Source organism: Lolium perenne, chromosome 6 (assembly GCF_019359855.2).
Source record: "Lolium perenne isolate Kyuss_39 chromosome 6, Kyuss_2.0, whole genome shotgun sequence".
Taxonomy (NCBI): Eukaryota; Viridiplantae; Streptophyta; class Magnoliopsida; order Poales; family Poaceae; genus Lolium; species Lolium perenne.
In genome coordinates this window covers 150,838,233-150,982,411 of record NC_067249.2, presented here as the reverse complement: position 1 = coordinate 150,982,411, position 144,179 = coordinate 150,838,233, and the positions used below count along the sequence as shown (strand labels likewise).

At 45.6% G+C, this 144,179-nt stretch overlaps 2 protein-coding genes and 2 pseudogenes across 3 annotated transcripts; 2 read left to right on the top strand and 2 right to left on the bottom strand.

Moving 5' to 3' along the window:
- Positions 1-79,101: 79,101 nt before the first annotated feature.
- Positions 79,102-83,142, bottom strand: LOC127307202 (uncharacterized). 2 transcript variants are annotated; one of them, XR_011747335.1, is made up of 5 exons: positions 83,006-83,142; positions 82,851-82,908; positions 82,681-82,747; positions 80,611-82,534; positions 79,994-80,526 (listed from the first exon to the last, which is right to left on the bottom strand). XR_011747335.1 is itself a non-coding variant. In XM_051337934.2 (3 exons), the coding sequence occupies exons 1-3, from the start codon at positions 82,411-82,413 to the stop codon at positions 79,305-79,307; spliced, it is 2,931 nt and encodes a 976-aa protein (XP_051193894.2). In that variant the 5' UTR covers positions 82,414-82,422; the 3' UTR covers positions 79,102-79,304. The 2 variants fall into 2 exon arrangements, 1 of the variants encoding a protein (XP_051193894.2); XM_051337934.2 differs by lacking the exons at positions 82,681-82,747; positions 82,851-82,908; positions 83,006-83,142 and adding an exon at positions 79,102-79,987 and having other exon boundaries at positions 80,082-80,526; positions 80,611-82,422.
- A 13,258-nt stretch (positions 83,143-96,400) lies between these two features.
- Positions 96,401-125,883, top strand: LOC127307203 (uncharacterized; annotated as a pseudogene).
- A 351-nt stretch (positions 125,884-126,234) lies between these two features.
- Positions 126,235-127,260, bottom strand: LOC139832536 (uncharacterized). The gene is made up of 2 exons (XM_071822316.1): positions 127,150-127,260; positions 126,235-127,047 (listed from the first exon to the last, which is right to left on the bottom strand). Exons 1-2 carry the CDS (start codon positions 127,258-127,260, stop codon positions 126,235-126,237), a joined length of 924 nt encoding a protein of 307 aa, XP_071678417.1.
- A 556-nt stretch (positions 127,261-127,816) lies between these two features.
- On the top strand, positions 127,817-130,978 carry LOC127307204 (alcohol dehydrogenase-like 6; annotated as a pseudogene).
- The last annotated feature ends 13,201 nt before the right edge of the window (positions 130,979-144,179 follow it).

Below are 144,179 nucleotides of genomic sequence, written 5' to 3'. Positions count from 1 at the left end.
TCATGACGGAGCCGATCGCGTGGAGCGGCCTCCTCTGTGTCCTTGCTACGAGAGCAGCTGCCCTCGTCTACATCTTTGCCAGAGTGGTGCCCAGGTCCTATCATGTAGATGCTGAACGAGGATTCTGGCTGGCAACCTTCAGGGTAAGTGCATTCCACCATATTAACGGCGGGGAAGGGCTGGGTGTCGACCTTCATGGCGTACTGGTTGAAAATTAGACGCCCTTTTTCTATCGCCGCTTGGATGTGCTGATGCCATACCCTGCAGTCGTTGGTGGCATGGGAGAGCGAGTTATGCCATTTGCAGTATGGCTTTCCATTCAGCTCTTGCACCGTGGGGAATTTGAGACCTTCGGGTATCTTCAACTGCTTTTCCTTGAGTAGGAGGTCGAAGATTTGTTCAGTCTTGGTCACGTCAAAATCAAACCCCCTGGGCGGGCCTGGTGGCTTTACCCATTTGCATGACACGGGGGTTCCTCCCCGAGTCCATTCAGCCACTGCTACCTCTTGATCTCCCGCAGAAACTTCGTCTTCCTCTGCATCGACCAGGACTACTGCACGCTTGAACTTGTCCTGGTACAGTTCCGGGTGTCGCTGTTCATATGCTGACAGTTTCTAAACCATATGCGCCAGTGAGGGATAGTCTGCTTGGGAGGCCATGTCCTTGAGCGGTGTTGCAAGGCCCGCTACTGCCAACTCGACTGCTTCCTTTTCAGTTATACGAACCGAATAACATCGGTTCCTAAGATTCCTGAAGCGCTGGATGTATTCTGTAACAGTTTCTCCACGCTTCTGACGTAGTTGTGCTAGATCGGCAAGGCCAGACTCGGAAGCCTCTGAGTGATACTGCATATGGAACTGTTCTTCCAACTGCTTCCACGTCCGGATGGAGTCCGGTGGCAACGAGGTGTACCATCCGAAAGCCGATCCCGTGAGGGACTGTGAAAAGAGCCTCACGCGTAGTTGGTCCGACACTGAAGCCGGTCCTAGCTATGCCAAATATCGGCCTATGTGCTCGATGGAGCTGGAACCATCTGATCCACTGAATTTGGAGAAATCAGGGAGCCGATATTTGGGTGGTAGCGGGATCAATTCGTACTCGTCGGGGTACGGCTTGGAATAGCCGATTGCCCTTCTTTTCGGCACCATGCTGAACTGGTCTCTCAGTATGGTACTGATCTGATCCGCTGTGCTGGCTGTAGGAGTTGAACTCTGAATATTCGCCGGGGTGGCGTACTTAGCCAGCCATATTTGCTTTTCCAGCTCTGAGCCAACTGCAGGAGCTGGGCTCTGGAGGTTCGTCGGGGTGGCGTACTTAGTTAGCCACGTCTGCTTCTCAAGCTCTGTCGCTGACGTCCCTCCTGTTTTCGCCGGAGTCCCTGATGTTGTGGCCTGGTTCGTGAGAGCCCAGTTACCGCAATCTGACACATAAGTGCACGCGTACCCGTGGGGGATCTCCTTAGGCGCCTCAGGCAAGAACTGGTAGTCACTAGGGTCACCACCGATCTTGTAGACGACGAATGCCGGTGAAGCCGGCACCTCTGGTGCCGCCAATGCAAATGGCAGCGGTGGACGGGACTGGAGTGGCAACTCTCCTTGATGCGTCCCGAGAGCTGGTCCTGACGGCGAGTATTGGTGACTCATGATCTCCTGGATCACGCGAAGAGCGACACTCTCCAACGTGTTAACCAGGTTCTCAGAGTGGCGGTGTAGCAAATGAGCCACCAAGTAGTTGATCTCCTGCCGCAGGGACCTGGTGCGTTCTTCTGACGGGGCAGAGAGGTCTATCCCATCGAGTGCACCTTGAGGTGAGAACCCTTTCCATCTGATGCCATGGGAACGGGTTCTGTGAAAAGAGCCGATGAGGTCGGCTTCAAGGATGACTTTGATCTCGTCATACTTTTTCTTGAGCTCATCCGTCAGATCCTCGTACGTGACTGGCGTGCCGTCCGCCATCTCAGATGTAGATGGCGATGTGGTTGATGTAGACGATTGTCCCACCGAGCGTGCCAGAATGTGTTGACTGGTAAAACCCACCGGCGGGCAGCGACGGTCAACACGGTAGAGCCGGGAACAACCTAGAGCTGCGGCTGGCTGAGGTCCCTCCGAGCGACGGCCCGCAAAGCACTTCTGGTCACACGTCCGATGCTGATTGCAAGGGCGTGCCACCTGACCTATACCTGGTCAGGAAGGTGATGGAGATGCCTCGCTTAGTTTCCTGCATGGCATACACGTAAACATTAAATACGAGCCTCGATCGGCTCTCAGGTTATCCTGTGAATCGGCTCAAGGAGCCGATCCACCCATGATTCGTACGGGGTGCACGAATATATGGTGGTCCTGCTTGATCAAGATAAAGCTAATGAGATCTACGACGATTTAGGGTTTTCACCACATAATCGGATCATCCTACTCCAGGTTAGGCCTCGCGGCCACGCACGGTGATCGTAAGCCGATCCTAAACAAGGCCTAGAAACCAACACGAGGTTGATCCCCGGAACATCCTGTTTAGGACTAGCGAACGACACCCTACGTGCCGCTGGATCCCCCCCCCCCCTTCGTAAGGCCTAACTATTGCAGATATTAAACTAATCCTTGATGAACAAGGAGCAACCGTAACGGATCAGATCTACTAAATAATGATCAAGCGGGGTGCCGCCCCTACACCTAAAATAGGTGTAAGGGCGGCTAGATATGCTAGGGTTGCACTACGACAGCATGTTTAAACGAAGAACAATGCTAACCCTAACAAATCTATGATAACTACGTTGCTCGCCATCAAAAAGGCTTCAGTACGAGCAACGCATGAACAACGTGGAGCTTGTGCTGCCTAGATCGCAAGATGCGATCTAGGCAGCATGTTGCTTACCGGTAGAAACCCTCGAGACGAAGGAGTTGGCGATGCGCCGAGATTGATTTGTTGGTTGAACGTTGGTTGTTGTTTATTCCATAAACCCTAGATACATATTTATAGTCCAAGGGACTTTCTAACTTTAGACGTGCACCTAACCGTGCACGGGTAAAACTCTTGACTAATCGACACGTAACCTAATATATTACAGATACAAGGGCAAACTAGCCCAAACTCAGCATCACAGGCCGATTCACGTAATTCTTCCATGTATATTTCTTTAAGTCCATCTTGATCGCGGCCCACCTCCGACTCGGTCAAATTCTGGTGATAACATAGGTATAACTTTCGATTTCAAAAGATCAACATCAGAGGCAAGACTATCGACTTTAGAAGCAAGTATATCAATTTTCCCAAGCTTTTCTTCAACAGATTTGTTAAAGGCAGTTTGTGTACTAATAAATTCTTTAAGCATAGCTTCAAGTCCAGGGGGTGTGTTCCTATTATCATTGTAAGAATTCCCATAAGAATTAGCATAACCGTTACCATTATTATAAGGATATGGCCTATAGTTATTACTAGAATTGTTCCGGTAAGCATTGTTGTTGAAATTATTATTTTTAATGAAGTTTACATCAACATATTCTTTTTGAGCAACCAATGAAGCTAACGGAACATTATTAGGATCAACATTTTTCCTATCATTCACAAGCATAGACATAATAGCATCAATCTTATCACTCAAGGAAGAGGTTTCTTCGACAGAATTTACCTTCTTACCTTGTGGAGCTCTTTCTGTGTGCCATTCAGAGTAGTTGATCATCATATTATCAAGAAGCTTTGTTGCTTCACCAAGAGTGATGGACATAAAGGTACCTCCAGCAGCTGAATCCAATAAATTCCGCGAAGAAAAATTCAGTCCTGCATAAATGGTTTGGATGATCATCCAAGTAGTCAGTCCATGTGTTGGGCAATTTTTAACCAAAGATTTCATTCTTTCCCAAGCTTGAGCAACATGTTCAGTATCTAATTGTTTAAAATTCATTATGCTACTCCTCAAAGATATAATTTTAGCAGGGGGATAATATCTACCAATAAACGCATCCTTGCATTTAGTCCATGAATCAATACTATTCTTAGGCAGAGATAGCAACCAATCTTTAGCTCTTCCTCTTAATGAGAAAGGGAACAATTTTAATTTTATAATGTCACCATCTACATCCTTATACTTTTGCATTTCACACAATTCAACAAAATTATTGAGATGGGCAGCAGCATCATCAGAACTAACACCAGAAAGTTGCTCTCGCATAACAAGATTAAGTAAAGCAGGTTTAATTTCAAAGAATTCTGCTGCATTACCAGGTGGAGCAATAGGTGTGCATAAGAAATCATTATTATTTGTGGTTGTGAAGTCGCACAACTTAGTATTTTCAGGAGTGGCCATTTTAGCAGCAGTAAATAAAGCAAACTAGATAAAGTAAATGCAAGTAACTAATTTTTTTGTGTTTTTGATATAGCAAACAAGATAGCAAATAAAGTAAAACTAGCAACTAATTTTTTTGTATTTTGATTTAGTGCAGCAAACAAAGTAGTAAATAAAACTAAGCAAGACAAAAACAAAGTAAAGAGATTGGAAAGTGGAGACTCCCCTTGCAGCGTGTCTTGATCTCCCCGGCAACGGCGCCAGAAAATATGCTTGATGGCGTGTACAACACACGTTCGTTGGGAACCCCAAGAGGAAGGTATGATGCGCACAGTAGCAAGTTTTCCCTCAGAAAGAAACCAAGGTTTATCGAACCAGGAGGAGCCAAGAAGCACGTTGAAGGTTGATGGCGGTGGGATGTAGTGCGGCGCAACACCAGAGATTCCGGCGCCAACGTGGAACCTGCACAACACAACCAAAGTACTTTGCCCCAACGAAACAGTGAGGTTGTCAATCTCACCGGCTTGCTGTAACAAAGGATTAGATGTATAGTGTGGATGATGATTGTTTGCAGAAAACAGTAAAACAGTATTGCAGTAGATTGTATTTCAGTATAGAGAATTGGACCGGGGTCCACAGTTCACTAGAGGTGTCTCTCCCATAAGATAAACAGCATGTTGGGTGAACAAATTACAGTTGGGCAATTGACAAATAAAGAGGGCATGACCATGCACATACATATTATGATGAGTATTGTGAGATTTAATTGGGCATTACGACAAAGTACATAGACCGCTATCCAGCATGCATCTATGCCTAAAAAGTCCACCTTCAGGTTATCATCCGAACCCCCTCCAGTATTAAGTTGCTAACAACAGACAATTGCATTAAGTATTGCGCGTAATGTAATCAGTGGCTATATCCTTGAACATAGCACCAATGTTTTATCCCTAGTGGCAACAGCACATCCATAATCTTAGAGATTTCTGTCACTTCCCCAGATTCACGGAGACATGAACCCACTATCGAGCATAAATACTCCCTCTTGGAGTTACAAGCATCTACTTGGCCAGAGCATCTACTAGTAACGGAGAGCATGCAAGATCATAAACAACACATAGACATAACTTTGATAATCAACATAACAAGTATTCTCTATTCATCGGATCCCAACAAACGCAACATATAGAATTACAGATAGATGATCTTGATCATGTTAGGCAGCTCACAAGATCCAACAATGAAGCACAATGGGGAGAAGACAACCATCTAGCTACTGCTATGGACCCATAGTCCAGGGGTAGACTACTCACACATCACTCCGGAGGCGACCATGGCGGCGTAGAGTCCTCCGGGAGATGAATCCCCTCTCCGGCAGGGTGCCGGAGGCGATCTCCTGAATCCCCCGAGATGGGTTGGCGGCGGCGGCGTCTCAGTAAGGTTTTCCGTATCGTGGCTCTCGGTACTGGGGGTTTCACGACGGAGGCTTTAAGTAGGCGGAAGGGCAAGTCAGGAGGGGGCACGAGGGCCCCACACCACAGGTCGGCGCGGCCAAGGCCTGGGCCGCGCCGCCCTAGGGTTTGGGCACCTCGTGGCCCCACTTCGTCTCCTCTTCGGTCTTCTGGAAGCTTCGTGGCAAAATAGGACCCTGGGCGTTGATTTCGTCCAATTCCGAGAATATTTCGTTACTAGGATTTCTGAAACCAAAAACAGCAGAAAACAGCAACTGGCACTTCGGCATCTTGTTAATAGGTTAGTTCCAGAAAATGCATGAATATGACATAAAGTGTGCATAAAACATGTAGATAACATCAATAATGTGGCATGGAACATAAGAAATTATCGATACGTTGGAGACGTATCAACCCTAAACCAGGGCATCAAATTCCTATGAACCCTAAACCTGCAGGGCATCAAATTCAAAGAGGGGATCGAACCAGGGCAGCACCGACGACGACGACATTTTGTCGAGCACGTTGTGCTCGCGCGGGAGAGGACGAGGGAGGGGAGGGGAGAAAGCTGACCGACGACGATGACAGTTGTGGAGGAGCTCACCGACGACGACGGCAGGGGTGGAGGTCGCGGCGGCTCCTCCACCTTGACGCGGCGGCGGCTCCTCCACCTTGACGCCGCGCCGGCCCCTCCTCCTCCACGCCGCAGCGGCTTGTGCTGCTGGTGGCGGGGATGGGTGGAGCGTGGCGGCATGCGGCCCTCGCGGAGGAAGGCGGCGGCGGCGGCGACGGCGACGGCGACGGCAGCGCTCGCCATGGAAGGCGGCGGCGCGGGGCAGTAGGGAGAGGGGAGAGAGAAGTTATACGGGCGAGGGAGGGGTACGGCCCATGATATAGGAGAAGTTATATCTGTGGCGCACCTGCGACTGTGCGCCACAGAACACGTTATTTCTGTGGCGCAAGGAGGCCAGTGCGCCACAAAATACGTTATTTCTGTGGCGCACCAAATGCAGTGCGCCATAGAAAAAGTAAAACCAATGATTGGGCGTGACAGGGTGTGGGCCCCACCAAGTTTTTGTGGCGCATGGCTCCATGGTGCGCCACAAAATTAAGCTATTTCTGTGGCGCACTGTTCCTGGTGCGCCACAAAATAACATTCTGTGGCGCATTTTTAGGGGAGCGCCACAGAACTAAGCTCCGCCTATAAGGGTTTTCCTACTAGTGTAAACTCTGTCTTATGAAGTCAAGCATGAAGAGAAGTGGTTTTGGGTTTAAAACATGGTAATTTCAAAAAACCTCCCAAAAACTTCATTTTAGAGTGACTAAGAAGGATACAAGCTTCCCTTTTCATTTTCATGTTTTAAACTTGTTTAAATCTTGGTCAAACCTAGGATTTGACCAAAAGATACAAATGGGCATAAAAATTCAGAAAAAAAAATCAAAAGAATGAAAAAACAAAGGACATAACATTCTTATGTCATATATATAGTAAGCATTCAAGTTGATAAACAAGGTCTAGACATATTCAAACCAGAAAATCATGTATATATCTACCCCTAAAACCCTGAACTCTGTCTTATGAAGTCAAGCATGCATGAAGAGAAGTGGTTTTTGGTTTCAAACATGGAAATTTCAAAAACCCTCCCAAGAAGTTACTTAAGAAGGATAGATGCTTAATTTTTCATATTCATGTTTTAAACTTGTTTTAATCATTGTCAAACCTAGGATTTGACCAAGATTCAAATGGGCATAAAAATTCATAAAAAATGAAAAGAATGAAAAACCAAAGCACATAGCATTCTTATGTCGATCATATAGTAAAGCATTAAAGTTGATAAACAAGGTCTAGACATATTCAAACCAGAAAAAATCATGTATATATCTACCCCTAACCCTAAACTCTGTCTTATGAAGTCAATCATGAAGAGAAGTGGTTTTGGGTTTCAAATTAAACATGGAAATTTCAAAAACCTCCTAAAAAATTCATTTTAGAGTGACTAAGAAGGATGCAGGCTTCCCTTTTCATTTTCATGTCTTAAACTTGTTTAAATATTGGTCAAACCTAGGATTTCACCAAGATTCAAATGGGCATATATAAAAATTCAAAAAAAACAAAAAAATGAAAAACCAAGTTCTTCTTATGTCATATAGTAAGCATTCAATTAAGATGATAAACAAGGTCTAGACATATTCAAACAAGAAAAATCATGTATCTACCCCCTAACCGTAAACTCTGTTTCACGAAGTCAAGCATGAAGATATGTGGTTTTTGGTTTCGAACATGGAAATTTCAAAAACCCTCCCAAGAGCTTCATTTTGAAGTGACTAAGAAGCATACATGCTTACTTTTTCATATTCATGTTTTAAACTTTTCAAATCTTGGTGAAACCTAGGATTTGACCAATATTCAAATGGGCATACAAATATTAGAAAAAATCAAAAAAATGAAAAACCAAGGCACATAGTCTTCTTATGTCATATAATAAGCATTCAATTAAGTTGATAAACAAGGTCTAGACATATTCAAACCAGGAAAATCATGTATCTACCCCATACCCCTAGCTAAACTCTGTCTTATGAAGTCAAGCATGCATGAAGAGAAGTCGTTTTTGGTTTCAAACATGGAAATTTCAAAAACATCCCAAAAGCTTCATTTTGGAGTGACTAAGAAGGATCCATAGGAAACTATGTACTAATACAATATAATAATCACCCGAGTTATTAGAGCAACAAATCTGTCACTTACGTGTGGTTCCCATGCGTGAGGTCCCACACTTCAGTGAGCACAAGTCACGTACGCTAGGTAGGCAAACTCCCAGCCATCTTCTTTGTCAAGAGAGAGGCATCAAGACTCTCTCTCTCCATCTCTCCAATTATCCACCTCCGTTGGCTGCCGGTTTTGGCAGGGCGTTTCTAGCTCAGCTCGGAGGCCATGGTGTGCAGGCTCTGTAGCCATGGCGATTTGGTCGCGCCAAGTTGTTCGTGCTCGGCTGCGACGAGGATCAATCCAGACGGTGGCTGTTAAGAACCCGATCGCATTTCTTGCTTTCAGCCTGGGGTCTACCATGTAAATCTTAGGGATTTAGAGGTAATTTCCTGTTTATTTTGTGTCCTGCTGTAAACTGTGCTCTAATGCGTATTGGAAATCTGGGTCCTTCAGGATCGTTCGGTTGTCCCTCTAAAAAAAACATCTCTCTCATTCTCGGCCTCGCTCGCTCGCACCCCCTGCGCACTGACAACCCTGCACAACAGTCAGCATCACCCGAAAAAATATAGACACCATAAATAAGTGGGGCCCCGTGACTGCTCTCCCTTCGTCTCCTCCCGTGTGATCCCTCTTCCTCCGACTCCCGACCTTGCGGAAAAGAAAAATGAAATGAAAGAGTTTCACTGGACGGGCAAACACATGTGCGGCCTAGTAATAATAATAAAAACGAAAAAAATCGACTTAAGAAGGATAAATGCTTAATTTTTCATATTCATGTTTTAAACTTGTTTAAATCATGGTCAAACCTAGGATTCGACCAAGATACAAATAGGCATTAAAAATAAAATAAATCAAAAACCTAGGCACATAGTCTTCTTATGTCATATAGTAAGCATTCCCAATTAAGTTTATTTTAGAGTGACTAAGAAGGATGCAGGCTTCCCTTTTCATTTTCATGTTTTAAACTTGTTTAAATCTTGGTCAGACCTAGGATTTGACCAAAAGATTCAAATGGGCATAAAATTTCAAAAAAAAATCAAAAGAATGAAAAAACAAAGGACATAACATTCTTATGTCATATATATAGTAAGCATTCAAGTTGATAAACAAGGTCTAGACATATTCAAACCAGAAAATCATGTATATATCTACCCCTAACCCTAAACTCTGTCTTATGAAGTCAAGCATGCATGAAGAGAAGTGGTTTTTGGTTTCAAACATGCAAATTTCAATAACCCTCCCAAGATTTACATTTTGGAGTGACTAAGAAGGATAGATGCTTAATTTTTATATTCATGATTTAAATTGTTTAAACCATGGTTAAACCTAGGATTTGACCAAGATTCAAATGGGCATAAGAATTTAAAAAAAATCAAAACATGAAAAACCAAGGCACATAGTCTTCTTATGTCATATATATAATAAGCATTCGACTAAGTTGATAAACAAGGTCTAGACATATTCAAACCAGGAAAATCATGTATCTACCCCTAACCCTAAACTCTGTCTTATGAAGTCAATCATGAAGAGAAGTGGTTTTGGGTTTCAAACATGGAAATTTCAAGAACCTCCCAAAAGCTTCATTTTAGAGTGTGACTAAGAAGGATCCAGGCCTACCTTTTCATTTTCATGTTCTAAACTTGTTTAAATCCTAGTCAAACCTAGGATTTCACAAAGATTCAAATATATGGGTATAAAATTCAAAAAAAAAGAAAAATAAAAAACCAAAGCACATAGCATTCTTATGTCATATAGTAAGCATTAAAGTTGATAAACAAGGTCTAGACATATTCAAACCAGAAAAAATCATGTATATATCTACCCCTAACCCTAAACTCTGTCTTATGAAGTCAAACATGCATGAAGAGAAGTGGTTTTTGGTTTCAAACATGGAATTTTTTTTTAAAAAAACCCCAAGGGCTACATTTTTGAGTGACTAAGAAGGATAGATGCTTAATTTTTCATATTCATGATTTAAACTGGTCAAACCTAGGATTTTACCAAGATTCAAATAGGCATAAAAATTCAAAATAAATCAAAATGAATGAAAAACAAGGCACATAGTCTTTTTATGTCATATAGTAAGCATTCAATTAAGTTGATTTTGGAGTGACTAAGAAGGATGGAGGTTTCCCTTATCATTTTCATGTTTTAAACTTGTTTAAATCTTGGTCAAACCTAGGATTTGACCAAAAGATTCAAATGGGCATAAATTTTCAGAAAAAAATAAAAGAATGAAAAAACAAAGGACATAGTATTCTTATATCATATATATAGTAAGAGCATTCAAGTTGATAAACAAGGTCTAGACATATTCAAACTAGAAAATCATGTATATATCTACCCCTAACCCTAAACTCTGTCTTATGAAGTCAAGCATGCATGAAGAGAAGTGGTTTTTGGTTTCAAACATGGAAATTTCAAAAACCCTCCCAAGAGCTACATTTTGGAGTGACTAAGAAGGATATATGCTTAATTTTTCATATTCATGTATTAAACTTGTTTAAATCATGGTCAAACCTAGGATTTGACCACGATTCAAATGGGCATAAAATTCAAAAAAAACAATAAAATGAAAAACCAATGCACATAGTCTTCTCATGTCATATAGTAAGCATTCAATTAAGTAGATAAACAAGGTCTAGACATATTCAAACCAGAAAAATCATGTATCTACCCCTAATCCTAAACTTTGTCTTATGAAGTCAAGCATGAAGAGAAGTGGTTTTTGGTTTCAAGCATGGAAATTTCAAAAATCCTCCCAAGAGCTACATTTTGGAGTGACTAAGAAGTATAGATGCTTAATTTTTCATATTCTTGTTTTAAACTTGTTTAAATCATGGTCGAACCTAGGATTTAACCAAGATTCAAATGGGCATAAAAATTCAAAATAAATCAAAATACATGAAAAACCAAGGCACATAGTCTTCTTAATTATGTCATATAGTAAACATTCAATTAAGTTGATAAACAAGGTCTAGACATATTCAAACCAGAAAAATCATGTATCTACCCCCTAACCCTAAACTATGTTTTATGAAGTCAAGCATGAAGAGAAGTGGTTTTTGGTTTCAAACATGGAAATTTCAAAAACCCTCCCAAGAGCTTCATTTCAGAGTGACTAAAATGGATAGAGGCTTAGTTTTTCATACTCATGTTTTTAACTTGTTTAAATCTTGGTCAAACCTATGATTTGACCAAGATTCAAATGGGTATAAAAAATCAAAAAAAAATCAAAAAATGAAAAACCAAAGCACATCGTCTTCGTATGTCATATAGTAAGCATTCAAGTTGATAAACAAGGTCGATCTAGACATACTCAAACCAGAAAAATCATGTATATACCCCATAACCCTAAACTCTGTATTATGAAGTCAAGCATGAAGAGAAGTGGTTTTTGGTTTCAAACATGGAAATTTCAAAAACCCTCTCAAGAGCTTCATTTTGGAGTGACTAAGAAGGATCCATAGGAAACTATGTACTAATACAGTATAATAATCACCCGAGTTATTAGAGCAACAAGTCTGTCACTTACATGTGGTTCCCATGCGTGAGGTCCCACACTTCAGTGAGCACAAGTCACGTACGCTAGGTAGGCAAACTCACAGCCATCTTCTTTGTCAAGAGAGAGGCATCAACACACACACACTCTCTCTCTCTCTCCATCTCTCCTATTATCCACGTCCGTTGGCTGCCGGTTTTGGCAGGTCGTTTCTAGCTCAGGTCGTAGGCCATGGTGTGCAGGCTCTGTAGCCATGGCGATTTGGTCGCGCCAAGTGGTTCGTCCCTGGCTGCGACGAGGATCAATCCGGACGGTGGCTGTTAAGGACCCGATCGCATTTCTTGCTTTCAGCCTGGGGTCTACCTTGTAAATCTTTGGGATTTAGACGTAATTTCCTGTTTATTTTGTCTCCTGCTGTAAACTGCGCTCTGATGCGTATTGGAAATCTGGGTCCTTCAGGATCGTTTGGTTGTCCCTCTAAAAAAACATCTCTCTCATTCTCGGCCTTTCTCGCTCGCTCGCACCCCCTGCGCACTGACAACCCTGCACAACAGTCAACATCACCAGAAAAAGGATAGACACCATAAATAAGTGGGGCCCCGTGACTGCTCTCCCTTCGTCTCCTCCCGTGTGATCCCTCTTCCTCCGACTCCCGACCTTGCGGAAAACAAAAATGAAATGAAAGAGTTTCACTGGACGGGCAAACACATGTGCTGCCTAGTAATAATAATAATAACGTAAAAAAATCGACCTACGAATATTCGCGCATTTCAGAAGTTGAGTGTCCAGCTTAGAATAAGTATTGCTTTGGTACTATTTAGAAATATCAACATATCTAGTTAGAATAGACATTTGCAATTTTGTTTCTTTTATTTCAAAATTGTAGTGTAGATAGTCGATATACTTGTATCTCTCCATGAACAAGTACATGATTTCCCTTCTAAGAATAGTGTATGCAATCATATCTCCCTTTCTCTCACTCTTTCTAAAAGAGTTCTCTTGTTGATGTCAATCTAAAGAATCATTTCAGGTAGGAGGAATTTAAACGCTTGAAAATGGTTCATGCCGGCGTCTTAGCTCCTAAAAAAATTATACACTAATTGATTTGATGAATTGATGATTTACTCTAGTCTGCTTCTAGACCATGCAGCTAGCGAGCATTCATATGTACTGCATGGAGCCCCCAACTTTTGACTTCCCATGTCGGAAAAGGTCTGTTTAATAATGTGGAGCAGTGAGGTACCCCGAAGTATCTAGAGGGTTCCAGTGTTTCAGGCTTTCAGCATCGCCAGTCCAAGGGGATGCATGGGTGACAAATCCGTGCATTCACAGCTGTTAGATCTGAAGAGTCCTTGTATGATGAGCGGTAGATAGCACCTTTAAGCTACAAATCAACGACTTCAATTACTTCAAATGAGCATTGGCCGGAAGGCTGACAGAGTGAAAAAATTCAAATTCAAAAACTCATGTATAGAATAGAAAAAAAATTAAAAAACATGTAGATAGATAGAGGTATAGATAGAGGTATGGATAGAGGTATAGATAGATATTATAGATAAATAGATTAGCCCAAAAAAGAAGAGGAGGCGTCAGTGGTGACTTCGTAAACTTCAAGATATGTCGGCTCAGTCCCTCGGAGGTGCTCATAGGGGTAGGGTGTGCGTGCGTGCGTTCATAGGGGTGTTTGTACGTGCGTGTTTGTGAGCGTCTGCGTTGTACTGTGTTCTCAAAAGAAAAGAAAAAAAGAAGACGACGGGGAAATTTTCACCAGCAGACACCTCCCTCGCGCACCTAAACTTTCGAACGCGCGCCCAATATTTCGAACGCTCGCCTTTAACCCAGCACCCAGCCCACCTTGTTCTTCTCTAGACACCTCCTTCGGCGCCCTGTTCTTCTCTAGACACACCCTCGGTGAACCAAGCCGCGCACCAAAACTTCCCCACGCTGTCTATCAGCCGCGTCAGCCGGCGACTGCTGGTGGCGCCGTTCTTCTCCAGCCGCACCGACAGGCGCGGTCAGCTGGTAGATCCTCACGGTATGCATGCTATCTTCAGTCCTGGGCAAGTACAATTCATTATAGCTCAATCGAAGTCAGTCGTTGTCGCCCAACCCTTATAAGTTCGTTAGTTCGTTCGAATCGATCGGTTGATATTGTTTTCCTCTCGATGTGTTTGTTTGACATTGTTTTTCGCTTTACCTATTTGCTCGAATTCATTCGTACTGTACACTGTACTGCTCACCATTGCCCAATGTCTGTAGTCGTCGCTTGGTGCCAGTCCTCTATGGACCTGTTTGTAATCTTATTACTTCTGGGTTCTTTGCACTGCTAATACATCGGTGGATTTACGGCCAAAAAGAAGAAAAAATTTGTTGGTATTATATTGCTTTCGATTGATTTGTTCGCCCCCAAGCATTTACAGAAGACGCAAGAGATTCAAGGATGAAATGGCTCTCCTTGTTTGTAAGGCAAAGAGGAAATCATATCATGGCTTATCATCATGGGTAGAACTTTTTTAGCTAAATTTTGCTGTTTGGGATCTATGATCCTTTTAGTTGCTGCTCTCCAGTAACCTTTTCCCTCTTTTTTATTACAGTGATAAATACACAGCGAGGAAACCACTGTCCAGCCTAAAAAAAATAGACCTCAGTTGGTTTGCTGAAATCGGCTCAAATAACGTGGCATTTAGTTATATAGTTTTATATTCGACCTGTTTGCTCAGATATGTTGGTTTACATTCATACGCAACCTGTTGGGCAAGTATGGACACAACTTCAGTGACTTTCAGGTCAAAATTCCAGCGGTTGAGTGATTTTTGGTTGGATCCGTTCCTGTGCGTTTGATCGGCTTTTGATGGCTGTTATTGAGACAAAGTCATGGCTGGACTTTTGACGCAGATCCAGTGACGTTCAGGTTAGAAGTCCAGCGTTGACTTTGGTTCAATATCAGCCATCCAAAGCCAATCGAACGCACATGAATGTATCCAACCAAAAATCACACTACAATAAGTCGTTTCCAAACTAAAACAATGTTTATTCCCAAACTATTTATTTGAATCCGACCAATCTTTCCCAGAATGCAGAAGAAATATATAAGATTTACTAGAATGTTGTTCTTTTTTCTGGACAGTTTGAATTTTAAGTTTAAATTTGGTTGTAAAACATAAAATGAGGTTTATTGATAGACAATATGGTTGAATCTGATGAAACTCCCCCAGAATGCATAACCCAACATATAAGATTTACTGGATTTTTGTTTCAAATACTTCTAGGCAGTACGAATTTTAAGTTTAAAATTTTCTCGTGAAACTAAAAATGGTAAATTTTGGATCCATTCTCGTGCGTTCGATCGGCTTTTGATGGCTGCTATTGAAACAACGGTTAATTGGTTCTATGCCACTCCTCAATTCACCGTTGTGCGCCGCGACAGCCCCAGCATGCATATGCTGCAGTGGCCGTCCTCCGGCGCAACTAGGACCCAACTGTCTTGCAGCGCCGGCATGTTGACGATGAGCCGGTGGTCCACCCTAAGGGTGAGGTCGAAGTGGAGGCCACCCACCCGACGACACACCTGCTGCCACATCATGTGCATAACATCGTAAGGCATAATGATGTCCCACTCCTCCTCCGTGAGGTTCAGGTTCTTGAGCAGCCATACACGGGCAAGAATCTCACGCATAGTTCACACGACATAGCCCCCACTACGCAGCTCCCTCGGAGGCAAGCCAAGATCCAGCACCACCTCTTCGCAGGGTGTAGTGGTGATATCGTCCTCATCCAGTGGGGTAGGGAAGGGGCCGGCCATCCTCCTGAGCTCGTACATCCTCGAGAAGAAGATGTGCACTGTCATAGTGTACGGGGACGCCTCGCCCTCGCCCACGGCCGGCGGCTCGCCGACGGAGAAGTCGGTCGTGCTTGCCGACACACGGCAGGCACGGAAGACATGTGGGCCAGACTCGATGATGCGCTCGCGTGAGGAGCGCTCTAGTAGGGGTGTCGCCGCCATTGGGGATTCTTCGGGGGGTGTAGACTGGCGGCTAGTCGACGGTGAGGTGGTTGGTGTGAGATCTCTGGGATGAGGCCAGGGGAAGTGGGCGAAGTGCTCGGGACTAGGGACTCCCCTCAACTTTCCGCAGTAGTATAACAATAATTGGTGGACGAGGGAGACTAGTCCAGAGACTACCCAAAGTTGAGTACAGTAGTAGTAGTACATCATGTTCGAGGGAAAATGCCCAAGATTTATATCAAAATTCAAGCTAATTTCACCTAATTTGTTCTGCCGTTTTTTTCTTGAACACAGTCCTGTCGTTCATTAGACATCATGCAACGGCCTTGGTCTCTGGGATTCGCTGCTACAGTGTTATCTACTATTTTCTACCCATTTCCAGAAACATCCATAAAGCTATAGATAGCTTTCCTGCTTGTTGGCCCCACCCCACTTTTTTAATCTTTTCTTCCTTATCCCCTTCGCTCATGCTAGCAGCTACTTGCAGCCATTGCTACACCAGCGAGGTGATCTCTATGATAGGCACGGTTTTAGTAAGACAGCAAGTTGTAGATAGCTAACCATGAGACACATGCCTCTCTGGTTGAGACTGAGCTCGCTCTTGTGATTGGGCTCCAATGGTCGAGGTGAGTCACAGCTGCAATGATAGAGGTTTGTCTTTGGATGTGAAACCTTTGGGATAGAATTAATTAGCACAGAGGCGTAACTAGCACTAGATGGAGAAGGCATAGTACACATATCGGACACGAAGTCGCGTCTGGCGAGCAGCTCGCATTCACTTGCATCAGTGCGGTACAACAAAGATGATGAAGAAGGATTGGAGCTTTGAAGGTAGTCAGAAAAGTTACTAAAAATAATACGTGTAAAACTTAACCTGTATAAACGCACATGCATGGATAATTTTACATTTCTGCATGAGAAAGACATGTCAATTTTCAGTAAGACATGGTTTGATTTGTCAAATTTGATGCTCCTTAATGCATTTTAAGTGGAAATTACAGGTTTATTCATTATAATTGCCGATTTTTAACGTTACATGCAGCTGACTAGCAAACTATAAGTGTGTGATTGCTTGCTTCCAAAATAAGGATATGTAATCATTTTGTATAAGGTAGTACCAATTAGTCATTATATTGCAGAACTTAAAGAGTTTTGAGAGATTCAACTCGTTGCTACTCCATAAAAATGGTCATGTTGACAAATTTGATCCAGTGTTGAACAGAGCCAGAAACATTTCTAAAACTTGAGCATGGAAGAGGCTAGGGGTAAATGCCCCAAGGCCAGCCGAGCCTATCGTAGGTGCCGTCGCGAGGCCGATGTGCTCGTCGCCGGTACGTATCTCCGCTTAATAGGTACCTTAATTTGGGGCGCGCGTGGACGCTGCGCTACCCCGAGCTCGAGACGCCGCCGTACCGCTAGCTCGACCATGGCGGCGGAGGCGGAAGCGGAGCGGCGGCGGTGGAAGGTAAAGCTCCTGCTGACAAACATATTAGGCACAAATGGGCAACCTTCAGTAACCCATGTTCCATTTTGTTTTGTCAGGATAACCCCATGTACCACCTTCCCAATAGAAAAAGTATTGTTCAACCTTCCCCTGTTGGACCCAATATTTCACTTTTGGGTTGCCAACGAACATCTACATGGTAATTGTTATCAGTCTACTTGCTCCGGCTATCGAAGCCCAATAACTACAAATGGGCCTTTCTGCTCATGCAATTTCGGCCCTTTTCTAATGAAACACAGATCCTATGATTGGGAAAAAAACACGGAGATTCTACATAAAAGTAGTTTTTATTTATTTTGAATTATTGGTATCCAATTTTTGAAACTGCTCATGCCCAATATGAAAATCCTTGATCGCTCCATACCCACATGGATAACGGTATTTTTAAAAATTCATAAAGTGGATTTGAAATTTAAAACATATCCTGATAATTCCATGATTTAATCTATCAACTTGCAAGATCTTGGAGCGAAAGAGCTTGTATTAGTCTGCAAAAATAATACTGATAAATCAGTCGTTAACAAGAAATGAAGGTTTATCGTTCAGAGAGGATGCCATGTGGGACCCATGAGACAGTAGCGTCCTCAACGTTTCAAAGAAAAAGGCAAGTAGCCCGAAAATAGGGGTAAAAAATAAATCCTAGAAAGGAAACATTTATAGTTCATAGAGGCTGACATGTGGGACCGACCTCATCATTTCGAAGTCGGCAGGGATCAGGAGAAAAAGGCAAATAGCCAGAAATTAGGGGTCAAAAATAAATCCAAAAAAGGAAACTTTTATTCTTCATAGAGGATGACATGTGGGACCGACCTGCCAGCAGCGTTTCAAAGGGGGCAGGGGATCAAAAGAAAAAGGCAAATAGCCAGAAATTAGGGGTAAGAAATAAATCCAACAAAGGAATGGTTTATTGTTCATAGATGCTGACATGTGGGATCCATGAGCCACCTGCGACCTCAATTTCAAAGGCAGCATATGATCGAAAGAAAAAGGCAAGTGACCAAAAATCAGGGGGTAAAAAAATCTAAGAAAAGAAACTTTATTGTACATAGAGGATGACATGCGGGTCCCATGAGCCAGCACCTTAGTCAACGTTTAAGAGGCGGCATGAGATCGAAAGAAAAAGGAAAGTGACCAAATATCAGGAGCAAAAAATAATCCAAGAAAAGAAACTTTTATTGTACATAGAGGATGACATATGGGTCCCACTTATACAAGCTCTTTCGCTCCAAGATCTTGCAAGTTGATTGTACATAGAGGATGACATGCGGGCCCCTTGTGTCAGCAGCTTACTCAACGTTTCCAAGGCGGCAGGGGATCAAAAGAAAAAGGAAGTAGCCAGAAATTAGCGGTCAAAAATAACTCCAAGAAAGGAAACTTTTATTGTTCATAAAGGATGACATGCGGGACCCATGAGCTAGCAGCTTCCTCAACGTTTCAAAGGCGGCATGAGATCGAAAGAAAAAGACAAGAGACCAAATATCAGGAGCCAAAAATAATCCAAGAAAAGAAACTTTATTGTACATAAAAGATGACATGCGGGTCCCATTTTGCAGCAGCGGTGTCAACGTTTCAAATGCGGCTTGAGATCAAAAGAAAAAGAGTAGCTAGAAATTAGGGGGTAAAAAAACTCCAAGAAAAGAAAGTTGATTGTACATAGAGGATGGCATGCGGGTCCCATGAGTCCGCAACTTACTCAACGTTTCCAAGGTGGCAGGGGATCAAAAGAAAAAGGAAATAGCCAAAAATAAGAGGGTGAAAAAAATCCAAGAAAAGAAACTTTTATAGTACAGAGGATGACATGTGGGTCCCGTGAGCCAGCAGCTTCCTCAACGTTTCAGAGGCTGCATGAGATCGAAAGAAAAAGGCAAGTGACCAAATATCAGGAGCCAAAAATAATCCAAGAAAAGAAACTTGATTGTACATAGAGGATGACATGCGGGTCCCATTTTGCAGCAGCGGTCCCAACGTTTCAAATGCGGCTTGAGATCAAAAGAAAAAAAGAAATTAGGGGGTAAAAAACTCCAAGAAAGGAAATCTTTATCGTTCATACAGGCTGACATGTGGGACCTATGAGCCAGCAGCTTACTCAACGTTTCAAAGGCGGCAGGGGATCAAAAGAAAAAGGAAATAGCCAAAAATCAGAGGGTGAAAAAAAATCCAAGAAATTAAACTTTTATTGTTCGTAGAGGATGACATGCGGGACCCATGAGCCAGCAGCTTACTCAACGTTTCAAAGGCGGCATGAGATCGAAAGAAAAAGGCAAGTGACCAAATATGAGGTGCCAAAAACAATCCAAGATTTATTGTACATAGAGGATGACATGCGGGTCCCATTTTGCAGCAGCGGTCTCAATGTTTGAAATGCGGCTTGAGATCAAAAGAAAAAGAAAGTAGCTAGAAATTAGGGTTAAAAAAAGGATTTCTATTTTCGTGCCCTCGGTTCCTTAGTTGTGCTCAGTTTTCCCCAGCTCCTTAGTTTTCCTCAGTTTTCCCCAAGACCTTGTCTGAAACCATCAGAGGTGCTGTAACGGCCGGTTGCGCGACGGTTGACCATTATCTTCTGACTAGTGGGGCCACGTAGAGCCCGCAAAGACACGTCAGACCATCCATCTTTGTTTGACCGTAAGCATCGGTGTATCCCTGACCAAAACGCGCACGAGTGGGGCTTTGGTATATCGAATGACAAGTGGGCCATGGCGCTGATACAATGGGCAATACACGGGTAGGAATAGATTTTTAAATGGAGCTCTACAGCGATGGCACGGAGGAGGTGTCCTGCGGGGTGCCGAGATGAGATCGACGTCCACAAAGAACTGCATGAGGCGAGACCAGACGCATTAGATAGATATGAACTAGACGCGTTTAACCATGCAAAGAAGAGAAGAAATGGTCGACGACATCGACGACTACCTCAAAACTTTGACTGACCGTGTCCGACACGAACGCGAGCAATGTAGAGAAAACTAGTGTCTCTCCTTTCTGGCGTGTATAGATGGGTGCTAGAAGAGTGTGGTGGCGAAGGGAAAGACCTCGTGGTGGTCTGTGGCGTCCAGCATAGCGGGGTGGCGTGGCCGTGCCCACAGCGGCGTGCATGCATGTTCGGCATTGGCATCAGCATGTACGTTCGGCATTGGCCTCGGCGGTATCTCTGGTGTGTCAGTGATCGAATGAGGGGACGGGATTGACGGTGCATCCCGACGGTGACCTAGCAGTGGCGGAGAGCATAGTCGTTCTGACCATGTCAAATGAGGGGACGGGATTGACGGTGCATCATTTGGAGGCTGTGGTGCTCGAATCAAGGTGGGATTTGTTTCTTGTACGCCAAAAGTGATTTGAAACAAGTTTCGTGTTGAAGGTAAGGTAACGAAAGTTTGTAACTAAGCCCAAAATTATACTAGCGCCATGGTGAGGTTCTTTTTGATAGAGCTATACGGTTGGGCAAACTTTTTTGACACTTTTTAGATAGGGTTCCTTGTTGTTACACGTATGGCATCATGTATGGCAAATTTGGGGTCATTTGGAGATGTTCGAAAAAATCACTTTGCTGCATCAGGGGGTGAAAAAAATCCAAGAAAAGAAAGATTTCAATTGGGCTGCATCTGGCCGTCTGGGCCTTCGAACTATCCTGCTGGGCCTTTTGACTCGTACAATTTCAGTCCACTCCAAAACAGGAAAGTTCGGATTTTTCTAAAAAAAAACAGGAAAGTCCTATGCTTCGCAAAAACAAAAAACAAGGAGATTCAACATATAAGTTTGGTTATGTAAAAATAAATATTTAATTTATCCATTTGCAATAGCTCAGAGCGCAATACACTGTTTATTGTCTGCAAAATAATCAAGATATCACATGTTTCTTGTACGGGGAGGCTGACATAGTGGACCCATGAGCCAGCAGCGTCGTCAACGTTTTAAAGGCGGCAGGGGATGGAAAGAAAAAATAAACAAAAAATTTGTTGGTAAAAAATCCAAGAAAAGAAACATTTTCGTTCTGAGAGGATGACATGCGGGACCCATGAGGCAGCAGCATCCTCAGCGTTTATTGTTCATAGAGGCTGACATGTGGGACCCATGAGCCAGCAGCGTCCTCAACGTTTTTAAAGGCAGCAGGAGATCAAAAGAAAAAATAAGCCAAAAATCATTTGGTAAACAAAATCCAAGAAAAAGAAACATTTACCGTTCTGAGAGGATGACATGCGGGACCCATGAGGCAGCAGCATCCTCAACTATTCCAAGGCGGCAGGGGATCAAAAGAAAAAAGGAAATATCCAGAAATTAATTAGGGGTTCAAAATAAATCCATCAAAGGAAACTTTTATTGTTCATAGAGGATGACATGTGGGACCGGCCTGCCAACAGCGTCCTCATCGTTTCAAAGGGGGCAGGAGATCAAAAGAAAAAGGCAAATAACCAGAAATTAGGGGTCAAAAATAACTCCAAGAAAGGAAACTTTTATTGTTCGTAGAGGATGACATGCGGGACCCATGAGCCAGCAGCTTACTCAACGTTTCAAAGGCGGCATGAGATCGAAGGAAAAAGGCAAGTGACAAAATATCAGGAGCCAAAGATAATCCAAGAAAATAAACTTTATTTTACATAGAGGATGACATGCGGGTCCCATTTAGCAGCAGCGGTCTCAACGTTTCAAATGCGGCTTGAGATCAAAAGAAAAAGAAGTTTGATTGTACATAGAGGATGACATGCGGGTCCCATGAGTCAGCAGCTTACTCAACGTTTCAAAGGCGGCAGGGGATCAAAAGAAAAAGGAAATAGCCAAAATTCAGAGGGTGAAAAAAATCCAAGAAAATAAACTTTTATAGCACATAGAGGATGACATGCGGGTCCCATGAGCCACCAGGTTCCTCAACCTTTCAAATATGAGGAGCCAAAAATAATTCAAGAAAAGAAAGTTTTATAGTACATAGAGGATGACATGCGGGTCCCATTTAGTAGCAGCGGTATCACCGTTTGAGAGGCGGCAGGGGATCGAAAGAAAAAGGCAAATGACCAAATATCAGGAGCCAAAAATAATTCAAGAAAAGAAAGTTTTATAGTACATAGAGGATGACATGCGGGTCCCATTTAGCAGCAGCGGTATCACCGTTTGAGAGGCTGCACGGGATCGAAAGAAAAAGGCAAGTGACCAAATATGAGGAGCCAAAAATAATTCAAGAAAAGAAAGTTTTATAGTACATGGAGGATGACATGCGGGTCCCATTTAGCAGCAGCGGTATCACCGTTTGAGAGGCGGGACGGGATCGAAAGAAAAAGGCAAGTGACCAAATATGAGGTGCCAAAAAAACTCCAAGAAAAGAAAGTTGATTGCACATAGAGGATGACATGCGGGTCCCATTGAGCAGCAGCGGTCTCAACGTTTCCAAGGCGGCAAGGGGTCAAAAGAAAAAGGAAGTAGCCAGAAATCAGGGGGTCAAAAAAAATCCAAGAATAGAAAGAATTTTGGTTCATAGAGGATGACATGCGGGTCCCATTGAGCAGCAGCGGTCTCAACGTTTCCAAGGCGGCAAGGGGTCAAAAGAAAAAGGAAGTAGCCAGAAATCAGGGGGTCAAAAAAATCCAAGAATAGAAAGAATTTTGGTTCATAGAGGATGACATGCGGGACCCATGATCCTGCATCATAAACGGCTCGATCGGAGAGCGTTGAACGAGATGGCGCGATCGAGAAAAAAAACAATGCCAGAGAGGCTGCCATCTGGGCCCTACATCCCTGGGCGGTGCGGATTTGCGTTGACTCGGCCGGCGAACCCGAGAATTCGAGATGCACCACGTCCCGGGCCACCATACGCGACGTTTTGGCCATTTTCGTCGGGCTAGGTGGCCTCAAAAACGAGAAAAAAAACGTTTTAACATGCACAACGGAGAGACCAAAAATCGTCGGCCATGGTACACTAGCAACCACGGCGCGACTTCAACTTCGTCGGCCATGGCAACTTTTCTTGTAGTGAATATCCCAGTATTTGGGGTTACAAAAATAGAGGAAACAGATGTGTGCATTGCATTCATGCATAGAAAATCCGGGGAATTTTCGCGCTTTAAAGTAAAACAGTCACAGTAACTGAAGTTTCACTTGACCTTGGTGGAATTGAAGTAGCTCATCAAGTCAAGCGCTATAAACCTCAATGTGACCTTTGATAAAACTTTGTTTTGGGTAGATATGATTGGATGTAAGGGGTTAGATCAAATGGAACTAAAACCAACACAATAACATATTAATCAAGGATCAATTGCTTGATCTTATAAAAGATCGTAATATGGTAATCCTTTCCATAACATATGAACATCTATTCAATTGCAAGTCAAGTAACATTAAAATGGAGAAACCATTCTTCACTTATCTTTTCCATATCTTTAACAACTAAATATTTCTACCATGAACCCCATGGTATTTCTTGAACTAAACTTGTGAATTTAACACCAACACAAGCTTATCATTAAACCCTAGAGATGGGAGAGGTCTATACCCATCAAAGAGATAATAAACAAACTCTAAATTATTAACACTTAAAAGTTGAGCAACTAACTTTGGGGTATAATTTAAGTCACTTTAAAACTTATTACCAAATATGGTAAAACACAAGGACCTAAGTGCATAAAAGCCACACATTCTGATATTAATCATAACTTATTAAATATGTGGAATATCACAAAACTAAATTCGTCTACATTACGAATTATAGTTCAAACTAGTTGAATAAAATAAACTATGAGTATTTTGAAACTCATATGATCATGCCCTGGTGAAATCAAACATCACCATTCAAAATTGGGGGTATAATCCTTGCCTTTGACATTTTGATCCCAATTACAATATAAATACAATCACATATGACTTAGTGACTCACCCACAAGCATAAAATCATTCACAAGATATTTAGTAACAAAAGCCACTTGGCTATCCAAAAACAAATCACATGAGAGGATAATACCATGCCACATAGGATGAAAATTTCTACATAGCTTGAATCTTAAGCTATGCCACCCCATGCTTAAAAGATTGATATGGATGAGAGCATGACAACCAAGCACCTTACTCATCAAATCAAAACAAGAGTCACCCACCTAGGTGTCATAATATTAGAGCATGCCCAAGCCTATAAAAGGAAACCTCTACCTCATCCATTCCATCATCTTGTACCATGATACAAGCAAACCAAAGAGTTGGGTCACTCCATAATTTAGATAGGACCAAGATGAAGCAGCTAGGAGGTGGAGGCATACCATAAGATGTAGGTTTATCAGAATTCCTAAAGAACAAGCTACAGAAGATAGCAAGGTAGAATTCTTAGGCAAACCACATATTCAGATAATCACATCATCATTCCTTGAGTAGAACCCTAGATTATAGTTCAAGTCCTTGTGGAGTGAGAGAGGTAATTGGTATAACCTTAGCCAAATACATCTAGTGATACTTTGTTAAGCCATACCATGCATGATCATCACCATTGGGTAATGATCATAAACCCTAAGAACTTTAAGAAAGAAGCTAATAAGAATAAGTGGATCATGATAATGCCATGATCATGCTTTGTAGAAAAGGAGAATAAGCCATAATTTAAACCTAGTATAATCAGCAGATATCATCAATCACATAAAATCATAGGGTGATCACTAGTAAGAAACCCTAAACTAATTCTAGTATCTTGAGTTTAGAAACAATTGGAGGATATCCAAACCTTGCCTAGCCAAGTACTTGTGACAGCTCTAGTAGTGTTTAGATACAAGCACCCTATCAATAGTGAAGGGAGACTAAACCCTAGCCAAAGTAATATGGTATTAGATCACATATAGAACCTATACCCATAACTCAAACTAACTTGTGAATTACTTGATGATCACAAGTAAAACCCTAAACCATACCTCAATTCTAGATTGTGTATCACTTGGGTGATCACAATTAAAACCTAGGCCATATTTGAGATTCAAACCATGTGCCACTAGGAGAATATAACTAGAACCCTAGAATTGTTCATTAATTAAATCTTATGCTTCAATTATTGAACATAAGAAACACCTATTGCTAAATTATATAATTAAAACCCATGTGTGGTGATCAACCACTTATCATTATAACCAAGCCCAAACCATGATGAGAGTAGTACCTACTCTAGGTATTTTAAGGTGTTACTAAACTATAATAATAATACTAAACTTGGAAGGAGTTCTAGTAGAATTTCCAATTCACTAGCACATAGTTATGCACATGAAATAATAGGCAAGTGACAACATTCTCAAATAAGAGAGCAAGTCCTTAAAATTAATTAGGCACATGAAATCATACCATTACATCACCTTCTTAATAGAAATCCATAAATAAATATTACATTGTAACTTGTTTCTAGCAGAGTAATACCAAATAAAACCTACATATCACTAAGTGAGAGAAATATCATTTGGAGAATAAGTTGAATATTTCCAAGATAATATTCAAATTCATGTCAATATGGATAATTAATCCAAATATCAATAGTAATTAATAAAACAATGTTTTAGTACCATATTAAAATTGCTAATATACAACAATAATATTTTAAGTGTCTGGAGTGAATCTCACTTGAATTCAAATAATAAAGTTTACAAAATATGATTTAATTCAAAACTAAATTCAAAATTGAAATTGAAAACAGAAAATAAAAACAGAAAAAGAAAGAGAGGAGAAAAACTCACCTGGACCTCACCTGGCCGAGGCAGCCCAGCAGGAGCCCACCAACACGGCCCAGACCACCACCCAGGAGCAGCCCAGTACCCCTTCGTCTAAAAAATATCCGAGAGGGGTCGTCCTCATCCTCTCCAACGCGCATGGACGACAGCACAACGGCGTGCCCCCTTTCCCTCTCGCTGGCGACCTCTCCTTGATCGTCTGTGTGACGAGGCTCGCGCTCAAGATGTATAAAGGCCCCAGAACGAACCCTAGCCTCGGATTTCCTCCTCCTCTGCCCAAATTCTTCCCAGACGGAAACCCTAGCTCGCCCGGCCATCTTCATCGTCGCCGTTCGGAGCCTCCCCAGGCCTCGCCGTGGACGCCATCGTGACCGCCGTCCTCGACTTGCTCTTCCTACAAGAGGAATCGAGCCGCCGTGCTCGGAATGGCCATCGACGATCTCATCTTCTCCAACGCCGGCATCAAGCAATCCCGACGACTGCGACCTCCTCTCACCTCGCCGACAAGCCAGTCGTGCTCGCGGTGAGTCGCTGACTCTCCTGAGCATCCTAGCTCTTCCTCTAGCGTCCCCTAGCATTCCCCGCACCGTAGGCCCGTGGGCACCGCCGCAGCACCTCGCCGTCGGCCAAGCTCCGGCGACCATTGAGGGGCGGCGCCACCACCATTCGATTCATCTCGTCGTCCTCGTTCGAATGAGCACATGCACGCGCTCGCGGGAGCCCTCCAGCGCCGGCGCCGTCCACGACTGGCCGTCGGTGATGCACATGGTTGCCACGTCGACACCACGTGGTAGCCAACGTGGCCACTGCCCCACCTGTCTGTGTCTGTGAGTAGCACAGGACCGAGTGTGTCTAGTAATTTTCGTTTTAATTTAAATTCCATAATTACTAAAACTTTGCAGATATTTATAAAATTCATTTTAACTCAGAAAAATATAAATGAGATATCAAAATTCTTATAAAAATATAATCTATTCAATAAAAATATAATATGAAACTTTTATTTTTAATACAAATTTAATTGTTTAATACTTATTAATTAAACCTTTCTTTTATTCTTAATTGAATTAAAAATTCAATAATTAGTAAAACTTTCCAAATTAAATAAAAACCCGTAAATAAATAAAGAAAACATTAAAACTAATTTTATTTATTTGTTATTTTGTTAAATCCTTATTAAAAGGATTTAAACCCTAAATAATAACTACCTTAATTATTAATCCTTTAAAAATAATAAAATGCCAAATTCAATATTAATTTTATTTCTAAGTTATTAATAACTCCAACTTTATAATGAAGATATTAACTTAAGAACTATATGGTAATTAGGAGACCCTAGTTCCATTATGAATAAAATTATAACCTCATAATTTTATGTGGAACCCTAAAACCCTAAATCCAAAAGGAATCCTAGTTCCTTTATTTTATGTGTGAACCCTAATTACCTTTGAACCTAAACCCTAGGTTATATCATGTGATCATGTACTTCCTTTTGACTCATAGATCCATAGAAACAACTAAATACATCTCATGTCCTCATAAAATAATAGAGACCCTATCACTAATAAAATGGTATTCCATGTGTTCAACCTAATAGAATCTAGATGATCAAATAAGACCAACCTTAGTTCCTATTACCAAGGTCACCATCTTTAACTAGCCATATTGAGCATCACACCTTGGGATGAATCCTAATAGCACCTATGCCCTATTTAAGTGGATCCAATAGTAAAACCTAGACCACCGCAACCCTAATTGATATACTTCTTATTACTTAAGAAGTATGTTCTTCAAAAGTTATTCTTTTGAAGAAAATAGGGAGTAGCCATCAACCCTGCTTAATAGGATCTATAAACCCTAGCTAGCTAGCACCAGCAGGATATAACCAACCATAGTAGCAACCATTTATAACCATTGCTTAAGTTGCTTATGCTTAAGTAAAACCATACAAGCCTAGCTACTGATGAATCCAACTTTGTTGTGATCCATCCCATCCTTACTTCAGAAATTATTTGGAACCCAGAGTAAACCATAGAACTTCACAACCCTAATTATTATACTTGTTCTTTATTAAAGAACCTGTTCTTCAAAAGTTATTCTTTTGAAGTATATCACAAGTAATCATTAACCATGCACTATAGGACTTAGAATTGACAACTGATCTTTACTTATTATACAACTACTCATCATTGGTGTGTATGATTGCTATTATGCATTATACCACTTGCCTATAATTCTAAGACAACAAAACTCTAATAAGAACTTTGTTTGTGGAATCACTCTAAAAGTGCAACACACCCTAAACAAATCATTTCAACTCACTAATCCTAAATCATCGGGGTTAGGTCACGCTTAGAACGATTGCATCTCATACTTATGCATTATTGCATCCTTGCCAATCTTTTAAACATCGTCCTTACCGGACGATGATGCTATTTCAGAATTTGGAGTTATTGCGTATCGAAGACCTTGTCTGCATAATCTTGCAGTCAAGAAAGGCAAGTTCATTGCTTGCTCATGTCATTTGAGTATTTTTACCAAATTACTTGCAAAAGTACTATACTTATCACTCTTGCATGAAAAGCAAAAGTATTACTTTCATAACTATGAATATGACTATGTGGTTGGTAATGGAACCATGGAATGTGTTGACATGGTGGAGGTTCCATTGCAAAGGGTTTATATCCATCTAGGATTAAACAACAAATGTCATCCAGTGATTCTTGTGCCGTAAAACTCGTGTTAACCATAAGATCTGGAATGGGACGGACTAGTCAATTGTATTTCCACCTCTCGTATATCAACAGAAGACGAGTTCTTCTTTCTTTTATCACTTAGGAGCCGTGCGAGATGAAAGTTCAAGTACAGTTGATATAGTTGAAGCACAGTCTAAATATGGGTTTTTTTATCTTGCGAGAGCAACTGTAGGGTGGGGATCCCACTCTAATTCCCCACGGTAATGCGGTCTATGATGGGTTGCATCTAACGGCGAAGGAGTATATGGTTAGAACCCAGAACTGTTGTCGTGGTCGGGGGCCATCCTTAATTGGTATAAGTACATCGGCGAGGACCCATGGTCGGGGATTGCAACAAAGGGTGGGTGTGCGAGGTAGCGGAGGAATATGATTGGCTATGACCTTATACCGGGCCCCACACCAAAGGAAGTGTGGACGAGAACATGACTCAGTTGGCACCAAGGTTAAGATCTCTTATGGGTAAAGCAACACACCTCTGCAGAGTGTAAAGAATCGTGACATGTCACTCCCTGTTCCGGGATATGGAACTGCGAACGCTGCCGGAAAGGAACTCCATGAAGTTCTAGTCAACCGGTGAAGGCTGACGGACATAGCTCTTCAGAATAAAAGCAACCTTTTGAAGAAATGTTTACAAAAATTTGCATTGCCTATGACTTTCTGGTCTATGGCTGTAGCTAGTGCATCAAACACCTCTTTCCTATAATGAACTTGTTGAGTACGCTCGTACTCATCCTACTCTTAAATCCCCTGCTTAGATATGGAGACATCGAAGGAGGATCTACAGTGCAACTCGAAGACCGAGGAGTCAACAGCTACTTCAAGGGACATGAACTTGTCAGAAGAGTCAAATACCACATCTACCATGGCGTAAAAGGGAATTAGATTCCTAAACCTAGTTCCTATTTAGCTAGAATCTATTCATAGCCTCTATAGCTAGGTAAATAATCTACAAGTAGAGTTCGTGTTAGGATTAGACTACGAGTCGTTCTTCTGGAGTTTATTTGCAGTTTTACCTCATTGTAAAGTAGGAGGCTGTGCTGATCTTCTGTAACAGAGTCTGTATGTAATTCTATAGACATGCCTTGGACCCGCATATGTTTCTGTTGTACCACTCTGAGCGATGTAATACTAGTGGAACGGTGTTTCATTAGTGTTATGTCAGACTTGCATACTACACCATCCAGTGGTATGCCGGGTCACCACAGACGCCCTCATAGGAGTTGCGCATCTCGCACCACCGCGTCAGGTATTTTCGGTCCGTCTCATCCGGACCTTGCTTGCACATCTCCCGCTGTTGGGGCTGACCCGGCCGGCGGTAGGTGCCGGTGAAGTTGCTGACGAAGGCTTCTTCAAAGTCCAACAAGCCGTTGATGTTGTCGGCTAGCAGGTTGTTGAGCCAGGTGCGGGCGGAGCCGACCAGCATCAGGGGCGAGTAGCGCACGGCCCAGCGCTTGGTGCCATGGGCGATGCCGACTACGATGGTGTAGTCCAGCAGCCAGTCCTCCGACTTGGCAGTGCCGTCGTACTTGGGGGTATCGCGGGAGAGCTGGAACCCGTCGATGATCGGTTCGCTCAGGATGCGAGGGCCAAAGCACTTGGGGCGGGCTGGCCCCTCTTCTTCGGCGGTGCGGAATTCCACGATCTGGTCGATGCGGTCTTGGGCATCAGCCGTGTAAGGGTATATTGCCCCTATGTGTGGTTTTGGTAATTAATGACAACCCCTATGGACTAATGTTTTCATTGAGTTTATATGAAGGAATATTCCATAGGTACTACTTGTACTCCATGTGTTGGATTCAAGTATGGATGCCATGAAGATAAAGATACACCTTGTGTATTGGCATCAAGATCATCGATTTAAAGATACATATGTGACATGATCAAGAAGAAGAAATGAAGATGGAGTTCTTAGGTGGAACTCAATATTAGCCATGCTCTATCTTAAGTGAGTATGAGAAGATACAAGGTTGAGTTGGGCAAGTTCAAGATGAGCATTCCAAGTGGATCACATGCTTGAAGCTTACCGTCCATTTGGTGATAATGGACATGTGAAGATATGCATCAATGGAGCTTTCCCATCATGGTGTATGGGGGAGCATTTGTGAGTCTTCACGAAGCAACGATGATCAAGTAAGGCATTCCGGCTTGAGTGGAGCTTGAAGAGCTATCATCAATATCAAGCGGGATGCGCAAGGCAAAGGTATGACCTTGCTAGGTTTTCCTTTTACCGGTCTCAAGGTGGATGTTGGGAGACCGGATTATAGGATAGATAACCGCACTATCAAGAGGGGCTTTCGGTTGAGTAACTTGATCACATCGTCTTAGGGAGCTCAACCCTTTGCATACTTTGCATATCCTTATTGCTTCTTGGTGTTTCTATGTGTAAGGTTCTTGATCTTGTTGCTAGCTTTACAACAAGCCCAAGTTCATCGAAAACGGAGTTCGCATGCATCTTCTATTGCATTTTCGAGGTTGGGTGATTTTACCAGTTATTCATGATATAAGGTTCTACCTTTTATATTCATGATAAAAATCCCCTCCTACAGATTCTTGAGTTTGCACTTTCTATTGGATAGCATTTGTTGTTATCTTCCAAACAAAATTGGTGTCATTCGAATCGGAGTTCGGGAGCATTTGCTATTAAAGAAAAGGAAAAAAAGGAGAAAAGAATAAAAAGAAAAGAAAAAGAAAAGGGGGGGCAGCCGGTCGGCCGACCGGCCTGACCGGCCCACGCGCCGGCCCACCCAGCCGAAACCGGCCTGGGCGCTTGATGTCTACGTTCCCCCTCCTTTCCTGTAGACAGTGTTGGGCCTCCAAGAGCAGAGGTTTGTAGAACAGCAGCAAGTTTTCCCTTAAGTGGATCACCCAAGGTTTATCGAACTCAGGGAGGAAGAGGTCAAAGATATCCCTCTCATGCAACCCTGCAACCACAAAGCAAGAAGTCTCTTGTGTCCCCAACACACCAAATAGGTGCACTAGTTCGGCGAAGAGATAGTGAAATACAGGTGGTATGAATATATATGAGCAGTAGCAACGGTGCCAGAAAATAGCTTGCTGGCGTGTAGTTGATGGTGGTAGTATTGCAGCAGTAGTAACGCAGAAACAAGAAACAAGCAGCGATAGCAGTATTTAGGAACAAGGCCTAGGGATTACACTTTCACTAGTGGACACTCTCAACATTGATCACATAACAGAATAGATAAATGCATACTCTACACTTTTGTTGGATGATGAACACATTGCGTAGGATTACACGAACCCTCAATGCCGGAGTTAACAAGCTCCACAATAATGTTCATGTTTTAGTAACCTTATAGTGTAAGATAGATCAACAGACTAAACCAAGTACTAACATAGCATGCACACTGTCACCTTCATGCATATGTAGGAGGAATAGATCACATCAATATTATCATAGCAATAGTTAACTTCGCAATCTACAAGAGATCATGATCATAGCATAAACCAAGTACTAACACGGTGCACACACTGTCACCTTTACACACGTGCAGGAGGAATAAAACTACTTTAATAACATTGCTAGAGTAGCACATAGATAAATTGTGATACAAACACATTGCAATCATAAAGAGATATAAATAAGCACCTCACTATGCCATTCAACAGTGAATAAGTATTCTGTGAAATATAGCCTAAGAGACCCACACGGTGCACACACTGTCACCTTTACACACGTGGGACAAGGAGTCTCCGGAGATCACATAAGTAAAACTCACTTGACTAGCATAATGACATCTAGATTACAAGCATCATCATATGAATCTCAATCATGTAAGGCAGCTCATGAGATTATTGTATTGAAGCACATAGGAGAGAGATGAACCACATAGCTACCGGTACAGCCCCGAGCCTCGATGGAGAACTACTCCCTCCTCATGGGAGCAGCAGCGGTGATGAAGATGGCAGTGGAGATGGCAGCGGTGTCGATGGAGAAGCCTTCCGGGGGCACTTCCCCGCTCCGGCAGGGTGCCGGAACAGAGACTCCTGTCCCCCAGATCTTGGCGTCGCGATGGCGGCGGCTCTGGAAGGTTTCTGTGGTTTTCGCCAATCGTCGTAGGGTTTTCGATCCAGGGGCTTTAAATAGGCGAAGAGGCGGCGCAGGAGGGTCGAAGGGGCGACGACACCATAGGGCGGCGCGGCCAGGGCCTGGGCCGCGCCGGCCTATGGTCTGGGGGCCCAGTGCCCCCCCCTCTGGTCCTTCCCGGGTGTTCTGGATGCTTCCGGTGAAAATAGGAACTTGGGCGTTGATTTCGTCCGATTCCGAGAATATTTCGTTACTAGGATTTCTGAAACCAAAAACAGCAGAAAACAGCAACTGGCACTTCGGCATCTTGTTAATAGGTTAGTTCCAGAAAATGCACGAATATGACATAAAGTGTGCATAAAACATGTAGATAACATCAATAATGTGGCATGGAACATAAGAAATTATCGATACGTCGGAGACTTATCAGCATCCCCAAGCTTAGTTCTGCTCGTCCCGAGCAGGTAAAACGATAACACAGATAATTTCTGGAGTGACATGCCATCGTAACCTTGATCATACTATTTGTAAAGCATATGTAGTGAATGCAGCGATCAAAACAATGTATATGACATGAGTAAACAAGTGAATCATAAAGCAAAGACTTTTCATGAATAGCACTTCAAGACAAGCATCAATAAGTCTTGCATAAGAGTTAACTCATAAAGCAATAATTCAAAGTAAAGGTATTGAAGCAACACAAAAGAAGATTAAGTTTCAGCGGTTGCTTTCAACTTGTAACATGTATATCTCATGGATATTGTCAACATAGAGTAATATAATAAGTGCAATAAGCAAGTATGTAGGAATCAATGCACAGTTCACACAAGTGTTTGCTTCTTGAGGTGGAGAGAAATAGGTGAACTGACTCAACATTGAAAGTAAAAGAATGGTCCTCCATAGAGGAAAAGCATCGATTGCTATATTCGTGCTAGAGCTTTGATTTTGAAAACATAAAGAGAGCATAAAAATAAAGTTTTGAGAGGTGTATGTTGTTGTCAACGAATGGTAGCGGGTACTCTAACCCCCTTGCCAGGCAAACCTTCAAAGAGCGGCTCCCATTTTATTTTATTTTTGGATGGCACTCCTTCCAACCTTTCTTTCACAAACCATGGCTAACCGAATCCTCGGGTGCCTTCCAACAATCTCATACCATGAAGGAGTGCCTTTTTATTTTAGTTTTATTATGATGACACTCCTCCCAACCTTTGCTTACACAAGCCATGGCTAACCGAATCCTTCGGGTGCCGTCCAACAATCACATACCATGGAGGAGTGTCTATTTTTGTTAATTAATTTGGGACTGGGAATCCCATTGCCAGCTCTTTTTGCAAAATTATTGGATAAGCGGATGAAGCCACTAGTCCATTGGTGAAAGTTGCCCAACAAGATTGAAAGATAAACACCACATACTTCCTCATGAGCTATAAAACATTGACACAAATCAGAGGTGATAAATTTTGAATTGTTTAAAGGTAGCACTCAAGCAATTTACTTTGGAATGGTAGGAAATACCATGTAGTAGGTAGGTATGGTGGACACAAATGGCATAGTGGTTGGCTCAAGTATTTTGGATGCATGAGAAGTATTCCCTCTCGATACAAGGTTTAGGCTAGCAAGGCTTATTTGAAACAAATACAAGGATGAACCGGTGCAGCAAAACTTACATAAAAGACATATTGTAAACATTATAAGACTCTACACCGTCTTCCGTGTTGTTCAAACTCAATACTAGAAATTATCTAGACCTTAGAGAGACCAATTATGCAAACCAAATTTTAGCAAGCTCTATGTATTTCTTCATTAATGGGTGCAAAGCATATGATGCAAGAGCTTAAACATGAGCACAACAATTGCCAAGTATCACATTACCCTAGACATTATAGCAATTACTACATGTATCATTTTCCAATTCCAACCATATAACAATTTAACGAAGAAGAAACTTCGCCATGAATATTATGAGCTAAGAACACATGTGTTCATACGAACCAGCGGAGCGTGTCTCTCTCCCACACAAGCATTTATTCAAACAAAAACAAAAACAAGAAACATACAGACGCTCCAAGTAAAGTGCATAAGATGTGACGGAATAAAAATATAGTTTCAGGGGAGGAACCTGATAATTTGTCGATGAAGAAGGGGATGCCTTGGGCATCCCCAAGCTTAGACGCTTGAGTCTTCTTAATATATGCAGGGGTGAACCACCGGGGCATCCCCAAGCTTAGAGCTTTCACTCTTCTTGATCAGAGTATATCATCCTCCTCTCTTGACCCTTGAAAACTTCCTCCACACCAAACTCGAAACAACTCATTAGAGGGTTAGTGCACAATAAAAATTAACATGTTCAGAGGTGACACAATCATTCTTAACACTTCTGGACATTGCATAAAGCTACTGGACATTAATGGATCAAAGAAATTCATCCAACATAGCAAAAGAGGCAATGCGAAATAAAAGGCAGAATCTGTCAAAACAGAACAGTTCGTATTGACGAATTTTAAAATGGCACCAGACTTGCTCAAATGAAAATGCCCAAATTGATAAATTGGCATATTTTTCTGAGCTACCTACAGAGAGGTGGACCCAGATTCGTGACAGCAAAGAAATCTGGAACTGTGCAGTAATCCAAATCTAGTACTTACTTTTCTATCAACGGCTTAACTTGGCACAACAAAACACAAAACTAAGATAAGGAGAGGTTGCTACAGTAGTAAACAACTTCCAAGACACAAATATAAAACAAAGTACTGTAGCAAAATAACACATGGGTTATCTCCCAAGAAGTTCTTTTCTTTATAGCCATTAAGATGGGCTCAGCAGTTTTAATGATGCACTCGCAAGAAATAGTATTGGAAGCAAAAGAGAGCATCAAGAGGCAAATTCAAAACACATTTAAGTCTAACATGCTTCCTATGCATAGGAATCTTGTAAATAAACAAGTTCATGAAGAGCAAAGTAACAAGCATAGGAAGATAAAACAAGTGTAACTTCAAAAATTTCAGCACATAGAGAGGTGTTTTAGTAACATGAAAATTTCTACAACCATATTTTCCTCTCTCATAATAACTTTCAGTAGCAACATGAGCAAACTCAACAATATAACTATCACATAAAGCATTCTTACCATGAGTCTCATGCATAAAATTATCACTCTCCACATAGGCATAATCAATTTTATTAGTAATAGTGGGAGCAAATTCAACAAAGTAGCTATCATTATTATTCTCATCATCAAATATAGGAGGCATAGTATAATCATAATTAAATTTACTCTCCATAGTAGGTGGCACCAAAAGACCACTATCATTATAATCATCATAAATAGGAGGCAAAGTATCATCAAAGAAAATTTTCTCCTCAATGCTTGGGGGACTAAAAAGATCATACTCATCAAAACCAGCTTCCCCAAGCTTAGAATTTTCCATATCATTAGCAACAATGGTATTCAAAGTGTTCATACTAACATGTTCCATGGGTTTTTTAATTTTCGGATCAAACCATCCATGTCTTAAATCAGGAAATAGAGTAAAAAGCTCATTGTTGTCCATTATGCCTTACTAGTGTAAACAAGAAACAAAAAGTTGCAATTGCAGGATCTAAAGGAAATAGCTTCGAGTACTTACGACGCCGGGAAATAGCTTGGTAGCCGAGATCCGGAGTGTGAGTACCTTTTACCTTTCCTCCCCGGCAACGGCGCCAGAAAATAGCTTGATGTCTACGTTCCCCCTCCTTTCCTGTAGACAGTGTTGGGCCTCCAAGAGCAGAGGTTTGTAGAACAGCAGCAAGTTTTCCCTTAAGTGGATCACCCAAGGTTTATCGAACTCAGGGAGGAAGAGGTCAAAGATATCCCTCTCATGCAACCCTGCAACCACAAAGCAAGAAGTCTCTTGTGTCCCCAACACACCAAATAGGTGCACTAGTTCGGCGAAGAGATAGTGAAATACAGGTGGTATGAATATATATGAGCAGTAGCAACGGTGCCAGAAAATAGCTTGCTGGCGTGTAGTTGATGGTGGTAGTATTGCAGCAGTAGTAACGCAGTAAAACAGTAAACAAGCAGCGATAGCAGTATTTAGGAACAAGGCCTAGGGATTACACTTTCACTAGTGGACACTCTCAACATTGATCACATAACAGAATAGATAAATGCATACTCTACACTTTTGTTGGATGATGAACACATTGCGTAGGATTACACGAACCCTCAATGCCGGAGTTAACAAGCTCCACAATAATGTTCATGTTTTAGTAACCTTATAGTGTAAGATAGATCAACAGACTAAACCAAGTACTAACATAGCATGCACACTGTCACCTTCATGCATATGTAGGAGGAATAGATCACATCAATATTATCATAGCAATAGTTAACTTCGCAATCTACAAGAGATCATGATCATAGCATAAACCAAGTACTAACACGGTGCACACACTGTCACCTTTACACACGTGCAGGAGGAATAAAACTACTTTAATAACATTGCTAGAGTAGCACATAGATAAATTGTGATACAAACACATTGCAATCATAAAGAGATATAAATAAGCACCTCACTATGCCATTCAACAGTGAATAAGTATTCTGTGAAATATAGCCTAAGAGACCCACACGGTGCACACACTGTCACCTTTACACACGTGGGACAAGGAGTCTCCGGAGATCACATAAGTAAAACTCACTTGACTAGCATAATGACATCTAGATTACAAGCATCATCATATGAATCTCAATCATGTAAGGCAGCTCATGAGATTATTGTATTGAAGCACATAGGAGAGAGATGAACCACATAGCTACCGGTACAGCCCCGAGCCTCGATGGAGAACTACTCCCTCCTCATGGGAGCAGCAGCGGTGATGAAGATGGCGGTGGAGATGGCAGCGGTGTCGATGGAGAAGCCTTCCGGGGGCACTTCCCCACTCCGGCAGGGTGCCGGAACAGAGACTCCTGTCCCCCAGATCTTGGCGTCGCGATGGCGGCGGCTCTGGAAGGTTTCTGTGGTTTTCGCCAATCGTCGTAGGGTTTTCGATCCAGGGGCTTTAAATAGGCGAAGAGGCGGCGCAGGAGGGTCGAAGGGGCGATGACTCCATAGGGCGGCGCGGCCAGGGCCTGGGCCGCGCCGGCCTATGGTCTGGGGGCCCAGTGCCCCCCCTCTGGTCCTTCCCGGGTGTTCTGGATGCTTCCGGTGAAAATAGGAACTTGGGCGTTGATTTCGTCCGATTCCGAGAATATTTCGTTACTAGGATTTCTGAAACCAAAAACAGCAGAAAAACAAAGAATCGGCACTTCGGCATCTTGTTAATAGGTTAGTTCCAGAAAATGCACGAATATGACATAAAGTGTGCATAAAACATGTAGATAACATCAATAATGTGGCATGGAACATAAGAAATTATCGATACGTCGGAGACGTATCAGCGCTCGTGCCGACCGGGCGGCATACTGAGCCGCCCCCAACCCCATTTGGCCCAAGACCGGCAGCTGGCCCGGTCCCTGACCGGCCTACCCGACACAGGCCCCGGCCCGACCGGGAGCCTCGCTGGCCAGCTCCCCTCCGCGCCGCCCACGCGCTGCGGGCCGCCTTGCTCTGCAGGCTGGGCCGTTCCGCCCCGCGCGCGACCCACGCGCCTGCGCCTCCCTATCTGCCGCTCCTGCGCGCTCGCCGCCCCGTCCGGTCGGTGGGTCGGCCCGACCGGACGCCAAGCCGGCCTCCTCAGCAGCCCGTCCGATCAGCCGGCTGCCAGGCCGGCTAGGCACTATTCTGGCCCATTTTTCTGCGTTTTTCTTTGGCTTTTTCTCCCCAACGGTTATTTCTTCCTCCTAACTATAAATAGCCTTCTCCCACCTTGGGTTGAGGTAGTTCTTCCCATTCTCTCACCTCCATTGTTGACTTTGAAGAACTTGCTCTCTCTCTTGTCTCCCCCCATGATTCTTGCTCATTTTTGAGGGATCTAAGAGAGGAGATCTAGATCTACACTTCCACCAAACCATTTCTTCTCTAAGTGAGGGGAACTCTTGGGATCTAGATCTTGGAGTCTTTTGTTGACTTTCCCCATTGTTCTTCCTCTCCAATCTCATCTTAGCATTTGTTGCTTGGGTGGGATTTGAGAGTGAAGGACTTGAACACCTCTAGTGTTCTTGCTTTGCATCATTGCATAGTGTTGAGCTCTCCACCACGATTAGTTCGAGTGAGAGACCGTGAGCTTGTTACTCTTGGAGGGAGACCTCCTAGTTGGCTTGGCGGTTGGTGCTCCGGTGATCTCTTCAAGAAGATTGTGAAGAGGCCTGGGCTTCTCCTTCGTGGAGCTTGTGAAGTGGTTGTGGAGCTTGCCATCTCCGGAGCGGAGGAAAAGCTAACCATAAGGAAAGGGCCACTATCCTTCGTGGGTGTGGTTCGGAGAATAGGGTGAGCCTTCGTGGCGCGGGGAATCCTTCGTGGACCTCCACTCCTCCAAACGTGACGTACCTTCTTGCAAAGGAAGGGAACACGGGAATACATCCTCGTCTCCGCATGCCTCGGTTATTTCTATACCCGAGCTCTCTTTTCTTGTTATAGCCATCGTGCTTGAAGTACATATATCTTGCTATCACTTGTGATACATATATCTTGTGCCTATCTTGCTTAGCTCTAGTTGCCATTGTTACACTTAGTTGAGCTTAGCATATTTAGGGTTTGTGCTTGTAAACTAAACGTTAGTTTAATTCCGCATTCTTACAAGACAAATCCGCAAGAGTTTGTAATTGCCTATTCACCCCCCTCTAGGCGACATCTCAATCTTTCAAGCCGGCTCGACACGCGGTCCCAGCCGGGAGTGAGCCGGCTGGCGGTGGCCGCTGGCTTCTGGAGCCGGCCGGTATGGGTGCCTCTGCGTCGGCTGCTCGATCGGAGGTGTACTCCGGCTGCTCTCTGCTTGGTGGAGGCTGGCTTTGGCTGCTCTTGCCGCTTGGGGCAGTGGATTGCCTCTGTTGGCTACGCCTGCTTGGGCTGGCATGGGCCCATCCAAGGGAACCTCTATGCCGGCTCGGGTTCGATGACGACTCCGCGGCGTCCCTGGGGCCGCTCTTGGTGTTGTCGGCTGCACCGTGAGTGAGAGAAACACTAGGGCGTTGCCGGCATACCTTGGGTCCTTCTGCTGCTTGGTGGCGATGCACAGCAACTCGGCCACCCTCTTCATCTGGCGGCGCAACTCTTCGCCTTCGAGGCGGCTCAGCTCCTTCGCGGTGGCTATTGCCGCGTGCACGTTCTTCTCGGGGGTGTTGTAGATGGGCCTTTCCAGGGATACAGCCGACGAGGGCTCGCCGTCGCGGTTTATCTCGGCACCGAGGGCACCTCCCCGGCGGTGGATCTGACCGGCTCGGCTGGGGCCGTCTCCAGCCGGCATGAAGCCATGGGCGCAGTTGTACTCGCGAGTTGACGTGGGCATTACCCTTCGGGTAGCTGTTATTGCCCTATCCTGTACGGCCCAACTGGAGGCCCATGAAGACACCTGATGGCAAGGTGGGCCACTACGACGGTGCCAAAGTAGATTCCTTGAAGAACAAGACGAAGAGGAACCGAACAAGGAAAGTTTTAGAGCTCGGTCTTTTGTAACCTAGTCGTACCCGGACAGATATCTTGAGACCTGGACCCCTATATAAGGGCCAGAAGAGGGGATGCCGAGGGACACAATCAATCGTAGCAACTTTAGCCACCATAAGTCCAGAGCTAGGTTCCCTTAGCACTTAGCCTCTCGACGAGATCACAGCCGAAACCTTCGGCACCCCATTGTAACCCGATATTTTCATAATCAAGATCAGACAGGCAGGACGTAAGGGTTTTACCTCATCGAGGGCCCCAAACCTGGGTTAATCGCTCTCCCCGCTTGTCTGTTAACCGATGTCTCGTGTCAGCCTACAAGATTCCATCAACCCTAAGCTCCAATCGGAGGGCATTGCCGAGGAGTACCCTCGAAAATTGGCGCCGTCTGTGGGAACCCTGTCGGCACAAGATCCGTCATCGGCAGATCCAACCATGTCGTCGGCAGCTTCGTCGATGCCATCATCGTCATCATCGCCAATCTTGGGAAGTCCGATCCGATTCGGCTCCTATGAGTACCCTCGACTTTTTCAGATCTGCAAGGAAACATGGAGATGACGTTCGGGAGCGTCCACTACAACATCAACGCGGAAGGAGTCCTTCGACTGCTAGAACCGTACGCCCCCCAGATCAGCGAGGAAATCACCCCCATCGGCCGCAGGATCGATCATGTCATCATCAATCGACCTTTCGGCTGGGCTGACAGACTCGACGAATTCATCCTCGCCATCAACCCCTCGATCGACGTCTTCGATGTCGGTTGGATCCGATAACCCCGTACCATCAGAGATGACCTCGTACTACTGCTTGAACTACGACACCAGGCACGGGTTGGGATCGAGTGACACACCGTTCATCTGCAGTGCCCAATATTCATCGGGAGAGGACAGTGTCGACATCGTTGTCAAGGGAGTCACCTGGAGAACGGCGCACCACCAAGTTTATGCTGCCAACAACACAGGAAACGCAAGGAACGAGGGAGGTGGAGAGCACACCCCTCGCTCCAACAGACGATGAAGCTTTGAAAACAGTGCCAGTAACAATAGTAGCGATTACACCATCGCGGAGGAAGAATGGCAGCCGCCAGGGCAGCCGTGCTTAACAACACACCGCTTCCCGCCGGAACTTCGGCCGGAACCCTTAATGCCTATCGCTCAATATTGAACAAGAATCGGGAGCGGCTGTCGAATGAGCAAGCCACCCTCGAGAGACGTCTGCTCGCGGCAGAACAATCTAGTGAACGACGAAGGGGCTCGCGAGGAAGCGCTTCCCGAAGTAGCCGAGGCGCGGGGAGGCACCGGTCAAGGCTATCCAGACTTTCGGAAGACGATGCTAGGGAAATAACGTCAAACCTATCCAGGTCCTTCATGACCACGGACACTGCAGGAATGCTAAGGCCAAAAACCGTCGAGGGAGCAACTGCCAACCTCGCGGCGTACCTTGATACGTCTCAAACGTATCTATAATTTCTTATGTTCCATGCTACTTTTATGATGATACTCACATGTTTTATACACATTATATGTCATTATTATGCATTTTCCGGCACTAACCTATTGACGAGATGCCGAAGAGCCAGTTGTTGTTTTCTGCTGTTTTTGGTTTCAGAAATCCTATAAAGGAAATATTCTCGGAATTGGACGAAATCAACGCCCAGGGGCTTATTTTTCCATGAAGCTTCCAGAAGACCGAGGGAGAAACGAAGTGGGGCCACGGGGCGCCGCCACACTAGGGCGGCGCGGCCTAAGGGGGGCCCACGCGGCCCTAGCGTGTGGGGCCCCCGTGACTCCTCCGACTCCGCCCTTCCGCCTACTTAAAGCCTTCGTCGCGAAACCCTCTGTACCGAGAGCCACGATACGGAAAACCTTACTGTGACGCCGCTGCCGCCAATCCCATCTACGGGATTCAGGAGATCGCCTCCGGCACCCTGTCGGAGAGGGGAATCATCTCCCGGAGGGCTCTTCATCGCCATGATCGCCTCCGGATCGATGTGTGAGTAGTTCACCCCTGGACTATGGGTCCATAGCAGTAGCTAGATGGTCGTCTTCTGCCCATTGTGCTATCATGTTAGATCTTGTGAGCTGCCTATCATGATCAAGATCGTCTATTTGTAATCCTACATGTTGTGTTTGTTGGGATCCGATGAATATTGAATACTATGTCAAGTTGATTATCAATCTATCATATGTTTTGTTTATGTTCTTGCATGCTCTCCGTTGCTAGTAGAGGCTCTGGCCAAGTTGATACTTGTAACTCCAAGAGGGAGTATTTATGCTCGATAGTGGGTTCATGCCTCCATTAAATCTGGGACAGTGACAGAAAGTTCTAAGGTTGTGGATGTGTTGTTGCCACTAGGGATAAAACATCGATGCTTTGTCTAAGGATATTTGTGTTGATTACATTACGCACCATAATTAATGCAATTGTCTGTTGTTTGCAACTTAATACCGGAAGGGGTTCGGATGATAACCTGAAAGTGGACTTTTTAGGCATAGATGCATGCTGGATAGCGGTCTATGTACTTTGTCGTAATGCCCTGATTAAATCTCATAGTACTCATCATGATATATTTATGTGCATTGTTATGCCTTTTTATTTGTCAATTGCCCAACTGTAATTTGTTCACCCAACATGCTATTTATCTTATGGGAGAGACACCACTAGTGAATTGTGGACCCCGGTCCATTCTTTACATCTGAAATACAATCTACTGCAATACTTGTTCTTTACTGTTCTTCGCAAACAAACATCATCTTCCACACTATACGGTTAATCCTTTGTTTACAGCAAGCCGGTGAGATTGGCAACCTCACTGTTACGTTGGGGCAAAGTACTTTGATTGTGTTGTGCAGGTTCCACGTTGGCGCCGGAATCCCTGGTGTTGCGCCGCACTACACTCCGTCACCAACGACCTTCACGTGATCCTTGACTCCTACTGGTTCGATAAACCTTGGTTTCTTACTGAGGGAAAACTTGCTACTGTACGCATCATACCTTCCTCTTGGGGTTCCCAACGGACGTGTGTTAACTGCACGCATCAAGCTCTTTTTCTGGCGCCGTTGCCGGGGAGATCAAGACACGCTGCAAGGGGAGTCTCTCACATCCAATCTCTTTACTTTGTTTTTGTCTTGCTTTACTTTATTTTATTTATTGCTTTGTTTGCTCTTATATCAAAAACACACAAAAAATTAGTTGCTAGCTTTACTTTATTTACTATCTTGTTTGCGTTCTCTATATTAAAAACACAAAAAAAATAGTTACTTGCATTTACTTTATTTAGTTTGCTTTATTTACTACTGTTAAAATGAACTAGCATAGTGGCCCTCGCAAATGCGAGGGCATCATCTTCAATTTTCCGAAATCATGAACTATTTATTTAATCATGTGGAAATATTATTTTTCCTCTAATGTATAACCTTTATTAAGAAATATAGAACGTTATATGTTTATATACCTAAGTTTTATTTACTTATGTGTGCATATTTTGATTATGTAATTAAGAAATAAGAATGAATTATGTAACATCTTTTGAAGAAAATCTAGCTATTTTAATTAATTTCCACATAATGTACATTATGCATTAATTACCAATGTATTAAATCAAAGGAGGATAGTTTCGTAGGTCCAATAAAATATTGACCATCACTACAACTAACTACAATAAAATTGTATGGAACACAAAAGCTATTTCATTTGTGAATGTCTACACCACAAATATATCAATTAAAGAGTATCATTTAATGAAAGCTCATCCAATAGAATGGAATCATTCCACCGTGCCTCGAAAATGTGAAGTTATGTAGTGCAGAAAAGCAAAAAGTATCTTCATATAATTTATAATATGTAAGAGAATGAACCTGAGAATTTTTTAAATCAATTCGTTCATGGCCCTTTAATTTCTAATTTGAATTAATGAATTATGTTACCATTTCCCTCCTTTTGAATTGAAATATACAACAAAAGTTTGAATATTGCATTCAAAAGAATTGTTCTTGCAACTAAAATAATCAGATTAAACATTATATGTTTTTTTGTAGTTCTCTAAACGAAACTGGGAGTTTAAAAGAAATTTAAATGAAGGAGATAATTTTGTATCCATTCGCTTGCAATGGAAAATAAATTGCTGGAGCTCAGAGAGTTGTCCCGTTATGCACCCTATGAACACTCTCACCTAGGCACCGGATTAGCTAAGTATAACTGTATTCAACTAAAGAATACTTTAACATGTATTTCATGCAATATACTTGAACTATGGTACCATAGAGCAAGAAATTAGGGAAATATGAGGATGTGGAGAAAAATCAACCTTATATCCATATATTATATCGGAAACTCAATTCGACACATGGGAGCATATGCTCCTGCCACCGAAAAAACATTTGAAATGTCAAAAAAATCTGAATAAAATTTTCCGTGCTTACATATCGACATTCTACGTACGTACATCAAGTTTTGGGAAAAACCAACATTTTTTATGTCTTGTGTGAAAAAGACAAAAAAAAATCACGTACACAGCCTTTTTTTGCACCAAAATTTATCTTTTTTACACACGACAGTAAAAATGTCGGTTTTCCATGGAACCACTTTGTGAACGTGTAGAACTTCGAAATGTATCTATTAAATTTTATGTCCGAACTTTTCAACATTTTAAAAGTGTATTAAAAATAAAATTTAAAAACCGGGAGCATATGCTCCCGGGTGCCAAAATATAACCTATATAAAAGAAATCTTGTAAACATAATAGTACTTACGGTGTACGTCAAAGCTTAATTAGATAGTTTTTGTGTCCCTATTGTTACCCATCTTACCGCATAATAAAATAGTTTCCTGTCAAAAGGTCTTTGATTTTTTTTTTTTATAAATGTTCTTCTTCCTGAGGAAGTGGCAAAGGTTTGTTTAGAACATAGCAAAGGTCATTAATATGATTGACTCCAGTGTGTCTGCAATATTAACATATTGTTCAATAAATGTCCAAACAATTCGATTCTTGTCGGAAATTTTGGCATATCTTTTTTTTCTGGTTAACATGTACAACAATACACCATTTTGTCCATGTTCTTCATGGACGTCATATGAATGCACACATTACGGTGAATTAATGAGCCAAGTAGTGTCTATCAATCCAAATAAACTTGGATGTGTTTGCCTCCTTGGTTCCGCATGCCCGTTAAACAACTGCTATACAATGTTTCTATGTTTTTACAACAAAAATATTTCATCTCTTAAAGTGCTTCATATATACAATTTCTTAGTTCATTTGATTCTGCATTAGATGCAGATAACATATGACATGTAAATATCTGAGTAGATATGAGATATCATATCCTTGCGGAGGTTAGTGGGAAGAACACACCTGAGCAGTGAATTAGTGTTTTCCGACCAATCCTGTCACACACGATGACAATGATGTTCCATGCGGCAGCCTCTCCAGTGCTCCGGTATCGATCTCGATTCATCGATCTTCTTTATGCCGCGTTGATAGCGCAGGATAGCTGCAAGCGCACATGTGTTGAGCCTCAAGGACATGAAAATATGACATACATTAGTCAATTGATTTATTTATTGAAAATAATGGGCTGCACCGTAATCAAGTGATTATCTCCGGAAGAAGGCAGCACCAAACTTCGATTTCAATGCATTAATTCTTTGTCATGGTAAGAGCTTGTATTACAAAGAGCTTCCATGTAATTAAACCGACATATATTTACGGAAAACCATGATTTATACGCATCTCTCATTCTATTATAATGATCGGTTTTTCTATTATGATAATCAAACAAATAACTTAATATTTGCACTATGCGCCACATATACCCTTCTGTGTGTTTTTCTTCAAAATAAAAAGGTGAAATTAATTAACCTCCATCTGTTATTATTTTTCTTGAGATCAATGTGTATGGTATACTAATTAATTAGCCCGGCACTCCCAGCATGTAATTTTTCCAGCCAAAAACTGACCGCACCTTTTCTATATTCTCCTGGAGCAACTTAAGTCTAATACCTCTCTCACTTTTTTATTGCACGATTGAGATGTTTAAAGTGGTCTATTAACGCACCACTCCTATGTGGTTTGTTTAGCAAAAGAAGTGACTACACCTATTCGCAAAAAAAAAAAGTGTCTACACCTCTATTTGTTTTTCCAGCAGCAACACAAAACTAATCTATATATATGCATATACATCTCTCTCTAAGCAGTAAGTTATACGTACTGGTACTTATCCCCACTGGGCCAATCCAGTCATATATCGATCTTGCAGACTACTTTGCAAGAGGCAGTTTTGGAACCTAACACCACTCATATGCATGTGCGGGGAAGAGACAGTTGACCAGCCGGTAGAAACCGAGGCCCTGATATGCACGTAAAAGGTGGAGACCCAGTCGACCGGCAGATGGCATCGAGAGAATACGTCCATCAACTCCGGCAATGCCCGGGAGAGCGATCTGATCAGCAGCTCGATGAGCGAGTTATGTACGGTTTCCGACACCACGTCAGCACAACGTCCTCGAGAGAAATCCGATCCGGTCAGGACATCCGGCCGGCCGGCAGCGATAAGTTGTAATGTAGATATATATACATGAAACTTTTCTAAAAAAGATAAATTTTCTAGAAAAGATACTTACAACACGTACCTAGCTTAGATTATCTCTATGACATAAGTCATTGATCGGAGCTTGATCTGGGCTATCACAACACACGTAAATCTTTGATCCTTGGTGCCCTGCTGCTTGGGTCTGATGTGTGCATAAGGCCACGAAAATTGAATCATGAAAGCACTGATCTGCATGCACCGTGCGTGAGCGGCGGCCAGCCAACGCACTGAGGCGGCAGCGACGGCCGCGTGCGTGAGGTATCCTGGCGGCAGCCTGCGTGAGGCTGTAATTTTTTTTCTTTCAATTGAAGAGATCTTAACCTATTAGCTAGATATCATATCGAAGAGGTACGTGAAAAATTATGTAGGGCAGTGGTGGGTAATTTTCATGAACTTTTCTGGCTATAGAGTATCTCTAATATCTATCGGCTATCCTAAGCTAGTTAGATAAATTGATGGCCAGATTTTTCTGATTATTGTGTGATTTTCTAGCTAATTCTCTAATTTTTGGTTAGCCCTTAATGTACTTTTAATATATAATAGATACTCCTGAAAACACTAAGTTGTGTGACTTCACTAGCACAAATAATAATGATTTCCTATGCACGCCTATTGCTCCACCTGCTACTGCAGCAGAATTTTTTGAAATTAAACCTGCTTTACTGAATCTTGTCATGAGAGAGCAATTTTCTGGTGTTAGTTCTGATGATGCTGCTGCCCATCTTAATAATTTTGTTGAACTTTGTGAAATGCAAAAGTATAAGGATGTAGATGGTGATATTATAAAACTGAAATTGTTTCCTTTCTCATTAAGAGGAAGAGCTAAAGACTGGTTGCTATCTTTGCCTAAGAATAGTATTGATTCATGGACTAAATGTAAGGATGCTTTTATTGCTAGATATTATCCTCCCGCTAAAATTATATCTTTGAGAAGTAGCATAATGAAGTTTAAGCAATTAGATAATGAACATGTTGCTCAAGCATGATAGAGAATGAAATCTTTGGTGAAGAATTGCCCAACCCATGGACTAACTACTTGGATGATCATCCAAACCTTTTATGCAGGACTGAATTTTTCTTTGCGGAACCTATTGGATTCAGCTGCTGGAGGTACTTTTATGTCCATTACTTTGGGGGCGGCTACAAAGCTTCTTGATGATATGATGATAAATTACTCTGAATGGCACACGGAAAGGACTCCACAAGGTTAGAAGGTAAATTCTGTTGAAGAAACCTCCTCCTTGAGTGATAAGATTGATGTGATTATGTCTATGCTTGTGAATGGTAGATCTAATGTTGATCCTAATAATGTTCCTTTAGCTTCATTGGTTGCTCAAGAAGAGAATGTTGATGTGAATTTCATTAAAAGTAATAATTTCAACAACAATGCTTATAGGAATAATTCTGGTAACAACTATAGGCCATATCCTTCTAATAATGGTAATGTTTATGTTAATTCTTATGGGAATTCTTACAACAATAATAGGAGTGTACCCTCTGGTCTTGAAGGCATGCTTAAAGAATTTATTAGTACACAAACTGCTTTTAACAAATCTGTTGAGGAAAAGCTTGATAAAATTGATATTCTTGCCTCTAAGGTTGATAGACTTACCTCTGATGTTGATCTTTTAAAATTGAAAGTTATGCCTAATAAGGATAATGATAATAAGATTGTTACTACAGCAAATGCCATTCAAGTTAGAATTAATGAAAATATTAGATTGATGGCTGAATTGCATGCTAGGTGGGATAGAGAAGAAAACGAAAAACTTGCTAAAGAGAATAATGTAGCTAAAGTTTGGACTATTACCACCACTAGTAATGATAATGCTTCACATGTTGCTAAACCTCCTACTATCAATGGTAAAATAATTGGTGTTGGTAATGTTTCTACTCCTAGTACAAAGCGTACAAAACTGCCTAAACTACTAAAACTGCTGAAACTGCTTGTGATAAAACTGCTGAAATTTTTCAAAATATTGGGGACAATGATTCCATTGCTGTAGATCATAATGATTTAGATTTTGATGATTGTCATATCTCTGAAGTTATAAAGTTCTTATAAAAACTTGCTAGAAGTCCTAATGCTAGTGCTATAAATTTGTCCTTTACAAAACATATTACAAATGCTCTCATAAAAGCTAGAGAAGAGAAACTAAAACTTGAAACTTCTATTCCTAGGAAGTTAGAAGATGGTTGGGAGCCCATCATTAGGATGAGGGTCAATGATTTTGATTGTAATGCTTTATGTGATCTTGGTGCAAGTATTTCTGTTATGCCTAAGAAACTCTATGATATGCTTGACTTGCCACCATTGAAAAATTGTTATTTGGATGTTAATCTTGCTGATAATGCTACGAAGAAACCTTTGGGGAGAATTCATAATGTTCGTATTATGGTTAATACTAACCTTGTCCCCGTTGATTTTGTTGCCTTGGATATTGAATGCAATGCATCTTGTCCCATTATATTGTTGAGACCTTTTCTTCGGACTGTTGGTGCTATTATTGATATGAAGGAAGGTAATATTAAATATCAATTTCCTCTCAAGAAAGGTATGGAACACTTCCCTAGAAAGAGAATGAAGTTGCCTTTTGATTCTATTATTAGAACAAATTATTATGTTGATGCTTCATCTCTCGATAATACTTGATTCACACTTTCTGCGCCTAGCTGAAAGGCGTTAAAGAAAAGCGCTTATGGGATATAACCCATCATTTTACTACAGAACTTTTGTTTTATATTTGAGTCTTGGAAGTTGTTACTACTGTAGCAACCTCTCCTTATCTTTATTTTATTGCATTGTTGTGCCAAGTAAAGTCTTTGATAGCAATGTTGATACTAGATATTTTTTTTTGAGAAACACAGTACAAACGCAGACGCTCACATACACGCGAATACACTCACCCCTATGAACGCACACACGCACACCCTACCCCTATGAGCACCTCCGGAAGACTGAGCCGGCGGATTGGATCTTGAAATTAACGAAGTCACCACAGGCGCCTCGCTGTCGACGGGAACGTCGCCTCCCACTGAATGAATATTCCGCCTTTATGAGACACACAGATGTCAAATCTGGGATTTGAACTCTGGTGGGCTGGGGGTACAACCACCCTCCTAACCACCCAACCTCAGGTTGGTTCTCATGTTGATACTAGATTTGGATTACTGCGCAGAAACAGATTTCTTACTGTCACGAAATTGAGCAGCCCCGTCTGTATGTAACTCATAAAATTCTGCCAATTTACATGCGTGATCCACAGATATGTACGCAACTTTCATTCAATTTGAGCATTTTCATCTGAGCAAGTTAAGTGCCTCTGTAAAATTCGTCTTTACGGACTGTTCTGTTTTGACAGATTCTGCCTTTTATTTCGCATTCCCAGTTTTGCTATGTTTGATGGATTTCTTTGTTCCATTAACTTTCAGTAGCTTTGTGCAATGTCCAGAAGTGTTAAGAATGATTATGTCACCTCTGAATATGTGAATTTTTGATTATGCACTAACCCCCTAATGAGTTTGTTTCGAGTTTGGTGTGGAGGAAGTTTTCAAGGGTCAAGAGAGGAGGATGATACAATATGATCAAGAAGAGTGAAAAGTCTAAGCTTGGGGATGCCCCCGTGGTTCATCCCTGCATATTTCAAGAAGACTCAAGCATCTAAGCTCCCTTCTTCATTGACAACATTATCAGGTTCCTCTAGTGAAACTATATTTTTATTCAGTCACATCTTATGTGCTTTACTTGGAGCGTCTGTTTGCTTTTATTTTTGTTTTTGTTTGAATAAACTCAGATCCTAGCATTCTTTATATGGGAGAGAGACACGCTCCGCTGTTTCGTATGAACACATATGTTCTTAGCTTTATTCTTAATGTTCATTGCGAAGGTTGAACTACTTCGTTCATTGATATATGGTTGGAAACGGAAAATGCCGCATGTGGTAATTGGTATAATGTCTTGAATAATTTGATATTTGGCAATTGTTGTGCTCATATAGATCATGTTTAAGCTCTTGCATCATGTACCTTGCACCTATTAATGAAGAACTACATAGAACTTGTTAAAATTTGGTTTGCATGATTGGTCTCTCTAAGTCTAGATATTTTCTGGTTAAGGTGTTTGAACAACAAGGAGACGATGTAAAGTCTTATAATGCTTACAATATGTTCATATGTGAGTCTTGTTGCACCGTTTTATACTTGAGTTTGCTTCAAACAACCTTGCTAGCCTAGCCTTGTATTGAGAGGGATTCTTCTCGTGCATCCAAATCCTTGAGCCAAAAACTATGCCATTTGTGTCCACCATACCTACCTACCACATGGTATTTCTCTGCCATTCCAAAGTACATTACTTGAGTGCTACCTTTAAAATTCTATTCTTTGCCTTTGCAATACATAGCTCATGGGAAAATAGCCTTAAAAACTATTGTGGTGAAGAATATGTACTTATGTATCTTATTTCTTAATAAGTTGCTTGTTGTGCGGTAACCATATTTCTGGGGACGCCATCAACTTTTACCTTTGTTGAATATCATGTGAGTTGCTATGCATGTTCGTCTTGTCCGAATTAAGGGAGATTTTCATGATCAAATGGTTTGAGTATGCATATTGTTAGAGAAGAACATTGGGCCGCTAACTAAATCCATGAATCATGGTGGAAGTTTCAGTTTGGACACAAATCCTCAATCTCTTATGAGAATATTATCTGTTGTTAAATGCTTAAGCATTAAAAAGAGGAGTCCATTATCTGTTGTCTATGTTGTCCCGGTATGGGTGTCTAAGTTGAGAATGATCAAAAGCGAGAAATCCAATGTGAACTTTCTCCTTAGACCCTTGTACAGGCGGCATAGAGGTACCCCTTTGTGACACTTGGTTGAAACATATGTTATGCAATGATAATCCATGTTAATCCAAGCTAATAGGACAAGGTGCGGGCACTATTGGTATACTATGCATGAGGCTTGCAACTTATAGGATATCTTATACATAACACATATGATTTATTACTACCGTTGACAAAATTGTTTCTATGTTTTCAAAATGAAAAGCTCTAGCACCAAAACAGTAATCAATGCTTCCCTCTGCGAAGGGCCATTCTTCTACTTTATTGTTGAGTCAGTTTACCTATTCTTTCTATCTTAGAAGCAAACACTTGTGTAAACTGTGTGCATTGATTCTTACATGTTTACCTATTGCACTTGTTATATTGCTTTATGTTGACAATTATCCATGAGATATACATGTTGAAGTTGAAAGCAACCGCTGAAACTTATATCTTCCTTTGTGTTGTTTCAAAGCTTTCTACTAAGAATTTATTGCTTATGAGTTAACTCTTATGCAAGTCTTATTGATGCTTGTCTTGAAAGTATTATTCATGAAAAGTCTTTGCTATATGATTCATTTGTTTACTCATTATCTTCACCATTGCTTCGAATCGCTGCATTCATCTCATGTGCTTTACAATAGTATTGATCAAGATTATGATAGCATGTCACTTCAGAAATTATCATTGTTATCGTTTACCTACTCGAGGGCGAGTAGGAACTAAGCTTGGGGATGCTTGATACGTCTCAAATGTATCTATAATTTCTTATGTTCCATGCTACTTTTATGATGATACTCACATGTTTTATACACATTATATGTCATTATTATGCATTTTCCGGCACTAACCTATTGATGAGATGCCGAAGAGCCAGTTGCTGTTTTCTGCTGTTTTTGGTTTCAGAAATCCTACAAAGGAAATATTCTCGGAATTGGACGAAATCAACGCCCAGGGGCTTATTTTTCCACGAAGCTTCCAGAAGACCGAGGGAGAAATGAAGTGGGGCCATGGGGCGCCGCCACACTAGGGCGGCGCAGCCTAAGTGACAAGGTATTAACTTGTCAATGCCTACAGATTGTAGACTAGGGTTTTGCTAGAAGTAGAGGGCAAGTAGATCTCGAGGGTTTCAGCCGAAAAGTACTCGACGATTATAAAACTAGGGTTGTGTTGAAAGTAGATTCGATCCCCTCTTTGTCCCTCGACTCCCCCTTATATAGGAGGTGAAGCCGAGGGTTTCGTAACACACAAGTTTACAGAGTCCGGGAGGGTTTCTAACCCGTCCCGCAAGATTACAAGTAATACATCCTATTACAACTCTTGCTTTCCTTAATAGTATCTTGGGCTTCCGAATCTTCTTGCTCTTCGGGTTTTGGGCCTTCATTAAACCCCGGGTACCTTCTTCGGCAGGCCCATTGGGGATGCCTATGTCAGTAGCCCCCGAGATTTTGCTTGAATCGCAGAGTCAGAGAAAATCTCCAACTTTAATCATTCAATACATCTGCCGAATTCATCACATATCTTTAGATATGAAATTCTATATTGTACAGGGATAATGGTAGTTGGGGCTAGTTCATCTGACGGATCAGGTACTAGTTAACTGCTCTAGTGGCAATCCGCAAAAACCTACTTCAAGATCACGTCCCTGTACATGATCTCGGGATACTGGTGTAAACTTCGACAGGTGCCGCTTAAGGTCTTACCATTCTGTCGAGTCCCAGTCATATTTTATCGGGTACCTAACGCGTCCGTTAGGATTTTTCTTCGTATCTGTTGATACGGAAAAAAGTAGCAAACCGACGTCAGAGACGGCGCCACGCCGCTCAGAACGGATCTGGGGTCTTACCTTCGCAATGTTTTGCGGCATTCAGAGATTATTCGCTACTTTAGCGCTCTGAGAATATATTGTCGAGTGCTTTTTCGGCTGTTGGAATAGCACATTTTATTGAGTCAACTGATGACTTATTTTGCTTTCCCGATGGGAGTATATGTAGAGTTATTTGTATAACTCGAAATATGCTCACTTCTTCCTTCCCCTTTTTTTTATAATTTCATCGGGCACGCGAACAGCGTTCCCGATGGGAGTAGCCCCCGAGGCTACAGCCAAGGACTTGTACTTGTTTGTAGGCTCAACAAATTAATACCTCATGTCGCTATATTTGTTTATTCTTTCTTGAGCTTTCTATATCTATCGGGTGCGCGAACAGCGCTCCCGATGGGAGTAGCCTCCGAGGCTATGAACAAATACTTGTATTTGATCATAGGCTCTCGCCATTTCTATTTTGTCATACTTGAATATTTCTTTTTTCCGAAGTAGCCCCCGAGCATTTGGGCAAAAACTTGTATTTGATCAAAGGCTCCCGAAATAATCAATAATCTTCTGCTATCGAAATTCTTGTCAAGCTTCATTGTCGAAATTTTCTCTTGCCAAGGTGACATCATTGCTTACGACAGCCACAATCGCTGTATCGGGAAAACGCGAGAACTTCTCTCTCGCTGTCACATGGGCCCAAACTTCTCATTAAATTGACACGTCGTGCAAGTGGGGGACACACGTCCTCCACTTTTCCTGGCGCACGTACTGTAGCTCCTGTCATTTCTCGTATGTATGAAATTACTTTTTACCCCTTGTCCACGTGTACACCATCTGTCCCGCAATCTCTCAATCCAACGGCGCATCGATTCATCGCACCTCTATATAAAGGTATCGTCTTCCTCCTCTAGTCCTTTCGCTCGCGCCGCACTTCTGCTTCTCCTCTGCAAAATCCTCCATTGCTCCCATTGCTTCAAGCGCTCAACCACACTCACACCCTTCGCCGCCAAGCTCATTGATGCCACCGCGCGCGCGTCTGACCAGGCATAGCACGCCGGAGTCTAAGATGGCCGCCGAAGATCTGGAGTGGGAGAGATCCAAGATCTCCAACCAAGACTTGAACCTGCAGAAGAAACTGGGGTTCACCAAGAAGGAGAATGCGCTGCGCTTCCCCAAGGAGGAGAGCTATCCATCGCCTCCAATGGAGTATCGGGTCAGTTTTGTTGACCATCTCATCCGCGGTCTTTCTTCCCCCATCCACGAGTTTCTCCGGGGTCTCCTTTTTGTCTATGGGCTTCAGCTACACCAGCTGACGCCCAATTCCATACTCCATGTGTCGATTTTTATTACTCTATGTGAATGCTTCCTCGGAGTCCAACCTAATTGGGCTTTGTGGAAGCACATATTCTGCCTCCGCCGTAATGGCTCCCATGGCGTCGCCTATAACATCGGCGGCATTGTGATTTGTGTTCGCCCTGACGTCGAGTATTTCGACGTCAAATTCCCCGACTCCGTCCAGGGGTGGCGCAAGAGATGGCTCTATGTACATGAAGAAGGCGCTGATTCAGTGGAGTACAACATTGCTCCTTTTGATGGAAAAGCCAAGATTCTTCGCCGTCGATCCTGGGACGCTGAAGCTACCGAAGAAGAGAAATTGGCGACAGAGGCGCTGATGACTCGCATCCATGAGCTCCAGAACACCCGTGGCAAGGAATTATCGGGTATCCAAATCACCGCTTACTTCCTTAGGATTAGAGTGCAGCCTCTGCAAGCTCGCAAAAATCCCCTTTGGATGTATGCTGGTGATGAAGATGTCGAGAGGCTCTCCAAGGACCTTCCTGTGAAGGACTTGGAGAAATTAATCTGAAGAATGTCGAAGCTGAGCAAGAAGGATACCATTCCATCTTCTTGCCGTGTTAAGCCATTTAGTGGCACCAATCCCCTTCCCGAGGTAATTTTTCCTCTCTATTATATTGTCTTTCTCGAGCTTTTGGTATCTGTCGACTATTATTTTGCTATCGTCTTTTTTGCATATCTTTTTGTCAACACTCTTTGTTTTTCGCAGAACCACCCTGTTCTAGCTTCTCTTCCTCCTCTTCCTGAAGGTGGTGAGGTCGAAGAACGCATCGTTGTCGACGAGGACAACCAGGGTACTTCTCGCCCTGATAGTGAAGTCGCGGGATCTCGAAAATCCGCGGCTTCTCTTGAAAAAGAAGCTGAGTCTGAGGCCACTGCCTCGACACGCTCTTCTCTTCCAGTTGCTTCTCCGAAGAGCAAGAGGAAGAGGGACGAAGTTGTCGATTCGGGCACCTCCGAAGCCGGTGCTGCACGTGCCGGAGAATCTGCACCTGATGCTGGAAAGAGAGCCTTTGACCCTTACGAGGCTGCTCTTGTCAGCTCGTAAGTTCTTGATGCGCTACATTTGTTTGTTCTCGATAATTCTTTCTTTTGTTTCTTATCTTGTCGTTTTATTTTTGTAGTGGTGATGAAGATGAAAATACACCTATTGACGCGACTGCTCGAACGAGCACGTCCCGTACTTTAGTTGTTTCCGAATCTCGGCCTGATGGGGACGAAACTTCGCCTCCTCAACAAAACACCGAGCATCCACCACCAGTTGAGAGCCCCCGAGCTTCTTCTCCAAAGAGAGCGAGGGTAGAACCAGCTAAGGAGCCTATCCAGTTCCCTGGTAGCTCTTCGACACCTTCATTAGATGACGTAAGTTTCAAGCCTTTCAATACTTCCATCTCCCCTTTGTTTGTTGCTAAGTGTTGTCGAATTTATACTGGTTATATTGACTTCTTTTCTCTCTTGGTCGTCTCTTCAGCCTTTAATGAAGGAGTTTATTCGTCTCGGTACCCAATTCGTCGGGTACCGTGACCATACCAAAAAACTTGAAGGTATTACTTTTATTCTCCTCCTCTGTTGCATGCGCTCTATTATTTTGTCATGATATTTGACTGTCGTTTATTTTGCCAGGAGATCTTGCGGAGGCCAACAAGCGTGCTGACGCTCTTGCTACCAAGTTAGAGTAAAGCGAGAAAGCTCACAAGAAAGCTGAAGAGGATGCCAAGAAGGCTAAGGCAGATGCCGCCACTGTCGAAGATCTCCGAAAAAGACTTCACGACGCGGAAACTTCTCTGAGTGAAAACATAACTCAGCAGTCTGCTCGTGAACAAGAAATCCTTACTCGCTTGGAGTCACAGTGTCGACGTTTTGTTAGTAAGTGCTAAAATTCTTGCTATTTCCCTGTGTTGTTTTTGTTCCCTTTTTCCTTTGACCAACTCTTTTTTACTTTACTCAGGGAGAACCGATCAAGAATATGAGCTGGAAGGTCCCGAAGGTGACCAGCTCCTTGACACGCTTTCTCTTCTTGAGATCCATGGTGATGAGGCCCGCGATGGCCTTACTGAAGCGAAGATTGGCCTGTCGCGGCTTTTTCCATACTTTTTCAAGAAGAAGGAAGTACCCGCGACTTTTGTCGCTCTCGCCAAGTGCTTCAGCTCTCAAGAGAACCTTGGACTCCAACTTTGCCAAGAGGGGTTAAAAGTTGGCGTTGAAGGTACAATTGCCTTGGTTGCTGACAGCCAGCAAGAAATCGACTGGGCAAAAGTTGGCGACACGGAGGAAATGGAGACGAAGAAGTGGCAGACACTGATTAAGGCTGCCAAGCCTAACTCGAAGAAGATCCTTGCCTACCTCGGATACAATCCAACTCCTGCTCCCAGTTCGTCGAAGCCGGAGGTCAAGTAGACCACCTTGTCTTTTCTTCTAGTTTTAACTTTCTTTTGGCGCTGTCGCCTTAATAGTTTTGGCGACAACTTCTTCAGTAGTTCGCTAGGAATTCTTCTTTTGTAATAGCTATGTACATACTTTAAGAATCAATGGAAATCTATCTTTGCTTGATGATTGATGTCGAAAATCTTTTATTTTTCAGTTGATTTTTGACAACTATACTGCGACTCCTCCTCCTTCCAATATTTTTCCTGCGTCCTGTTTGAAGAAGAAACCTGTGGCTATCGAACATATTGAATATTCATCGAGTAAAGGTTCGGCACAAGACTTGGAAGAACTTCGCCAACAACTCCAATCTGTGAAGAAACAATCGCTTATGATAATGGAACAGTCTCGAAAATCTTCCGAGAGAGAGAAACTTGCACTTCAACAGGCTCAAGATGCTATAGCTGAAAAAGAAGTTGCGGTTTCTGCGGCTGCTGACGCTTCTCGACGAGAGAATTTCATGCTTGAGCTAATGCTAGATTCCAGCTTGGATATGGCGGGTATACTTTATTCACTTGACCATGATTATCCGTATTTTCTATGTTTTTCCTTCTTTTCTAATTCCTCTGCTGCAAACAGGTTCTTTTCTGAATACCGCTACCGAAGATCAACGTGTTGAAGCTCGATCCAGCGCGCTTCTTCGACTTACCGAAGAACATGGTTCCAACTTTTGGGGTACGCCTGAAAGTACTCATCAAATCGTCAGATTTCAAGATCGTGCGACTCAGGTCCGTGAGTTTCTTGATTTCTGCACCAAGACCTTGTCCCTGGTTTACAAGACGATGTTTCCTCGGAACGAGACACCTGACACTCTTCTTGGTCTGATGGAAAAAAATTCGGGATGCTCCTCGTATCCATAACTTTGTGCGAGCTCAATTGTCTGCTGGAGCAAGATTCGCAATTATTATGATACAAATCTGCTACCGAAAATTAGACCTGACGATGATTGTCTCCAAGTGCCTGGCCAAACAGTCGAAAAGAAAAAGGAACATCAACAAAATCAATGATATTGTAACTCCTGTAGCCGAGGAAATGATGGACGAACTTCTTCGGATGGATGTTAAATTCTTCGTGAAGGGCAGCTATGCCGAGCATAGTACTCGCACTGTAAATAATAAACGGATGACTATAGATGATATACTAGGCAGCAATTGAGGGTTTCGTTTCGAGCTTGTCGAGTTTTTCCAAGAGCTGTATCTTGTATGTTGTAGTCATACTCTATATTGTAAAGTCAGTAAATATTTTTGTTTTTCCTCGTCAAGCCCCCGAGCGTGTTGGTGGCAATTTCCTCTATTGTGTATGCGAGGTTTGAACCAAGGCAAAACAATGAACTATATCGATTGTACTATTTTTGCGGGTACTAGCCCCCGAGCTTTTTTGTCGACCACTATTTTGTATCGTCTCTTTTTATTTAGTGAAATATTTTGCACTAAGGCGATATATTTGTTGTATATATATGGCAATTTCGGGGCGCGAGCCCCCGAGCGTGTCGAAGAAAAAGATGTATATCTCCACTATCTTTATTATATTGCAGCGCCGCGAGTCCGCCTCATTAAAAACCTTTTCCGGCCCCACTCGGTGCCCCGAAAAAAGGAAAAGAGTGCGTCTGAAAACTCGCGGGCGTTTCAATACATTGTAGCTTTAAAAGGAGGACTATATTTCGATTCTAGGCGTAGAAACGCCTTAGCTGCGCCACGTTACAGGGGTTTTTCTCGGGATCCCCCGTCTTCTTGTCCTTTATCCTGTACGCTCCTCCTTCGATTACTTCTGTGACAATGTAAGGGCCAAGCCATGGCGACTCAAGTTTTTCAGTACTATTTTGATGTAGTCGTAGAACTAAGTCTCCGACCTGAAAGGATCTTGGTCGCAAACGTCGACTGTGGTAATTTTTCATGTCCTGCTGGTACTTAGTGACCCGCGACAGTACTTCGTCTCTGGCTTCGTCCAATGCATCGACATCATCTTCCAATGCTTTCCTAGAAGCTTCTTCATCATACTCAGTGACTCTTGGAGAATCATGCTCTATTTCGATTGGTAGTACTGCCTCAGCTCCATGGACCAAAAAGAACGGAGTTTCTTGTGTCGCTGTATTTGGCGTTGTTCGAATACTCCATAAAACACTTGGCAGCTCCTCTGGCCAAGTATGTCGAGCTTTTTCCAGTGGTCCTAATAAGCGCTTCTTGATACCATTGCAGATTATACCATTAGCTTTCTCGACTTGGCCGTTTGTTTGCGGATGCGCAACTGACGCAAAGTGCAATTTGATGCCCACCTCTGCACAGTATGCCTTGAATTCCTTGGATGTGAAGTTACTGCCATTGTCCGTGACGATGCTATGAGGTACTCCGAATCGAAAGACAATGCTTTTCACGAACTTTATTGCTGATACTACATCTGGTGAATTTATCGGCTTTGCTTCTATCCACTTGGTGAATTTGTCGACAGCGACGAGCATATATTCGTATCCTCCCGGTGAAGCCTTGTGTAGTTTTCCCACCATATCGAGACCCCATTGAGCAAAGGGCCAAGATAACGGTATTGGCATCAACTCTGCTGCCGGAGAGTGAGGTTTTGCGGCAAATCTCTGGCACGCGTCGCAAGTTCGCACTATTTCCTTCGCATCCTCAATTGCTGTCAACCAGTAAAATCCTGCTCTGAAAACCTTGGCCGCGATAGCTCGGCTGCTTGCGTGATGACCGCATACTCCTTCGTGTACTTCCTTCAAGATTACCCTTCCTTCTTCGGGTGTGACGCACCTTTGTAACACACCCGAGATGCTTCGCTTGTACAACTCTCCTTTGACCACAGTAAAGGCTTTGGAACGTCTAATAACCCGCCTTGCTTCTACTGGATCGTCGGGTATCGTTTTCCTTAGGATGTATGATATGTACGTCTGCATCCATGGGACTTGCACCATCAATACTAGATCTTGTTCCTCTTCTTCTTCCAGCGTTTCTTTCGCAGCCCCCAAGGATTTCTCATCCTTCTCCTTCTTCTTTGATTTCTTCGGTTTTGTGGATCTCTCTGTTATCTCCTCCCAGAACACACCTGGAGGAATCGCGAGGCACTGCGACCTGATGTTTGCCAGAACATCGGCTTCATCATTGCTTAGCCTGCTGATGTGGTTTACCTCGCATCCATCAAACAGTTTCTCCAGCTCGTTATACATTTCCTTGTACGCCACCATACTATCGTTGACTGCATCACATTGGTTCATGACTTGTTGAGCCACCAATTGTGAGTCGCCAAATTTTTTTAGTCGAGTTGCGCCACAAGCTTTCGCCATCTTCATCCCATGTATAAGAGCTTCATATTCTGCCTCGTTGTTGGATGCGTTTGGGAACGTCATCCGTAAGACATACTTTAATTTGTCGCCTTCAGGTGATATGAGTATCACGCCTGCTCCAGCTCCCTCTAATCTCTTGGATCCATCGAAGTTCATGGTCCAGGTTCTCGATAAGTCCGGGGGTCCTGTATTTTGCAGCTCCATCCACTCTGCGATGAAATCTGGCAAAATTTGCGACTTTATTGCTTTTCTTTTTTCATACGTGATGTCCCGAGGAGAAAGTTCTATTCCCCAAAGGGAGACACGGCCTGTAGCTTCTGGATTGTTTAGTATATTGGATAGAGGCGCCTCGTTGACCACTATTATCGGATGCGCCGAAAAATAGTGCCGCAATTTTCTTGCGGTTGTAAACACTCCATATGCTAGTTTCTGGTACTGCGGGTACCGCTGTTTTGAAGGCGATAAAACTTCACTAATGAAGTATACCAGTCTCTGCACACCGTGGAGTTTTCCTTTTTCTTCTCTTTCGACAACTAGCGTCGTGCTGACCACCCGGGGTGTAGCCGCAATGTATAACAGGAGAGGTTCTTTCTCTTTAGGCGCCACCAAGATTGGTGGTGTCGAAATTGTGTGCTTGAGATTCTCGAAAGCTCTATCTGCTTCCTCGTTCCACTGAAACTTCTCTCCTTGTTTAATCAATGCGTAGAACGGTAGTGCCTTCTCTCCGAGCCTAGCGACGAATCTGCTTAGAGCTGCGACTCGCCCCGTCAACTGTTGTATTTCTTTCAACTTTGTCGGCTTCCTCATCGTTACGATGGCTTGGATTTTCTCTGGATTGGCCTCGATCCCTCTGGCTGATACTAGGAAACCGAGGAGTTCTCCCGCAGGGATGCCAAAAGAACACTTTGTCGGGTTCAGCTTGAGGCAGAATTTGTCGAGGTTGTCGAAAGTTTCTTTCAAATCCTCGATCAACGTGGTCCCCTTTTTTGAAGTTATGACGACATCATCAATGTATACTTGTACGTTTTTACCAATCTGTGTTGCTAAGCACTTTTGCATCATCCGCTGATATGTTGCTCCCGCGTTTTTCAGACCGAAAGGCATTGTTCTGTAGCAAAACACGCCATATGGTGTGATGAACGCTGTCTTTGCTTCATCATCTTCTTTTAATCTGATCTGGTTATAACCAGAATATGCATCCAGAAAGGAAAGACGTTCGCATCCTGCCGTGGAGTCGATAATTTGATCGATCCTTGGGAGGGGAAAATGATCCTTTGGACAGTGTTTATTGAGGCACGTAAAGTCGACACACATGCGAAGGACTTTCGTGTTTTTCTTCAGCACCATCACTGGGTTAGCTACCCAAGTGGCCTCTGTAGATATCTCTTTAATAAAACCAGCTTCTCTGAGTCGATCAATTTCTGACAGCATGGCTTTGCGGTTTGGTTCCGAAAAACGCCGCAAAGGTTGCTTGATTGGTCTCGCTATTGGATCCAAGTTTAGGTGGTGCTCGGCAAGTTCCCTGGGTACTCCTGGCATGTCAGCTGGACACCATGCGAAGATTTTCCAGTGCTCATGGAGGAACTCGACGAGCGCGCTTTCCTATGCGAGGTCCATATTTGTTGCAATGGACGTCGTTTTCTTTGGGTCTGTCGGGTGAATCTGCACCTCCTTGGAATCCTTGGCAGTATTAAAGGTTGGCTCCCTAAGTGGCCTTCCTGAATCTGGTAACACATCATAGTCAGTTGTAAGCCTTGACGCCATATATTCTGCTTGCATCCCGAAAGTTTCTGACAGTCGATGGAAATCCTTTTCGCATTTATCAGCTAATGCGAAACTTCCCTTGACCGTTATTGGTCCCTTAGGTCCAGGTAACCTCCACAACATTTATGTGTAATGTGGTACCGCCATAAACCTAGCATATGCTGGTCGTCCCAACAAGGCGTGATATTGCGACGGGAAATCCACAACTTCAAACTCCAGCTTTTCTATCCTGTAGTTTTCTCGGGTCCCAAACTGAACGTCGAGATTAATCTTTCCCAATGGATAACTCTGCTTCTCTGGCGTGATTCCATGGAAACGTGTATCAGTTGGTTTTAGATTTGCCAAGGATATGTTCATCTTCCTTAATGTATCTGCATACATAAGGTTTAAACTGCTGCCTCCGTCTATGAATACTCGAGATACGTCGAATCCTGCTATCACCGCTGGCAAGATAAGTGCTGACTGCCCTGGTCGAGGAACTTGCTGCGGATGATCCGCAATTGTGAAGCCGATGTCCTGTCCCGACCAATTTAAGTACTCAACCGTTGGTGGAGACATCTTCTCTGCCATGAACACTTGCCGCGAAATTACTTTCTGCGCCCTATTGGATGGCCTAGCTTTTTGAATCATCGAGACCACACCATTGGAGTTAGGGTCAACATATGGAGGTGGGTGTGGTGCTGCTGCTATTCTGAGCTGGTGCCGATTTTCGTCCGTAATTGCGGGAGGAGGTGGTAGGTGGATCTCGCTCCTTGGCCGCTGGGGGTTTCTATTCATTGCTTGAGCATTGGCCATCCCTGCGGCCCGCAACATTGCTTGAAAATTGCGACAATCCTTCTGCAGATGTCCTGACTACCTCTTCCCATTACTGTCGAGATAAAAATGCATCTGACATGGCCCGTTCATCATATCCTCAGGAGACACATATGGTCTTTGAAACCTTGGCCCATTATTTTGCCTGTAACTACGGGAATCACCCCTGTTGTCGCCTTGTTGCTCGTTACTCCTTTGATAGTCATCTCGACTGTTCCCTCCAGTGTTTCCTCGGAAGCCAGCTGATATGTGGCCAGGAGCATCATTGCTATAGAACTGTCGAGAGAATCGCCTTCTATTTTGGAAATTTCGACTGCGGTCCTCTTCTGGCGACCTATGTCGCTTGTTGTGTATGGCATCTTCTCCATCTGCCCATCTGTTTGCTATTTCCATCAATGCTGATATTGTTTTTGGGTTGGTTCTCCCTAGGTCCTCGACGAAATCTCCTCGTCGAATCCCTGCGACGAACGCGTCTATTGCCCTCTCGTCAGATATGTCCTCTGCCGAGTTTTTGATAATGTTCCACCTCTGTATATATTTCCTCATTGACTCATCATGTTTCTGTCTACACGCCCTCAACTCTTCTAAAGATGCGGGTTTTTTGCATGTGGACCGGAAATTCCTCACGAAGATATCTTCGAAACTATCCCAGCTATCGATGGAACCTGGGGGAAGTTTCTTTATCCAAGATCGCGCGGCTCCACTTAAATGTACTTGGATGCTCTGCATGGCTGTTGCCCTGGTTCCGCCTATCAATTTCACCATCTCGAGATAATCAACGAGCCAATCTTCGGGATCCTGAAGGCCGTCGAATTTCTTGAAATTCTCGGGTAGTTTAAACCCTGACGGGACTCGAGTTTTTCGAACTCATCTCGTAAAACACGGGAGCCCACACACATCTTCCTCGGCAACCTATGGTGACTGCCGATGTTCTCTTCTTTCTTGTCGCGCTCTATCCACCCTTGCCTGAGCCACTGTATCCCTTGCTCCACTTGCTCTTGGTGGATCTTGCACTGCTGCGGTGGGTCGCGGACTATTTTGCCTTGCAGTTCCTTCGGGAGGTGTAGCTGCAAACGTTTTTCCCATGACTCCAACTCCTGCCATTGCCATGTTATACAACGCTTCTCTCGGATCCCCAGGAGGTGGTCTGGATGCGAGGATGTAAGCTTGTGTTGCCATATATCCAGCTTTCGGCGTTTTAGGGATAATATTTCCCCTTGTATCGATCGACATGAAAGATGAAGGAGATATGCCCTAGAGGCAATAATAAAGTGGTTATTATTTATATCTTTATGTTTATGATAAATGTTTATATATCATGCTAGAATTGTATTAACCGAAACATTAGTACATGTGTGATATGTAGACAAACAAGAAGTCCCTAGTATGCCTCTTAAACTAGCTTGTTGATTAATGGATGATTAGTTTCATAATCATGAACATTGGATGTTATTAATAACAAGGTTATGTCATTGTATGAATGATGTAATGGACACACCCAATTAAGCGTAGCATAAGATCTCGTCATTAAGTTATTTGCTATAAGCTTTCGATACATAGTTACCTAGTCCTTATGACCATGAGATCATGTAAATCACTTATACCGGAAAGGTACTTTGATTACACCAAACACCACTGCGTAAATGGGTGGCTATAAAGGTGGGATTAAGTATCCGGAAAGTATGAGTTGAGGCATATGGATCAACAGTGGGGTTTGTCCATCCCGATGACGGATAGATATACTCTGGGCCCTCTCGGTGGAATGTCGTCTAATGTCTTGCAAGCATATGAATGAGTTCATAAGAGACCACATACCACGGTACGAGTAAAGAGTACTTGTCAGGAGACGAGGTTGAACAAGGTATAGAGTGATACCGAAGATCAAACCTCGGACAAGTAAAATATCGCGAGACAAAGGGAATTGGTAATGTATGTGAATGGTTCATTCGATCACTAAAGTCATCGTTGAATGTGTGGGAGCCATTATGGATCTCCAGATCCCGCTATTGGTTATTGGTCGGAGTGAGTACTCAACCATGTCCGCATAGTTCACGAACCGTAGGGTGACACACTTAAAGTTGGATGTTGAAATGGTAGTACTTGAATATGGAATGGAGTTCGAATATTTGTTCGGAGTCCCGGATGAGATCCCTGACATCACGAGGAGTTCCGGAATGGTCCGGAGAATAAGATTCATATATAGGATGTCATTTTATGTGAATTAAAATGTCGCGGAAGGTTCTATGGAAGGTTCTAGAAGGTTCTAGAAAAGTCTGGAAGAAACCACCAAGGAAGGTGGAGTCCACATGGGACTCCACCTCCATGGCCGGCCAGCCCTAGGTGGGGAGGAGTCCCAAGTGGACTCCCCCTTAGGGGGCCGGCCACCCCCCACATGGGAGGTGGAAATCCCACCTTTTGGTGGGAGTCCTAGTTGGGCTAGGTTTCCCCCTCTTATGGAAGGTTTTTGGTTCGGGTCTTATTCGAAGACTTGGACACCAACACTTGGGGATCCACCTATATAATGAGGGGCCAAGGGAGGGGGCCGGCCACCCCAAGACCACAAGCTGGCCGCCCCCCCTTGAGTGGCCGGCCACCCCCTCCCAAACCCTAGCCGCCCCCCTCTCCTCCATATCTCCCGCGTAGCTTAGCGAAGCTCCGCCGGACTTCTTCACCGCCACCGACACCACGCCGTCGTGCTGTCGGATTCAAGAGGAGCTACTACTTCCACTGCCCGCTGGAACGGGGAGGTGGACGTCGTCTTCATCAACAACCGAACGTGTGACCGAGTACGGAGGTGCTGCCCGTTCGTGGCGCCGGAACCGATCGTGATCAAGATCTTCTACGCGCTTTTGCAAGCGGCAAGTGATCGTCTACCGCAGCAACAAGAGCCTCATCTTGTAGGCTTTGAAATCTCTTCAAGGGTGAGACTCGATACCCCCTCGTTGCTACCGTCTTCTTGATTGCATCTTGGCTTGGATTGCGTGTTCGCGGTAGGAAAATTTTTGTTTTCTATGCAACGTAATCCTACAAAAGACATGTCGAGGTTTTGAACCAAATGCTCCCTCTCTGTTTCAGGTATATTTTGCAGCCGAGATCTTGCTCTCCTTCGAGCTTCTCTGTGACTATCTCCCGAATTTCCTGATTGTCGACTTAGTTCTGCTCTTCGTCTGCTTGACGCGGAAGCTGCCTCCTTTCTTCTATCTAATTCAGCTGTCTGTTTTTCTAACTCTCTGCTAACACGAGCGAGTCTATATTGATAAGCTTGCAATTCTTCTGATGTCGCAGTTGTAGTCATTGGTTCAGTACCATCCATGGCTCTTGCGGCTCTATCCCATGCTGCTTGCGGGAGTTGAACTCTTTCGCGTGGTGAAGACCCGACGTATTTAGTGCCTAGACCTCTTCTGAGATCAGCGGGATCAATGTATGGGTTTCCCAAATTGTCGAAAGCCTCTGACGTCTCCGGTTCTGCTCGGTTTGTTTCCTCAATTACATAGATCTGATGATATTTTGAGTGTTGATTCTTATCAGGATTAGTGATACCATCATAGAGATTGGTGAAGACCTTTCCAATGACGGCAGATTTGTCGATGACGTTGAAGTTGTCGACGCTGTCGGAGTCGCTGCTTATAACAGAGTCCGTAGACGACTCGAAAGACGTGTCGTTGAAGATCTTGGCGAGTTTTCCGCTTGCCTTGGTGTTGATGAACCGTGGCGACGAGTGTTCTTCATCGCTTGACGAAAAGTCAGAATTGATCGCTGATAATTCCGACGAGATCGGAACTTCGAGACGATAAGATCCTTCCTTGTTGACGCCGAATCGGAATTCTCCGAACATCATCATGATGGGCTCCTCCAGATACGCACATGCATCCAAACGGGAGGGCGGGTGAGGAATAAAATCGACTAGATCAATTTTTTCCTGTTTACCTCGATCCATCGCATTGCTTGCTACCGACGAAGTCGACGATTCTGAACGTGCCATCGAGATCAGATCCTTGCGCCTCTAATCCCCACAGACGGCGCCAATTGACAAGGTATTAACTTGTCAATGCCTACAGATTGTAGACTAGGGTTTTGCTAGAAGTAGAGGGCAAGTAGATCTCGAGGGTTTCAGCCGAAAATTACTCGACGATTATAAAACTAGGGTTGTGTTGACAGTAGATTCGATCCCCTCTTTGTCCCTCGACTCCCCCTTATATAGGAGGTGGAGCCGAGGGTTTCGTAACACACAAGTTTACAGAGTCCGGGAGGGTTTCTAACCCGTCCCGCAAGATTACAAGTAATACTTCCTATTACAACTCTAGCTTTCCTTAATAGTATCTTGGGCTTCCGAATCTTCTTGCTCTTCGGGTTATGGGCCTTCATTAAACCCCGGGTACCTTCTTCGGCAGGCCCATTGGGGATGCCTATGTCACTAAGGGGGGCCCACGCGGCCCTAGCGTGTGGGGCCCCCGTGACTCCTCCGACTCCGCCCTTCCGCCTACTTAAAGCCTTCGTCGCGAAACCCTCTGTACCGAGAGCCACGATACGGAAAACCTTACTGTGACGCCGCCGCCGCCAATCCCATCTCGGGGGATTCAGGAGATCGCCTCCGGCACCCTGCCGGAGAGGGGAATCATCTCCCGGAGGGCTCTTCATCGCCATGATCGCCTCCAGATTGATGTGTGAGTAGTTCACCCCTGGACTATGGGTCCATAGCAGTAGCTAGATGGTCGTCTTCTCCCCATTGTGCTATCATGTTAGATGTTGTGAGCTGCCTATCATGATCAAGATCGTCTATTTGTAATCCTACATGTTGTGTTTGTTGGGATCCGATGAATATTGAATACTATGTCAAGTTGATTATCAATCTATCATATGTGTTGTTTATGTTCTTGCATGCTCTCCGTTGCTAGTAGAGGCTCTGGCCAAGTTGATACTTGTAACTCCAAGAGGGAGTATTTATGCTCGATAGTGGGTTCATGCCTCCATTAAATCTGGGACAGTGACAGAAAGTTCTAAGGTTGTGGATGTGCTGTTGCCACTAGGGATAAAACATCGATGCTTTGTCTAAGGATATTTGTGTTGATTACATTACACACCATACTTAATGCAATTGTCTGTTGCTTGCAACTTAATACCGGAAGGGGTTCGGATGATAACCTGAAAGTGGACTGTTGACATCGATTTTGACTAAACTAAATTTGAATGTGGAAAATTAACGAAAATATTAATATCACTTCAAACGGCAAAATTCCGTTACTATAAAAAGAATATAAATCTAAACAATAAAGTCATTTTAAATAATCAATTACAACGATCGGCATGAGCAGGACCAAAATATGTAGTCATAGGTAAATATTGATACATGGCAAAACGCGAGTTAAAATACTTGCTTCTTACATTAATTTGTTAATGTGAATATTATATATACACACATACTTTTCCTTTGACGGAGGTATAAATTCGCCCTCTCTATGTTCAACTATCAAAATGTTCAAAGAATAAACAGGGTCTACTTGGAAGCCATCGAAAATACAATTTGTAGGCAGCGTAGACTGAACCGTACATGTATACTGGCTTCACGTTGGCCAAACCAAAAAGCCCATGCATGCATGGATTAAGCGGCACCGCTGCAAGATTAACAAATAATAACGTAATTATCCAGCCCATGGCCCATGTGTATACGGTTCCATATTGAACGCTCCAAATCCAAAATATCTGCAACCCACCACGCTCCCACAATCGCTCCACGATCTGCACGATCGCACGCAGGCGATGCAACTGCTCGCGGCGAGCGACGGAAGCCTCCAACCTCTATAAATACGAGGGTCATCTTGATCAGAAAAAGGAGTCCAGACACCAATTCCATTGTCGCTTCGCTGCCGGTAAGTTCATACACCACAGCAAATAGCCAACACAGAAAAAGAGAAGAAGAGAACGAGAAGGAGCACTTCGGCGTTCAGGAAAAGGTGGGATCCATGGCTTTGCTTTAGCCTTTGGTATGGCCATGCGTACAAACCAAATGGCCTCCATCTTCATCCTCTTTCTTAGCCTTTGGTTTGGCCATTGGTACAAACCAAGGAGCTCCCTTATATCTGCTAAATCCCATGTCCTCTGTTTGGCCGTTGTGGTACAAACTCAGGAGCTGGTTCATCTTCTCTAAAATTGGCACACTTGGTGCGGCCATTACGGTACAGACCAAGGAGTATGTATGCATATAGCTTCTCTCTGATGTTCCTCTCTTGATTTGGTCCCCTTAGCGATACAAACCAGGGTGAACGTGTGTATAAGCCTCGTTCCTGAGTTTGGTCCCTATACGTGGAAACAAATCTAGAGAATTACATTAGTGCAAGAACTCCATAAAAAATAATATCTTGGATCAGTCCTCAAATGACTGATGCGATCAAGCTTGGATAAAAGAAATCAAAAGTTCATCTTGGTTACACTTCTCGCAGGCATTAATTGCTATGCGGTGTTAGTAGTAATACAAGTGAAATAAACTATAACAAGAATCTGCCTCATATTGCATTATAGGCTACATTACTAAATCATGTCATAAATTTCCCTTTGGTTACGCTGCTCGCGGACACTATATTAGTGTTACACCATTTAGCAGTAATACAAGTAAAAAAATGAAATATACATGCCCCGGTGGTGTGCAAATAATTCAAAATCTTCAAAGTCAAATTAGTACTACATCCACTAGTACTAAAGAAATATAAAAGGCCAAGTATATGCAGCTGTCGGTTCATGCATGTAGAAAAGTTCTGTGCATGTTCCATAGCTAAATTTGCATGCGTTTCTTGTACTGATAATACTAGTGCAAGAATAAATGATGATGCATGCACATATATCCTATCCAGCAAATGTAGGATCAAAGCAAATACTATGCCTAGCTATATCAAAACTTCATTATATGCTACGTATATTTAAGTAGTAAAATAAATGAAGCATGCTAGGAAAACATATATTAAAAAAAGATGCCAAGTATGAAGTATCTAGGAAGACAAACTTCAAGTTCGGCGAGCAGATTTCATCGACGACCGCGAGGAGGACTTCTTAGTTTATTTCACATTTTTTGTAATAGTCATATGATGTAATCCGATGTAATAGATATGTTGGAATTCTTAATCAGGGGTTTTCTCTTCGGAGATGTAATTAACAGAATTTTTATGCATATGTAAGAGTTCTGGAAATAAAGTACTCGCAATTCTTGATTTGTTGTGATTTACATTCGCTCAACTTTAAATTTATATACTATCTGTCTCTATGACGTGGACGCGCATTAGTATTTTTGTCGCCCCATTTTCCCGTCATCAGATTCTGGCACGCCCGGTGGGACATATTTCTCCCCTCATCTCTGAATTCCAACATAGGATTGCATCATATGATTTTGCGAAGCACATATGCCATACTTTGCAAAATAAATATATTCAAAGAAATATGCAAGAAAACTAATATGTGGTTTTCTTTATTCATATAAAGGTATGGAGGGGCAAGTTCAGCAGTTCGTGACCCTCCGCTTCGGTGACCTATGGCTTGATGTGCCATACGGTACACTTGTAAATGCAGCAAGTGAAAGCTGGAAGACTACAGCTGCATCTCCTGCTGAAAAAAAGAAAGAAAAAGAGGTTTCATCAGCACCAAGAGATGGGTTTGTTCCTGTGATGTCAAAGTCAGCTAAGAGAAGGATGAGAGCTACAGCAAGAGCTGCTGTATATGAGCAGCACATGAATGTGCACAAAGCTGCTCCATCTGATTCGGTTCCTCCTGGTTTTGAAAAGGCATCATACAAGCCTGCAAGCCAGAGAGCTCCGATGAAGTTTCAGAACACACTTGAAGAGTGGCCTGTTCTTGCCAAAAGAGCATCTCCATTGAAGATCACATCACCGGTGCGGTCTATTTCAGCACCGGTTACTCCAACAAGACATGAGCCAGCTTCATCGACTACATCGACCAAAGTCGCGGTGCCGCTCACACCTTCCAAACTGAAGGTGGGCGCACCAAGCATGGCTCTCCATGAAACATCAGGGGTAGGCTCATGCAAGCCTACTTCAAACACGCCGGCGGCAGCTTATAAGGCTTCCGCGGCGGAGAAAGGAAAAGCGGCGACAGTGGAAGGTGCTGAATCCCCTCTACCGCAGCTTCGGGTTGATGCGCCTGAGTTCTTCCCCACATGCGCTGAGCCGAGTACCAAACGCTCGCTCATGTGGCAGGGGGTTTACCTCACTCCGAATGATATGAGGACAGGTCATGTCGATCCGATAGCAACAATTTCAGACCCCTTGTCATCATCGGTACAAATGCCGCGTCCATCATTTGAAGATTCATTTGACCCTGTTCGCCACCGTCGTCGCCGACAGAGGGCTCATCAAGCATGGGTCGACTTTCCAGCGCCCGTCGAGTCCACTGAAGCAAGTCGTCAACGGAAACAAATTGCATACCCCATCAGAAACAGAGATATGGATGCTAATGCAAGAATCCGTGGAAGGCGTAATATTGAATTCCACAAAATCATGACAAGGAATGTGTGCCAAGCACTGAAAGAGATGCTGCAAGGCCACTCTATGTCAGCAGATGATGTTGGTGGCGAAATCATGCGCCGAGCTCATGCTCTCGCCAAATGGCCGGAGTATGAAGAGTTTGTAAAAGAAGAGCCAAGGAGAAGAGAGTATGTCACTCAGGCTGGTCGTGCAAGTGCAAAGCGCGCAGCTCTAAAGAGAAGAGAGATGGCTGTACATGCTGATTCAGGTTACAACCGAGTAGAAGACAAAAGTTATCCATCTTCAGGTCAAGATAGTAGAGTACGTGTGGTCAAGAAATTAGAAAATATTCCAAAGAAAGAAGCCCCGGTTCTCACTCCATGGCCAGCTCGCAAGAGAGATCAAAGAAATTCATTTGAAGTGTTCAATGTGTTGCCAATTGGTGTCACGGAGGCAACAGACAGCAACAGCGAGACATCATCAACTTCAGTACACTTCAAGAGAAAGAAATCCAAAAAAAATATTGTGCCAGGTCATCGTCCTGTAACTCGCAGTCAAATAGATTCGAGTAACGAGGAGAACTATTCAGATCATGCAGAGTCTCATAAGCCTCTGCGTGATGGTTCTGAACATTCTGAAAGTGAGCTAAAAGCTCATGAAGAACAGCAGCCTGATGTTGGTACAATCCGTGTAGAGCAAGTCCTCGTGGCAAATGCAGAACGTTCAGTTGAGGAGCAGTTAGCACAGCTCACCGCTGCACTTCAACAGAAAGAAGATGAATTGGTTGCCTTACGTGCTCGTACGGCAAATAATACGGGTTCAGAGGCCGAGAGAAATGCTTCGAGTGGCCGTAACAATGATCAAGGTGGTCAGGGACTAAGTCTTGAAGCTGTCCAGAAAATGATAGCTGAAGGACTCAAAACTCAGTATATGCAAACCCATTACTCAATGCGGCCAGGGTATGTTAAGCCTTACCCGCCGGATGTTGATCTTGTGCCATTCCCGGCAAATTACCGGCAGCCGCAGTTCAGCAAATTCAGTGGAGGCGGATCTCCACATGAACACATAGCTCATTTCTTGGCAGCTTGTCAAGACACAGCTCAAAATGGTGCATTGCTACTGCGACAATTTGTGCAAACTTTGTCAGGTCCTGCTTTTACTTGGTATAGTAAATTGCCACCGAGTTCGATCAAGACATGGGAACAAATGCAAGATACTTTTCTCGAGCGCTTCTACAGCACTCAAAGAACGGTTGGCATTACAGAGCTAACTCAAACAGAGCAAGCAACAAATGAGAAGGCTGCAGATTTCATTAATAGATGGAGGAACTTAAGCCTCCACTGTCCGCAGCCACTCACAGAACCTGAAGCTGTACGTATGTGTATGAACAATCTGCATTCAGATATGGCTGTGTATCTGCAGGGTGTGCGGCCTACTACTTTTGAAGAGTTGGCCTCAAAAGCTACGGATATTGAGAATTATAATCAGCTTGTAGCACGCCGTACAAAGACGGTATACAAGCCGGTTGATAAGAGCGGTCAGCGCGATAAGTTGCCTGCCAAGCCAAAGCCGGCGCATGTCATGGAGACGACAACAATGAAGCCACAATTTCAGTCAGGGGCACCTGCCGCGAGAAATGCAGAGCGTGTAGGTGCACCAGCTCGGAGGCCAACCCTCACCGAGCGTCAAAACAGGGAGTATTCTTTCCCTGTAGATGAAGTTGGTGATTTGTTTGCTGGTCTGCTTCAGCTGAAGTTAATTGAGCTCCCAAACTCAAAGAGACCTGAAGAAGCTAATATGTTCAAAGACCCTAATTTCTGCCACTATCATCGTATCTTGGGTCATACACTCAAGGACTGCTTTGTGGTTACGAATATAATTCAGAAAATGATAGATGAAGGTACGGTTGATGCAGACCTCCTTACAAGTTTAAAGAAAGGGAAGAAAGTTGCTGCGGCAAACGTGGCTACCCTTCAAGATGACATGGAATTGAACCACGCACCGGATATGGAAGGGGCTGTAGCTGTCGTCTCGAAAGAGGTGCTCTCCGCAGAGGAGAACTACACGCCATCGAGCCCCGAGGATGTCAAGATCGACGCCGACAGCGATCTGGACTCTTCTTCCACCATCAAGTGAGGAAAGAAAACAATGTTCCGCGCACCAGGCCGGGAATATCTGAAAGCTTGGCGAAGCGATTAAAAGGACTTCCCCAAGAATTCAATGTTCTGGCCATTGGTGTCTTTGAGGATGATAGCGAGTCTCTTCACTTCCCTGAAGAAGAGGCGCCTGAAGTGGATCAAGTCCATCTTAGATCAGGTCGTCAGCTAGCTGACCCACATCCTCCACCTAGAAAGGAGCCTAGGAACAAAGATGTAGTTCCTGATGAAATGACTGACCCTACTGTTAAGGCGTCGGTCAAATATGATGTAATTGCGCACTTAAAGAAAATACCAGCTATGCTTTCAGTGTATGATGCTTTGTCTCTCTCTTCTGATTTGCGCAAAGCTTTGGTTACAGCATTATCATTTCCGGAGGATTATCAAGTAGAAGTTTCCCAAACTGAAACTGAACTAAATAATGTACTGAACATCACATTTACTGATGAAGATAGGCTGCTAGGCTCAAAGAAGCACAACAGGCCACTTCTCATGTTTGGTGAGATCGATGAATCGCCAACAAATCGCATAATGATAGATGGAGGTTCTGCTATAAACTTGCTACCTCTACGTACTCTGAAAAGAATTGGACATAGTACTAGAAACTTGAGTCGGTCCAATGTAGTGATACATGGGTTTAATCAATCCGGCCAGGAAGCCATGGGTACTATCTCCCTGGTTTTAAAATTGGAGACATTATGCACACACGTGATGTTCCATGTAATTGATGCAGCAACCTCGTACAATGCATTGCTGGGTCGACCATGGTTGCATGAAAATCAAGTTGTACCATCGACACTTCATCAGTGCATCAAGTACAGAGAGCAGTCTGGAGAAACAGTCAGAATATTTGCAGATAAGAGGCCATTTACAGTGGCTGAATCATTCTATGCTGATGCAAAATTTTATTTTGAGCCTGTTGAGAAAGCGGACAAGCCAAAGTTAGCCATAATACCTGAACCGAGTGTTACAGCAAAAGATGTTGCAGAATCTTCATCAAGCAAAAAAGTCTATCAGTACATACCAAGTAATCAGAGGAAAAAGGGTGACCCAATATTCCGCATTGTGAGTAAGTCGTCCATTAAAAGAGGTACAAAATTCCCTACACCTCTACCTCCTTTGGTTCAACACAAAATTGAACTATCAAAGAGGGAGTCGCATCAGTATAAGAAAAATAAAAAGAAGCATGTGGCGCAGATTACCTTGTCAAATAAAAATGATGAGTCATTGCCTATTTCTTTATATGATAATAGAGTTCTGTATATGATGCAGAAAATGGGATATGATATCTTCACAGGCCCGTCTTTATGCGACAGCCGGGGACAACTTGCGCCATTTGAAAAGGCGTTGTCTCAAGAACAACTTGAAGCTCTACATGAAGATCAAGTCTTAAAAGAAAAGAGATATGGGTTAGGATATGAAGTCTGTATGGCGTCGACTGAATATATTGATATGGCTGAAGCATCTCCGCAAATGGAAGATGGCAACCAGCCCACAGTCGACGACTTGGAAGAAATAAATATTGGTACGACCGATAATCCTCGTCCAATTTTTATCAGTAAACATTTGTCTAAACAAAATAAAGAAAAATATACTGAATTTCTTTCTGCAAACAGAGACGTGTTTGCTTGGACATATGAAGAAATGCCAGGGCTAGACCCGGAAGTAGCTGTACACCACCTCGCTGTGCAAGAAGGCGTTGCGCCGGTGAAACAGGGACAAAGAAAATATCGTCCAAAAGTACTTCCAAATATAGAAGCTGAGGTAGATAAACTCATTTCTGCAGGGTTCATTAGAGAAGTCAAATATCCCAAGTGGATCTCTAGTATTGTACCCGTCAAAAAGAAAAATGGTCAAACTCGTGTATGTGTAGACTTCAGGGATTTGAATAAAGCATGTCCCAAAGATGATTTCCCAATACCTATTTCTGAAATACTAGTCGATGCCACCATGGGGCATGAAATATTTTTTTTCATGGACGGTTATTCCGGTTACAACCAAATAAAAATGGCGCCGGAAGATCAAGAGCTAACAGCATTCCGCACACCTAAAGGTATATATTGTTATAAAGTTATGCCTTTCGGGTTGAAAAATGCCGGCGCAACATATCAGCGAGCCATGGCAATCATCTTAGATGGGTTGTTGTATGATATCGTCGAATGTTATATAGACGACATAGTTGTAAAATCAAAGCGCGAGCAAGATCACTTAAAGCATCTTGAAGTGGTTTTCGAGCGTCTTAGGCAACATAATCTGAAAATGAACCCAATGAAGTGTGCATTCGGAGTTTCCTCCGGAAAATTTCTAGGTTTCGTGGTTACAAAGCATGGTATTCAGGTCGACCCAACTAAAATACAAGCAATCGTTAAAATGCCTCCACCCATAAATCTACACAAATTAAAAAGCTTCCAAGGCCACCTAGCATATATACGGAGGTTCATCTCTAATTTATCGGGGAGATGTAAACCCTTCTCGCGCCTTATGAAAAAGGATGTCCCATTTGAATGGGATCAAGCATGCCAAAATGCATTCTTAGAAATTAAGAAATATTTGATAAATCCCCCTGTTTTAGGAGCGCCAGTTAAAGACCGGCCACTAATTTTATATACAGCAGCCATGCCTACATCGCTGGGTGCTCTACTGGCACAAAATAACGACGCGGGGAAAGAAATGTCGTTGTATTACCTTAGCCGCACCCTTGTGGGGGCTGAGTGTAATTATCCAGACATGGAAAAAATATGTCTAGCATTAGTATTTGCAGCACAAAAATTACGCCACTACATGTTAGAACATACTGTACATCTTGTATCGAGAGCGGATCCTCTTCGATACATTCTGAATAAAATGGTGCTTTCCGGAAGGTTAGCAAAATGGGCAATGTTATTGTCACAGTTTGATATTAAATACGTGCCACAAAAGGCCATAAAAGGTCAGGCCTTAGCTAATTTCCTAGCTGCACATCCGATACCGGATGATTTCCCAATTGATGATGATTTACCGGATCAAGAAGTATTCACCACATCAATCATAAGCTCAACATGGCAGATGTACTTTGACGGCGCTTGTCGAAAATCAGGGGCAGGTGCTGGAGTTGTCTTCGTTACACCAAGCAAAGATATAATTCCGTACTCATTTACCTTGACTTCAGCGGTGTCAAATAATTCCGCTGAATACGAGGCTTTGATAGTCGGGCTTGAGTTAGCTTTAAATATGGGATTAGACTCACTCACCGTATATGGTGATTCTCAATTGGTAATTAACCAGTTGTTGGGAGTCTACATGGTTAGGAAAGAAGAATTAATGCCATACTTTAAAAGAGCCAAAACGCTAATGTCTCTATTTGCTGATCTAAATGTTCAGCATATTGTTAGAAGCCAAAATGACAAGGCTGATGCTTTAGCAAGTCTAGCTGCCAGCATGTCACTATCTTCTCATCAATCGATGGATGTCCATGTTGAAGAAAGAAGAATATTGCCAATACTTGCTGAGGAAGAAGAAACAATTGTAGCTTCAGCAATGACAGCCGAGATATGTGAAATTGAAGTAGGGGATTGGCGAGAACCATTCCTAGAATATTTACTTCATGGATATTTACCGCTGGATGCTAGTGAAAGATCTCGAATCCGCAAAAGATCGATTCATTATACATGCATCAATGACACACTCTATAGGCGCTCACATGATGGTGTCTTATTACGATGCCTCGCAGGAAATGAAATTATGGAGGCCTTGAATGAGGTTCATGCTGGAATATGTGGCTCACACCAATCTGGTCCTAAATCCCATTATCAACTAAGGCGTTTGGGTTATTATTGGCCCACAATGTTTGGCGATGCTACTAAATTTGCAAAGAAATGTCATGAGTGTCAAGTGCATGCTGACTTTATACATCAGCCACACGAGCCACTCCATGCCACAAATATATCTTGGCCATTTGAAATGTGGGGAATGGATATAGTAGGGCCAATTAATCCACCATCGTCCAAAGGTCACAAATTCATTTTGGCTGCAACGGATTACTTCTCTAAGTGGGCTGAACTTGTACCACTAAAAGAGGACAAAGCGGAGAATGTGGAGCACTTTATAAGAACACATCTCATATATCGCTATGGCGTTCCTTCTCGGATTATGTCTGATAATGGAACTCCCTTTAAAAATAAACATGTTGACAAATTATGCTCAAAGTTTAAGATAAACCATTTCTATTCTACGGCATATAATCCAGCCGCAAATGGACAAGCAGAGGCTTTTAATAAAACTCTTTGCAAATTACTAAAGAAAGTGGTGTCAAAAAATAAACGGGAGTGGCATGAAAAACTCCTTGAAGCCTTGTGGGCTTATAGAACCACAACCCGAACACCAACAGGAATGACGCCTTATTCTCTGGTATTTGGAGGAGAAGCGGTCCTACCTTTGGAAGTACAAATTACTTCTCTAAGAGTCGCTACTCATGAAAATTTATCCGAGGAGAAATCAACACAATTACGCCTCGATGAATTAGAAAGACTTGAAGGAAAACGACTTCAAGCCTTGCAAAATCTGGAGGCATATCAAGCTAGAATGTCTCGGGCATTCGACAAGCGTGTGAAACGAAGGTCATTTAAACAAGGAGACTTAGTGCTCGCAGTTATTCGTCCAATGAATATCACGCGGCGAATGAAAGGGAAATTTGAACCTAAATGGGAAGGTCCTTTTGTCGTAAAAGAAGTTTATTCTAGCGGCGCATACAAAATCATATCGCCAGACGGTAAATATTCACCCTCACCGGTAAATGGGAAATTCCTTAAGCGTTACTACGCTTAAAAAAATAGAAATAAAAAAAGAAAATACTCCTCGCCATCACGAGTATAAACTGGGGCAGAAATAAATAAAAAAATTACTCCTCGCCATCACGAGTATAAACTGGGGCAGAAATAAATAAAAATTACTCCTCGCCATCACGAGTATAAACTGGGGCAGAAATAAAAGAAAATACTCCTCGCCATCACGAGTATAAACTGGGGCCAAAATAAAAAAATATCAATTATGAATAACAGCAGAGCTTTAAGCCATGCAGATGTAAATAAATAAATCAGCTTCGGAACATGAACTCCATTGCTAATTCAAACATAAGTACCAGGACATTATAAATAAATGTTGGGAGCTTAAAGACACGCGAATCCTAACAAAGTGATTGACTGAAGTTCAATTGTTACACGAATAGCATGACATAGTCTGCTAACCACTTAATACCAAATGATAAACAAAATGCTAATTCTGAAGAAATGAAATCAGAAACTATAATGACCAAGTAAAAGAGACGCGGACAATCTGAATCCTTCACAGGGAGCGCCATTTGCGCAGATTTCCAATGAGCTGATCCGCTTCAAGCTTCAAAGTTTGGGCCTGTTGCTGGAATTCAGTGAGCTTTTGACTGTGGCCAACGCCGGCATTCTGAAGCCTATCTCTGCGCTCCTTCAGTTCTGACTCGTGAACAGAGTATGCTTGCCGTAGCTTCTCTTCATTCCCATCAAGGTCAAACAAAGCAGCAGAAGCCTCCTCAAGCTGTGCCTTAAGACTTGCTACGAATGCTGCCTGTTCGGCACGACGTTTCCCAACGGAAGATAATTCTTCAGCAACAGTTTTAGCGGCATCTTCGCGGGACTGAACTTCAAGTGTCGCTTCAGTCCTAGCATGGTTCTCCTTTTCAGTCTCCTTCTGAAGTTCATCCTGATTAGTTTCTAGCTTGTTTGAAAGAGTAACAAGCTGGACTAACACTTCTTTAGCTTTAGCTATCTGGGGAATATACCCAGGCAGCATCTTCGAAATCTCCTCAAGCATGATACGATGCTCAGGATCACAGATTGTCGTCGTGTTCAAACCCTTAAGAGCATTCTTCACTACCTTGTTGGTGGCATCCAGAAAAGGATCCCTTATGAGATTATGTTCCATTTCTGAGCTCTTTCCTGAAACGACCACCGTCACCTCGGGACTTGCCAAACTGTGAGCGTCCTGCTCGCTACCTGAAATATATATACATAATAATCATGAGAAAGATATTGACAGTAAATACAGTGGATAAGCATGATTAATCAGTCAAATTTATGTACAATCTACCATGTAAGGTTGACGAAAAACCAAAATCATTAGGGGTTGCAGGAATATTTTGAGCCCCATTTAAAGTAGAAGATGAATGAGGCATCCCAGACCCATCGGACTGATAACTCTCCATGTATATGTCAAAAAGATCCTCCCAACCGTGATCATCTTCACCAGCAAGCGCGCGGTCAAGATTTTCATTGCTGATTAAAGTACCAAAATCTGATTCTGTCGTTACAGTTTCAAACACTGGAAATGCAGACAAATCAGACTCTGCAGAAAAATCAAGTTTTCGCTTCAAGGGTAACCTCTCATCCTCGTCAACAGGAGTGAGGGTAGACGTAGACTGCCTAGACCTCTTTCCATTAGTATTGGGAGTGATCTTTGGAGGTTCATTATACCTCGCCAACGGTTGGGCAGAGGAAACCACAGCTGCAACATTGTCATTTGATAGACGTCCTTGCTGCAGTTTAAAAAAAACATTATATATAAGTGAATGAGTACAAATAAGAATACACGTTGAAAAAAAATTAAACTATCGACACACCTTATCTGATTGTATTGGGTGAGTAGCAGCAACGACATCCTGCTCGTAACTTTGGAGTACCGGTGTCCAACGATTTTTGATTCTTTCCTCTATCTTCTCAATGACAGTAATATATTGTACTCGTTGACTATCACATACCCGTTTTACCACCTTAAGGTCTGTGGTAGAAAGTGGACGAGCAGTGATATGATGCTGTAGCGCATACTTGCTCTTCTTCCTCTCATCATAAGAAATCTTTCCCAACATGTTGCCATTGCAAAGAGAATTTGAAATACGGGCAAAAGGTTTCACAAAATTTCTCCACCAATTAGCCCACGCCACAGAAGAATCCGTGACTCGATTATCATTCGGAAAATATTTGAACGCCGGATCCAGTGAGAGCAAATGCAGCCAAAAAGCATGAGCAATTCCAATCTCGTCAGTCGTATATAAGCTTTGTAGAGGAGAGAAAGGCACGACTTGGTCAAAACGGAATTGTTGTGCTACTCGATCTGGATGATACGGTTCAGCTATGCAAGCATCATTCTCCAAACAGCCACGCCTCCAAGGAAGCATTCCCCGTCGAATCGAGATTAGGAAAGCCTTTTTGGGCTGGAATAAACCATCTGGATTTGTCAAAGTATATGGGAACCAAAAGATATTATGACGATTCTCAAGGAAAGCATGTGCTTGCTCCGGAGCAAAAGGCTTGGGTGTTTTGAACATAGTATCCACCATACGAGGCTTTACTATTAAATTTCTAGAGGATGGGAAATTTGGTGTTTTCACCCTGTTTCCAAAAGGCTTTTTGAGGTATATACCTATCCATCCAATCATGAAATGGACTGGCCAAATCCTATGCGTGAAAGAAGGTCCAATTGGGTGAGTACTGATTAGCCGAAGTGAGTAATAGAGTGAACAAAGAGCTGGCGGGCCCAAAGAAATTCGACGTCCCAAGGTGATCCATGATGCCATCACCAATACGCCAGGACGAATGTATGCCCCACCACCAACAACGACAAAGCGACATAGCCAAATAGCAATGAAAGCAGCAGTATATATTCTTTCATCTTCTAGACTTTCTATAAGAAAACAATCATACTCACGATTGTGGAAGAAGTCGCACCAATCTTTGAAACCAACCTGGTTGCCTATAGCAAGCTTGGTCCAGATATCTAAGAGTCGTGATAGAAACTTTGGGTACAAAAGCGATGAACCTTCTAGCTCATGTGATGGTGGAACAAATTCTTCATAAGGTTCACCGTCAAGCGGCAAACCTGCCATCTGATGCATATCGAGGAGGGTAATGGTACGCTCACCAGAAGAAAACAAGAAAGTATTGGTGTTGGGATTCCATTTCTCAAGTAAAGACCTCAGAAGTGGAGGAGAGACGGAATAGTCACCTAAAGAGCAGTAAATAGCTCCATAGATGTAATCCACACCCTCTTCACTTCCCTTCAGATGGGTATGATATTTCTTCATAATGCAAGCTCCCCATTCGGTATATCCCAGGGGCATTGGGACATACTCTACCTCATGGTTTTCCCAACCAAGACCTTCAGACACTATGCGGGTCCCCAAAGTCATAGCTTCATCAAGTCTAGGCAAAGGCGCCATTGGATGATAACACTGGCCTAGAAAGGATGGTCCTGACGTCCATCCACGTTCTCCATACTCAAGCTTCCCATGTGGCATACTTGAAGGCTTGATCACAGGATTAGCTAGTTCATTAGTGGCTGGCCTGAACATATGTACTTTGGCCAGTTGCAAAAGAGACATTCTGTGTAAATTCTTAGACGAAGATGGTACTGTAGCCTCCTCCATCTATAGGTAAATGAAATATAAATGTATTGGTACCAATGCAAAAACATTGGTGAAACAACAGATTAAATCAATACAGAGCATTACCTAAATAAATAAAAAACACGGCGGGAAATCCACGATCCTGTCGATATAAAAATAATACTCAGTTTGTGAAAAGAAGCAACCGCCTAAACTTCCAATGGGATGCAATCAATTTAAAATGATGCTTGCATACCATTCTTCTATACAAATAATGAAAAAGGATAAGAGAAAGGAGTTGTGTCTTACCAATGAGGAAAGGCAGACGTATGACAGCCAAACAAAGAGCGATCTGTTACTCCTGGCTGTAATCAATCTACCTTATAAGAAAGATAGAGATCAGAAGTTAAATCAGATTGAGTACATATAGATTAAGTACTCGGATGGAAGTGTGTAAAAAAAAATATTCATGCACTTACCAGCATCTGAAAACAAGATCTGATCTGCGTTTCCGCAGAGAGTTGCTGGCTTTTATGCCTGAAATCAACAATAGAATAAACAGATTGGAATAAATCAGATAGATAGTAAGAACGCAAAGTTCAAACAGCCAAAATAGCATGATAGTTACACATACTCGAAAGACAAAAGAATTTGCTTCAGAGCGGAGCTGAACTATGCCCGTCAGAGAGCCTTCAGAGAAGTAAAGAGTGCTATGCACGGGTTGTTATTAAAACAACGGCAGCAAATTTGTTGGCCAGCACGTTGCTGGAATATCGGCAGTAGTGGCTAGCTATAGATAACTATTTACTCGTCCCTGGGCCCCTTATCCTTTGGAGTCTCAACTAATTTTCAAAGTGATACAGGATAATGATCCGGTAAAAAATAAGGACCGGAATTAATTTAGACATCCAATATAAAGAAAAGCATATATTTTCGAGTTCTGGATACGAAGCATAATAATATTCGCATCCAGACCTCGAGGGGCATCTGTTGACATCGATTTTGACTAAACTAAATTTGAATGTGGAAAATTAACGAAAATATTAATATCACTTCAAACGGCAAAATTCCGTTACTATAAAAAGAATATAAATCTAAACAATAAAGTCATTTTAAATAATCAATTACAACGATCGGCATGAGCAGGACCAAAATATGTAGTCATAGGTAAATATTGATACATGGCAAAACGCGAGTTAAAATACTTGCTTCTTACATTAATTTGTTAATGTGAATATTATATATACACACATACTTTTCCTTTGACGGAGGTATAAATTCGCCCTCTCTATGTTCAACTATCAAAATGTTCAAAGAATAAACAGGGTCTACTTGGAAGCCATCGAAAATACAATTTGTAGGCAGCGTAGACTGAACCGTACATGTATACTGGCTTCACGTTGGCCAAACCAAAAAGCCCATGCATGCATGGATTAAGCGGCACCGCTGCAAGATTAACAAATAATAACGTAATTATCCAGCCCATGGCCCATGTGTATACGGTTCCATATTGAACGCTCCAAATCCAAAATATCTGCAACCCACCACGCTCCCACAATCGCTCCACGATCTGCACGATCGCACGCAGGCGATGCAACTGCTCGCGGCGAGCGACGGAAGCCTCCAACCTCTATAAATACGAGGGTCATCTTGATCAGAAAAAGGAGTCCAGACACCAATTCCATTGTCGCTTCGCTGCCGGTAAGTTCATACACCACAGCAAATAGCCAACACAGAAAAAGAGAAGAAGAGAACGAGAAGGAGCACTTCGGCGTTCAGGAAAAGGTGGGATCCATGGCTTTGCTTTAGCCTTTGGTATGGCCATGCGTACAAACCAAATGGCCTCCATCTTCATCCTCTTTCTTAGCCTTTGGTTTGGCCATTGGTACAAACCAAGGAGCTCCCTTATATCTGCTAAATCCCATGTCCTCTGTTTGGCCGTTGTGGTACAAACTCAGGAGCTGGTTCATCTTCTCTAAAATTGGCACACTTGGTGCGGCCATTACGGTACAGACCAAGGAGTATGTATGCATATAGCTTCTCTCTGATGTTCCTCTCTTGATTTGGTCCCCTTAGCGATACAAACCAGGGTGAACGTGTGTATAAGCCTCGTTCCTGAGTTTGGTCCCTATACGTGGAAACAAATCTAGAGAATTACATTAGTGCAAGAACTCCATAAAAAATAATATCTTGGATCAGTCCTCAAATGACTGATGCGATCAAGCTTGGATAAAAGAAATCAAAAGTTCATCTTGGTTACACTTCTCGCAGGCATTAATTGCTATGCGGTGTTAGTAGTAATACAAGTGAAATAAACTATAACAAGAATCTGCCTCATATTGCATTATAGGCTACATTACTAAATCATGTCATAAATTTCCCTTTGGTTACGCTGCTCGCGGACACTATATTAGTGTTACACCATGTAGCAGTAATACAAGTAAAAAAATGAAATATACATGCCCCGGTGGTGTGCAAATAATTCAAAATCTTCAAAGTCAAATTAGTACTACATCCACTAGTACTAAAGAAATATAAAAGGCCAAGTATATGCAGCTGTCGGTTCATGCATGTAGAAAAGTTCTGTGCATGTTCCATAGCTAAATTTGCATGCGTTTCTTGTACTGATAATACTAGTGCAAGAATAAATGATGATGCATGCACATATATCCTATCCAGCAAATGTAGGATCAAAGCAAATACTATGCCTAGCTATATCAAAACTTCATTATATGCTACGTATATTTAAATAGTAAAATAAATGAAGCATGCTAGGAAAACATATATTAAAAAAAGATGCCAAGTATGAAGTATCTAGGAAGACAAACTTCAAGTTCGGCGAGCAGATTTCATCGACGACCGCGAGGAGGACTTCTTAGTTTATTTCACATTTTTTGTAATAGTCATATGATGTAATCCGATGTAATAGATATGTTGGAATTCTTAATCAGGGGTTTTCTCTTCGGAGATGTAATTAACAGAATTTTTATGCATACGTAAGAGTTCTGGAAATAAAGTACTCGCAATTCTTGATTTGTTGTGATTTACATTCGCGCAACTTTAAATTTATATACTATCTGTCTCTATGACGTGGACGCGCATTAGTATTTTTGTCGCCCCATTTTCCCGTCATCATGGACATTTTAGGCATAGATGCATGCTGGATAGCGGTCTATGTACTTTGTCGTAATGCCCTGATTAAATCTCATAGTAGTCATCATGATATATGTATGTGCATTGTTATGCCTTCTTTATTTTTCAATTGCCTAACTGTAATTTGTTCACCCAACATGCTATTTATCTTATGGGAGAGACACCACTAGTGAACTGTGGACCCCGGTCCATTCTTTACATCTGAAATACAATCTACTGCAATACTTGTTCTTTACTATTCTTCGCAAACAAACATCATCTTCCACACTATACGGTTAATCCTTTGTTTACAGCAAGCCAGTGAGATTGACAACCTCACTGTTACGTTGAGGCAAAGTACTTTGATTGTGTTGTGCAGGTTCCACGTTGGCGCCGGAATCCCTGGTGTTGCGCCGCACTACACTCCGTCACCAACGACCTTCACATGATCCTTGACTCCTACTGGTTCGATAAACCTTGGTTTCTTACTGAGGGAAAACTTGCTACTGTACGCATCACACCTTCCTCTTGGGGTTCCCAACGGACGTGTGTTAACTGCACGCATCATACCTCATCAACCAACGACCCGAAGGTTCTATGGCTCAAGCTCATCGGGGCGCCCTAGAAAACCTCGCAATCCTGGGAGACAATCTGGTTCCACGAAAGGAAAAGACAACGCTACAAGCTAGCGGCTCAAAGCATCGCTCAAGGGATGCCCGAGACGAGATTACCCAGAGCAGAATCGACAAAGCCAGGCGACGGCGAGCCGCGAGGGGGGAATACGATAGCGACGCCTCAGAAGAAAGCTAGGAGTACGACGGCGAGTTGAGGGGGGCTGACTGCTTGAGCTACAAGATCCGTGAGACAATGCCACCAAAGAAGTTCAAACCTACCCCTACTGATGCCGCTAAGTATGACGGACAGCAGGAGCCGAGATCATGGATAGACGATTACCTGCAGACTGTGATCCTACACAAAGGAAATCAGATAGCAGCAATGCAGTGCTTGCAGCTTTACCTGAAAGATTCGGCACGGGCCTGGCTGAGGGGCCTGCCGAAGGGATCCATCAAATCATGGGACGACCTGGTGGACGCTTTTGTCGCTAACTTCCAAGCAACATACAAGAGGCTTGTTGGGATCGAAGAGTTACGGCATTGCCAGCAGAAGCCGAAGGAGTCAATGCGTGCATACATCGGGAGATTCACTAAACTCCTGAACGCTGCCGAAGATGTCTCCGTCGATAGAGCAATCGATGCCTTTAGCGATGGCATCCGACGTGAAACCTACATAGAGGAACTTGGGCGCAAGAAGCCAAAGACTATAACCAAGTTAATGGAAATTGCGAACAGCTGGGCTGGTGGCGAAGACAATGTACGAAGGCCACGACAACGCAGTGACGACGAAGACGACGACCAGCCGAAGAACGATTCGGGTGGTCGCAGGGATCGTCGCAAGAAAAGGAAAGACCGCAGTTAAGATGACAACAGCTTGGTAGCCGTTGGATATTCTGATCGACAAGATGATCGGTATGATGATAGGCGAGATGATCGACAGGACGGCAACCAGAGCAACTCTGGGAACCGCGGCAACTACAAACCGCGACCTCAAAGGACCCCCGAGTTACCCTTCACTGAGCAGATAAACGCTCCTTGCTACATGCATGTGTATATCGATTCTAAAGATAACAAGAAAAAGTCGAGTCACCTGCTCAGAGACTGTCGATAGTTCATCGAGATGCAGAAGCTCATCCAGCAGCAGCATCAACCAATCCCACCGCCGCCCCCACCTCAGCACCAGGTCCAGCAAGTTCAGCCTCACAACCCCAACGAGTCCTTTCCGCCACCACGTGGGCAAATGAGTATGATTCACAGGACAGGTGTTTCGAGAAGGGAGATGAAGAAGCTCACCCAAGAAATCAACCTGGCGGAAAGCATTATGGCTAATATCCCTGAATATATTGACTGGTCATCTCAGAGCATTATGTTCAGCAGAGCAGATCACCCGATGACAATTCCAAAGCCGGGACATGCTGCCTTAGTAGTTGAGGCGCAGATTGGAGGATTTAAGATGAGCAAAGTTTTCATGGACAGTGGGAGCGGATTAAACCTGATATTCCTTGACACGATCAAAAGTATGGGAATTACAATGAGGATGCTAGAAGAAACAGATACATGTTTTCATGGGATCCTCCCCACCTCACCGGCGTACTCTATTGGCAAAGTTTACTTGAACGTTGTCTTTGGTAAACCCGACAACTTCAGGAAGGAAAAGATCGAGTTCGAGGTAGTGAACTGGGAATCACAGTACCACGCTATACTTGGAAGATCAGGTTATGCCAAGTTCATGGCTATGACGCACTACGCATACCTCAAGCTGAAAATGCATGGGAATAATGGAACAAACATCACGGTCTATGAAAGTTTCTCACGCTCGGATAATTGTGATCGGGAGTTTCAGAGGATTGCTATAAAATTCGGGTTAAGACAGGAAACTGTCGACTTCCCTTCAAAATCGTCAGCACCCGATAATAAGGAAGATGAACGTGTCAGGAAGATAAAGAAGAAGCCAGCCGACCCTGCTTTGGAAGCTTCGACAGTGAAAACATCGGCAGTTGATGGCGTAGCAGTTATAGAAGAAAACAAAACTTTGGCAATCGCCGCCAGAACTCCTGATGAAACCATTGATGCCTCCGAAGCCGCTGGCACAGTGGACAAGCTCGAAGATAAGAAGAATCCTTCTCTTGCTTAAGAAGGGACGGATAGCATTTAGTTTTTCTCTTTTCAGCAGGGCTCTTTTTCGCCCCTTAGTTTTTCGCCTACTTTATTAATGAAAACTTAAGTTTTGTTTCTTTGAAGCATTGCAGTAATTCGGGACACCCGAACCACATCATCATGAACTTTGTTTGCATGTTTCGGCAAACATTGGTGCGATGCAAAATACACCCACAGATTTCGCTCTAAAGCCTCTGAAACTACGAGTGCTACGATGCAAAATCAACGGGGACCTTGCTCTGTTCCTTTGCTATAGATGCCTCAAAGAGTGCCGCAGATAGCAAGGATCATGAAACATGTACGAAAACGACCCACGCTCGATACTTTAAATTACAGAAGTATCGAAAGAGCAACGGAGTCATCGGCACGTATAGCGCCACCGATCTATTCGGGAGCTGTTGTCAAGACACGCATCGGTTTAAAGCAAAGTTGCACATACAACGGGTTTTAGCAAGACCTGCAACACGAGTTGATCACTCAAATAATTTGCTGCCGACAAACATACGTATGCATCTTAATACAGATGTAAAAACGAGTAATTAAGATTTACTCCTTCAAAATTTGCCAACGGCACTAACACGGTAGAGGTACATGTACATACCCCTGCCGATAAAAATAATTCAACCTTAATCATCCGATCATTCGGATATAGCGAGTCACCAAGTCTTCTATTTACAAATAGGGACATGACTTTGAATTACTCCTATGGAGTCTCCTTTCCTTCGGATGCCGTTGAGGTTCCTTCAAATCTCTCGACAATAATGGCGGCAGGTAGGCCCCCCTTCGGGGAAAGCGGCTCCACATAACCTCCCGCATTGGAAATTGCTAGCAGGTCTACCGAAGGATAACGTGCAAGGACGAGGGCAAGTGTAGCTCTAGCTCCTGCAAGAAGTTGTGCCCGAACTAAACTTCGGATCTTCTTGGCGTTACTAAATTCTGACAGTAAAGTCAACAGCGTGGGAGGGACCGCGTTCAGAGGGAACATCGTCTTCCAGATTACCCTCAACCCTTTATAACACTTGTCAAAGAAACGGTGGACTTGCTGGACCCGGTCTTGGAACTTTGCGACAGTGGAAGCCTTCGAGTGTTCTTTCCAGAAAACTTCATCTGCTGATGATAGTTGGGTCAATGCGTTTACACGTTCGTGAATCCGTTTGTTCTCCTAGGCTGGGTTCAGAGCTATGACTAGCAAAAGAAACGACGGAAGATAAGAAAATGCATTTCATGGAAAAGCAAGGAGCAAGAGGGCAAGGGCGCTTACAGTTCAAACTTTATGTGGCTCTATGCAACTCAGTAAGAGCGTAGCGCTCTGCGTCAGCCGCAAGCTCGCTCTTCTTCCTGATAATAGCAGCCAATGCGTAAGTACTGCGCATATCCTTTTCCATCTAAGCGATTCGATCCTTCATGCACTGGAGTCGATCAGTCTCAGAACGGGAACCCGAAGAATCATCAGTAAACGCATGCACAGGAAAAACCTGCAAAGCATTGTTAAAAAGCATGATGGATTATATGGATTCAACACTGGAATTTACTCCCATCGGAGTGTGCAAAAAAAAGTGTTATAGCAAGAATACACTGGCAACATTGCCAGTATGAAATTCGTTACAACCATGGAAGTCTTATGACAGGACATTGTTCTAATTGTGCAAGATTACAAGAATAAAATCAGGGGGCCTGGGTCTGGTTTGACAAACTTGGACCGATGGACGATTTCCTTGCTGAGACCAGCTCGAGGAGCTGGCGAGCACACTTAAGAGCCGAGGTTTTAAAGGCGCCCAAGTCAACAAATCGCCCATCTTGTTCTTTCGGTAGCTCTTTGGACATCTCTTCAATATTTTCTTTGAAGCCATGACCCATCATAAGTTGGAAGGCTAGGAGGGCACCATAAGTACGCGAAGTTCGTTTGAATACCTCGATAACCTCCTTTGTGTTGACGGCAAAAGCGTCAATCAGTTGTCCCAAGGTCTTGTTTTGATCGATCTTGGGGAAGATCATCAAGTGCATCCTTGCCATGGCTCCCTTACCCTTCTGAAGGAGGTCCTCAACGAGGTGGTGAGACGCGAGGGTCATCGACAGAGCATTTGCCGGAGAGTTGCTCGGGAGCTTGTCCAGAGCCTCGACAGGAATATCAGCAGCTTCTGTAAAGAACGAAATAAGAGGAGCTCGTTAACTAAGGAATTGGATTCATAAAAGCAATAATCGGTGAGAGAACAAAAAGAGGATTACTCAGCAAGGCCAAGGAAGACTGGCGAAGAAGATCATCCTTCTCAATCACCCGGGCTTCAGTAGTTAACCTGGATGCCTCTTCGTCCTTCAGCCTCTTCTTCAGCCCTTCGAGTTCCTCCTTCAAGGAGTCAACCTCCTGACGAGCCTCGGCAGCCATCTTTATTGCGCCCTCCAACTTCGAGGAAGAGGACTTGACCTCCTTTTTGCAGTTGGGCCTTGTCAACTTCCAGAGAAGTATATTGGGAGGCGAAAGTTTCTAGAGATGATATGACAGCTCGCAAATCCTTAAAAATAAGGAAAAAATAGTTATCAGATGAAGAACCTAATCAAGGTCCATTCGGGAGATGTTGCATTAAAACAGAAAAAGACTTACAGGTTTCCCTGGAGGAGGAGCTGCGGCTGCGGCAGTCGAAGGAATATCCTTCCCCTTGGAAAGGGAAGAAGCGGTCGACATCTGGGCTGTGGGGGCTGCAGCAGGGGCTGAAGCCTCGGAAGCCGCGGGATTCGGCAGAACGGTGCTAGTTTTGGTCTTCTTGGGCGGAGGCTCGATGAAACCTTCGTCACTGCGAAAGTGAAAAATTGGCAAAGTTAAAAAGAGGATGCGAATGGCAAAGACAGAACACAAATTCTAGGAAAAGAAGCAAGGACTTACAGATCGAAAAGATCATCTTCGTCGGCAAAGCTGTCGGATGGTCTCTTCAAAGGCAGCGCTTCGGCCTCCTCCACAGTTGCATCAACAAAGGCAACACGATCAGCGTCGTCATCATGCATTGATCCCGCTGTGTCGCTAATATCATTGGCTGAAGACTGGGGATTGATAAAGATAGCTTCAGGGTTCATTGGGCCGGTCATCACGTTCATCTTTTGGGCTTGCGTTTTCTTCAGTATGAGATCCTACGGGGGCTGAGGAATCTCCTCTCTCGGAAGTATCGTTCGACAGGTCTTGCAAATGTTCAGGAGCTATGGGGATCTGTCGACGTAAACAAGTAAGGACAATGGTAGTCGCATTGATCAAGAGAAACAACACAATGAGAGTATGGAGGAAAAAAATTACCTCGATTGGCGGGTGATCAGCATCAAATGGTAGACGGGAAGACATCAGTGGGATTGAATCTTCCTGGCTGAAGTGAGTGAGGCGCCGGACTTCATCAAGCAGTTCCTTTTCGGATAATTCGGCGATATTTATCATAGTCTCATCCTTGGGACCCGAATACAACCACATCGGATGAGCCCTAATCATGATCGGCTGGACTTGATGCTTCAAGAACACATCGGCTACCTCCATACCTAACATGGTCTGACCATCGGCTTCTTTGATCCGAAGAAATCTGTCAAACAACTCGTCGACTGATGTTTTTTCATCAGGAGAAAGGATATTTTTCCAAGACTTCTTAGGTTTGGCTTCGAGAACATCGGAGAAGCGAGGCAGCTGGGATTCAATTGTTGTCGAGTCCCTAATGTAAAACCACTTCAACCTCCACCCTTGCACAAACTCTCTCATCAAAAAGTTGAAGTAGTTAACTTCTTTGCGAGCAACAAACCCAACTCCGCCAATGACAAAGGATCCGCCACTACTGTTGTACCTTTTCACGAAGAAAATCTTCTTCCACAAACCAAAGTGAGGCTCGATGCCCAAAAACGCTTCACAGAGGGTGATAAAAATAGCAAGGTGAAGGATTTAATTGGGAGTCAACTGCCACAGTTGGATCTCGTAAACTCGAAGGAGGTGATGAAGGAATTTGTGAGCAGGGAGTGAAAGACCTCGATATAAGAAAGATAAGAACATCACGGTAAAACCAGCGGGGGGATTGGGCCGTGAAATCACACCTGGGAGAATGACATTCCCCTCGCCAGTAGAAATTAATCCAAGGCTCCGAGCCTTCTTTTCGTCGCGCTTTGTGGTGGTAGACGCCGGCCAATCGCCGGGGTTGGGCCCAGCCGTGGAGCTCGACGGTGCTGGCGGCGCCGGAGCTGGAGGAGGAACATCTGGAGCGCCCCTTTTCAACGAATTTGGAGAAGCCTTTGCGGCGGCGCCGCTGCTCGCAGCACTGGTAGCAAGGGTGGAGTTCTTCTTCTTCACCATTTTGAGATCTGAGGAAGATCTGGAAACGGCGGCGGCGGCGCAGTGGTTATGGGTGAAGAAGATGAATGGAGAAGAAAAGGACGCAAGGATGGAGTATGGAAAGGGGAGAGTTTGCTCCGAAAGATTATAAAGTACAAGAAAAACTGAGGATTGAGCGGGCACGTGTCTCCAATTTATTAAGAGGGCTTCTTTTCATCATTAATCGCGGAAATCGAGGAGACACCTTGGTAACTGTACGCAAGTAGCGGTCATTTCTTAAAACGGAACCACGCAGAAGTAGGATGGGCCCAACAGGTCGTGTCCTGTCAGTCAGAATTGCAACAGTGATTGCGTCATCAGTGACATCGTGAAGCTCCCTTGAGGTATTCGAAGAAAAATCAAAACCATCGGGTGGTAAACTTGAGTCTACGCACGGATTGCAATCATCCGTACCTAGACACGGGGGCTACTCCCATCGGGAGCGCTGGACGCGCACCCGACAAACTTTTTTGCACTCCAGGATCATGCCCGGGGACTTGATTCTGTGTAGGGTAACGTTGTTTTGCCATCGGCAGTTAACCAGCAAAGCTGGGCACGTTGCTCAATATCCTTTACGCATTAAAATCTTACTTGGAAAATTGAAGCTCCGATGCAAATGTATCGGTTGGCCTATGAAGACCTGTCGAAAACTTCGGCAGAAGAAAACATTCGAGTGGCACAACTTGAGTCTACGCACGGATTGCAAGCATCTGTACCTAGACTCGGGGGCTACTCCCATCGGGAGCGCTGAACGCACACACGATAGAAGAAGATGATGCTATTGCAAGGTGGACAAGAACTATCAAGAGAGAAGAACATTCGGTGGAGGCATGCTTCAGTCTCTACCCGAAATATCTTCGGCTAGAGACTCGGGGGCTACTGACGTGGGCATTACCCTTCGGGTAACTATCGTGGTATCGTCACAGCATATGCCATGGGGTGGCTAAAGTCAAGTGGTTCCGGCCTATGGCCTACGGCGGTCTCCGGATGCGGGTATGAGCACGAGCGATACATCGACGTACCCAGGTTTGGGACCCTCATATGGAGGTAACACCCCTACTCCTGCTCTAGAGATGTATATGATGTATAGACAGTACAATGGTGCTCCTTGAGCTGTGGCCGGCTTGAGAGAGGGCTCGAGGTAGACGAAGGCCTCTCTCCCGAGTGGCTCTAAGTATGAAAGTGTCGAACGGATCGATCGGTCCCCCCAACGGGGGTGCTACTGAGGCTTATATAGTGTCTGGAACATTACAGAGAAGTCCCTATAAGCTATGGCGCCGGCTGAGCCGGCTCCGGCTTGGTCGCATGGTCCCGAGGCGCTCGGGGGGCCCCAGCTGTCGCCCCTATCTTGTCCTTCCTATCGCGGCCGACAGGGACAGGATGGTGCGAGCGACAGGCCGTAGGCCGGATCTAGCCTCCAGGCGTAGCTTGCGGCCCGTAGCGCCGCCCGTAGCCTGCGCCGCCCCAGAGAGCCAGACCATGATGGCCTGTCACCACGCGGATCCCTGTTGCTCTGCAGTGTTCCGGGATCCACGGGATTTGATGTCCTCGTGAACTTTGGCATCCGGATGACCATTCCGGAGCCTTCTCCTGCAAGCATCACCAACTCCTGGAGCCGTCCAGGGGAAAGATGAACCAAGCCGGATATGGCACGCTGAAGCCGGCCCAGACCATGGCACAACCGGCCATGGCCAAGCCAGCGTAGACCTGGTTCCAGTCGGCCCCAAGGCGGCCGACCACGACTCCAGCCGGCTGCTCCTCAGCCGGCCCTAAGCCAATTGTTCCCAGTCTTTTGCCATACCCGGGGTCTTCCCCCTGACAGGACTACAACAAATCTCTGCTAGAGGACACCAATTGCACGCTCGATGTCCTTTTGACAACCTTCTTCTTCCTTGACAAACTCCGCCTCCTTGGGAGGATGGGGCTTGATTGGCGAGGGGTGGTGTCGGCGGTGAGAGAGTTACGAGAGCGGAGGGGGATTTGCGACGAGAAAGCGGTGGGGTTCGCGTGTTCTCTCGCCGACAGAACGGGCCCATCTCCGCTTTTCTCTCGTCTGGACTCCTCGAGCGCACCCTCGATTGAATCCTGTGTTTAGCCGTATCTCGCACAGTCAGCAAGGCTCCCCTGCCACTCTGTCGCGTCAGCGCCTTAGGGCATCTCCAGCGGCGCGACGCATTTCGGACGTCGAAACGGACGCGTCGTGTCCGTTTGCGTCGGGCGAAATGGTCGAAATCGTCCGGGCGTCCGTTTGCGTCGGGGGTGGCTCCAGCGGCGCGACGCATATTTTTTTTTTCATTCATGCAACCATAATTTACATTAATAAAAAAACATAAAAAAGCCATAAAGGCGTGCTAAAAGTTGCTGCTGCCTACTGGTCGTCGTCGCTGACGAGGTTAATGAACTCCGGCGTCGGCCATGGAAGCTCGTACGCCGGCGGTGGAGGAGGTACCGCCGCATGGGCAGGAGGCTGTGGCCAGGGATCCCACGCCGCAGCAGCAGGCGGAGCGCGGTCGTTGGAACGCGTCGGCGTTGCCGGAGGAGTCGCCGGCCTCCCCTGCGCGAGCGCTGACTCCCGCAGCTGGATTGCGAGCCCCTCCCACAAACCGAGCTTGTTGAGCTCGTCCTGCGCGCTGTTGGCCAGTGCCATGGCAATGGCCTCATCCTCGGAAAGGTCCGGCGGCTGGGTCTCCGGATCCCACGCCGGCCCGCCGTCGTCGTGGTCGTAGTCGACCATGTCGACGTCCTCGTCCGCGTCCTCGTCCTCGTCCGCGTCCTCCTGGTCGTTCTCTTCTTCTTCTGCGACGATCTCTCGGTCGAAGAAGTCCACGTCGCCGAGGTAGCCAGCGCGGCGGCGCGCGTCGAACTCCCACGTCCCGAATGAAATCCAGTTGTAGGAGTTCAGCGCGTACGCCTGATCCTCCCGCAGATCCGGCGGCAAGATCGCTCGGCGGCGGCGCACCTCGTCCCGCCGCTCTCGGCCCTCGCGCGGCACGGGGGGGTGACCGGCACGCGCCGCGAGTTCAGGTACCAGCCCCCTCCCGGCAAGTTCGCGTCCGGCCATGGCACAAGCCGATTTTCCTCCCATAGCTGCCGCGCGAGGTCAACGCGGACGTACCAGCCGACTCGTGCCTTTTTGCCGGAACGCGAGCCGCTAGCCTCCTGGTCGTTTTTCGTCTTGCGGAACGGCCAGCATTTTTTTCCCATGGCGTCGGTGGGGTGGATACTGTGGGATTTGGCAATGGTTTGGTCGTGGAAATGGCCGCCGGCAGCGTCCATTTAAAAGGATCCGACGCCATATCGCCTTCAATGGCCTGCTAGTGCAACGTCTACTAGCTGCGCACGCTCGCGGAAGCCGAGGCACGCCATTAACACGGCCCTGCAAAGGCTGCAGCGCGCCGCCCGGAAGTAATGCCGCGGAAGACGAAGCAGTTGTGCCGCTGCCAGGCGGGCCCGTGCGAGGACCGAGCGGACACTTTGCGCGTCCGCGCAGCGTCCGCAGAGACGCAAACCTGGCGCATATTTGGGCCAGGTTTGCGTCTCTGCGGACGGCCCGGTCACTTGCGTCACGCCGCTGGAGATGGTGCACGACGTATTTTCGGTCACGGCGGACACAAACGGTCGCTCTGCCCTTAATCCTACATGGCACACCTTGCCCGGCACAACGCGTTGGAAAAGGAAGAAGGAAAGAGCGCTAGCAGGCAAAGCCCCAAAACCAGGAGAAGGCTTCCACTCCAATCAAGCCAAGCCCAAGGACCAGGGGTCAAGGGAAAAAGAGAGAGCTTGAGCGAGCGCGGCCGACATGGGGATCGTGGAGACGTAGGTGCGCGAGAAGCCCATCCGCACCTTCCTCGCCCGCCTCTCCAGCCAGTCCGCCGCCGCCTCCGCGGCGGCCGACGGCGACAGCGGCGGGGCCGATGGAGGCATACCGCAGCTCTCCTCCATCGCCAACTCCGTCGTCTCCCGCTGCTCAGGGTGTGCCCTACCGAACCGCAAATTTCGTTCCGGTACTAGTAGGGGTAGGGGTAGAAGCTTGATTGATTGAAGTAATACACTGTTTGCCCGTACGTCGCCTCGAATTGTCCACAACTGGGCAGCAAAAGCATGCTGAAACAAACCACACCGAATTATTGCTGGTTGTTTTCCCCAAGTTTGTTCGATTCATCTGAGGCATATGTTCGAATGCTCAATGGGTAGCTGAAATCAGCTTAATGCTCGGCACGTATAATTGGTAGCTGCTCCCTAATTTGATTGCCTTGATACCCTAGAAAAGGGCAGAATATTGCTTCAAAAAAAAGGGCAGAATACATTTTTAATCAATAAAAAGTAAGAAAGAAAGAAACAGCAGCTCCATTTCATTCTCGTCATTGCTGGAGGTTGAATTCGTAGTGATTCCATGGGCCTATCTGTTTGTGTCCCCATGAGTTCTGTGTGTTTCAGAGATTCACACGGTTTTGGTGTATGATCATTGACTTTTTTCTTTTCTTTGCCAGACACCATTGACTTTCTTGACATGCATCGGGTATACCTGTATTTATTGCTTGCTAGCTTGCACATTTAATTTATAAATTGTGTATATCTGGCAAGATCTGGCCTTCTATGGAAGGAATGGAGGAAGCAGCATAGGGAAAGAGCCGAAAAGGCTAATCAAAATTCAGGTGCTATCTAATCTAAAATTAGCTCATACAAAAAGGACAATGGGGCGGCTCTGTGATTGACTGTTAACACTCGATGTCGTCGTGGTGAACAGACAGATGCCATAGGATGGCTTAAGTTGGGGCCGAATGGACGCTAGAGGATTCGGGGGAAGGTTTGTGATCAGATGGGATGAACTTCCGGATGGTTTCCTCAAGAACTTAGCCGAGGCTAGAGGTTGAAGAAGAAAGACACAAGGAAGAACTCGCTCTAGATCACTTTCTTCATTGATTTTCACAGGTTACAGGTTTGTGTTTACAGAATCTCTCCCTCTGTGTTCCGCGCGTGCCCGTGAGGAGGGCTGCCCCCTCTCCTTATATAGGGGAGAGGGTGGCTTACAGGGCAAGAAACCCTAATGGCATCTTTGACTAGACAAACTACTTTACAAAGCTATTTTAATCATAGATGAGACCGGGGTCTCCTTTAATCAGGGATGCTGACGTCCTCCGGCTTCTTTCATCGTCATCCTCCTCTTTATCGTCAGCCCTTCGTTTAAAGCTACTTTGCTTAGCTCATCTTTGTCTTCTAGCTTTGGAGAGGATCTTTGACCAGTCCTGCCGACTTGCTCTGCTTTCCGGTAGCCCGGTGTCTTTCCTATCCGGTTCCGGTATACCTCTCCTGAGGATACAGGCTTAGCCCCGCTTAGCCAAACGCTTATCTTGTGCTCCGGTATAAACATTAAACCGGTATCTTGATGGCTCAAACCATCCGGTTTGGCATGCCTTTGGCATACCGGGGGTCATCCCCCCAACATTAGTCCCCGAAGCTGGTATAGTCTGGCGGATTCTATCCAACAGACCATGCCAGGTTCTCACGTCTTTGGATACCGGTTTAATCTATCCGGTGCTGGGCTTGGATCCGGCATCTTTGCCCGGATTTTCGTTATCTCTCTTTGCAAGACATCTTCCGGTATCTTATCCTCCGGCATCTTAGTCATTAAACACTTCCTCGGCGAAGTCGAGAATATCTTGGGCCCCGCGCCCGTCAGTGACATGCGCACTGTGACTGACTTGTCAGTGTCAGGGGTCACTTCCCTTCGGCTTCCGCGCGCGCATTAACTGCCTCATAGCGAATCCTGGCCTCCGCTCTAGATCCGTGTGCACTTCCCTGTGGCCTTCTATTTTTACGCGTGTATCGCCACGCCACGTGGTGGCCCGTGGAGCGAACCGTCGCGGCCCACGATCCGAACCACCGAGGCCCAGCGGTTTTCGGCCCACTTCTCCCTCTTTCCTTATAAGGCGAAACCGCTCCTTCTTCTTCCTCTTCTCGCATTCTCCACTTCTTCGTGCTTAGTGCTTTTGCCCTCTGCGCCTCCGTCGCTCCGTTCGCCGTTTGAGCTCCGCCGCCCGGTGAACTTCCGCTGCTGCTCCGCCGGACGCCGCTGAACTTCACCGCGTGAAGAACCTCTGCGGCACTCCTGTCGCAGTTGCGGCATTGGCGTTTCCTCGAGTTCTTCCTCACCTCGCCGTCGACGGACCTCCTCGCCGACCGTAGGCTCACCATCCCTCCGGCGAACCTCTTCTTCTGCAACTCCGCCGCCTCAGGTTAGGCCCGATACCTTTTTACCTCTTCTCTCTTAGCTTTCCAGATCTTGAGCCGGTAGAGTATTTATTCCCTCTTTATTTTGCTTTTTCTCTTACTCGTAGATCTTCGCGCGAGGGTCTTTCTGGGGAAAACTTTTTTTCGGTAGATCCCGGCGTCGCCCAGATCTATATGTCTAGCGAAGAGCCTCTTCCCACCTCCTCCTCTAGTAGCCAAGGCAGTAGTACTTCCGACGGGCTAACTGAAGATCTCGCCCGGATGGAAATGGAATCCAGCAGAGATCAAGAGGTCGGCACCTCCAGCCGGGCCCCCGGAAAGGATCTTTCCGGTATCACACGCGGAGCCTGGAGGGGTTCCGACGTGACTCAATATGAGATCGACTGGCTTTACCGGTCCAGGAGAATACCGGAAGGAGTCTCCTGCCGGCTTCCTCGTGACGAGATCGAACCGGCGCTTGAACCCGGTGAGGTCGTTGTTTTCCTTGCTCACTTTGAGCGTGGCTTCGGCCTTCCTGCCTCCGATTTCTTCCGCCAATTCCTTGATTTCTATCGACTCCAACCTCACCACCTTCCCGGCAATGCCGTTTTTTACCTTTCTTGCTTTGTGGCCTTCATGGAAGGCTACATCGGCATCCGTCCCGCTCGCGAGACGTTTGCACGCTTCTTTTCTCTTCGGATCAACTCGGTCCAGGGCAAGGACATTCCCAAGCCCAAACCCCCCGTACAATGCGGGTCTTGTATCATCGGCTCCCGCCAAGGGAGCCCTTTTTTAAGTTCAACGGCCTCGAGTCTTGCCGGTTGTGGCAGACAACGTTCTTCTACGTGAAGAACAAGAGCGCCACTGACCTCATCAACTTGCCGGCGTTCAACCCGGCGCCGCCCGCCAAGATTAACTGGAACTACAACCCTGGTACGGATCACATAGAGACGAACCGGGTGGTACGCTTCATGTTGAAGCTGATGAACGAAACCAACATTTGCTCTGACGATATCATCCGCACCTTCATCAGCCGCCGGGTGCTTCCCCTCAAGCGTCGCGTTCACAAGATGAGCGAGATGTACGGCCCCGGCGATCCCACCAAGATCACCGGCCTGCCCTTGAGCAAGGCAGATGTAGTCCTGAAGGCTAGCCAAATATGCCAAACGGACATGCCGGTTGATTGGGAATGGGGCCTCTGTCCTCTCAGCTCCAAAAATCCTCCGTCCCAAGAAGTAAGAAATTATGCGACTCGGGTCATTTTACCGGTAACTTTATACTACGGCTAACTATTTTTCTTGCTTGTTTCCAGGCCAAGGACCGCTTCCCCCGCATCGACTCAGACCGGCGAGGTCCTTGCCAGAAGCGTGCTCTCGACAAGTTCGACCCGGACCCTTTCATTCACTGGCAGGATCTGAAGATGGGCCGGACTCCAGCCTCGCGCCTCGGCAAATCTCCGCCGGAACCAGCCGGTTCGTCTGACGACCTGACCTTGCTTGAGGTAGCTCTTCTGTTTGATCTCTCATATTCTTTTGTTATTGTTCTTCTGTAGACATTCCCTCAGCCAACATCAACCCACAGGTCCATGAGCACGCTACCCCGCTGCAGGTCGAGGTTGGCCAGGAGTTCCTGGACAAACTTATGGCCCCAGGCCAGAAGAACAATGCTCCGGCTGCTGACGCCGGCCCTAGCCAAGCTCCTCCTGCCAAACACCCTCGGACTGAAGTCCTTGGGGGAAAGCAGGTAGGCACGAAGCGCTACAAGCACAAGAAGATGCCGGTTTCTTCCGGGTAAATTTTTTACTTCTCTTTTTGTATGTTTTGTTCTTACCAAGTTCCTTTCCGGTTGCTTTTTTCCAATTCGTCCTTTTTCTCTCTTTCAGCCCTGCGCTTGAGCTTGGCTCCAAGCCGGAGGGCTCTGCCGGCTCCGCAAGGACCTCAACTCCTCCTCCTCACTCAAGTCCGGCACCATCTGGTGCCGGCAACACCTCTGCCTCCCCTCCGGGAGGCACTACAAGTTCGGGGCGCGCGGCCCCTACACCTCCTGATCACCGCGCGGAGGAGGATCTCACCTCCCCTCCTGAAACCCAGGACACCGGCGCCAGCAACACCGGCGCCGACGACATAGATGCCGGGCAGGCGGAACCTCTGGTTCCTCCTAGCCCGAAGAAGAAGAAGAAGCAGCCAAGCTCTTCCCCCAGCAAGACCGCGCCGGACACTTCCGCGCCGGCCTCTTCTGCACCGCTACCGGAAGCTCTCACCCTCGAGCCTACCGGGACTACACCGACATCGTCGCCAAGCCAAGGGCCTCCCGCGGCCAAGCCAAAACCGCCGCCGACGACCCCCAAGATCACCCAGTTCCTCAAGCCTGGGGCGTCCCGCGGAAAGGCTGTGGATGGCAGCGCATCAACTGGCTCACAGCCTTTAGTGCTGCATGTCGGGCCTGCCGCCGCTGCGGCCCCGTAAAAACCTTCCGGCCTCCTGGGCCGAATTGTTGAGCTGAAACGTGAGGGCAAGGACCTGGGCCACCTTCTCCCTTATGCCCAAAAATGGAACGATGCGGACATCTCTGCATCCACCCGTGGCTTGGGGAAGGACCGCCTTCCAGCGCCAGATCCCGCTGGGCCTCGGTCCACTGAAGAACACTTCATGCGGCTCAAGCGTGCCGTGAAGGAGTTCGACAGTGCGTGGTACGACGCCACCAGCAACGTGGTGGTAAGTTTCGCCAACCTTCTTGTAATTTATGTTGATGCCGGTTTCTTTCTTTCCGGATCTTGTCTATCCTCCCAGTCCCCGAGTTTCGTGTTGAGAGCGTAGCTCTTAGCGCGAAACTTAACTAGAAACGCGTGAAACCGGCATAGCCAGTCCCCGAGTTTCGGGTTAAGATCTTTGTTTCTTTCTTTCTCACAATTATCTTCCTTTGAACAGAGCACCGCGGATGCCCGGAAGCAGCTCTTCGAGGAGCTTCTGTGGGAGCATCGGGACCTTGCCGAGGCCCACAGCCACTGCCAAGGTTTGTTTCCTTTCTTTTCCTCCGGCATCTTTTCACCGGAATGTTTTCTTCTTTGATACTTACGCATCTTTTGTTCAACAGCTGTTCCGGAAGCTACCATCGAGGCCCTCAAGGACCAGATTGCCACGCTTCAAGGTATCACTCTTTCTTTTCCGGTTAACCCATTCTTTTTTCATTTTATCAGTTGCCACTTGCTAACACCCTTCTTTCCGGTATCTAGGCGAGAAAGAGCATCTCATCAAGGAGCACCACGAGGCACTGGACGTCTAGAAGACCGCCTCGAGGGAGCTTAAGGAACAAGCTATGCAAGCCGCGCTCCAGCATGACCAAGCTCTGAAGGATGCCTAGGCTGCACCGAGGCCAGGCTGGCGGAGGTCGTGGAGGATGCCACGAACTCCAACACGGTGCTGACGACGGAGCTGGAGGAGGAAAGGAAGGCGCGGAAGGCAGCGGAGCACCTTATTGAGGTCATGACCACTGATCATAAAGAATATGATCGGCTGGTTATGCAGATTGATGCGCTGGCTCTCCGTAAGTCCTTGCCTTGTCCCTTCTTTCGCTTATAAGCTTTCTCCTTTTGAAAATGTATCCGTGTTCCTTTTCCTTCCGGCATACTGCTTTCCGGTATCTTGTGCTTATGCTTTTCCCTTCTTCCTGTAGAACACTTCCCGGACTCCCAGGCACACGCCGTGAAAAAGGTGATGGAGGATCGGGTGGCGCGGAAATTTCCCAATATGGACGCGCACTGGGACGGGTACGACTATCTGGTCGCCCTCTCCGCTCGAGTCCAACACATGCGCTCAGTGGACCGCACCCTTGTCGATCTACCGGATGCTGCCATCCAAATCTTCAAGGTGTTGTGGCCGGAAGAAGCCATGCCGGCCAACGTCACCCTCACCGCCAACCGGCTGAAGGAAGCAGGGCGCCGGATTCGTGAGTGGCAATGCTCTGCAGCTCGCGCTGGAGCTGACACCGTGCTTCGCTCCGCGTGCTCCTGGTATCCGGAGTTGGATCTGGACGCACTCCAAGGCGTACGCCAAGATGCTCCTACCGACGTGGATCCGGTTCTTACCGCAAAGCGGCAGGATCGGGCCTACCGGCTTGCTCAGTATGCCGAGGTCCGCACCTTCATCCCTCCCCCTCCTGATGTCAAGGACTACCTCAGCGATGAGGAAGAAGAAGAGGGAGATGAAGATGAGGATGCCGAGGATGTGCTGCCGGAAGCTCCCGAGGCCAGCGCTGCTCCCCCTGAAGCCCCCGTTACCGGTGCTGCTCCACCTGACGCCCCCGTTGCTTGAACGAATTTATCTGCTCCTGCTTGCTTGATAACAGAACTTGTTAAATTCTACCCCGGTATGCCGGGGTTTATGATGTAAGCTAAAACTCATCCTTTTGGTTTGTTGGTACAACAATCTATGCCGGTGTTTTGCACATCGGTAACCTATTAAGTTATGTTGGTTTGCTACTTAGCACTTTGCTTATTGTTTCAACTTTTGTCTTGCACTGCAATTATTCCGAAACTGTTTCCGCATCCACCCGATGCACACTTGGCTCTTTTGCTTTGGCTCTGCCTACCTTCTCTGGGCGTTTTTGGCGTATGAGCACAAAGTTCTTTCACCAAGCAAGCATTTTCTTGAACTTAGAAATAACTCGAAATTTTTGCAAAGAACCGGTATAACCGGGGTTAGTTAAATTTTTCCGGATTGTTCTTTCCCGCTCTCGCTCTTCGTAGTTCATGTGCTTATCCCCTACCGGTTTATCTTGCTTGCCATGAAGCCGGGTTGCGGACAGCAGCAGAGTCGAAGACTCCGGTAGGGTTTAACACACTACTAAACCGGAAAGAAAAAACGCTCAATAAGCAACCGGTAAACTGAAAAAATAAACAAGTTACATGCAACCTTAGTGGGGTAGTCCTCGAGATTCATTCAAGGTTCCGACATCTTTTATTCATAGCAATTAAGGTACAAAAAGGAACTTCTTACACCACAACTTCAAGAGTAGAAAGGACGCAACAGAGCTCTTTAAGTAATAGGCATCATTGTGGAGAGCCTTGCTCACAATGAAGGGTCTCCTCTCCGGATTTGTCCGCCTTTCCTTTCTTCCATTCCTGCGCATCAATTAAGTAATAGGCATCATTGTGGAGAGCCTTGCTCACAATGAAGGGTCCTTCCCATGGGGGGGACAGCTTGTGCCGGCCTTCAGTGCGCTGCACTAGGCGTAGCACTAGGTCCCCTTCCCGGAATACTCTCGGGTTAACCTTCCGGCTGTGATAGCGTCTGAGGTTTTGCTGGTAAATGGCTGTTCTTGCCAATGCTAATTCTCTTGCTTCTTCTAGCAAGTCCACATCATCTTCTCGGGCCTCCTTTACCTCTTCTTCGGTATAGAGTTGTACCCTTGGCGAATCATGGAGAATGTCGGTTGGTATGACCGCTTCTGCTCCATAAACCATGAAGAATGGAGTGTATCCGGTAGACCGGTTTGGAGTTGTTCTTATACTCCACAGTACTGATGGTAGCTCATCGAGCCAACACCCCGGTGATTTTTCCACCGCATCAATGAGTCTTGGTTTGATACCGGAAAGTACCAAAGCTTTTGTTCTTTCAACTTGGCCATTGCCTTGTGGATGCGCTACTGAGCACAAATCCAACCGGATGTTGTTGTCTTCACAAAATCTTTTGAACTCACCTTGAGCAAAATTTGTGCCATTGTCAGTGATAATGCTATGCGGGTAGCCATACCGCAAGATAACATCTTTTAAGAACTTGACCGCTGTGTGCCCATCACACTTTGCAATGGGTTTCACCTCTAGCCACTTGGTGAATTTGTCCACCATAACCAAGATGTGGGTCATGTTTCCCCTTGCGGTTTTGAACGGGCCAACCATGTCTAGGCACCAAACGGCAAACGGCCAAGTTAGCGGTATTGTCTTTAAACCGGATGCTGGGGTATGGTTTTGCTTGGCGTACCTCTGGCACCCGTTGCATTTTCTTACCATATCTTCCGCGTTTTGCAAAGCCATTGGCCAATAGAACCCATGCCGGAATACCTTTGCCACCAGCGCCCTTGATGACGCGTGATGCCCACATTCTCCTCGGTGAATTTCCTCAAGCATTTCTTTTCCCTCTTCCGGTTCCACACACCTTTGGAGGACACCGGTAACACTTCTCTTGTATACCTCGCCATTGATGATGGTGTAAGCCTTGGACCTCCTCTGGATCCTTCTAGACTCATTTTCGTCAACCGGCAAGGTGCCGTTGATCAGGAATTCCTTAATAGGTTTAACCCATGATGGTGCCTCCCGGACTAGGAACACCGGTACGTCTACGTCCATGCTATCCACCAGCATTGCTTCTTCCGGTATGGGCACAGCAGTCCCCGAGCTTACCGGAGCAGTCCCCGGGTTCCCTTCGTCGATATCCATTGGTGCAACATGTGACTCCGGTACAAAAATTGATTCCGATTCCGGACTCGGTTTGATCGATGGTACTCTTAAGTGAGCTAAAGCTATTCCGGGAGGAATTTCTTGCCTAGATGAGCCCAGCTTGGACAAAGCATCCGCGGCTTCATTTTCTGCGCGCGGCACATGGTGAAACTCACACCCTTCGAAGAATCCGGCAATCTTTTGCACGTGAAACCGGTACGAGGCCATGTTGGCATCTTTTGCATCCCAATCCCCGGAACACTGCTGTACCACAAGATCTGAATCTCCGTAGCAAATGATCCGGTGTGCACCGATTTCTTTTGCGACCTTAAGCCCATGGATCAAAGCTTCGTATTCAGCGACATTGTTTGATGCCCTGAAATGCACTTGTAAAACATACCGAAGATGATCTCCCTTTGGTGAGGTGAGCACCACACCGGCACCTAGACCCTCTTTGAGTTTGGATCCGTCAAAGTGCATCTTCCAGTACTCTACCCTCTGGTCTGAGGGCTTGTATTGCATTTCCGCCCAATCAACCAAGAAATCAGCTAAAGCTTGTGATTTTATGGCATCGCTTCTTTCATATACCGGCACATACGGTGATAACTGAATTGCCCATTTTGCAATCCGGCCGCTGGCGTCTTTATTGCACATGATATCGGAGATGGGTGCCTCACTCACCACCTTCATGGGGTGCTCCTCAAAGTAGTGCTTGAGCTTCGTGGCGGCCATGAACACGCCATAAGTCATCTTCTGGAAGTGCGGGTAGTTTTGCTTCGAGGAGGAGAGCACTTCGCTCAGGTAGTATACCGGCCTCTGCACGGTTTTTCCTTCCTCTTCTCGTTCTACTACAACTACAACACTAACCACCCGGTTCGTTGCTGCTATGTAAAGCAACATGGGTTCCCTTTCTAAAGGTGAGGCCAAGATTGGGGCCGTTGCAAGCATGGTTTTTAGCTCTTTAAACGCCGCGTCTGCCTGAGGGGTCCAGACGAACGTATCGGATTTTTTCATTAGAGCGTATAATGGCAAAGCTTTCTCTCCTAGCCTGCTTATGAACCGGCTTAGCGATGCCAAGCTTCCGGTAAATTTTTGCACATCTTTTAGTTCTCGTGGGATAGTCATTCTTTCTATTGCCCGGATTTTTACCGGATTGACTTCAATGCCCCGGCTTGACACAAGGAAACCGAGCAGCTTGCCGACAGGGACACCGAAAGTGCATTTTGCCGGATTAAGTTTCATCCGGAACCGTCTTAGGTTATCGAATGTTTGCCGGATGTCACTGATTAAGGTATTCTTTACCTTAGTTTTTATCACAATGTCGTCTACATAGACTTGCACATTCTTTCCGGTTTGATCAAACAAGCATTTTTGCATACAACGCTGGTACGTTGCACCAGCGTTGCGCAAACCAAAGGGCATAGTGACATAGCAATAAGCCCCATGCGGGGTAATGAACGCAGTTTTTATTTGATCTTCCTTTTTCAAGGGAATTTGGTGGAAACCGGAATACGCATCCAGAAAGGACAACAACTCACACCCAGCAGTTGAATCAATCACTTGATCGATCCGCGGCAAAGGGAAAGGATCTCTTGGGCAAGCCTTGTTTAGGTTGGTGTAGTCGATGCACATGCGCCATACCTTTGGAGCTTTTGCCTCCAGGTTCTCATCTTTTTTCTTTTCGACCATTACCGGATTGGCCAGCCACTCTGTGTGCGTGACCTCCACAATGAATCCGGCAACGAGCAGTTTGGTCACTTCTTCTCCAATAATCTTCCTCCTATCTTCAGCGAACCGGCGCAAGGGTTGCCGCACCGGCTTGGCGTCTTTCCGGACATTTAAAGAGTGCTCAGCCAGCTCCCTCGGAACACCCACCAAGTCATCAGTTGACCAGGCAAAGATATTCCGATTCTCACGGAGGAAGCTGACGAGCGCATTTTCCTATGCTTGATCGAGTCCGGCACCGATGCGAACGGTGCGCTCTGGGTAAGCCGGATCCAGCACAATGTCCTTTGTTTCATTTGTCGGCTTGAATGCCGGTGAGCCCAAGCTTCCACTCATTGCCGCTAAGCTCAACTGTGAGGACTGAGCCAACGCAACCGCGGTTTGCATTCTTATTTTTTCCTCCGCGATCACCAGCGATTCCGCTAGGTTTGATCCGGCAGATGCTGTTTCCAGTGAGACCTTATAGTTCCCCACCACAGTTAAGGGTCCACGAGGTGCCGGCATCTTCATCTTGAGGTAAGCTGTATGAGTCGTAGCCATGAAAGCTGCCGATGCTGGTCTTCCAGCAACGCATGGTAAGGACTATCTAGGTCCACCACCTCAAACTCAACATTTTCAACCCGGCAATTGTCACGTCCTCCAAACGATACGTCCACCCGAACTTTTCCTACCGAGCGCAGGACAAGCCCGGAACGATTTCGTGGAACGTTGTACGCGTTGGCTGAAGCATGTTTTCTGTTATGCCCAGCGTATGCATGGTATGCTTGTACATGATGTTTATGCTGCTGCCGTTGTCTACCAGCACCTTGCTGAATTTTACTCGAGTTTGCGGCCCTTTCATGATTGGGTCCACAACAAGAGCGTATCCACCCGGATTCGGTATGATTTTGGGGTGATCCTTAAATGACCAGGTAATTTCCTGATCTGACCACAGCATGTATCTGGGAACTGCCGGCATCACGGCGTTTACCTCCATGGAGCGGCGATGCACACTTTGCCTGTCTGTCGGCTCAGTGACAAAGACAACACAGCACAGATGCGGGTCCTCGTAAACATTCCGGCCTAAAGGTGCCGGTGGAGGTGGTTGATCATTGTTTTGCTCCACCCGGTTAACTTGCTGGTATCGTTGCCTGTCTGGCTGAGGTTGTACTGGTAAAGCATTTGCTCCGGTGAGTGGTGGCGGTGGTGATAGTTGTTGCTGACGCAGCATATCTTGCGATGGCGGCAACACTGTTGAGCACCCTTGTGCTTGCGCGTCCTTTACTGCTCCCTTTTGCATCAAGTACTTGGTCCAAGAACAATCCTTCGTCAGGTGGTTTGACGGGTGATCCGGGTTCGGCGTGTGCCACCGGCAAGGTTGATCCATGGCGGCTTCCATGGTGTATTTTACGGGTTCCTGCCAATTCTTTTTCTGGCCCCAGGGCTTCTTTTCGACCCACTGCTTTTTAGGACCCGCCCATGGCTGCGATCCGGTTTTTTGCCTTTGGCTGCCGCCGGCATCATAATTTTCTTGCACGACAGCAACATGCTGCGGAGCGTACCTTCGATCCGGGAAATCTTCCCTTCTCTTGTTGTTCCGGTTGTCCCGGTATTGTTCCTGTCGCTGCTGAGGCGGGTTTGACTGCTCCGGCTCAGCTTGTACTGCTGGTTGCAATGGGTCTCCCAATGCATAGCTATCCGCCACACGTATCATCTCTGCCAAGGTTGCTGGCATGCTTCTCTGCAGCTTTTGCCATAGCGGTGATCCTCTCCGGCATCCTTGACTGAACCAAGCAATTGCTTGTGCTTCAATCACTCCTTCACACGTGTTTCTTGTTGAGTTCCATCGGGTAAGATAATCCCTGTCTGTTTCACCGGCACGTTGCTGGCATAAAGCGAGCTGTTGGGGCCGGTTTGGCCTCTTGTAAGTGCTACTGAAGTTGTTCACGAAGGCTTCCTCAAAGTCCAGCCATCCGTTAATGCTTCCTGCCGGCAAGTTGTTAAGCCAAATCCGTGCAGGGCCTACCAGGTAGGACGGTATGATTCTCACCGCCCAACGCCGGTTTACTCCACCACCAGCTACATAAACAGCTGTGACATAGTCCGCCAGCCAATCTTCCGGCTTGGTCGTGCCATCATACTTTTTGTGTCCCGGGGCAGCTGGAAATTGCGTACCGGTGGCTCTTCTCCCATGATCCGTGGGCCAAAACATTTCGGGCCAGGAGGACCCTCAGATTCGATCATTTCGGAAAGATGTACCCTGTCCAGCCTGTGCCTCGCATCCTGGTTCTGCAAACATCTTTCCCCCAGGCGTTCCCCCAAAGGGTTCCGGTAGACTCTGGGCGCTCTTGTTCGTTCTACTTCGGAATCTCCCTCTCCGTATCGTTCCGGTTCCGCGGCTCTTGCCTGCTGGTACCTTGGTGGTGGCATTTCCTCATACGCTGCCCTTGCAGCTCGATAATTTTGCCCGGTTTCATATCTACCGGCATGATTGTTTCCGGCATAGCCTCCTCTGGCGTAGCCTCGACCTGCCCCTTGGCTTTTTCTACCGGCATCGTGTTGCCCGGCTTGTTGTTTTCCGGCAAGAACCGGATCGTACACAGTCATCTGCAGTGCGTTCATCTCTTTTTCTCTTCTTCTGTCCGGGTGGGGGGACGATGCCTGCCCATGGGACTTGCTTCCAGCATTCTTTGTTGAACGCGCGGATTTCAAGGCCGCAACCTTGTTCAGCTTAGCCAGCTGTTCAGCATTCTGCTGCTCAATAGTTTCCAGCAGCTCTCTAACACGCTCCTGCTGTTTTGCCAAAGCATCTCCGGAAAGCGATTCACATAGCTCTACTGCAGCTTTAGCAACTTTTATAGTTTTATCCGGGCTACTGTACTTAGGTTTTTCCACGATGCTAACAGATGCAGAGGTACTTTTGCCGGCAAGAACTTCTTTGCGCAAATCCTGATCTAGGTTGTGAGCTTTAAGCCGGTTCTCCGTTATCCTAGCAGCATGAGCGCTAACAGAAGCAAAGCCATGGGCAGCGTTATACTCACGTAGGGTTAGGTTCAGCTCGCGCTGCGCCTGGATGATGTTCGCGCCGCCAGAAAGCAGCGTCTTGCGCGTCGCCTCCAGCTGCGCTTGAGCCGCAGCCGGGTCGATATTCTGCGCGATGGGCGTTGCCAGCACGTTCATCGCCGCTTGAAGTGATGTCTCCGGTGGTGCGGAAGATGCTCCCGCAGCGCCTGCGTCGCGCTCCAGCGGCGGCTTGGCTGCGCGGGTCGGTGCCGCACGGCCAGCACCTTCATCCACAGCTTCTTTTCCTGCACCAACCACGCCAGTCATCATTACCTCGACGCTGCCAGCGACGCGGCCAGCACAGAGCCACCTTTGGGGGTCCGGCGCCACCAACACCGGCGAAAGGCACTGGCGCACGGGGACGGTGCCGAAGTAGACGCGGTGACTGCCGAACTCGATGGTGCGGCCGTTGTGCGGGAACTTGCCGCCGTTGGCGAAGCAGCCCGCGTTGTCGTTGATGAAGTCCATGTCGTAGATGCGCTGCTCGAGCGCGGACACCGTACGCTCGCCGGCGACCTCAAGGATGCCCGCCCGAATGTGAACTCCTGCAAGCGCCACTTCATGCCCCACGGTGGGCGCCAACTGTCGTCGTGGTGAACAGACAGATGCCATAGGATGGCTTAAGTTGGGGCCGAATGGACGCTAGAGGATTCGGGGGAGGGTTTGTGATCAGATGGGATGAACTTCCGGATGGTTTCCTCAGGAACTTAGCCGAGGCTAGAGGTTGAAGAAGAAAGACACAAGGAAGAACTCGCTCTAGATCACTTTCTTCATTGATTTTCACAGGTTACAGGTTTGTGTTTACAGAATCTCTCCCTCTGTGTTCCGTGCGTGCCCGTGAGGAGGGCTGCCCCCTCTCCTTATATAGGGGAGAGGGTGGCTTACAGGGCAAGAAACCCTAATGGCATCTTTGACTAGACAAACTACTTTACAAAGCTACTTTAATCATAGATGAGACCGGGGTCTCCTTTAATCAGGGATGCTGACGTCCTCCGGCTTCTTTCATCGTCATCCTCCTCTTTATCGTCAGCCCTTCGTTTAAAGCTACTTTGCTTAGCTCATCTTTGTCTTCTAGCTTTGGAGAGGATCTTTGACCAGTCCTGCCGACTTGCTCTGCTTTCCGGTAGCCCGATGTCTTTCCTATCCGGTTCCGGTATACCTCTCCTGAGGATACCGGCTTAGCCCCGCTTAGCCAAACGCTTATCTTGTGCTCCGGTATAAACATTAAACCGGTATCTTGATGGCTCAAACCATCCGGTTTGGCATGCCTTTGGCATACCGGGGGTCATCCCCCCAACACTCGAAAATGGAGGGGGGGGGGGTTAATAATAGCTAGTTGGAAGAGCAGCTCCATTTTATTCTTGTCATTGTTGGAATTTGAATTTATAATGATTCAGCAGGCCTCAGTTCTATGTGTTTCAGGGATTCACATGGTTTGGTGTATGACCATTGACTTTTTTTTGGCAGAGACCATTAACTTTCTTGAAATGCATCGGTTATACCTGTAATTATACTTTTTACCCTGCACATTTAATTGATAAATTGTGCATCTGGTAAGATTCAGCGTTCTATGAAAGGAATGTATGGACCAGCATAGGAAAAGAGCTGAGCAGCCTAATCAAAATTCAGGTGCTATCTAAAATTAGCTCATATAAAAAGGGCAATATGGGCGGCTCTGCGATGGACTGTTATCACTCGGTATATGGAGAGGGTAATAATAGCTAGTTAATTATGGGCATGCATACATGACACATTGATTGTAAAATTGAGCCTTGGTATGGAAACCTGCTAAGTGGTAACTTCCAAATTCAGAGAAACCCTGGAATTACAAAAGGGCAATCCTGAGGCAAATCCGTATTTTGAGAAAACACAATAATTTGATAATGCCCACGTGTGATTGCTAAATATCTATCAGAGGAGAGGGGGTTCACCTCATTATTAGATGAGAGGGGGTTCACCTCGGAATGAGGCTTGTCCTCGTTCTTCTTCGGCGAGAATGGGGGGAAGAGGTTTGAGAAGGAGGAGGAAGAGGAAGACATAGCTGAGGGAGAAGAGGGTTTTTTGGTGCCGATGGCTGGAACAGAGGAAGGGGATGAAGAAAGCTAATCGATCGGCACAGTTAAATAATGAGGAGCCTGGTGGAAATTTATTGTCATTACAGTTTCCAAGGGGATGACGCCAGGGCTATCGAATTTTGCAGAGAAGCTGAGAAGACGGGGCATAATGATAACGGATACTGCAACAGCTCTGCTCTGCTACGACATGACCCGACGAAGGAAAGCATAATGATTTTGGAAAAATTATTTCCAAAACCAGGGGGGCATGTGTTATCACCAGATTTTGGACAAATCCAGAGGTGGGCCGTAAGAGAGATGGGCTTGGAAGACTACACGTGGAAGATTTCTGAAACGGCCTTGCACGGAGAATTTGGGCTAGATTGCCCGTGTATCTTTAATTATAGTAGATTATATCTTAGACCAAAAGTTAGAGTTTGTATCGTGCACGGTGGGATATTCCCACGTTAGAAAGTCCGTTGGACTATAAATATGTATCTAGGGTTTATGGAATAAACAACAACACAACGTTCACCCCAAAAACAAACCAATCTCGGCGCATCGCCAACTCCTTCGTCTCGAGGGTTTCAATCAGGTAAGCGACATGCTGCCTAGATCGCATCTTGCGATCTAGGCAGCACAAGCTCCACGTTGTTCATGCGTTGCGCGTACTGAAGCGTCTTTGATGGCGCGCAACGTAGTTATCATAGATGTGTTAGGGTTAGCATAGTTCTTCGTATAACATGCTTACGTAGTGCAACCCTTGCATGTCTAGCCGCCCTCACGCCTATCTCAGGCGTGGGGGCGGCACCCTGCTTGTTCATCATCTAGTAGATCTGATCCGTTACGATTGCTCCTTGTTATGCAAGGATTAGTTTAATATCTGCAATAGTTAGGCCTTACAAAGGGAGGGAGGATCCAGTGGCACGTAGGGTGGCGTTCGCAAGTCCTAAACAGGATGTTCCGAGGATCAACATTCATGTTGGTTTTGTGGCCTTGTTTAGGATCGGCTTATGAGCACCGTGCGTGGCCGCGAGGCCCAACCTGGAGTAGGATGATCCGATTATGTGGTGAAAACCCTAAATCGTCGTAGATCTAATTAGCTATATCTTGATCAAGCAGGATCACCTAGTATTCGTGCACCCCGCACGGATCATGGGTGAATCGGCTCTTTGAGCCGATTCACAAGATAACCTGAGAGCCGATCGAGGCTCGTATTTAATGTTTACGTGTATGCCATGCAGGAACTAAGCGAGGCATCCCCATCACCTTCCTGACCAGGTATAGGTCAGGTGGCACACCCTTGCACTTCGCATCGCCGCGTGTGACCAGAAGAGCATTGCGGGCCGTCGCTCGGAGGGGTCTCAGCCAGCCGCAGCTCTAGGCTCTTCCCGGCTCTACCTGTGTTGATTCGCCGCTGCCCGCCGGTGGGTTTTGGCGGTCAACACATTCTGGCACGCCCGGTGGGACCTGAGATAGGTGTGAGGGCGGCTAGACATGCAAGGGTTGCACTACGTAAGCATGTTATACGAAGAACGATGCTAACCCTAACACATCTATGATAACTACGTTGCGCGCCATCAAAGACGCTTCAGTACGCGCAACGCATGAACAACGTGGAGCTTGTGCTGCCTAGATCGCAAGATGCGATCTAGGCAGCATGTCGCTTACCTGATTGAAACCCTCGAGACGAAAACACAATAATTTGATAATCTGCGGCTGGCTGAGACCCCTCCGAGCGACGGCCCGCAATGCTCTTCTGGTCACACGCGGCGATGCGAAGTGCAAGGGCGTGCCACCTGACCTATACCTGGTCAGGAAGGTGATGGGGATGCCTCGCTTAGTTCCTGCATGGCATACACGTAAACATTAAATACGAGCCTCGATCGGCTCTCAGGTTATCCTGTGAATCGGCTCAAAGAGCCGATTCACCCATGATCCGTGCGGGGTGCACGAATACTAGGTGATCCTGCTTGATCAAGATATAGCTAATTAGATCTACGACGATTTAGGGTTTTCACCACATAATCGGATCATCCTACTCCAGGTTGGGCCTCGCGGCCACGCACGGTGCTCATAAGCCGATCCTAAACAAGGCCACAAAACCAACATGAATGTTGATCCTCGGAACATCCTGTTTAGGACTTGCGAACGCCACCCTACGTGCCACTGGATCCTCCCTCCCTTTGTAAGGCCTAACTATTGCAGATATTAAACTAATCCTTGCATAACAAGGAGCAATCGTAACGGATCAGATCTACTAGATGATGAACAAGCAGGGTGCCGCCCCCACGCCTGGGATAGGCGTGAGGGCGGCTAGACATGCAAGGGTTGCACTACGTAAGCATGTTATACGAAGAACTATGCTAACCCTAACACATCTATGATAACTACGTTGCGCGCCATCAAAGACGCTTCAGTACGCGCAACGCATGAACAACGTGGAGCTTGTGCTGCCTAGATCGCAAGATGCGATCTAGGCAGCATGTCGCTTACCTGATTGAAACCCTCGAGACGAAGGAGTTGGCGATGCGCCGAGATTGGTTTGTTTTTGGGGTGAACGTTGTGTTGTTGTTTATTCCATAAACCCTAGATACATATTTATAGTCCAGGGGACTTTCTAATTCAGTCGTGCACCTAACCGTGCACGGGTAAAACTCTAACTTCTAACTTAAGATACGATCTAATAAATTACAGATAAATGGGCAATCTAGCCCAACTTTGCATATAAGGCCGATCTTCGTAATCTCTCCATATATAACCTTCAAGCTTCTCTTGATCGTGGCCCACCTCCGACGTGGTCAAATTCTGGTGATAACACATACCCCCCTGGTTTTGGAAATGACATTTCCAAAATCATAATGCTTTGTCCGTCGGGTAATGTCGTGGCAGAGCAGAATCATTGCAGTATTTTTCGTCATGATGCCCTGTCTTCTCGGCTGCCTCGCGTGATTTGACCGTTGTATTTGGGCATTGCCTCCTCGAAAACTGCTGTGGCATTGAATTTTTTCACCGTAGCCCCCTTTTATTTAACTGCTCTGAGCAGTTCGCCACTTCACCATCCTGCTCTGTTCTGGCCATCGGCACCAAAAAACCCCAATCTCCTACAGCCATGTCTTCCTCTTCTTCCTCTTCGTCGTCGGTCTTCCACGACTCCTCCTCCGAGCTTTCCTACGGGTCCTCCTCCTCCCGTGAGACGCCGCCGGACATCCGCGCCCCAGAAGCATGGGACCTGGAGGACCACGCCTCCTCGGTTTGGTCCGAAGACGACCAGTCCCTGACCAGCGGGGACGAAGATCTTCAGTTCCTTGCCGTCGGGGAACTGGAGTCGGAGAGCGAGGACGATCAGTTCCCCTGGGACGGCTGCCCCACCTCTGAAGAAGAGGAAGAGGAAGACGTCGATGACGACGACGACTCCCTCGAGGGCTATCCGCCAGCGAAGCGCCTCCGCATGTGGTGGGACGACGACAGCAGCGACGATGAAGACGAAGATGAAGCTCCCGTAGAGGGCTATGGGAGCAGTGACGAGGAGCCCATCGGCAGCAGTGCCGATGAGAGTTCCGAGGATGACGACGAAGGAAGCGACGGCCCATAGATTAGGATCTACTAGTGTAGGCCTAGTAGTAGTAGATTGGTCAATAGACCCTTCTTTTGTTCTTCCTTCCTAAGAAATCGGCTCTTTCTTTGTAAGAAATCCTCTTATTAATGAAGAAAATCCCTTAATTAATTTCGCTCCCTTGCCGATTGTCGAATGGAGTCGTCGTACAGGGAGCCGATAGCAGAACATCGGCTCATATCGCTGCCTGAGGGCAAGCTGTTATATAAACTTATTTCGCTAAAGTCGATATCAGCGTATCGGCTTTGTTTTCTGAAGTCGATGCCCGCGCATCGGCTGTACTTGCATACTGTTAATCTCCATATGTCTTCTCAAGTCGATGTTTGTGCATCGGCTGTGATTTTTCTCATTATATATATTTTTTTTTTTTACCGGCCGATTCTGAAATCGGCCCCCACATCTTACTGTCCATCATCCCACATGCTTGGAAAATATTTCTTGAGGTGTTGACCATTTACAGCCACTGGGAATTTTTCGCCGCTCAACTCTTCCAGCATGTATGCATTACCCTTCAAGGCCTGGACAACTTTGTACGGACCGTGCCAATTAGGAGACCATTTGCCATATGCCTTATCCCTGGTTCCCAATGGCAACACAGCTTCCCACACAAGATCACCAACTTGAAACTCCTTTGGCCTAACTTTTTTGTTGTAAGCACGAGCCACCCTGGCTTTGTTCTCCTTAATCTTCTCCAACGACCAAAGCCTGAGTTCTGTTGCGTCCTCAATAGTGTCGCTCATCAAAGCTGCATATTCTTCGGCTGTCAGATCATTCTGAAACGTGACACGTCTTGATCCAGCCGTAATTTCCCAAGGCAATACAGCTTCCTGTCCATAGACAAGCTGGTACGGCGAAGTCTTTATGGCTCCATGGCACGACATGCGGTAAGCCCATAATGCTTCTGATAACTTCTCATGCCAATCCCGAGGGTTCTCGTCGATTTTTCTCTTGATCAACTTGATCAGACTCTGATTGGACGCCTCAGCCTGCCCGTTAGCTTGAGCATAGTACGGGGATGATCGGATCAATTTAATCCCTAAGTCATCACAGAACTTCCTGAATTCTTTAGAAGTAAAGACCGAACCTCCATCGGTCGTGATAGTTTGGGGAATCCCAAATCTATGAATAACGTGTTCTTTCACAAACTTGATCACATCTTCTGATTTCACCTTTTTCATAGGGACGGCTTCCACCCACTTAGTGAAGTAATCTGTGATAACCAAAATCCATTCATGTTTTTTACCTGACGCCGGATGAATTTTGCCGATCATATCCATGCCCCACCCCCGGAACGGCCAAGGTTTGATGATTGGGTTCATCGCTGATGCTGGCACCATCTGAATCTTTCCAAACATCTGACACGCTTGGCACCCCTTGTAATAATTGAAGCAATCTTCAAGCATAGTGGGCCAATAAAACCCTGATCGCCTGATCAACCACTTCATCTTATGAGCCGACTGATGCGTTCCACAGGCGCCTTCATGCACCTCATGTAAAAGCCGATTAGATTCAGTCGGTCCTAGGCACTTGAGTAGCAACCCTTCCAATGTCCTGTAAAACATGTCGTCTCCTATAAGGACATACTTCATGGCTTTGTATCTCACCCGTTTAGGTGCCCCCCGAGCCGAATCTTTTAAATAATCGAAGATCTCGGTTCTCCAATCATTCTGTTCCAGGAATTGTATCTGAACTTCCGGTCCGTCGGCTATATCTATGTAGCCTGACGCCATTTGTGCGAGATTGTTGGCATCGGTATTCTGGGATCTTGGGATCTAATTAAAGTTGATGTACCGAAACTGTGTCATCAACTCACGGCATTCCATCCAATATGGGAAAAGCGATTCACTTTCGCAATTATATTCCTCCGTGAGCTGGTTAATCACCAACTTTGAGTCTCCAAAGAACTCCACAGCTTCCGCTCCAGCTTCCAATAGCAATTCCATTCCCTTGCGTATTGCCTCATATTCTGCTACATTATTGGTGCAAGGGGTAGCTAATCTGATGGAGAAGGAGTATTCTGCCCCCCGAGGCGACACAAGCAGAATGCCGATGCCACAACCACCGTCACAAACCGATCCATCGAAGAACATAGCCCATGCTCGTATAGACAGTGCTGCTATATTGGTACTGATTCGTTCAGCGATGAGATCGGCCAACGCTTGGCCCTTGACTGCCTTCGCCGGCTGGTACCGGAGATCGAATTCTGACAGTGCCAACATCCACTTACCGAGTCGGCCTTTCAAAACAGGAGCCGACAACATGTGCTTGACAACGTCCGATTTGCAGATGACGGTGATTTCTGCCGTCAGAAGGATGTGATGAAGCTTGGTGCAGGTAAAGAACAGGCAGAGGCAAAGTTTCTCGACCTCAGGATATCTTGTTTCCGCGTCCAGCATCCTTCTGCTAAGGTAGAAAACGACTCTCTCAACGCCCTCGTAGAGTTGCACCACTACCGAAGCAATGGAAGTGTCAGCTACTGACAGGTAGATGTAGAATGGCCTGTCTTGCTGGGGCGGAACTAATACAGGCGGTGTTGTCAGATATCGCTTAATTTCATCAAACGCCTGTTGCTGTTCTGCCCCCCAGTGAAACTCGTCGTCAGATTTAGTCTTTACCAACGCCATGAATGGCTCGATTCGTCCTGACAAATTAGAGATGAACCGCCGGACGAAATTGATCTTGCCGATGAGGCGTTGGAGCTCCTTTTTTCGTGGTGGGCGGCTGCATGGTACGCACCGCCTCCTGACTTTTCAGGCCGATCTCAATTCCCCGCTCATGAACCAGAAAACCTAGGAATTGACCAGCCGTCACGCCAAAGGCGCACTTCTTCGGATTCATTCTCAGCCCGAACTTCCGAGTTCGGTCTAGGACGCGCCGTAGATCGTCCAAATGCCCCTCCATGGAGACCGATTTGACCACCACGTCGTCGATATAGATCTCCACCAACTTGCCGATCAGATCATGGAACATATAATTCATGGCTCGTTGGTATGTTGCACCAGCATTCTTCAATCCAAAGGTCATGACCACGTACTCAAACAAGCCTACTGCCCCTGGTACTCTGAATGCGGTCTTGTGTATATCTTCAGGAGCCATGAAAATCTGGTTATAACCGGCGTTGCCATCCATGAAGCTCAACACCTTGTGGCCAGCAGCAGCGTTTATCAATGTTTCTGCCACGGGCATTGGATATTCGTCCTTTGGGGTGGCCCTGTTAAGATCTCGGAAATCGATGGCCACGCGCCATCGGCCGTCCTTTTTCTCCACCGGAACGATACTGGAGATCCACTCAGCATACCTGCATGGCCTGATGAATCCAGCGGCCAACATTTTCTCGACTTCCTTCTTGACTTCTTCCAGGATCTCGGCCCTCATCTGACGTGCTCGCTGTTGGAACGGCCGAAATCCTTTCTTAAGGGGGAGCCGATGCTCAATGATGCTCCTGTCCAACCCAGGCATCTCCGTGTAATCCCATGCAAAGCAATCTGGGTATTCCTTCAACAGGGCTATCATCCGTCCCCTGAGCTGTGGATCTAACTTCTTGCTGATAAAAGTAGGTCGAGGCTTATCCCCAGGACCGATGTCGACTTCTTCTAGCTCATCAGCTGATGTAAACCCGTACCCTAGCTTTCCGTCACCTGTGAGGTCGACGCCACATACCGGGAGAGCATGTGATACGGATACTACGGGCCGATCGCTAGCATCGGCTTCTACCTTGATCATCACCAAGATGTTTTGGCGGTGTTGGGGCCGATCGCATGGAGCAGCCTCTTCCTTATCTTTGCCACGAGAGCAGTTGCCCTCGCCTTTATCTCCATCAAGGGGGTGTCCCAGTTCTATCATGTTGACGTTGAACGAGTGTCCTGGTTGGCACCTCCCAGGGCAAGTACCGTTGGTCCTGTCAACGGTGCGCGACGGTGAATGAGGCACTCCTGGTGCCGCCGATGTGCACGACAACGGCAGACGGGTCTGGAGAGGCACTTTTCCTCGGTAGGTCCTGAGAGCTGGCTCTAATAGAGAGTGCTGATTCTTCATGACCTCCTTGACCATCCGAACAGCGACATGCTCCAAGGTATTCACCAGGCTCTCGGAATGGAGACGCAACGAGTGAGCCACAATGACACCAATCTCCTGGCGCACGGCCCTGGTACGTTCCTCTGACGGGACAGATAGATCCACTTCATCGAGTGCGCCTTCCGGTGAGAACCCCTTCCGCCTGACGCCATGTGAACGAGTTTTGTGATATGAGCCGATGAGGTCGGCTTCGAGGGTGGCCTTGGTTTCGTCATATCGCTTCTTGAGCTCGTCAGGCAGCTCCTCGTAGGTGACTGGCGTGCCGTCCGCCGCCATCTCAGATGTAGATGGCGATGTGGTTGATGTAGATGATGGTCCCACCGGGCATGCCAGAATGAGTTGACTGCCAAAACCCACCGTCGGGCAGCGGCGAATCAACACAGGTAGAGCCGGGAAGAGCCTAGAGCTGCGGCTGGCTGAGACCCCTCCGAGCGACGGCCCGCAATGCTCTTCTGGTCACACGCGGCGATGCGAAGTGCAAGGGCGTGCCACCTGACCTATACCTGGTCAGGAAGGTGATGGGGATGCCTCGCTTAGTTCCTGCATGGCATACACGTAAACATTAAATACGAGCCTCGATCGGCTCTCAGGTTATCCTGTGAATCGGCTCAAAGAGCCGATTCACCCATGATCCGTGCGGGGTGCACGAATACTAGGTGATCCTGCTTGATCAAGATATAGCTAATTAGATCTACGACGATTTAGGGTTTTCACCACATAATCGGATCATCCTACTCCAGGTTGGGCCTCGCGGCCACGCACGGTGCTCATAAGCCGATCCTAAACAAGGCCACAAAACCAACATGAATGTTGATCCTCGGAACATCCTGTTTAGGACTTGCGAACGCCACCCTACGTGCCACTGGATCCTCCCTCCCTTTGTAAGGCCTAACTATTGCAGATATTAAACTAATCCTTGCATAACAAGGAGCAATCGTAACGGATCAGATCTACTAGATGATGAACAAGCAGGGTGCCGCCCCCACGCCTGGGATAGGCGTGAGGGCGGCTAGACATGCAAGGGTTGCACTACGTAAGCATGTTATACGAAGAACTATGCTAACCCTAACACATCTATGATAACTACGTTGCGCGCCATCAAAGACGCTTCAGTACGCGCAACGCATGAACAACGTGGAGCTTGTGCTGCCTAGATCGCAAGATGCGATCTAGGCAGCATGTCGCTTACCTGATTGAAACCCTCGAGACGAAGGAGTTGGCGATGCGCCGAGATTGGTTTGTTTTTGGGGTGAACGTTGTGTTGTTGTTTATTCCATAAACCCTAGATACATATTTATAGTCCAGGGGACTTTCTAATTCAGTCGTGCACCTAACCGTGCACGGGTAAAACTCTAACTTCTAACTTAAGATACGATCTAATAAATTACAGATAAATGGGCAATCTAGCCCAACTTTGCATATAAGGCCGATCTTCGTAATCTCTCCATATATAACCTTCAAGCTTCTCTTGATCGTGGCCCACCTCCGACGTGGTCAAATTCTGGTGATAACAATATGAATATAAAAGGTACGAGTTTATCAAAGCCAATCGATCTACATTGTACATCTAAGTTTTATCAATGGCTCAGAACTCAAGTTGGACCCTTGCAAATTACCCCCTCCATCCCACAATATAAGATGTTTTGGCAAGCTAAAACGGCTTGCCAAAACAAAATATATTGTGGGACAGAGGGAGTACGTCTTAATGATAAAGATCAATAATGTTATTCCCAATAAGGACAGAAATAACCTTAGTGTCTTCATGGCTTTTGCTTCTATTGACCTTGATCCTGCTCCCACGGCCTTATGTACACTCCCATTAGAATTACATAACGTAAGATCGATAGTATTATTTCTTGTGCAAATTCCAGTTCAGGGGCACTTGATTATTGTCCATAAAAATGAATTTGCATTTAAGATATCTTTTCTTCGAACCGTAGGTGCAGAATGATGTGTATAACCTCCTTCTGTATTTCTGGAATTTGTCGCAGATTATACTACAATACTTATAATATCTATTTTTAACCTGGTGACATACTTTATGTGATACATAGTGCAAGATACGTGCATTGCGTGTGCAAGATTACTACTAGTGAATGTCTAAATACTCAGTTATCATGTGAAGGATAAAGTAACCATTGTAAGTTAGCCACAGTTAATCAGTTAATGCTGCAGGCACTTTTTGATCATGTGCTTTGAAGAATTCTGTAACTTCAAAGTCATACCATGACTCTATTTCCTCTCAAGTTTTCCACCCTTATATGGTTTTATTCATAACATTACTGTCATGTCTGACAAATATCTACTTCAGTTACTCTCAAAGTGCATAGTTCTGAAGTGAAGTGCTTAGTTTCCTCAGTTTTACGATTTCAGGATTCTTGCTCTTGCAACTGAAAACTTGCAGCAAAGTTTTGAGGCTGATTTCCCAGATAATCACAAGGAACCCAATACATATGCAAGGGAGCTATTAGAGTACTGCTGCCACAAAGCTCTTCATGCAGTAACTACACGTCCAGACTATTTGGCTGATAAGAATCTTCGTCGTCTAATGTTTGATATGATGCTTGCATGGGAACATCCAGGTGCTGAGGATGGATTGCTAGAAAATGTGAGACATCTCATTGCTGCAGTTGGTCACGAGATACCATTTTTCTTTTTTCCCCTATCAAATTGTCGCCTTTTAACCAAACTAAAAGTAAATGCTCCCCACACCCATATTTCCTGTCGAGAAATTTCAGCCTAGTATTTTACTTTATGATATTCGTCATTCTTTCTAATTATGTCTTGATGGCCAGGGTTTAACTTTGCAGAATGCCGTGGAGATTGAAGATGAAGACGAGGGATCAATTTTCTATGCAAATTCCACAACTTTGGCTGTTCAAGTTAGTTTGTTGTTGTTGTTGCAAATCATCATTTTTTCTTGCCAGGACCACATTTCTTCAGGTGCGGACACAATGATGATCTAGTGCTATTTTTAGGTCAATGACATGAAGACAGTTGGGTTAAGAGCTTTTACACGGATAGCGCCTTCGTGCCCAATAATAGCTGACTTGGTTACTGTCCACAATCTGTTTGATGCACTAACATGTTCATCTGGTGGCCGATTACACTATTTCATATATGACAAGTATCTTAAAAGTTTAGACCGGTAAGAAATAAAATTGTATAGATTCTTGAACTCCATATTTATTTGCCCTGCCTTTTGTAAATGTCTTGATGGACTTAATGCATAAATATATTTTTATCACTGGCTGTTCTTTTTTGCTTTTTTGTTGAGTTAAGCAGAATCATGTTTTTTAAGGTTCCCGCCTTAGGACGCCTTACCGCCTTAAAACCCATGAAGCAGACTCAACAAAGATATTAAGAGTGTCTGTTAATTTGTAGAGTATTCAAATCTGTCAAAGGAATCATGCAGTCACCACTTGCTTCAAGTTTTCATCTTAATGCTGGGGAGTGTATATTAGCTGTTGAAGGAGATAGGCCTATTCATCCTGTATTGCAGCATATTGGAATATCAGCTTGGCCAGGTGAATTACTTTACTGGCATTTAACTTCTCAATTTGCAGCCATACTCTATTTTGGGAAGCCATTAATATTTCCATTATTTTTGGCAGGAACGCTGATCCTAACAACACACGCTCTGTATTTTCAGAGTATCAGAGTTGATTATGGTGATAAGATTGTTAAATATGATTTAGCAACAGATTCAAATCAAGTGATTAATCGTGATTTCACTGGACCGTTGGGTGTTCGGCTTTTTGATAAGGCTATGATGTACAAATCAAGCACTCTGTAAGTATTGAAATTGGACGGGTTCTTAATGCCTATTTTTAGTGAGGGTTGCAGGTGTATTTTCATGTGTCTTTAAATATTAACAGCACCTTATTTGCAGAACAGAACCAATATATTTTGATTTTCCTGAGTTAGGAGAACCCTCGCGAAGAAACTATTGGTTAGCAATTACTCGTGAAGTAATGCAGGTGAATAAATTCATCAGGAGATTCAATCTTGAAGATATTCAGAAAGCAGAAGCACTCTCAAAAGCTATCCTGGGCATCTTGAGATACTCTGCTGTGAAAGAAGCTTTTCATGTTGCTTCTTCTCATGTTAAGACAACACTCACTTTTAGCTTAGCAGAAAAGCTCCCAAAAGGAGACATGGTATTAGAGGCCCTATATAATAATTACTTTCAACTGTTGGACACTCCGTTGAGCCATTTCGCAACTGCAGCAGTTAAGAAAACATCGAAGACTCATACTGTACCATTTGCATTATATGCTCTCTCTAGAATGGGATTTATCCTGCTGAATAGAAAAGATGAAACTGAAAAGGAGATAAGCTTTTGTGCTGCTTGCGTTGGTGTCACAAAATCTCTCGAGGCTGCTTTGGAAGAGTCATTTTGTTATTCTGAAAGAATAGAGGCAGCACGTGCTACGGTTGATCAAGTAAAGGTGGAAGGTCTTGATGCAAATCTTGCCCTGATGCAGGTGTGTTGATATTAATCAATTTATTTTTTCCTTGCTAGGTCTTAGATGGCCTTTAGTAAATTTGGTAGAGCCATGTTTTCATTTCTTTGGGTTCAATAGATAGCATGTAGTTTGGATCTGGTAAAACTTTTTAGTTCTTGACATTGATATTATGCTCTTAGGATAGGATATGCTCATATTATTGGTTTGGATACCTATTCAAAAATCATAGCAGTTGAACATGTTAGAATATGTACATGCAAGAGTGTATGCAAAAATATGATCAGATGTTTGTTTGAGAATAAAATGGTATAAGGGTGGAAAACTTGAGAGGAAATTAGGTCATGTTATGTCTTCAATTTTTTATGATTTCTTATAAAGTCAAATTCGTTAGTATTACAATGCCGTACACCAGTACCGCGACTTGAGTTCTGATGGATTACCCTTATATTGCAGGAGCTACTTTTCCCCTTCATTCAAGTAGGCAAACTTATTCACTCTTTAACCAAGTGGGAAGATCCCGTGAAATCATTTCTGTTCTTAGCTTTTATCCTCTATATTATTAAAAGGTAATTTTGTTGTGGTTGTTGGATCATTTCTGTTCTTATCAAGTATGCTTACCTATATTACTTTGCTTACTATGTGTGTTCTTTTTTGTGTAGTGGGCTCGTCAATTACACTGTGCCCTCTATTTTCATACTTTCTGCTACTGTTATGCTGTGGCAGAAACACAGTGGAGAAGGAAAATTGTTGGAAGTGCTTGAAGTAAGAGCTCCTCCAAGTAAAAATCCTGTTGAGCAAATCTTGATATTGCAGGAGGCTATTTCCAAGTTGGAAGAAACTCTACAGGCTGTAAACATTGTTCTCCTCAAGTTCAGAGCTATCTTGTTTGCAGCTGTTCCAAAGGTTTGTCTTTGCTGTTGCTTCTGACTATCTTGATAGGGATAAGAGACACAGCTTTTTTCTCGCAAAAAAGAGAGAGACTGCCTAGCAAACTCCCTGTACATTGACATACCAATCATAAACAGTTTCTTGACATGTCATGTATTTTGTTACAATGTAACACAACTTGGTGATAATCTTTAGTTGATTCATCTGATAGGAGCCATTTATAGCCCAATATATATCCATGTATATGCAACATTTCATACCCACCTTTATTAACTTCACAAAGAGATCAATCTGCCAAATGGTAACCTCCATCTTCTTTCCCGTGCACAGACAACTCAAACGGTCGCAGTGGCATCTCTTGCTGCAGCTGCACTTGTTATCTTGACGCCTCCCAGGCATCTGCTCCTGATGGTGGTCCTAGAGGTCTACACAAGGGAGATGCCGCTAAGGAAGCAGAACACGGAGAAGTTCCGCCGACGAATTAGAGAGTGGTGGGCCCGTATCCCAGCTGCTCCTGTACAGATGGTCAGACCTAATGAAAACAAGAAAAAGATATGACTATGAGCTCTGTATCCATTGCAACTAACAGCTCGCAATTTTGCCCTGCCTCCTTGGTAACCCAGTCAGCTAACCTGTACAGCTATCACCCATTATTACAGTGCAATTGTACTGGGTCACCCTTGATTACCCATGTAATGATTGTATAGTGGCATTGCTCTGGATATACAGAAAGATACAAATATAGCTTTAAAATGTGTTGAATTTTCTTTGCTTGACTGTTTAACATTGATGGGTTGTACAAAGTCCTATGAACAGAGCATAGTGATCAGCAAATCCTGGTGTGTGTGTGTGTGTGTTTTCCATTAGTGTTGATGTCTATTAGTCTATGGAGGTTGCTCAGATTACGGTGATTTGCTTTTCGAGAATCATAGAATGTAAAGTTGGATCGTCTTGAAAGGGAAATGCTTCATGAATGGGGTTTTTGCCATCCAACTGGCAACCTTTTTTTTTTTTTTTGAGAAACTATATATTAAAGCTAGCAAGCCGCCTCATTAAAAACCTTCCAGTCCCCTTAGGTACCCTGGTAAGGAAAAGAGTGCGTCAGAAACTTGCAGCCACCAATCACACACCATTACAATCAGCCTGTAGGCTGTGAACTAAGAAAGCAGGTGGTTCAGCATCCCAGGAAAACAACCCATCTTGAATACTTGCAAATTTTGCACAAGAATGAGCTGCCTGGTTAGCCTCACGACGAGCATGACATAAGCTAAAAACTGTGAAAAACACACTCAGCTCACTAATCTCATCTAAAACATTCTTGGCCATAGAACGATCAGTCGCTCTATTATGCCAAAGATGAACCAGATTTTCAGAGTCCACTTCAAAGACAACTCTACTAAAACCTCTGTCCCTTGCATAAGTAACAGCATCTCGTAGTGCAAGAGTCTCAATGATCAGAGGATCAGAAATACCACGGTACGTTTTACCCATGGCACCCCTATATAACAAACCCTCACGAGCAACTACACCAGTTGCAGCCAAGTTATCGCTGGTATTGAACGCCCCATCTGAATTTATTTTCACAAAACCATCTGGAGGTCTCTGCCACTTAGCAACCGGCCTAATAGGCCTAGGATTCTCCCTTGGAAACTCTAGAGTCTGCAAGGTCTCCTTCACCAACTCAATCGACTTGGCTGGATTATAGCCAGCTTCACCATGTGTAAGATTATTTCTTGATGACCAAATTGAGTACATCACTGAAATTATAATAGCTCTCTCCTTTTGGCTGAAAGCTTTCTCGCAAAGTATATCTTTCGCCCAAGTTAACGGGTGTAGCCTTGGAAGCTTAATCAAAAGAAGTTCCTTAGCCGCCTCCCAGAATAACTTTGCGTGACTACACTCAATCAGTGCGTGCATCACATCTTCAGATTCAGCCTTACACAGAGCACAGGTGCTATTCTCCATTATATGTCGCCGTGACAAAGTCCTATAATCAGGTAAAATACCTCGAAGAACTCGCCACCAAAAGACACGCACCTTTGGCACTACTGGAAGTTTCCACAGCCTTTTCCACACATCAACATCATTGTCAGATGAAGACGGCACAGAAGCGTCATTTCTGGCCTCCTCCGAATGGCGTGCCTCCATCAAGGCTCTATACGCTGATCACACAGTATATATCCCAGATTTCTCCTTCGACCACGCTAACCAATCATCACCCCCTGAACTTCTTAGAGGAATACTCATTATCGAATCAGCATCAGGAGCAAAGAAAAGCTCACGAATTAGTGGCTCATTCCACTCATGGTTTCCTGTCATCAACTCATTAACCATGACAAGATCAGTGTCTTCCAACCGGCCCATCGGCCTCATTGTAGCAGTGTTCGGTAGCCAGTTATCCTCCCAAATTGAGATTGACTGGCCCGAGCCTACTCGCTTTATAAGCCCCAGTTTCAAAGCCTCTCTTCCCGCCAAAATCGCCTTCCAGGTCCTAGATGCTGCCCTTGGGGCAGAAGCAGCCATCAATTCATGGTTATGAAGATATCTTGTCTGTAGGACTTGAGAGCACAAAGAATCCGGTTTCATAATAATTCTCCAAGCCTGTTTACCTAGCAGCGCTACATTAAAAGCCTGCATATCACGGAATCCCATTCCTCCTTGTGAGCCGTTGTGTTTGCGCGCTCTTTCCTGATACCAATACGTTGTTCAAGCTTCTTGTTAGTGTTGGCGGGTGGAGCAACGGTGGTAGGTGGCAGGAAGACTCCTACATAACCCTCCCCCAACTAAAGGTGAACCAAGGAGCGAAGATTGTTTGACTTCTCTCTACCAGAATCTGCACAGGCGAGAAACCACTACCCAAATCTTGCCGCGAATGGCCACCGCTGCATCGTCCTCCCCCCCTCCGGCGGCCATCACCTGCCGAGGTAACCAATCCGTCCCCTCCTGAGCCCTGCTCGCTTGCCCGAATGTGTGCTTTTCCTGGTTTCTCCTGACTCGTCGGTGTTTGGTGTCGTGCAGCGGCGGTGGCATGGGGGGCGGGGCAGGCGCTGGTGATGGAGGACGTGGAGGTCGCCCCGCCGGGGCCCATGGAGATCCGCGTCAAGGTCGTCTCCACCTCCATCTGCCGCAGCGACGTCAACCAGTGGCAGAACACGGTACGCACCGGCACCGCAACAAAACAGTTTCTTCTCTCCAAATCCCCTGCATTTGCATTCATTTCATTTCAAGTAAAACGCCATAATATTTCTTCACGTGCCTGTCTGACTGACATCTGTTCTGTTCCAAATCGCAGGCACAGCCCGATCTGTTCCCCAGAATCTTTGGGCACGAAGCATCTGGGTCTGTATCCTGATCTCCTCCCTTGCCTCTTAGTAAGACTTTGTGAATCGCTTACATAGAAACGCTGACATTTTATCACCTTTGATCTGCAGAGTAGTTGAGAGTGTTGGGGAAGGCGTGATCGAGTTCCAAGTGGGAGACCACGCGCTCACCGTCTTCATCGGGGAGTGCATGAGCTGCAAGCACTGCGTATCGGGGAAGAGCAACATGTGCCAGAAGCTCGGCCTGGAGAGGAGGGGTGTCATGCACAGCGACCAGAAGACCCGCTTCTCGATCGGAGGGAAGCCCGTGTACCACTACTGTGCCGTGTCGAGCTTCAGCGAGTACACAGTTGTCCATTCGGGTTGCGCGGTGAAGGTCAGCCCGACCATGCCCATGGACAGGCCTGCTGAGCTGTGGCGTGTCTGCAGGTAACCTTTGCACCAGTCTTTCTAAAGCTATATTTTATGTTTGGTGCTAAGAATTGGTGTTCAAATGATTCAGTCGTCTTGCACGGCTGCATACTTTGATGATATCTGATCATTCATCCACTTGTTTCTTTGTTCCGTTGATCTGTTCCTTAGGCCTTGGTGCAGCTTGGAATGTTGCCGATATATCGAAGGGATCGAGTGTAGTTATATTTGGTTTTGGAACTGTAGGACTTTCTGTGAGTAAGCTGCTATTGTAAGTCGAAATAACGGATATAAAGAACCACAATTCTGAGACCCATATCTGCTGATTTTAGGTAGCTCAAGGGGCTAAGCTACGGGGAGCTTCCAAGATTATTGGAGTAGATACTAATCCTGATAAGCAAGAAAAGGGTATATGATGCAATACAAAATATAAATTGCATACTTCTGTAGCGATATTTTCCTGAACTTACTTGGTTTATCTGTGGCACAGGGAAAGCTTTTGGTGTTACAGATTTTATTAATCCTGGCGAACTGAATGAACCTGTTCAGCAGGTACTTGTTATTAAAATGACTGAGAAAATTGTATGGTTTATAGGATTTATTTTAACTGCATCTTTCGTGAACAATCGGCATTCTGTTTAACACATACTGTTGTTCTGAATCATAGACTGAACTACCTATTAAATTGTCACAAAATCATAAACTAAAGAAAGACCATAGAAGTTCTTTTTCTAGACAGCACTTGTCTAACAAGATCGAAACAGAGCACGTGTTCAGTAAGCAAGCTTTCAGTTACACGCTTTGCTTATAAATAAATACATTTTTAATCGAGGGAAGCCAAAAAAAGTTTTGATACTGGTTGTCTCCACTGCATCTCTGCAGAGGCTTTAACCTATTGATCCCAACCTTATAATGAACATATGAATGATGTTGTCTTCATACTTGCAGGTAGTAAAACGGCTTACTGATGGAGGGGCTGATTACTCTTTTGAATGTGTGGGTGATACTGGAGTAGTCTCAACTGCATTGCAATCTTGTTCTGATGTAATTTCTATTCATCTTTTTCATTTCTAGTAACTGTGCGCCAAAGCGTTGACCTGTTATGCTTAGATGCATTTTCTCCTCTCATGTTCTGGTCTTGTCAGGGATGGGGACTGACTGTAACTCTTGGTGTACCCAAAGCAAAGCCAGAAGTTTCTGCACATTATGGATTGCTTCTTTCTGGAAGAACACTGAAGGGGTCCTTGTTTGGAGGATGGAGACCCAAATCTGATATACCTTTAGTGGAGAAGTATGCAAACAAGGTAATTTGGAAACTGTTGCAGAAGAAAATACTTTTTGATGCTTTTCTACATAAACCTAGTTAATGATATTGAATTAAGCAACTGAACTTCATTGTTCGTACTGGCGTAGTTAGTATGTCCCTCTTTAGTGTGGTTGTGCTGTGGTGGATGCAAGTGAAAATAAGACTAGTAGAGAAGTCTAAGTCTCAATCAACTGAGATTTCTTAAGCATCTGTCAATTCAAAAAAGTGCAACTTAGTGCAAGTTGCGCTTTTCACTAAACTAAAGGTGCACTTTTCTGAATCGACTGGGACTTGAGAAAATCGACAGAGACTTTGCGAAATAGCTACTTGTATGATGGATGTTTGTGATAAGTTGTTTGGAAATCATATATCTCAATTAGGCATTGACCATTCTGTTGTGTAACTTCTCAGGAGATCCAAGTTGATGACCTTGTCACACATGATATGCCATTCAGTGACATCAACAAGGCACTTGAACTGATGCTAGAAAACAGGTATTTGCGATGTGTGATTCACATGCCAAAGTGATAGGATTGAACAACTATACATGAGTGCCGCATATCTGTACTATTTTGGTGGTTTTCTCTTCAGTAGTTTTCGACTTGATCTCGCTCCTGGCTCCAGTTTTCATCACATCAGCACTTCCAAGCTCTTACATCATTCTTTATTGGTGTTTCACCTTGGAAGTTTTGGTTTTATAGATATTGACAGGACTACAAATTCTAGTATTCCTTCGAATCCTCATATGTACCATCTCAAATATTATTCATGTAATCTATATTATTGCAAATTGATTTTCTGGTGATTACAATGTTGTATGCTTGTTCCATGCATTGGGTAAGACTGGCCTTCTATTCTTTCAGCTTCTTGATTGGAATGAATTGTGTAAAATTTAATGATATAAGATGTACGTATATTGTTTTCCTAAATATGTATTAGTTAACACATTACTTAGACCAAGGACCATTGCTTGCTCCTGCTTAGTAATTCTATTTTGAAAATAATGAAACATGTTATATTGCATGTGCTTCAAGGGATATCCTTGGCTAGCAAACACTTGCAGTATAGACTAAAATTCAACTAGAAGGATACCCCACGTGTTGCAGCAGTAATCTTGTAAGAAATCAATAAACAAAAGGTTATAAAATATATGAAACATGGAGGTATATATAGGAATATGCAAGATTGCATTGGTCAAAATAATCGGGAGGTAAATTTTGATTGGCATGAGATGGTTTAATATTTGATGGCTAAAAATTGGTGATGTGGACAATGGGATGGAAAATATAGATGACATGGATAGTTTGCATGTCGCGATAGACATGGAGATGACATGGACAATTGTTTGGCTAATAAAATAGGTGATGTGGTCATGTGGACAACTTGCATGAAGAGATAGACTAACATTAATTTCAGTTAGTGGGGTTTTGCTTTATAAGAAGCATAGATTGTGGAAATGCCATGTTTCAAAATATCATTATGTACCGTCATAAGATTTTTTTCTTCTTCTTTGCGCCCGAGTTAATACATTATACACATAGTTTCTCTTCAAGTTAAACAAGTTGTAGGTTCCCTTTCACCCATTTTTGGCACAAAATGTTATGACAGAAGGTTGCAGAATGGACTGAAACCCAACCTGTGATTAAGTAAGCAGCACTGCAAGAAAGGACATACTGGATGCTTATACTGTATACATTTCTAGCAAAATTTGTGACAAGAATTCTTTCAACAAAAGCATTTGCATAATTTGAAAGAAATGCTCCATATGTACATTGTTCTTCAGATCCTTGGACTTAGCATGGTAACTCATTTTGACTGATCGAAACTTCTAAGATATTTCTCTTTCTAAGCATTTGGCATATTACATTTCGTTTCTCACTGTTGTGGTCTAAAGTGCTGCAGAATTCATGTTCTCTGTCAGCAGCAGAGGAATGCTTCCGTTTAGAAGAAAGCCTTCTTGCTTGCCTCAGCTTGGTAATAAACTTCATCAGTGGTTATGTCGTTGCCTAATCGACGGTACCCCGGAGGAGGGATCCTCACGAGGGGGAGAAGAAGTAGGGGCCATAGGGCGGAGTGCTCTCGGGACGGTGGTACGCGATTTACCCAGCTTCGGAACACCTGCACGATGACAGGGCCTACTGCTGCTTGTCTGGAATTATCTGGGCGCTTTCGCGTTGTTACCAAGAGTTGTGGTTGTGCCTCTAGGGCTCCCGAGATCCGGCTTATATAGGCGCACAGATCTAGGGTTTACATGGAGAGTCCTAGCCGGAATACAAGTTACCTAACTACGGTACAATATCTTGCCGTGTACGTCAAGGATCCGCCTTCCTTCTAGGCCGTGCTGGATCCGGATACTTTATGGGCCTCCACGGATCCGGCCTCCTTCGTAGGTCGGTTGAGATCCGGCTTCCTGTTCCTGGGCTGGACTTCATCCTTCATGATCTACAGCAACTGGGCCGCCCGATGGGCCACATGCCTCACCACCAACTATGGGCCACCCGGGCTTGCCGGATCTAGGCCATGCCGTTGATATACCCATAAAATATACCCACAACAGTAGCTCCCGAAGTTCTCCGAGATTCATCATTCCTCCGACTTCATTCAGCTCGGATCCGAAGAGAATCTTGAAGAGCTTCAAAACTTTTACTTGATTCCGGGTTCATTCACTCGGAAGTCCTTCATCTTCAGATCGCGTACAACAACGGAGACTCCGCTTTTCCCGCGCACAACTTCCTTATTTCCCGCGCTAAATTTTCGCAGATGCAAATCTTTAGCCGGAATTTTCGGGAGTGCATGGTTGAGTTACCTCCACGTCGTTTTACCGCACTTGACCTAAAACACGTGTCGTCCATCCAACGGTGTGACCGTTCCGTTTCCACCGTCGGATCCGAATCCCGAATCTCCGCGCGTGGCCTATAAATACCCCGCGGCTCGGTAATTTCTCATTCTTTCACCTCTTCTCACCACCTCGTCTTCCTCCTCGCGCCGCGCCGCCCGACAGATCTCGACTCCGGCGAACTTCGCCACGGTGAACTCCGCGCGCCGCCAGTCCAAGCCTCCCCTCGCGCCAAGAATACTTCGGTTGAACGGGAAATCTTCCCCGCCGCCGATTCGTGGTCACGCGAGGTGGTTTCCTTCAAGTCCGGCGACATCGTCTTCACCGGAGCTCCGTCGAGCCACCGCGCCATTAGCGGTAAGTGCGCCGGCCTCGTAGAAGATAGACTTAGTGTAGATCCGGGTACTTAAGCAATTTGTATGGGTGCAGCCGGAAGCATGCCACTTGATTCATCGCACTGCACTGGTAGTTCTCCGAGTAGCCCGGATCCCAATTCAGTAGAACCAATATGTCCGGATCCCATAGCATTCCTGCCACCATATGTTTCCGACATCAGGTTAGCTCAACCATTTTCCGCATCTTCCAGCACCGCGCCAAGCCGGATCCCCTCCCTCAAAGAGCTTCAAGAAGAACTCGAGGGACAAGCTAGGATGGCAGCCAAAGTACAGGAAACGGAAAACAAGAAGGCATCCAAGGCCCGGATCCGTGAAGGAGAGCGAGGTCAGTGGTGGCCCTGCGCAACTACTGATGTGGAGCTTAGAGAGCTCCAGAACGAGGGTATGATCTCCACTCACTGGAGCTTCACACGTGATTCCGACGTCCCCAAGCCCGAAGCCGGAGAAGTAGTCATGACGAAGGCTTGGGTGGAACGCGGACTATCACTCCCTTGTTCGGAGTTTTTCCTCTCCATCCTCAACACATACGGGCTCCAGCCCCACAACATCTGCCCAAACTCATACCTCCTCCTGTCCAACTTCGTAACTCTTTGCGAAGGGCACCTTGGGATCCGACCAGATGTCAAGTTATGGCAGTTCTTTTTCCGGGTGAAGAAAGAAACCAAGGACAAAGCAATGGTGAACTGCGGGAGTATGACATTCATGCTCCGCCCTAGCCGTATGTATCCTCCCCACGACTCGCATGAATCCGTCCGGTACTGGAACGCCGGATGGTTCTATGAGAAGAACGCTTCAGTTCCGGACATCCATGAAGGCTTACCCCAGTTCATCAACGAGCCTCCGGAAGAGCTCGCAAGCTGGAGCTTCATTCCTTCGCTCGCCCAAACCCCTATCCTGGAGAAGGCAGCGCGGAGAATCTCCTGGCTAGTCCACGACGGACTGACCGGATCCCAGCTCACCCTTAGCTGGTTCTCCCGGAGGATCCAGCCCCTGCGCCACAACGCACGCCTGATGTGCGCCTACACCGGGGCGGACGATCTCCTCCGAGTCACTCGCCACGATCTTCCGGCCGACTCCCTCAAGAGAAGGTTCAAGACGTTGGTGAAAATTCCTAGGGGCCAACAGGTCCCGGAACTGATCAAGGATATCTGCACAAACGACCAGTGTCCTCCGGTAAGCTCTGTTCCTTTCGTTGCTTCGAACTTCACAAGTTTTCGGATGTTTAACTTTAACTTTTATGCATGTTCCTTCCAGCTCAACACTTTGGCGGAGGAAAACTTCCGCACCATTATTCGTGTCCCTGTCAGTGGCGACGCGGCGGAGGAGGTTCCGGAGGACGAAGAGGAGGGAGAGGAACAGGCACCCCGCAAGGCGGCCCCTCGACCTTCGAAGCGTCCCCGCGCCAACGCTTCCGGCTCAGAAGCCGGAGCTAGCGGCGAGGCCTCCGCCAAGAAGTCCAAAACCGTCAAGCCACCTCCGCTAGACTCGAGGAAAGCGGAGCGTGCACGCCTGAAGATGCTTTCAACAGCTGGCAAACGCACGCGCCCCATCATCCCTGGCGCCTCGTAAGTTTCCGAATATGGCGCACCTTTATTTTGGTGAAATTATTTCTTATTCAATCCCTTTCACTTGTTTGCAGGAATCCGAGTACCACTGCCACGCGGACCATCAGCCAAGAGCCTATTACTAAATACATGAAAAAGTCTCCGGCAGTTGGTCCTACTACTCCAGCTCCGCCAAGTACCTCCCACCCTACTCCTCGGCTGTCTCCCCCTCAGGCTAATCAATCTCCCCCTCCTGCCGCAAACACTCCACCAGAAATAATCCCGGTTAGCAGCGAGAAAGTGGGCGGAGAAGATCCTAAGGACAAAGGCCCTGCCCAAGAAGACGCAGAAGAACAAGGCCAAGGAGAGGCTGAAGTCACTTCTTCTGAGAAGGCCGGAAACGGCGCTGGCGACGTCGTCGTTTTTCCGAAAAACTTTGGAGATCCGGCTGACATCACTTCCACCCCCAAGGCATATGCTACCAAGTTTTTCAACAAGTTAACCGAGGCAGAGAAATGGGAGCTTGAACAAGACTTGCTCAACGCCATGCTGAACAACGCTTGGGGGAAGCCTGACGTCGCAACATCGGAAATCCAGGACTTTAAGAAGGATGTCGGCCAGTTCTTCGACAAACTCATCTGCAAGCAAAAGGTACTCCCCAGTATCCCCCAAGCATGTAGGCGGAAACTCAAATAATAGTTAGCGCTTAGATGCTTAGAGAAAGATTACTTCCGGGAAAGTGTTTAATTTGGATCAGTAGCCCCCAAGCATTATGGCGGAAAGGTTCCGGCAATAATGCTTTGAAGGAAACCACTGTTACAGGCCGAATTTTTACTCCTGCACTGTCTATGTTTTACAGGAACAGCAGGCGCTGCATTACGAGCTGCACAAGAACATTGCCCTTCACCGCCGCGTTACTCTGAGTCAGGCGGAAAATATCCGGACTCTGAAAGATGCGAACGCGGAACTGAACAAACAACTGGCGGACGCCCAAGGTTGGTTTCCGTCTTTTTTGTCATTAGTTCACATTCCGACTTTGAACTTGTTTTTGACTTATGTTATTATAGGCGCATCCTCTTCCCTTGCTACAGCCTCGTCGGAACTTGAGAACCTGCGCTCCTCGTACCAAGAATTGGAAACGAAACTAAAGGAGGCGGAACTAAAGAGGGAGCAGGCCGAGAAACAACTGGCGGAGAAAAACTCCGAGCACATCAGGGAAAAGGGCGAATTTATATTGAAAAGAAATGCTGACAGCGAGACCATCAAGAGGCAGCAGAAAGAGCTCTATGGGTTCCAGAAATATATGGAGACCGCGGAACATCACTGGGACTTGCTCAACGAGAACATCTTGGGTACTATGCTGAAACCTTGTCTAGATGTTTGCTTCGACCTTTTTCTTTGTGCTCAAATTGCATGCTTATATCCTAATTATCTTATGCAGAGCCGCTTGGGTATCCGGAAAAGTGTCGGAATTTGTTCCCACGAGACGACCTTCTTCAACTCGCAGGCGATGATTGCAAAGATCTCATCTCCGCCTCCCGCAAGATATGCCACAACTTATCCATCAAGAGGAGTCGCACTTGCAACGTTCGCAAACTTGTTAGAAAAGTGGACGTTCTTCCGGAGCTGGTGACGGATCTACAAGCATCATCAGCCCGAGGCGCAGCTGCAATGACCTTAACTATGTGCTTAGCACATAACCCGGAGCTTGATCTTGAGCAGGTAACCACGGGCGTTCCTCCGGATGCGGATGTTAACGCGCTCCTGGATGCAGTGAGCGGCTATGACACCCGTATCGCGCGCAGGATCCGGCATGATGAATTCTACGACAAGGTCGTTCTTCCTGCGGACGAGCCCTTGGAAGCTGAACTTCAAAAGGAGCGCGACGCGGAGGCGCGACCTGCGGAATCCGGAACCCAATTTACCTGGACCAGCTCCAAGGACGCTCCCCAAGAGGAACCCAAGACCAGCGCTGCAGCTTCTGAAGAAGAGGAAGAAAGTGATGAAGACGTGTCATCTCCGGCCGAAGACGCCAAGGAAAAAGATCCAGAGGGCAAGACTTCTCCGACTAAGGGGGAGTGAAAACTTTTATTCCTGCGGGAGAAACAATGCATCATTTTGGCCCCAGCGAGGGTTTGTAATATAACTTTAATTCTTAAGTATCTAGGGACGAAACAATTATGCGTGGGCGGAAAACTTATCCTGCTATCCGTTAGAATTATTTGCATGTTTCGTTTGTTAAAAGCAAGTGCTGGTTTGTTAATTTTCCGGCTTACTCGTTTGACCTTCCACGAGCCGGAAAATCTTTGGCCGGAAACGCTCGCCTGCGGTGACGAAGCCCAATGGCGTCCGTCCATAACCGCGGAGAAGTCTTGCCCTCTGGATCTTTTTCCTTGGCGTCTTCGGCCGGAAGTCGCTACCAGGAATCCGCGAGTTCGCAACGAAAAAAATTTCCACCAGAAAACTTAGGCTTACGTCCTAAAGGACGATTTTGAAAATCACAACTTTCATACACGCCTAGGCGGAAACATCCAGCTCTGCGGTTTTAGTCGGAAAAACATACACGATCTAAAATGAATAAGTAAAGGAGGTAAAAGACTCAAAGAGTGAACCATAAGCTTTATTTCATTGATCATGTATAACTATTACAGAGTTTGTAACTCGGAAAAAATATGCTAAGTGTAGAAAGGACGTAGCTGTGCGATGTTCCAAGGGCGATCTGTCTCGTCGTAGATGTCATCCAGATCCTCACGCTTGCGTTTCCGGTGCCAATTAGCAGGTCTATCCTTCAGCTCGCGGAAATCAATAAGGTAGTACGACCCGTTATGAAGCACTTTGCTAACGACGAAGGGTCCTTCCCATGGAGATTGCAGCTTATGGTCTTTCACCTGACGAAGGCGGAGGACCAGGTCTCCTGTCATGAAGGAGCGATTCCGAACTCGACGACTGTGATAGCGTCGGAGTTTCTGCTGGTAGATGACGGAGCGCTGGTCAGCTAAGTTCCGAGCTTCCTCGATCAGGTCCACAGATAGCTGTCTGGCCTCGTCAGCTGTTTCTTCATTGTAGGCGGAAACTCGCGGTGAATCATGGATGATGTCGGAGGGAAGCACGGCTTCGGATCCGTATACCAGGAAAAATGGGGTGAATCCTGTTGATCTGTTAGGGGTAGTTTGCAAACTCCACAACACAGCTTCCAACTCGTCAGCCCAAGCTCCAGCTGCTCGTCGTAGCGGTTCTTCAAGGCGCGGTTTAATTCCTGATAAAATTAGGCCGTTAGCCCTTTCAACCTGACCGTTGGATTGTGGGTGAGCCACAGATGCAAGGTCCAATCGAATCCCTACTGTCTCACAATAATCCCTCAATTCTCCTTGAGCGAAGTTTGTGCCATTATCTGTGATTATGCTGTGTGGGATGCCGAATCTCATCACGAGGCTGCAGACAAATTTTAGTGCCGTAGCACCATCGGCTTTCCTCACTGGCTTTGCGTCGATCCACTTGCTGAATTTGTCAACAGCGACCAGAAGGTATTCAAAACCGCCAGGAGATGATCTTTTTAACTTACCAACCATATCGAGCCCCCAGACCGCAAACGGCCAGGTGATAGGTATGGTCTTCAGCTCTTGGGCTGGAGCATTTGGTTGAGTAGCATAGTACTGACAACCTCGGCAGGTCTTGACTATTTTGTCAGCATCTTCTTTAGCTGTGAGCCAGTAAAAACCTAACCGAAAAGCTTTTGCAACGAGTGACCTGGGGGCGGCATGATGCCCGCAATCCCCTGCATGGATCTCTCTAAGGATTTCAATGCCATCTTGATTGGAGACGCATTTGAGAAATACCCCTGCTGCACTTCGTTTGTAGAGCTGTCCATCAACAACTGTGTAGGATCTTGCTCGTCTGACGATCTGTCGCGCGAGGACCTCGTCCTCTGGCAGCTTCTGATCGATGAGGTAGTCCAGGAAAGGCTGTGTCCAAGCCGGAATGATGGCCATAACTTCCCTAGCCGGAGACACTGCCACTTCTGGGTTTTCCGGGTTAGCACCCTTCACCGAGGGTATCCGGAGATGCTCCAGGAAAATACCAGGCGGAATTTGCTTCCTGCCGGATCCGAGCTTGGATAGCATGTCTGCCGCTGTGTTATCGTCCCTTCTGACGTATTTGACTTCGTATCCGAGGAAGCACTTGGCGATCTCGTCAACTTCGTCTCTGTAGGCCGCCATGACGGAATTTCTGGCATTCCAGGTTCCGGCTACTTGTTGTGCCACCAGGTCGGAATCTCCACAGCATATGATGTGCTTGATCCCAATTTCCTTAGCGATGCGCAAACCGTGTAGTAGAGCCTCGTATTCCGCCATGTTATTTGTAGCTTCGAAGTGGATCTGCAGAACGTACTGCAGTTCTTCTCCGGTAGGGGACTTTAGGGTGACTCCGGCTCCTGAGCCTTGATGTTGCTTGGATCCATCGAAGTGCATGACCCATGTTTCTGGTTCCGGCTCCAGACTTGCATCCGGAGCTTCTGTCCAATCTGCGACGAAATCTGCCAAGACTTGGGATTTAACCGCGGTCCTAGGCTTGTAAGCGATGTCGAAGGCGGATAATTCGATGCCCCATTTAGCCGTACGTCCTGTTGCGTCAGCGTTGTTGAGAATTGTTGACAGCGGAGCCTTGCTCACAAGCTCATTCGGGTGCTCTTGGAAGTAATGTCTCAGCTTCCGGCTGCCTAGGAACACTCCATTGGCTAGCTTCTGAAAGTGAGGGTATCTTTGCTTTGACTCCGTCAGTACCTCGCTAATGTAATAGACAGGCCTTTGGACGTCATATTCATGACCTTCTTCCTTTCGCTCCACCACGATGATGAGGCTGATCACTTTGTTGGTAGCTGCCAGATAAAGGAGCATTGGCTCTGACTCTGCTGGGGCTGCCAAGATAGGTGGGGAGGTGAGTATTTCCTTCAACCCTCGAAGAGCTGCGTCGGCTGCGTCGTCCCAGACGAATTTGTCTGTTTTCTTCAGCAGCTTGTACAAAGGTAGCGCCTTCTCGCCAAGACGGCTAACAAACCTACTGATTGCTGCGACGCAACCAGTTAGTCGTTGCACATCTTTGAGACAAGTTGGCCGTTTGATACACAAGATTGCCTTGATCTTTTCCGGGTTAACCTCAATGCCTCTGTGAGAGACTATGAAGCCAAGGAGTTTTCCGGCTGGCACGCCAAAGACGCACTTCAGCGGATTCAACATCATCTTGTACCTGCGGAGGTTGTCGAAGGTTTCTGTGAGGTCGCTGATCAAGTCGGATCCTTTCCGGGTCATGACCGCGATGTCGTCGACGTAAGCGTGTACGTTCTGGCCGATTTGGTCCTTCAGGCACCGCTGCATCGTACGTTGGTAGGTGGCACCTGCGTTTTTCAAACCAAAAGGCATAGTAACATAGCAGTAAGTACCAAACGGGGTAATGAATGAAGTCGCCTTTTGGTCGGATTCCTTCATCCGGATCTGATGATACCCGGAATACGCATCAAGAAAACACAGAAGTTCCGCCCCTGCCGTCGAATCAATGACTTGGTCAATGCGCGGCAAGGGGAACGGATCCTTCGGGCAATGCTTGTTCAAGCCGGAGTAATCGATGCACATTCTTAGTATTTCAGTGTTCTTTTTGGGTACAAGGACGGGATTCGCGACCCAATCGGTGTGGATAACTTCTATTACAAAACCTGCCTCTAGTAACTTAGCTAGTTCCATTCCTATGGCGCGGCGCTTCTTATCTCCAAAGCGTCGCATAGCTTGCTTCACCGGTTTAGCCCCCGGATTTATGTTGAGGTAGTGCTCGGCGAGTTCCCTAGGTACTCCGGACATGTCAGAAGGTTGCCATGCGAAGATATCCATGTTAGCGCGGAGGAACTCGACGAGCGCATCTTCCTATTTGGGGTCCATGTTGGCTCCGACTGAAACCTGCTTGGAAGAGTCGCCTTTGATGAGGTCGTGCTTCTTGGTTTCTATCGCGGCCGTGAAGGAGGTTTTCTGTTCGGAGATCTGCTTCTTGGTGGTTTGCATCTCAGTCGGATCCACCGCGGCTCTGTAGCCTTTCAGCTCCTCTCCAGATATCACAGACTCTGCGAAGGCGGCTTCGCCTAACTCGCACTCATGAGCCTTCTTGTAGTCTCCGGATACGATAATCATACCCTTAGGACCCAGAATCTTGAGCTTGTTGTAGATGTAGCACGCTCTCGCGTGGAACTTGTGGTAGGTGGGCCTGCCGAAGATGACGTGGTAGGAGCTCTTGAAGGGCACAACTTCAAACGTGATCTTCTCTTCGTGGAAATTGTGAACATCGCCAAAAGCCACGGGAAGTGTGATGCTGCCAAGGGAATTTGCCTTCTTACCCGGAACCACGCCGTGAAACTCAGTGTTGCTGTGTTTGAGCTGTTCCTTGGTGAGGTTCATCCGCTCTAGAGTCTCCAGGTACATGATGTTCAAGCTGGCTCCACCATCCATGAGGCACTTGGAGAAATCATACCCGTCTATGCGGGGACTTACAACCAAGGCGTAGCATTCTTTTGGCACAATGGCAGGGTGATCCTCCCTATCAAATGTGCACGGGATTTCCGACCACCTGACGTACTGCGGCACAGCCGGAACTGTGGCGTTCAGGATCCGGGTTGCTGACTTGGCGGCGCGGACTGTTGGGGTCCCGAGGATAGTGTGGTAAGCCCCCACGCTCTTTTTATCAAATGGGTTGGATTTACCTGCGGATCCTGCCTTAGGATCCGGCGAGTTATCATCCTCATCCATCGCCTCGGAACTATCTTCTTCTTTGTCCTTGTTCTTGCCCTTGCCTCCCTTGCCGCGTGGGCGGTGCTTCCGGGCTCGCTTGTATCCTGCCTCCGGGTCGTTCTTTAGATCATTGACCCACTTGCAGTTGCGGTTGGTGTGAGTTGACTTCCCTGTAACTGGATCCAGGTGGGCCAGGCAGGGCATGTCTCTGTACTCCTCGTAGGTTTGCGGGGCGCGGGATCCGCCAGCTGTGACCTCAGTGGCATGCTGTTGACCCCTGCCGGCTCCGCCTCCACGACCGCGTCCTCTTCCGCCTCCTGATCCTCCGCGTTGAAACGCCATGGCGACCATCTCTGATCCGCCACTCTTCTGGTCATCAGGGTTCTTGCGCTTATGGCTGCTGCTGTTGCCGTTATCACGGTTCTTCTTCTGTTGATGTAGGGGGATTGCTGTAGCTGCGAGATCACCGCCTGCGTCATCATCGGTGGCAGTATGATCACTGGCAATGGAGATCATCTCATCCAAAGTCAGCTTGCTTGAGTTAGCCAAACGAGTGAGCGTATGCCTCAGCAATCCTCCCCTCTGCAGTCCACCAATGAAAGCATACATGGCGGTGGTGTGGTCGACGTTTTCGCACTCGTTCCTGCATGCCAACCATCGTGTGAGGTAGTTTCTTGAGGTTTCCCCCTTCTTCTGGATGCAGGCTTGCAGGTCGCTTGCCGTGGCAGGTCTTTTGTAGGTGCCTCTGAAGTGTTTCTCGAAAGCGGTCTTCAGGTCGAACCAGCAAAAGATGGAGTTCTTCTCGAGGTCACTGAGCCAGATCCGGGCTGGACCTACAAGGTACAACTGGAGCATGCGGCAGGCGATGTTAGGGGTTCCTCCGGCAAAGGTTACTGCATTATAGTAATCCTCAATCCAGGTATCCGGCCTTTCGGTGCCATCATAATGCTTCAGGTTTCCGGGTAGCTTGAGGTTCATCCTTGGCTTTGGTTCCTCTCGAATCATCCTGCCAAAGCACTTCGGACCAATGTAGTCGGTTCTGTATTCGTTAAGGCGATCCCGCGCGTCGCGCGGGGCGTGGCAAGGAGATTGTGAGTGAGAGCGAGATCTCCGGCCATCGCCTCCGCCTCCACCTCCGCCTCCACCGCTAGGTGGTGGTGAGGGAGACCTGCGAGGTGGCCGGTCCGGTTTCTTGCTTCCGCCATCTGATTCTCCTCGGCCTTCCCGGTGCTGGCTCCGGCTCCTGTGGCTGCCTTCGCCATGGCGCTGGCTGCCCTGGTCGTTCCGGTGAGGCTCCGGGTCGCGGCTCCGGCGAGGCTCTGGGTCTCGGCTCCGGCGAGGCTCTGGGTCGCGGTCCTCATTCCGACTCCTCCTGGGCTCGGGCTCACGAACATTGTTCTGGTTCCGGCGTGGTTCCGGCGAACGCTCCCTGTTTCTGTTTCTTGGCAGCACGTTGTCGCGGATAACAATCCCACCATGCCCTGGGGGCCTGGTGTTTCCGGCTGGACTACAGCGGCGAGGGGGTCGCGGGTAACCGTTAGGCGGAGGAGAGGGGTTGCGGTACTTGTCCCGTCCAGAGTACATTGCATCCTTTCCCTTTTTTGGATCTGACGGTGGCGTCTTTGATGGTACCGGGATCGGATTTGGGTGTTCCCTGGCTTTCCTTCTGCGTTCCGAGGATCCGGTGCGCGATTCATCATCAGGGTGGCGATTGACACGGGCGTCCTTCTGCGCGGTAGATACACAGTGATCCGGATTGGATTCCAACCTGCGCGAAGTATCGGCCTTGCTCTGCTGCTGCATTGCTGAGGCAACGAGCGTGCGAACATAGTCGATGTCAATCTCTTCATCCTTGTTTTTCAAGATCTCAGCAGCCTTCTTCATGTTGTCCTTTGGAGTTGCGAGCGGCTGCTGCTCTGTGGGGGTTGCGAAGGTAATCTTGCGGGGAGGGATGGCTTCACGCCTGATCCTAGCTTCCTCCTCTTCAACGAATTTCACCTTGGCCTCCCAGTGCTTCTCGAGTTCCCTGATTTTTGCAAGAGATTCATCGACCTCGCGGTCCTTCTTCTGAAAGTGGACCACAAAGTTGGCAGCTTCTGTCCTCTCATCCAGCATCGCAGCTGCGGTGTTTGCGAACTTTTTGGCAGTAGCCAGCATCTCCTGTCTTGTTGCTTCTAGAGCTTCCGGATCTGCGGCATCGTCAGGGGTTATTGGTTTGTTGAGAACGTCTGACTTTGCGACCAAGTCCATACGTGCTTGTGCAACTAATTCCTCCGGAGACAGGACATCCTCGAGCGGACGTTCCCGATCTAACGGAGATCCGACATTAGACGGTCCTGGGTCGGAGGTGGTGTTTTCATCTTCGCCTTCCTGCTGTTCCAGCCGTGCCACGGTTGCGAGAACCTGCATAGGCTGGGCGGAATCGACCTCAGGTTGCTCACCGCCTCCGAGCTCTTGTATTTTGCGATTGAACTCTTCCGTGTCCATA

What these genes read in the sequence shown, in the direction of transcription:
- LOC127307202 (XM_051337934.2), bottom strand. Translation starts at nt 82,413, where the DNA reads ATGGAGGAGGCTACAGTACCATCTTCGTCTAAGAATTTACACAGAATG. An exon ending in ACCCAATACAATCAGATAAG is followed by an intron (nt 80,527 to 80,610) that starts GTGTGTCGATAG and finishes TTTAAACTGCAG; the next exon opens with CAAGGACGTCTATCAAATGA. An exon ending in TTTTTCGTCAACCTTACATG is followed by an intron (nt 79,988 to 80,081) that starts GTAGATTGTACA and finishes TATATATTTCAG; the next exon opens with GTAGCGAGCAGGACGCTCAC.
- LOC139832536 (XM_071822316.1), bottom strand. Translation starts at nt 127,260, where the DNA reads ATGGAGGCACGCCATTCGGAGGAGGCCAGAAATGACGCTTCTGTGCCG. An exon ending in AACTTCCAGTAGTGCCAAAG is followed by an intron (nt 127,048 to 127,149) that starts GTGCGTGTCTTT and finishes GCTCTGTGTAAG; the next exon opens with GCTGAATCTGAAGATGTGAT.